At 40.5% G+C, this 144,179-nt stretch overlaps 1 protein-coding gene across 3 annotated transcripts; it reads right to left on the bottom strand.

Moving 5' to 3' along the window:
• Positions 1–68,483: 68,483 nt before the first annotated feature.
• On the bottom strand, positions 68,484–143,718 carry CPNE8 (copine 8). Of its 3 annotated transcripts, XM_033058973.2 has the most exons (20): positions 143,452–143,718; positions 129,541–129,581; positions 122,861–122,907; positions 119,063–119,166; positions 116,347–116,386; positions 115,504–115,580; positions 108,554–108,617; positions 105,867–105,970; positions 103,977–104,081; positions 100,687–100,728; positions 95,025–95,100; positions 92,308–92,361; positions 89,225–89,286; positions 85,367–85,413; positions 84,560–84,741; positions 82,510–82,637; positions 79,068–79,170; positions 76,383–76,440; positions 73,715–73,788; positions 68,484–70,235 (listed from the first exon to the last, which is right to left on the bottom strand). In XM_033058973.2, the coding sequence occupies exons 1-20, from the start codon at positions 143,589–143,591 to the stop codon at positions 70,047–70,049; spliced, it is 1,737 nt and encodes a 578-aa protein (XP_032914864.1). In that variant the 5' UTR covers positions 143,592–143,718; the 3' UTR covers positions 68,484–70,046. The 3 variants fall into 3 exon arrangements, 2 of the variants coding, with proteins under 2 accessions (XP_032914864.1, XP_032914866.1); XR_004417814.2 differs by lacking the exons at positions 68,484–70,235; positions 73,715–73,788; positions 76,383–76,440; ... (2 more) ...; positions 84,560–84,741; positions 89,225–89,286 and adding an exon at positions 89,287–89,393 and having other exon boundaries at positions 85,363–85,413; positions 143,452–143,662; XM_033058975.2 differs by lacking the exons at positions 68,484–70,235; positions 73,715–73,788; positions 76,383–76,440; ... (2 more) ...; positions 84,560–84,741; positions 85,367–85,413 and having other exon boundaries at positions 89,225–89,393; positions 143,452–143,662.
• Between the last annotated feature and the right edge of the window lie 461 nt (positions 143,719–144,179).

Below are 144,179 nucleotides of genomic sequence, written 5' to 3'. Positions count from 1 at the left end.
CATTTCAGTGTCATATGCTGAGGGAGTGTCTGGCACCTGACATTTTATCTCAGATATCTGCCCCATGCTCTGCAGCTCACCTTCAACAACCACCTGACAGAGGAAAAAAGTGTGACCCTGAGGATTTAAACAAAACAGTCAAAGCTCGAGTTTATCCTGTTTTGTACATCTTGTGATGATCTATGGCTCTCTAGAAGCAGGGCAAAGTTGCTCTGAAGTGTGGCCTTCCTGGTATAGAATGTAAATCACTGCATGGCCTACAAGGGAAGTTCTCCAAGCAGACTTGTCCTCTCTTAGTGCCATTCTGTTTAAAGCCCCTTTCACAGCTTAATCTGTGAATTAAATCTGGGGCAGGACTGCTGGAGAAGGTGGGTGTCTCAGGGAGCTGAACCACAGTTGTGCCATCCCAAGTTCCTGATGTGCACACAGCACTTTGCCAGGCACTCAAAGGTAGACATTTCAGAGCCTTGTTTCCCAGTTTCCTCAGAGCAGAAATTATAATGATGTTTTTTAAAGATATCTGTGTCTCTAGACATTGCATACATAGCCTTTCTTATAATTACAGATCTGTAATTATGTACTTAATGATGACACCCCCTCTGTCTGATGATATATTTTTCCATAATAGCACTTAAGCATTGCATATTTACTAATCAAAAGGAGATTTGCAGTTCAAGTGAAGATTTACAAATTAATTATACCATATCTTCAATTATACCATAAATAATCTGGATAATTTCCCAAGAAATTATATTAGAGCTCTTGTAAAGGCACTTATCCTGGGTGTCTGCAATGGCCCACATCTCGTGCTTAGCCTGACAGTGTAAGAAATCCAAAGTGCTAAGTTTTCATTACTACTGCCTCTGAAGTAACTGCAGTGCACTTAAAATAGATGTACAATTCATGAAAATGAATCATTAAAAGGCATTGAGTTGAATTGTGCCTGGCAGATGTTGTCACAAACATTGCTGAAATACTTAAACACTTCTTCCAGCAAGTGATGATAGGATGCTTGGCAGCAAAATTATGCCATACTCAGAGAAGTAATGCTTTTCATGCTAATGCAAGAAAGGCTTCATAAACAACTTCATGGAGCTCTACTGCACAGTTGGGAGGGTGCTCCTTCCTCATCTGTTGGATAGCTCTTGGTCAAGGCTACATCATCCTACCCATGGTGATCCCACACCTCAGCCCTGGAAAAATGAGGAGTTGCAAGCAGAAGGAGGCAGAGGCCAGCCTGGCCTGAGCTGTTCTCCATCCCTGGGTTCTCTGTGCAACCTCCCTGCTCCCTCTCACCCATGGTGCTGGTGCACAGGGCTCATCTGCTTCTCTTGTCTAGAACCAGCTTGATAGGGTTGAATTTTAGCCTGAGTGGGGCAGAGGAGGAAATCCTGGACAGCATTAAAGAATGGCTTGGTTTAAGATGGCCAATGCCCTGAAACCAAGGTTTTGGAAAACATGGTAATTTTCTGCATTCTTCCTGCTGAAGAGATGGGTCAGCCCCAGAAAATACTTTGGCAAGGAATTGCATGATATGCAATGGCTTGTTTGCATCATCTTTTTGAGCACACGTGTTTTTTTAAAAGGACTTGCTAATGGGCAAGACTGCAGGCTCTCCAAGACACAGCTGTAAGCCTGATTAAGCTCCAGTTTTGGTGAGTTCATTTCAGTGCTTGAGCACGGCAGGTCCACACCAGACTCTTCTTCATGTCCCACATGGTAAACACCCCAGCTATCTTCCTGTGATCCAGGGAAAGCAGACTGATGGGCAATTCCACTCACATGACACAAAAAGTAATTTTAATTTTTTTTCCCTTGTAATTGTTTCCCCAAATAAAACTAGTATGTGTAGGGATGAGCTCTTACTGGCAGGAAATGTCTTGGTTGTCTTATTTCAACTTCTGGAGGAAAATGGCCTTATCAGATTCCTCAGCAATTAAACAAAGCATGTGGTCTCCCAGATTACCTAGGATTTGAATAAGATCCCTGCTAATGCTGATGGCTTAAAAGCATGCAGCACCTAAACATTCTTTGACAGATGATTTTTTTTCTGTGTGTAATTGCAAAAAGTACATCCTGGTAGAAGAGTTTATAATTTCTAGCCTAGCTAATGAGCTTAGTCTTCTTTTGTAATGCTAAAATGATACAAAAGTGCCCGCCTGAAGGAGGCATATTGATGAAATTTTGCTTCAGCTCTGAGCACTGAGAAGCTTAATCACTTGGATCTCTGACCCACTGCAGGGCCTGCCCGAAGGCTGGGCTCTTTGCTGCTCTCAGCTCAGCTCTCAGCACCTGCTGATCTATGGCAGCCTGGTGGGTTAGCCAGGGAAGCACTGAGTGGTTGGGCTGCCTGAAATAGTTTTCCTTGCATCATCCATGCATGATGGGGAGCTGGTCTCCAAACTGACCACCTCTCTTATGATGGATACCCTCTGTGGCCGAATCTCATTGCATTCATGGGACTCCAAAGATGCAATTGCTCTTGCTATGATATCAGCCATTCCTTCTGCCTCTGGGTTAATAAGCTTTCTGAGGACTTGGAAACACTCCTCAGCTGACATTTTCTGTTGTAGCAATTCACATGGGCACCCTATTTTGCAGTATTTTATACTATTAATTTTGTCCATTTCTGGTGTACAAATGGTTAAGAGACCTTCTATAGTACACCATCTCTAAGCAATGTAACCAGTGCTTCACAGATCCTTTGCACTTTGTTTTTCCTTCTGAAAGGGAGAATGAGAGGTCTGCTCTATTTCCTGGGTTATGAATCTCCACAGAGCATGTCTCAGTAACTCCCTAAAGCTTTCTTCCTTCTCAGTGTTATTGCTGCCATGCTCTTTTACATAACACCATTCAAAAGCAGGTTTTTTTCTGCATGAGCACATAGTCCTGTGTCCCATCACCCTCCTCCATGGTCTAACTAACATCCACCAGCACGACATTGCTTTGGAAAGCTCTGTGGCACCTGGCAGCTCGTGCCCACGTGAGCTGGGTCTCTGGGCTCATTGCACATGTGGCTGATTGCCACAGCTGGTGGTGGGACACAGCTCTGGGTAAAGCCAAGCCCCCACAGTAAATGCACATCCAATGGGGTGGCCAAGGCTTGATATCAGCAAAGCAGCATTTGCTTTCTCTCTTCTTACCTATGGGCATGTATTGCCTGGAGCTTCTTCTGAAGGCGAGGAGGTGAAATTGTGGCAGCCTAGAAACAATGTTTGAAGAGTAAAAAAATGTAATTGTCTTCCATTGTATTGCTGAGCACACATCAACCTAATTTAAAGATGCCATTACTGCATGTATGACACGTGACTGCATGTGACATGTATGCTAATGTCATTTTGCTTTTTAACTGAGAGCCCTTCTTTCCTTGTAAAGCTGGCAGTAAGGATATCTGTTGAAGGATTGGTTGGTGTCTTGAGCCTATCAAAACAAGCAACCCATCTATTTATCTTAAAAGATTGAAAAGTTCCACTCATTATCGAAACTCTGAGTTCTCCAGAGAACAAATGAATTAGAGAGCACTTGTGTTTTCCTGAACATAAAAACCAGAAAAAACCTTAAAAGACAGTATTTTCTTTCTTGTTGTTTGTTATTGTTGTTTTGTTTGTTTGTTTTTCAGGAAAGGACATATATTTTAACCAATTTTAGTCAAGAAAAAACATGAAGGTGTTAGAGACTTCAAAGTCACTCCTGAAGGAATAACTAGCTCTTCAGAGGGCTGGAGCACAAGGCAGCACCCTGGGATATATTCTGGTTTCAGGAAAATTTGCTGGTTGCTGTTACCAGCATAACAAAGCCCTAAAACATTTTCCTGTGCTTTATGCAATAGCACATTGAGTTTTGCTTTGTAGTTCAGAGTCCTCAGTAATTGATATACATTAATAATACCACAATTTCATTTCCATGCAAGGGTCAATTTAAGATTGTTTACGATTTTGTAAGAAAACTGACATCCATGTTTTACAGTTGTCCTATTACTTTCTTTTTGGTGGTATTCACCAATACGTGAAAGCCCCAGCTCCAGATTCCTGTTCCCTCTTAGCAAACACTTGCAGATGAAGCATGCTCTTTCTCCCTGTCCAGAGCCAGAGCACACATTTGGCTTGCTCAGCATTTGGCTGCTGGTGCCAGAGGAACAAACCCCTCCACAGACAGGGGAAGGAAGCATCAGGGCTGGAGACCCACTGGCCAGCCTGGTGGAGAACACGTATTAGCCAAGTGTGCAAACAGTTCAGGGCAGGGGCTGTTATTTCATGACTTGCATTAAGTCTAGAATGTAATTACCACTGAACAATCAGCACTAACAATAACAGTGCACTGCTGTACTGATAGCTTTATGTTTCTCTTTGCATTGTGTTGCACCGTAGACCTTACCCTGGTTTTAAACCACCAACCCTGATTATTAAAGCACACAGAGAGGAATTATACCCTCCTACATCATCTATGCTGCAAACAGGGTGACTGCCCCAGGTGCCTCAGTAACAGCATTGTGCAACACACAAATGCCTTTAATCATCCCAGCGCTGCTCCCACAGTGTCTTGTTTAGACTGCTTAAAATAACCTACCCAAATTATGAATCTTTGCATAAGAAATGATATGTGTTTCAAACATAATGAGACACATTCTGCACAAAGGTTGGTTGGGAAGTGGGAGTGAGGCTCTGTGCAAAAGGCAGAGAACTCACATTGTCTTTAACACTGCAATTAACCTAAAACATTGTCCTTGCAAATAAAAAGATTTGCAGTGTGGCCACTGCTGTGGAAAGCTTGTGATGAAACATTTAGGACAGTGCCTTCTGAATGTGACTAATTTTCAGAAGGCATATCAAAGTTTCATGGGGCACTAATTTAATCACAGATGATGAAGGGTTTTACTTTTGTGTTGGGCTTTAACAAGGCTGGATGAATGTGGGGTAGCTTAACGAGTGTGTGCCAGGGCCGCCTGAATCACAGCTTTTGGAGAGCTGCTTCCCTCCAGCTGAGCACATCGTGTCAGCCTTATCGCGGCTGTGAGCCCCATGCTGCCTTCACAGCTGAACCCGAATGCAGGGAAGCTTGGCAATTATGAGAGAACTTCACAACCAGCAGCACAGCCTTTGGTTAAATCCTCATTAACCACCTCTACCTGCTCCTGGCCCAGTCTCTCCAGACACAGACTAATCACACTGAGGGGGAAATAAAAAGAAGCAGAGGTGTGTTTCTGTGAGCTGCTGGATGTACTTTTTGTATTGCCAGGTTGTCCTCACACCTCAGAACTGTCTCAGCTGTGGAGGGGAGTGGTGGTGGGAGTTTGCAGGGACAGTCCAAGGTGCAGCAACAGCACCGCTGCTGCTGCCACCCCCCCCTGCTCCTACGCTTTCATCATGGTGCTGCAAAAGATCTGCTCTGCCAGCCTGATCTAAAAGCTCAGGAAAGCAGAAAAATGTTTTCATGTAAAATTGCAGGAGAGACAGTAATGTGGGGTGATGTATGTAACAAGCCAAAAGACAATACCACGGATCCCTTTCCTTGGGATCAGATAAAGACTGCATAGCAAATTCATCCATGTTCTCCATCTGACAAACAATGACAATTTAATCATGATCTGTGGTGAGTGGCTGGATCTCAACACAAGCCTGCCCCCAAACCTGAGCCCTAGAACTGCCCGTACTGCACAGCTGCCTGGCAGTGTGAGCCCAGACACAGCAGAACCTCATCCTTCTCTTTCTTCTGATCCTTTCCAGCAGGTGCAGGAGCACTTTTTCAGCACTGGGAGATGCAAGGGCATCAACCTTGCTCAGGGCAGGAGGAAGCTGTGCCCCTGCCAGTCTGTCTTGCTCAGGGTCACCCACCATGGCGTGGGGGGCAAAGTGGGGCTGTGCAGGAGAGCATAGGACACATCCTGCTCAGACCACCCATGCTGAGTGCTGGGAAAGGGCACAGCACACCAGGGAAGGAAGCGGCGAATGCATTGCACCAGCTCTGGAGTCACAAGTTTGCAGAGCAGATGAGTGGAGGCTCTTTTGCATGCTGTGAATTTCCAGCACTGCCTCGGTTGTGCTAGGAACACAAATATTTTTGTGTTGTGCCTGTGCCAAATCAGTTACAGCATCCAGCAGCTGTGCTGGTGTGTTTTGACTGAAGAGACACCACTTGATGTCAGCATAAAGTAACTCATTATCAACACATTCACATTTAGAATCTTCAGAAATTATTACCATTATATTAAGCTACATGTTTAAAGCTTTGCAGCTCATTAATATGCACTGATTAATATGCAGCCCAGACTCAGCCTCAGGTACTGGGAAAGTTTCTGATATAATAAAGCTACAAGCAGAGTGACAGGGACATATTACCTCACCAGATGGCACAGTTTGTTAAAACAAACCAACGCATTTCTAAGAGTGTTCTAATCTCCACTTGAAACACATTTTAATTTAAAATTGAGGAATATTTACATAAAATAGGTTCTGAGAACACATATTTCACAAGTTAGATAAAGGCAGTTCTGTTTTAAGGCAATAGAAGGTGGGAAAACATAAACTAATAAAAAGCATTCTCAATGATGGAATTTCAAGCACAATTGTTTGTGAGAAATTTAGATTGTTATGGAAAGCTTTCCTCTGGAGGGTGACAGTACAGTCTGTGTTCAAGAGTCATCAGCACAACTGAGGTACAGAATTGTGTGGATAACAATCTGATTGGAAAACAAACATTTTATTTTGGAGGACTGAATCCTTTAGAGTTTTATTAAACTTTAGGTCACCCTTGGAAGTGCTGTTCTGCAATGAGATCTTGAATATGCTGGAAAATAAAGACAAAATGTATTTTTAAGATTATAATCTGATTAGGCCAGTTGCTGTCTGTGAAAAAGAATTAGTATGTCTTGATGAATTCACTGTTTGAGGTAAAAATAATGTTGCTGGATCTTTGGATGTTGTGGAAGTAGGTAACAAACTCAAAGGTGGATTCACTCCTGCATTTTCAATCCAATCCTTGGGTATTTACCCCTTTTATATTTACTAATCTGAGGCCAGTTTAAAGCAATATGGGTGCCTAAATGTTTGTTGCTCCAAGCCCCAGGAAGGATGACCAGACATTGGCATCACACTCTGGCTGTCCACACCTCTCCAGGAGACTGGGGCAGCCTGCCCTGGGCTCCCCAAGGGAACATCAGCTGTTCTGCTGGGCTGGCACCCCAGTCCTGCAGCATCTCCTGAGCCTTTCCCACACCTCAGGGCCTCTCCAACAAACGGGGAAGACAACAGAGATAATGCCTTTTCTTCCAAAGAGGGAGAAGAAGGGGCTGTGATGGTGGTGGGTGACAATGTGAAAGATGTGGAGAAGGTCTGTTCTCCAGCCTGCCCAGAGTGTGCTGGGCTGTCACCTCTGTTCAGCTCTGATATTTTGGCTTGCTGTGTGTACAAAGATTGCCTCGATGTCCTCCCTCTGTTCTCACACAAAAGGCAAGGAACTTCTTCTTGCCTCATTGTTTTTTCATTTCTTTCTGCTGTTTCCCCTCATCTCCTGTTTCATCCTTCAGCTGCCCAGCTCTTAGAGCAAGATCTATCTTGACTGTTTCTGACATCTTTGACTTTCATGGGAGACCTTTGGCACCTTCATACTACAGAAAAGAAGAAGAGTAAGTGTTTTCTACAGTTTTGCTGAGAGGCAAACCACATGAGACACAGTTAAGAAATATTTTGATGCAGAAACCTTTTTTACTGCAGATAAATTGCAATATTTTATGTTCTCCACAAAGAAACAATGCACAGAAAGTTAATTCAGAGAGCTGACATTGCCATCTTGATGCCTTTCTTGTGGAAAGACACAGCTCCTAAAGAAAAATTGTAGGAGGAGTCAGAAGAGCTTAACCAATCTCTACTTCCATCAATAGAATGCGCAATTGGAAAAGATTAATGGTAGAATTTTAACCTCACTGACAGGGGTCTCACTGAATGAGAGCAGATCTGAGCTTTGCTCTTGATTCCTTGATTATTTCCTGACATTTTTTAAAACATGAAATATAAAATACATTAATAGTCTTTGACTGGAGCCAGAAACAGTCAGAAATTCAGAGATAAATGGTATTTTGGAGACAAGCAAGGTGTTGCCACTTACTGAATAACACAGGTAACTTTTTATTGCAGCTCACCTTTATGACCTCCTTTTCCTCAGCATCTTGGCTGTACTAAATCCACTTTTCATTTTTAAAATACTTGTTACATATTTTTATATTTTCCCCCAAATATTTAGATTTAGAACCAGAACATTAATATGCTGACCACACTTCTTTAAGAAGTTATGCTCAGGTACCATTATTTTTTGACCTGGACAACAGGCAGATATCCCAAACATCTGCAGTTAATGGGCCTCATAAAACTCATCTATTTTGAAAGACAGTGAAAGAAGAGGAAAAGCCTAAACCAAAGCAGTATTAAATGGTGAGTTCAAAGGTAGCTCACCTATTATCTTCTCAATCCTCCTCTTAGTCTGCTCACTTCAGTTATACAAGCTATACCTGCTTAAATAAAACATGGGCAAGTATTCACAATCTGGTGTATCCCACAAATTCACTTTCCCATATTCTCAGTAGTTCTCACGAGCATCAAAAGGAAAAAAACCACCTAATTATTGTGCTTTAAAAGCAGCTAGGGATTTAGAAACCCTTATTCTCCACTTCCTTTTGCTATATTCTTTACGTTAAAAAAAAAAAGTCACAAAAACCCCAGAAAATAAATTATCAAAAAGCGAGATAAAATATGAAGTTTATTCAGGAGCTCAGAATTATTTCAGAGAGCTGGTTTTCACTCCTATCAAATGCATATGTATAAGTTTTAAGTCAATATGTTTTGCTAGCACTGTTAAGCTAGAAAGCTGCCTGCTATCCCTTGTAGCTAAATGCCAGGTAAATAAACAACCAACTGGCTTAAGCAAATAAAGTAAACAGTGTTTGTGGGCAGGTAGTTTTGTTCAGCATGTGGCATATAAATGTTTATTAATGCTGTTAACCTGGAGAAATGCTGAGGTAAAGGAAGAGATTACAGCAAATGTATAGATTAAAACAGAAACTTTTGTCAAAACCAATGTTCATAGAAGCAAATAGTAAACAACCACATGAGTTCACTGAAGCCAATGTTCTCATTTAATAAATGAAATGCTTCATTAATCCTCCCTGACAGCAGTAATGCTTGGAATGGAGAACAGATCCAAGAGAAAATATTTTTTGAAGTCGCATGCCATGAGTCCTTGGCAGCCTGGGCAGGACCCCCAGCTGCTCCCAGGTGAGGAGGAGTACAACGAAGGCAGCCCCTCACAGCTCTCACTCTGCAACTCCTGCCTACTGCCAAAATATTTGGGGCTCATAACAGAGCAACTGGAGGAGCTATCAGTTGTGTGGGTTGCTGTGATCAATAGCTGCCTGGAAATTGCTCCTGCTCTCTGAGTGCTGTGCACCAGCTGTAATCCTGATACCAAAAATGTGTCATGACAGAGTTGTCCCCATGCTGTGTTCCACACTAAGACACTCACCACTGTGGCACTTGCTTTGAGGGTTGCCCAGAAGCAAAGCACATGGTGGTGGCAAATCCCTGTACTTCAAGTGAGCCCTCCAGCACTGGCTGCCCTTCTGCAGGAGCACTTGGAGCTCTGTGACCAGCTGCATGTCTCATCTTTACCCTACAACAGTATCTGTCCATTTGTCAGGATTAGGATGTGGCCTATGCAGTTGGATTAAACATTTCTAACACCCCAGCATGATGGAGGTGTCAGATGTAGGACAGTATTTTGACAAAAATCCATCCACACACAGCACTGCCTCTGAAGGTGCATCTCATCAGCTGAGCTCAGCTGTGGCACTGCTTTAGTGTTTGCATGTCCAGCTCTGCAGCAGTGCCTGGAGCAACACCCTCCTTTTTCTTTAGCAAACTGCTTTACACAGCACTGGCTTGGCCTCCACACCATGGACCTCTTGGCTTGCCTAGAGCATCACAACATCCCTGTGTGAAGCCTAAGGCACTCCCTGCACACCAGCTGGCACAGAAGGCTGAGGCATGGCATTCCACCATCGTCACTGTAACGCCTTCCCATGGAATTGCTCATCAGCTTCCCAGATGCTGTGCCTCAAGTGCTGCATGTCCCCTCACATGAGCTAGAGGACAAAGAGAAGACAGTGGCTGCTCAACTGAGGCAGTCCATGGCACCTGTGAAAGAACTCGTGGTGTGGCAAAGTCTCTCTTCTCTCTTCTGCCTGGCCCCTGTCAGGCCGTCTTGTCTTCAGGGCTATTGTCCCTTTGTGAAGTGAGATTGAAAGTGAGCAGATGGTCTGGTAGTGTCTGGGGTGGGAAAATGACACACATAAAGCCTGCATTAGAAAAATCAAGCTTGAAATAGATGGGCTCAAAGCCAAGATACTCCTTTGCACACACTTCCTCCCCAGGGCAGAGGAGGAAAGAGCAGAGATGTGACAGATGCCAGTCACTTTGCTTCATGTATTTCTGGAAGCAGATTAGATACTGCAATGAGAACAACAAATAACTTGAACTAAATATTTAAGTCCTCTACCTTCCGGGGAGATGGGCAAAGGGCGCACCATAAGGAGAGCTCTGGGATGAGAACAGGCCACACTCCTTCCCTTTTGTCAGCATGGAAGGCAAGGGGTGTTTCTGTACTGAAGATGCAAGACCAACAATGAGTTGTTCTCCTAGCATGGGGAACTTTAGGAGAAAAAAAATGTCTAAAAATGAGCAGACAGAGGAGTGCCAGACTATTGGCTGAAAAATGGATCAGAGTAAGTTGTTTCAAGGAGACAGCTCAACTGAGGATCCCAGGGAAAAAAAATTTTAAAAAGTAAAGTGGGAAAAAAAAAGAGTGTTCGAAAGATGCAGATAGTGTCTCACTGGGAGAAGCTGGGGAGAGGAGCTGCAGACCCCATCCTGAACCAGCAGCCAGTCAAGCCCCTGCCCACGCTGTGGTATGTGTTATGGTGTCCCAAAGCAAACATGGAAACGGCAGGGGAATGCTTCTCTTTTTGGTCGAAGGGAGTTCTGGTAGTTTCACTGACTTCTTACACATTTTGTACAGGGGAGTGCAAAGCAATACAGATCCCACCAGAAACCTTGGTGCCAGTGTTGAATTTGCAGCACATGAGAGCTAATGCCACATGGCAACTGAGGTTCAGCTGGAGCTTGCAGTGTTTTCATGGTGAAGAGAACACTGAGATGGTCAGTGCTGCAGGAACTGAGCTTCACTGAGTCCCTCTGAGTCTGGCAGCTACATTTTTTACTTTGTGCTGCAACATGCAAAGAGAATTTGCTTTGCCTTCTGATGTTTATCTTAATTTTACATGTGTTCACAACTCACAGGAGAAAATGACAAATTGAGAAAATATTTGTTTTCACAAAAGCCAAGAGACTGTTGCAGCAGGCAGCCAGACAAACACAGTGTAAGTGCCAAAGTCTGAGCTTTTCTATACTGTGTGCCATGCACATGATCATTTTTACCTGCCTAAAGAGCAACAGGAAATTCAGGCCATATGCTGCCATAATCAATGCAGTGTCTCTGCACAAGGATTACTTGTTGCATCCCACTGCAGGTTCTTGGAACACCACCCAAAAGGGAGGCTGAAATCATCAGCCACATTTCATTTGGCCACACCAACTAAACAAATTGAAAAATGACCTGCCTGCAACACTTTGAGGCATACAGCAGAAAATAACTCTGAAATAGCTGCTTATGTTCAGTGCAGAAAGATTTATTTCTGATCTCTGAGCTTGAACAGCAGAGGTAAATAGAACCACCTGTAAACCATTACCTGTCATGCCCCACTGCCCCCATGTGAAAAAACAAGAACAGGCATTGCTTGGAGTGGAGTTGGTCTGGCAAGTGATGAGGAAAATGGAATGTTTTCTCTGAAAAAGCAGCAAATTAAGAGGAGCTGCTGCATCTGAAATGGTTTGCCTGAAAGGTCCCAGCTTTTGACAAAAGACCCATGGGTCTAGCATTTGCTTTCTCTCCTGCGGTGCAACATGAGCCACTTCAAGAGGGATTTTGGTGATGAAACAAGCTGACCTATTTTACAAATGGCTTAAAAGGCTCTGCACTGATGTATAGCCAAAGTGGAGTAGAGCTCTGTATGATAGTGTGCTAAGTGTCTTTTTACTTAATTGTTATCTATTTATTTGAGTTTGGGAAGGTATTTTGTTTATTTTTTATTTAATAATGGATTTTGCTGCCACAATATTATACATTCTATGTAAATCCCTGAAAAAGCAGACCATAAAATGTTTCCTTGTAATACCAAGTTATTTGGGTCCATAGTGTGCTACCAGCAAGTGGCAGAGTGATTTCCAAACACGGACAATGCCAAGATTCCCTGGTCCATGGCATCCTAGCTCTCCTAGGCAAACGCAGCACAGCACATCTCTAGTTCCACTGTTAGCCCAGAGTCCTAAGGAAACAAAACCATCTAAGCATGACCTCTATCTTTCCCTCTCCTCTTTTCTCTCAACTCCTGAGCCCATTGATTGGTTTAGCCTCCATGAGACAGAGGGCTGGAAGCCTCAAAGTTCAATTTTCCCTGTGGATTCTGTGCAAACTGGTGGGAAGGTGTTTACAGAGCCTTTAAAAAAGACAGCTTTTAGTGCTTCCACCAAGGACAGAGGTCAGAAAACTTTGGTATTTCCCATTGCTTTTCAACCCCTAGAGAATCAAGCAGTAAGTGCAAGGCTCCAGATTTAGTTTGGACTAACCACAGCCATGTTCTCTCCTGCCAAGTGGGAATACCACAGATAACAAGTGAGGATTGGGGGTTACTTAAGGAAGATGTCCAGGGGACAAAGGAACTGTATTAGTAGGACAGTATGTCCTACTGGTTTGGCTGCCCACAAATCTGCTTTTCAGGATATTTTTAAATTTTCTGTCTCTTCCTTCTCTAAGTCCCTGCAAGCAGCAGTTGGTCCTTGGAAGATGTGATGACAAGGAGAAAGCTCTTCAGTACCTATAGAGAACACAGAAGTGAAAATATACCTCCCAGGATCTCACCCTGGGCTGAAAGGAATTGCAAAAGTACTGCTCCTACATCCACACTGGCTACTGGAAATAGAGTACAAGTACAGGATCCTGCCCTGGCAGTCTATAAAAGCAGAAGGAAAAGAATAAACCCTGAGGGGGAAAGTGAGGAGTTCCCAGTGCCTGGGAGCTCTGTGGTTGTCTGTGAGGGAATGGTCTGCATGGTCAGCACATGGCTTCACAGAAATCTCCTCCTGAAGGATTGCCAGGCTCTGGCTAGGAGAGACAAGCTGTTGTTGGTATATTGCTGTACCTTGGTGCTGTCACCAGCAGCTCTCCATCCCTCAGTAGCCCCTCTGCTCCCCACCAGGCCATGCAAGTCCATTAGCAGAGTGTCTGGCATTGCTGCCACATGCCTTTCCTTTTCTTCTGGCTTATATAAGCCCTCTTGACCTCAACACTGGTGTGACATATAGACAAGTTATATAAAAACTCCCCAAGTGCATTTTTGCAGATCACAGGTACCCTATATTTAATAGTCTAATATTTGAAGAGAGTGGCTGGGTTCAACATGGGGTCTGCTCTCCTTTGAGGGGATTATATTTTATGCCCTTCTACTGCCTCCCTAAACAAGAATTCACTTATTTCTTGTTTGAATGCTTTTGTTTTGTTATGAGATGTAGAAAAAACCAACACCCAAAGTGGTCTCAGCACATAAGAACTGGGTATGTGATGCTTCCATCCTGTTGTGCCACCAGATCACAGAGTGGAAATTCAGGCACTGCAGTTGTGTAACTCTGTTAACTACTAATTGCACTGCCAACTTCAAAATATGGCTCTTTAATGAGGTATACAGTGAAATAGTCTTAGTACTGTGTGCATTATTTGGAATACATTCAGATATTTTAAGATGTTTTCCACAACAAGCTTGTATTTAGGTGGCACAGCAGCACCCAGTCTGAGCATGCTCAAGGTGAGGCTGATCTTGTCCCTTTTCAGTGCTGTTCAGACTGTGTGACTGAGCACAGAAAAAAATAAAAATTAAGAAGGGTTCCAAAATGGGTTTGAGAAATGTTGATGCTTTCAGGGTCTCAGATGGATCCTCAGACTCCCCAAAACTGCCTCTGAGCTCCCAAGGCTGCTGGACCACAGCCCAAAAGAAGCACCAAAACAGGGCTCCTTACCAAGATGTCTTTATTTACTCAGGTATCTCTATGAAACATTGGAACAAAAATTATGTACATAATTCATTCCCAAGTGGATTTGGGATGTCTGGTCCTGTCAAAGCAATATCAGGAGCACATGGACTAAACCACATCCCTGTCTGCTCCTGCAGGAGCAGACTTGATCCCTGGCAAGCTGGTATGTGAATTTTACAGATCCATGAGAATAAATTGATCTTAGTCACTTCTCACCTGTTTTCCACCAAACCAAAAGTACTTTAATTATTTGAGTGTCAAGCAGTCAAATGCTGTACCTCAGACACAGCTATTCCAGGAGAAAATTAGAAGCACAGAGGAGCAAACAATATGCCAGGGAAGCTATGATTGCAGTGTGATCTGAAGGATAACTTTAGTAATGCAAGTGTTTCTTTGCTGGATGACTCATGGAAGGAAGCAGGGGCTGGAGCTGCTGAAAAAAGAGCCTGCTCCTTGGGAACATGAGCGAAGGTCAAGGATCAACTGTGCAAAACCAACTTTTTGTTTGACGTTAATAATCTTTAGGAAATGGATGGAGTGAGAGCAAATGTCAGCTCCAGTAATGACTATGTAACTTTGGGACTGTATAGAAAAGTGATAGCCCAGCTCACATGTTGCTGGTGGAAATAATGGGGAGAGGTGAGCTGAGGATTCAAGCCTTGCTTTAACCCTTTTGAGTTTCTCTGTGAATTCTGATTTATCAAAGGGACAGGCAGCAATTTTCCATATTTAACTCTCTGTATATATAGCATGTAGGCATTTATGTACATATACACTATATATATACACTATATATATACCCTATAGACATTTTTTACCATTGTGCTTTGTCCTTGCAACAGCTTTCCAAAGCTGCACAAGAAACATCATCTTATTGTCCATCACTGACTGAATTTTAAAAAGCATGAATATCTAATACTTTTTAACATTAAGATCCAACTGGCATGTTATTATATTTAATTCAAAACATAAACATGTTATAATAATATAGATATTATATAAGAATATGGGTGCAATTGTTAGATTTTACACATACCCCTCAGACCCACTTTACACATATTTTTTCAGTGGTTATTTTCAGAGCACCTACTTCCAATAACAGTTTGTTGAAGCCTCATTCCTTCTGTCTCTTGCCAAAATAGCAGCAAGTTTAATTTTTTCTCTCCCAAATTGTGGCACAGCTGGCAGTGTGTAAACCCAACAGACTGCTCTACATTTGTGACTGTGCTGCTTCCTTCCAGACGAGGGGTGCCAGCTCTGTAAATTCAGAGGCCAGATCACATTCTGGCAGAGGGTCAGAGTATTAAGGGAAAAGAATGTAATATGTAATTCTGCTGCCTGTTATTTTGAATTTGGTGGCATTTGTTTTTAAATGGAGGCTTGTTGGCTTTTTTCTGGCAGGACCACCCACTATGATCCAGCTCTGCTTTGCATTGATGAAAGGAATATTGGTTCCCCAGCCAGCCTGCTCGTGGTTTGCAGTCCTGTGTTGCAAAGATTTCCTGATACCAACCCCAAACGCCACTTCCACTGGCAGGTCCATGGCTGTTTGTCCCACTCATAGCAAATGTGAAAGTCTCAACTGGGAAGTCTCCAAGCTGAAAACAACTGGGAGCTGGAGTGCTGGGGGAAAAGTATTTTTCATATACTTGCCTTGTTTTCTTTCTTCCCCAGACATTCACTTTGGTGCTGTCAGAGATATGATCCTAGGAGGCAAAATTTTAGTCTGATGCAGTACAGATATTTTTAGGACACAAAATCCAGTTTATTGCGTTCTTCTTCACAGCAGCCTTTTCTGTCCTCGAGGAGTGTTACTGATTCTCCTCTCCTCCTGGCTATACAATTCCAATTTTTTCAATTTTCCTTTCAAGGACAGAACCTCAGACCTCTCATCTTCATCCTCTTAACTCCTCCTTGCCTGCACCACGTCTTCCTGGGGACACAGTGCTCAAGGATATGGAAGCAAAGTGTGCTTGTGACTCTAGGGAGGAGATTTTTGTACTAGTAGCAAGGCATGTCATAAAAGTGATGAGTTTGGATGTTGGGAGGAAAGGAGTCTCGAAAGACTCAAATATTTTTGATTGAGTCAACCTTGGAAGGACTGGAACAGTGGTCCTGTGTCCAGCTTGTACTATGTGCATTATTTGAGTTGCCTGATTCTGTTTTGGTCAACCAATGTGAGTATTTTTGTACCCTGTACCACACAGCATTGTCTCTCTATATTTTTACAAAATGATCTGCTTGACTCTTGACAAACAGATTAATGGAGGGATAGGACTGAATACAACAAAATAGATTAAATTGACTGTGAGCTGCTGGGGTAGAAGTGATTTTCCAAAGGACATTTTACAGCTGTGCTGTTTCCGTTGAAGTTAATTGATTTTTTATTCAATTACAAGGTATCCTTTTTCTCTTAAAATCTGCCTTCTTGGAAGTTTTATAAATTTTTCAATAATTATTGGACTAATATGAAGTGTAGAACTGCATCCTTTGGCTACCTTACTCTAAGGTAAGTGGAACACTATGAATTTCAGGGGTTAACACAGTTCTACCTAAGACATTAATGTCCCAGACTAAAGAAGTTGATCTCGTAGAGGATGAGACTGTGGAGATCACAGTCTTGTGTTACAGACATGTGGGACAATGCCAGACTGGCTTCCAGTCACTTGAATTTTGGATCTGTGAGATAAGACTTTGCCTCAGTAGGAGGCAAAAGCCTAAAAACTAATGCAAGGAAGAAAGGGATACTTGCCAATTTAACAAGTGAATGCAGAGAAACTTGACCATCAAATAGTTTATACCCAACTGGCAATGAGGCCAGAGGAATCAGTTTAATCTGTTGACTTGACAGAAAAGCTGCATATGATATAGTAGATGATATAATTCCCATGATTTTTTTCAACAGTTTTAGAGAGTTCCAAAGATGTTTACAAAGATGCTGTTTGGTTTCTACTATGTATTCTGCAAGCTTTGAAGTAAACTCCTTTACAAGTCCTTTGCTATATATTCTCTGAATTGTATTACTTCCATCATGATTCTTGAAATAAACATGACATGAAAATATATTTAAATTTTAACCTTCATTCTTGTTCCTACACTTCTGAGAGGTTCTAAGAAGATTTGAAGATAATTTTAAACGTTCTTGAAAAAAGCAGAGCTTTTATTGTCTCTGTCTACTGCTAGGTGCCATGGAAAATCCTTAGAAATATGAAACATAACACATAAAACCCACTGAGCCACCATCTAATCAAATGAGTAGATTCATAATGACAGAATAGCATTAAAATGCAGGCAGAAAACTTCTCAGTACTCTTATTCTGCATTTCTTTTTGTTACTTAAAGTCTTCACTTAGGGAGTAATGGAAGTGAGCTGAATAATGAATACAGTTAATACACTCTCAAGGCATCTCAATTTCTTTCTCTTGAGCTGAGCTGAAGGTCAAATAACTTCAGTATAGTAGAAAGCACCAAGATGCTCCTTTTCAGACTCTTTTAATGACTACAATCTAATGGTGACAATGAATAATAATGCTTAAGAAGATGAGATATTTTAAAGCTTTAGTTTGCTTTCAGCAAAATAAGAGAATAATGCATTTCAGTTCCTTGGGCAAATGACAATAAAATAATCACTTTGCTAGTTTTAGGTGGTGCAGTGAATAGCTCAAATCAGAAGTACAGACAACTGTTTTTTCTTTAATGAGTTTACCCCACTGATGAATGAAGACAAGTCAAATGATGCAGTTATTTCTCCATTAACTGGGTAATCATGGCTTGTTACTGAATTTAATCAATGGGATTTCCATGTATCTAGACCCTGCTGTGAAACCCTGCCCTGGGCTGAACACCTTGTTCCCCTGTACAGTTCCTGGGGAATGATTTTGCAGAGTAAGAGTAAGTCAGGAAGAACACTGCCCAAGGAGACCTGCAGTGGAAATGTACACCCAGAAAATAGAGGTGCTTATCTATTTTTTAATATATGTACTCATAAATGTTATGTATGCATATAACAGCTATAACCAATGACTATAACTAGCAGCTGGATCTACAAGGCAAAGGCTGCAGAAGATTACTTTGTTCACAGAATCACAGAATGGATAAGACTTGGAGGGACCACAGTGGGTCATCTGTTCCAACCTCCCAGCTCAAGCAGGGTCATCCCAGAGCACATTGCACAGGATTGCACCCAGAGAGTTCTTGGATATCTCCAGTGAGGGAAACTCCACAGCCCCTCTGGGCAACCTGTTCCAGTAGATGGTCACAGCACAGTAAAATTCTTCCTCATATTCAGTTGCAACTTCCTGTGCATCAGTTTGTGCCTGTTGCCTCTTGTTTCTCGTCACCACCAAGAAGAGCCTGGCTTCATCCTCTTGGCACCTTCCCTTCCAACTCCCTTACATACATTGATTATTCCTTTTTCATATTTTCCTCTGTGCCTTCAGCTGGACAGAGAGATTCCCTGCTGTGGGTGTGAACAATAATGGCCAAAGAAAGGTTCATAAACTGGGACACATGGGCTTGGTCATGCTCAGTTCATGACAGGAGGGAGCAGGAGGAGGCTTGTTGCTGGCACTGAAGCTTTTGAACCACTGAGCAGGACTGCAAGGAATGGACAGGAGACATGGAAGGCAGCTTTATTTGCAGCCAGCATGAACAGTATTGCAAATCTGAAGGGAGATAATTCAATATGAATGGATGTGAAGATATTTCTGTATCTCCAAATCTTACTGCAATGCCAGGGAGCCTTCCATGTGATCAAGAACCAAGGGAATACCATGTGGCATCACCTGCCTGGACATCATTATGTAAAAAAAAAAATGTAATCTTCATGGTTAATACAAATTTATGAAGTTTTTCACTTCCTTTCTACATATTGACTAAAGCAAGTAATGTGTTCCATTTCCCTCTCAAATTGTCCTGTACTTTGTGCCTGATTTTCCCTCATATTGATATGTTCACAATCCACCCTTATTGCATGAGCACTGTGCAAGCCTTGGGAAGCTTTTCTCCATTACTCATCCTTCAGCAGATGTTCATGTTTACCACCCTGTTGACCTTGTTAGCATATTTACCACTGTGTAAACAGTTTGTATTCTGCTCAGACTGTGAAGTCTATTCTGGCCAATATTTTAACAAAGGCTTAGTGTGAGTATGTGCCTGCTAATCAGTATACCAGAGAAAATCTGCATGTTAAAAAAAAAGGATGAGAAATAGAAAGCACCATAAAGACAATGAGATTAAATAGTGAGCTTTTCAGTGATCTCATATAGATGACATATTGAAAGTATACAGGGCTAGACACCAGTTCACATGCCTAGGGAGCTGCATATAAGAATAGTGCAGGCATATAAGGAGAAAATTAGAAAGTCCATGCATAAAATGTCACACATCTAGCAAATGACATGAAAGATAACAGAAAATACACTAAGTTTAGATTAATAGTGAGAGGATTATGAAAGGAAGAGTTGGTCTTCTACTCAGGGGGAGACAAAGCTATTTATAAATGATATTGAGAAGACTGAAGTGCTCTATTTCTTTTTTGCCTCAGCATTCCCTGGAAGAACAGTGAAAAAGGGTATGAATTCAGGTAGAAATGGAAAATCTGCTGAGAGCACAAATCAGTAAATTGATTTTTTCCCCAAAAAATTTCTCTGGAGCTAATGAAATTTCACAGGTAATTTTGAAAACCAGCTGAAACACATCTGGCAGCAATTAGAGGCTAATCACTGGAAACCAGAGGATGGGTACTGCTGGGAGCCTGCTTATCTTTGTAATGGGGAATAGGGTGAACTGGGGAATTGCAGTCTTGCCGTTTATCTTCTCCTCCTAAAATGGGAAGAAATAATCCAACCATCAGAAAACACCCAGAGGATAATGAAGAATAAGTAACAGCTATCAGGGAATTGTCAGGAACATGAGATCTTTGACAAAGGCCATTTCCATGTACAGCAGCCTGAGGCACCTTGCGGGCTGTGGGAGGGAGGTCAGCACCACATTTCAGACAGGCTGTGACCCAGAGCTCCTGTTCTGCTCTTTGATGAGCTGGCTGCAGGACCATGATCCACACTCCATGGCCAACATGGACACTGCAGCCATGGTTTCCATGGGCACCTCTCCTGGGCCCCTTGTAACACAATATTTTTGCTGATGGCTTGGTGATAAACTAAGAACTACATTTATTCAATTTTAAATAGCAGAATGCTAGGAAGAGTAGTGAATGTACTGGGGGATGGGGTGAGGTGTGAGAATGCTCCTGAGTGATCCTGCCAAAATGAGATGTGCATTCTTAGTGCTTTGTAGCTGACTGGGGTGGCTTTCTGAAAGTTGCACTGAAGGCAAAGGACTCCCTGCTGGGTCCTGCCAAACCCCTTGGGGGCCTCAGCACAGGGCTCATGGATGAGGTGATCTCAGCACCTTGTCTTCCCCACTCCTGTCTTGGGGATACCTGCACTGCCAGCCTGGCTGCCCTGGGGGCATGGAGATTTTCACCTCCTGCAACACAGAGTGGAAGCAGGAATGAGCATGGCCCAGACCAAACATGATCTTTGTGACCAGCTGCTCAAGGCTCGCTTTGCTGCACAGGGGGTCCCGTGGATGGGGCACATCCAGGCAGCCCCAGGAGGGGCTATTAGCCCTACATGTTCCCCAGCCAGCCTGCTGCCATGGGGCCAGCCTCAACATTGGGACTCAGAGCCTGAAAATCATCTCAACATGCAGATTTAAATAGCTTTAATAATGATTTTCACTTGGGCTTGGAGCTGCATGTGGTCTCTATGTTTTACAGGGACATTTAGTGCTGTCTCCTCTGCTGAGAGGCAGCTTTGTATGTGGACAAGCAAGTGCCAGGCTCATAAAGGGAGGGTGTGCTCCCAGACCTGGTAAGCCTGCTGCAATGCTGCTGCTGTCAAGACCTAGAGTGAGGAAAACTGGGCTCTGCTCCACCTGCCAGGCTGCTTCCTGCTCTCACATGGCCCTTAGAAAAATGAAACCAGTCAAAATTTGCAACCTGCCCTAAAATAAACTTTCTAAATGTGATTCAAACTTTCAAAAGATTTCAATCTTGAGTTGTCTTGAAGTAATTTTTCTTAAATGTTAATTTTCTACTATTGACCTAAAAAATCAGTCATTTAGACAACCCAGCTCTGTGCAGAAAGGATAAAGCTTATCACAGAACGAAACACAATTTTTCAGGACCTGTTGAAAAGCGGAAAAGACCATACTGCTTGCCATTATAGATTCAGAGCACACTTCTTTGACCTGTCCTCCTCCCAAGATAAGCATAGTGCATATGCAAATAGCTGTAAGAAATGCCATCAACAGGCAAGTGGAAAATAAGCAACTCAACAAACCAAACTAACAACTTAAACTGAAGCATCCCTCTCTTCCTGGGAAAAGATAAAAAAACAAGTGCCTGACAGCATGTTGGGCACCTCACCTTGCTTTTTGAAGGGTAAGTCTTGGTTAAAGCCTGGGAGTAGTAATAGCATTTCTGTTGTCACCTATTAGCAGTGGTGCTCCCTGAGGTGAAATGTTACAGCATCCCCTGGTCACAAAGCAGTGCCAGCACTGCCACATCATCTTTGGGGACAGGGATGAGGATGACCATGGACAACCAGCTCATCTGTGCTTTGCTGTGAAGCCAGAGAGCCCAAGCAGCATGAGTCCAGGAATGGGCTGCAGCATGACCACGTAGGCAGAGCCCAGTCAGTGTCCCTAGGGGTGGACATGCCCCATGTCCAGAAGACATTCTTCAATCATCTGTCACTATTTCTGTCCAAAATAAGATTTATTCCCTTCTTCCCTCTAAGGACAAAGCACAGTTAAAGGTAATTTTGAGCACGTGGTTAAAAGTCCATGCCTGTGCTTAGTCTGTGCTTAGGGTGGCCACTAATGATCACCCTCCTTACTGAAAACACTGCCCAGCAGTGTGAGCTGCCAGGGCTGCAGCCATCAAGGGGCCCTTGCACATCGTCCTGTAAAAAACTCACATTTTCCTTTGAGCAAAAATGCTAGCAAGAGGCTACCTAAAATCTCAGAGTTACATAAACATTTGTAATTTCTCCATCTTTTTCATCCTAAATCCCCAAGGCTGGATTTTGATACCAAGGGACTGATGCCTATTCCTGCTGTTCCCAAAAATAAATATGTGGGCTAAATATATCCCACAATCTGAAGGAAACTTGTCAAGGTGCACTTAAAATGAAAATCTAATATCAGAAAACTAAGGGAATGGCCTGCAGTATCTGACCCTCGCCTAAACACTGTATTAAACACTTAATCAAGATATGTTAAAACAGGAATGTACAGTTTGCTATCAGCTTTTACTGAGTCAGGAGAGACTATTGCTTATGGGTATTTCTGCATGGGGGATTCCAGTTCTGTCAGAAATTTGCCTCTGTCACCATCTGAGCTCTTGAAAAATATTTTTTTCTTCCAGTCATTTTAAAATGTAATTACAAAAATGAAAATGCTAACAGATTTCAAATCACTTCAGGACATTTTGCCAACTAGAAACATGTTGACTTTTTAAACAAATGGCTTGCTTTCCCTGTAATTAGTTTTAAAACATTCATTTTTGCACTGACAGACATCAAGCAGCTATTCTGCAGCTGTCTCTGGATTTCTGAGCTTGACCTTAATAAATAATACAAGGTTTTCTTAATTTGAAGAGTAACATATGCTTGTCTTCTTCCCCACTGAAGTGGATCCATTTATGTTTCCTGCAGCCAATATGTTTGCTAGGGCAGCATATGCTTTTTGCACAATGCCATTACCTTTATGTGGGCAAGTAGGCCACACCATTAACAATTAAATATTTTCAGAACTTTACATTTAACAAGAAAAAAATTATTGTCAGTCCCCTTTTCCCTTACATGGTTGGGGATGTAAGCTGTGAACTCAGAGTCCATGTTTCTCTTTGGCCATGGAGGTTCTGCCATCAGCTGCTGCTGGATTTCACCCAGCATGTGCACATCCTCATGGGCAGCTCTGGGAGATGCAGCTGGGACACCAAGCCAGCTGTGTCCTCAGGAGCAGAGGGTCCCTGAGAGGCACTGCCAGCTTCTGGGCTGCTTTTGGTGGCTCCCCCCAGGGAGCCCTTTTCCTCAGCAGGTGAATATGCTGTGGGTTATGTCCACATTAAGCATCTGCCAGCCTCCTGCAGTCCAAGGAACACAGGCACTGGTGAAGCCAGCATGGGCTGGTGACTTTGTGTGGATGCTGACTGTCCTGAATTCTTTGGGTTTGTGGATTCATTGGGTTTGCCAGTCTCCAGAACCCAGCAGTCTCTGGGAACACTCCACAGACTTGCCCTCCTTTGTCCAGTCTTTGTTGTTTGCTGGTTCCAGGTTCTGTAAGAATGTTCACAGGTACTTGCAGAGGCCATTCATCCAAACTCACACAAGGGGATCTTTACACAGTCCAGTGCCTTTTTTATATGCTACTTTGAGGGCAAAGAAGGAGACAGGCCCAAGTCTGTGGCAGACACCAAGGAGTTAAAGCAAAGGGGTGCAGTGTGCTTTATTTCCTTCTCCGGCTGTCATTCCCTTTATTTCCTCTCCTGCCATCATTTCTTGGTGCTGCACCTCCTTGTGGCATAACATCTGCTGTCAGTAATCCCTGCATCAGTTACATGGCAGACTAATTGTCTATGATGCACTATGGGATGCATCACAGTCTCTAAGTTCCCTCTATGGAAAGGTTTTTAATAACATGGGAAAACAAAAAAGCCTCTCTCAGGGTCAACAAACAGCAGCTCAGGATGCAAAATGCTTGTGATGTGCCTTGGACTCTGGGGCTGAGTTGGAGGTTTCTCAGCAGGACATACTTCAGTAGTTAAACACCTGTTCATTTGCCATACAGGTGTGTAATACTTTGAAGACCCCTTGGTGTTGGATTTTTTAGGTTTCCACTCCTAAGGAGTTCATTTTGCTCTCTGGAATATTGGAGGATGCTGTCACAGAGACTTTTGAAGAAGTTTTAAAGTGCAGAGTTCCTAAGAGCAATGCACATGGTCCTTCCCTCCTTGTGATGGCAAAGATATGGGACACCAGGAGGAGGAGCACAGTAGCCCACACCAACATTTAATCAGACAAAACTGCATTCAGATGGCTCCTCACTTCCCCTTCCAGGAAAAAAGTTTTGACACCAATGGAAGGCAATAACTGGTTGGTGAAAGAAAAGATCTGCTTTCATTTCTGTTCCCAGTCACCTGTACTGGCACTGGATCATACTGTGCTGCTTGGTGCCATCTCGGGGAAACACACACTTTGAGGTATGTAGAGAAACAGCTATAATTTTTTTTATATTAACTTTATATTCTATTTTTCAGCCAAGGCAGGATCAAACTCTCCAGAGTTTATTGTCCTTCCAATGACAAATTTTCTTGGAAAATATTGCTAGGGAAGACTCTGGATATATTATAAGCAAAATATTAATCAGCAACAAATACAGAGTAACTAGCTTGCTGAACAAATCCTATGTGTCTTTACAGATAATAAAATTGCTGGTAAAATGGCAACCACATAAAAATGTACAAATGACCTAATGGAAAAGAGTGAACACTTTAATAAAGCAGAAGTTTATTGCATTGAGGAAGTATTTCTAGTATTAAACATTAGTAAAGATGGGCTGCATGGCTTCATTTAATTCTTTTTCAGTCACCTAGCAGATAACAGTCTAATGCTCTGGCCAGTTAACCTGAAACATAGACCCAATATTTTGCAGGGGGAAATTATTCTGTGCCTTCAGGTGCCTCCTGGGGTTGGCAGCAGCATAATCCCTCTGGGAAGACAGGGCAGGAACAGGCAGCCACTACTGCTTGCGCTTACTTGTATTTTCTTGCAACTGAGCTCTTGCCAACAATTAAGGATTGGTCAATGCAAACCAGTGAGTTAATAAATTTTTTCCTACACTGTTACCATTCCTTTTCTCACTGGCCTGCAATACGACACCTTGGGAACCTCCCTTGTCTCTCTCTGTGACTCCTATTCCACTCCCTTCAGGAACTGGGACCCACAGCTGTGGGGCAGAGATGCTTCTACAAAGGTAGTGCCCACTCAAAAGTGTATCCCATGGGATGCAGAGGGCTTGGGGTATCTGTGAGAGTCTGAAGCCAAACTGAAGGTTAGTAGGGAGGGCTTAACACTGGCCTTCCTCTGCCTTCTTACAGCATCAGAAATCTTATCATCCTTCTTCTCACCCCTGCAGCTCCTACAGGGGTGAAATCCTACATCATGCTGAGGGATCTTGACCACTAATAGTAATAGCGAGGATAACAACAATCAGCATAACAACAACATGCCAGAGATTAATTGGAGATAAATCCAGGATGTGAGCCAGAAAAGGATGATCATGTCTTAGCTGTTAGATACCTTTCCCTTTAGGTTATGCACCAATTTTCTCAATATTAAAAAATCCTATTACAATAAATATACCCATAAGCATTCTAGACTTTCAAAAGTCTGAGTATAAATCGTCTGTGTGTATGCAATAACACCAGACCCCAAAGAGTTGTGCTAGGTAAAGCAATTTGCAATGTATGAGAACAGCCACCAGCACATAAGGTGCGATTCCAGCATCAGATAAATATTTTCTTGTGCTCATTATGCCCATCAGGCTTGCAAGAAAGTTAGCCATAAGGAAAGTAAACTGATGCTGTTGTTTTTACAAACTAGGAACAAGAGGCACTGAAGGCAAGAGAGCAAAAGGACTGGGGAATCAGATGCAAACTGGTTTTGTGTGCCAAGTGAGCAGGGTAGGTGCTGCCCCACATAGCTCTTGGGGTGGCCTCGGCTCCTTCCACATCACTGTATTTCTTAATTTCTCACATTTCCCTTCCCAACCAGCTGTGTGACTGTGACCAGGAGCCCGACCTCCCCACCTGCTCCTCATTGGTGTCCTTGTGCAAGGATGTGCATACAGCCCTGCTAGCCACCCGTACATACCTCACTCATCTCCTGTGGTGGGAGAGATTTCACAGCCAGCACAGACTCTCATTCAAGTGGGTTAAAAATCGGCAGATGACCATGGGATTTGCAGGACAATGAGACATTTTGGTAGCACTGGGAGTGTTGCCCAGGGAGCAGCTGTCTGCTGTGAGGTAGGGAAGGCAGTATTGTCACCTGAATCTCAACTTTCACATCTAAAGCGTTTCGGGACTTTCCTTAAGCCAGCGTGCCCTGGGTTTGAAGGAAGGATCAGGAAGTGTCATTTTTTATTAAAATAGCAAACTATTTTTAAAACAGATCTTCTATAAAGAGTAAATGCAGCCAAGGGTTTCAGTTGGGAGCCAGGAAATATCGACAGGCATAGCTCCAGCAATGAGGATAGAAAGATTCAAACAGCAAATAATTTCCTAGAAAGCCCCTGTATCCCATTTTGTGCTTTAGCAACAGTTAGGACATCTGATTCATGATCTGACTTTAAACCCAGTGATGGCTTAGAGGCTCTATAGATTTCTTTGCTGCTGGTGGCTGCTCTCACAGGAGATGTAGGTGTGACATTGTTCGTTGGTCTGTACAATGGTGGCACTGCATCTCGTTTGCAGAATTTGGGTGTGGGGCACCTTGATCATGGATTTTATGAGCTCAGTGGAGACTTGAAGAGCTGCTGTGGATGCTCTTTTTCCATTTTCTCCCTTCCACCAAGCTGGAGCATTCAGGTTTGTGTCTCATTATCTGCTCTGTTTAATGAATTTCAGTTGCCACTGATAGGAGTGCTTTGAAGGGAAATTGCAGGGTGCTGTGGGTACTCAAGTTTTCCTTCCTTTTCTGTCACTCATGCCCCTCAGTTTCCCTGTTCTTGCACTGTTCTCTGGACAAGGTGGAGATGACAGTGCTAAGAAAAAGGTATCTGTGGTAATGGAGAGGGTTAGAGATTCCAGCAGTGAAGACAAAAACTCCAGTTTTGTCTTTTGTCTTGCTGTCTTAAATGCTTCCACAATTCACTAGCATGGATTTAAGTGGATTTTATCTCTAGTAGGCGTACTTATATCTAGATTTAAGAAACAATGGAGGAATGAAATACTGAAGTGCATGCATAAGGAGTTTCCAGTAGAACAAAAATCTAGAAAACTTATTCATACTTTAAATTAAATTTGGACATTTGGTCCACCCCTGCTTTTCTTTCCCAAGATAAGCATTATGCAGTACAACTGAGCTATTGCTGGAATCCAATTTTTAGTCACCATTGACAAGATAATAATTTTCCCAATTTTAGGATCATGCACAGTATGCCTCCCTTTCACAGCAGCCTCCTCTCTAAGCCTCTGCTGCTGTGTCTGTGTTGGGAGGTGGCACTGCTGCCTGTGAGTCAGTGCACAGCATGCACTCCTCCTCTCTCAAGGAGAGTGGCTCTCCCCCACTCAGTTTTCCTGTTCTCAGTGAAATAAAATGTCTACAGTGGCTGACTGAAATTAGACATTTTCTTATCCTAATGAAAAAACAAGTGTCTGAGTGCCTGTGTGCAAGTCCCTGAGGTGCCACCACTGCTGGAAAGCACACAGGAGGGGAGCTCTGGATAAAGCTGGTGTAGAACTGGAAAAGCAGAGGCAGGAGGAAAGAGCCTCAGCCACAGAGGGAGGATGAGGAGCCAAGAGACAGACCTTGCCAAGGGCTCTGCACAAGCCACCTAAATGCAAACCAGGGCCAAGAAATCACAAGAGATATTTTCTCCTCCATGTTGTGGTTTAACCCCAGCCAGCAACCAAGTGCCACTTGTTCACACCAGCTAACACAGGTTTTATCAAAGTGCACCTCAGAGAGCAGAGGTGGAAGCTGCTTACCATGGAAGGGTGTGTCTTGGTTTGAAAGACAGGTGTCTGCTAAGAAAGGCAGGAGCCTTTCTTTGAAATGGAGAATGTAAACCTCCTCCCTCTAAATTATTATAATTTTGAAATTAAGGGACTCTCAGGCAAAGATATGGGAAAAAGGAATAACAGTTCTTTACTAGGCAAATTAAAATAGAAATACAGTATTACAAAGAACAAACCCAAAACACTGGCAGAGTCAGAGTACAACCTGATACCCCATCAGGGTGTTGGTAGCAGTCTGATTCAATGGTGGCTGCAGTCATCCTGGAGTGACAGATGTGGTTCAGTTGAAGCAGTGGTCCTGTAGAAGGGTGCAGTTTTCCACCAAAGGTTCAGTGGTGATGTGGAAAGGTCCAGGGTTTTTTCTGGAATTCAGAAGAAAAAGGCTGCTTTGGTGTTTTACATCTCAGTTTTTATCTAGGTAGGAAAGGCTTGGCTCCTCTCCCTGGGTGGAGCATCTCCTAATGGGATGATGTCATTTTATCAGTCATGCAGTGGGACTCAATGGCCCATTAACAGGAGATATCTTCCTGGAGGAAGGATGGGTTGTGGAAAAGATAAAGAGCACTGCACCACTTGGTTATAACAGATGGCCCATTAGCAGAGGATATCTCCCACAGAGATAAGGATCACTGCCCCACCTGGTTTCAACAGAGGGTGATAGAATACATACTTTTGGTCACATCCTGTATTGCAACAGACAGGATGAATGATGGAAATGACCATTCTAAATGACCAGTCTAAAATCTCCAGAAAATCAAAGTGTCTCCTCACGGATTGTTAACCACAAGGAGTCTGCCCACAATTTAAAGGAATCCTCCAGGCCTCCAAGGTATGAGTATGCTCAAGGAAACAAAGAGCATCACACCAGGCCCCAGGCAGATGCAGCAGGTGAAGAGGTGGCTAGAGCCTTGTGAGAAAGGGCACTGAGCAGTGAGTTCAGCAGGGCTCCCTGTCTGCTCACACTTCTGGGGAACTTTTAAGATTGTGGAGGAAAATTACTGAGAGAACTGACTTCAAAGAGTTTTGCAGCACTATCATTTTAGGTCAAGAAAAAACAGGAAACTAACATTGTCTCTTAAATCTTTAAGATGTCAGTAAATAAATGATGTGGTTTTCAGAACTGTAAAGCATCTCATTTATTCTGCTGACTTCAGCTGGTGCCATTGGGTGCTCAGCACTTCTGGAAATAAAATCATTTGTTTGCCAAGCCTCAGAAGGAAAAGCTGAGCAGGCTGACTTGAAGTTCTTGTTCTTGCAAATATGAATATGAAGCAGGAAATAAAAATATGAACCGAATATGAATTGAACCAGAGTATGAAACTTATATCAGTAGTGTTCCCTCAGGAAAATCAATGTTTGGAAGAAGAGAAAAAGTGCATTTAAAAACAAATTGGTAAACACTATAGGAGAGGAGGAAGGATGGGACTTGCTTGGCATTATTATTATTATTGTTTGCTGTTTTGGAGCTGGTCTGCCTCTGCCTTTACTTTGCAGTGTTTGTTGTAGTTCTGCATTGAAATAATTGCTTCCAGCCCTGGGGGCTGTCAAGAAAACGTAGGCTAATGCCTTGACTGTTAATTAACATGACGGCAAAGCAATCGAGGAAGGGACTAAAATGTCAAGCAGTGGAAAAAAATGAATATGAAAAATGCCAGATTCCTGTGCAGTGAGAGGAGCAGGGGCAGGCTGGCACTGCTGCCAGTGGGAAGGGGCTCCTCCACGGAGTTCTCCCTGTCCTGGCTCCACGTGGGAGCCTCCACCAGCCTGCTCTGCACAGGAGGGGTTACAGAAGAGTTTCACAGAAAATTGATGTTTTCCACATTTTATTTTTGCTTCTATAATGTCCCACTGGAAAGCAAAATCCCTTGGTCGGTAAATCTGAAATATTCTTGGTCAATTTCTCTTCACTTCAGTGTCTCAGCAATCAGGAAAAGCTTGAAATGGGACATGAGAGATACAATCTCTTGGTATGCTGGTGCCTAAAGGAAGCAAAAAGAGTATGAGATCCCAATATGATTTTTATAATATGATGCCCACTGGGAAAGCCAAAGATTAGTGTCTGATGAAGTGAAAACCTTTTGTCCTGGCCAACATAAAATTAAAATAAAATTAAGTTCAGAAATGTTTGGTGCCTTGATTCCTCAGTTATAGTTTGAATAAAATGAAAAAAGTGTCTAAATGACAGGACAAAACAAAAATATTAGCACAATTTTTTGGGTCATTTTTTCAAAAGATTAGTGTTTAATTTCTTTTTCTCAGCAGTATCTCACACATTTTAATTCAAGCATCCTCACAGCAAAATGTTTATACAGATATTAATTTTAGTAAGGGACTTCAAATTACTACTCTTCTGCTACAGAACACTACTTAGAATTGCTTTATTATATAGTTTGCCTAGTAAAGCATTTTATCACACAGAAGGGAGAAATACCTTAATACACTGTTGTGATGAAAAGAGAGAAAAATAAATTCAGAGGGTGAGCAAGATGTCAAGACAATAGGGAAAAAAGGCCCCTAAAAGCTGCTGAAGAAGAATTACAGACAATATAGTTGAGATGATCTTTGATTATACGTAGTTTCCTCATTAATGCATTGAAAAAAACCTTCACAAAGGGAGTGTCACAGGCAGGGGAGGTAAAGTGGAGGATGATGAGTGACTGTCTCCAGCTCACCCTGCGAGCCAGGAGCAGAGCCCAGGTTTGTCAGACACAGCTGAACGTACCTTTTACAAGACTGGGTCCTTTTCTTCTGTGACATGACATGAAGCCCAGAGTGGCTTTTCTCTCTGGATGCTGACACAAGACATGAGTCAGAATAATGAAATACAATGAACCATCACGTGTACTTCTCTAAATCAAGCTATGCATTGTGTTAATAATTCTGCAAACCTGTTTGGCAGTGCCTCGTGAAGCCTTGACGTGTGCCTAAGAGGTAATTCACACAAGCCATGGGCTCTGGTTCTGTGTCCTGCAGCACTGTCTGCAGTGATGTATTGTATTCTGCTGAGTTACCTGAGGGATCACTGGGCTTTAAATTCCAAAATGCCAACACATCCCACCTCTTACAGCCATTGTCAAGGGAAGAGGGATTTAATGAATTGGAGAACTGGATGCAATAAAACTGAATTTAGGGAGAGGAGGGACCACTGTGATTTTAGTTGACGTAATTTTTGACACAATTTCACTCAGTATAAGCAATGCATAAAAATACTCCTCTTGCTGTAACTGATCACCATCACACCACTGACTTGCAGCTGAACTGAAGGGCATCTTTGGGAGTAAGACTACTCAAAAATGCCATGCTAATCTATTTCCAGCACTTAGTAAACTTTCAGATTTTTGAAACGTTAATATTCTGTCTTATTTAGATTGTGATTTCTTCTTATCAAACTTCAGATGAAGATGAGCCTGTGAAATACACTTTTATTTCTATTCTCTGTCATACAGCAAAAAGTGCCAGCCTAGAATTACATCATGTGAAACACTGCAGTAATTTCTAAAAAAATTATATTTATGTGTGTCTATCTATTTTCTCTTTTGGTTATATATGCAGAATTATGCTTCTAGGCTGAAAGTGCTTTCCTGAAAGGTGCCAATGTTTTTCCAGTGTGTATATCAGCAGATCAGCTCCTGACTCACACTTTCCCTCTAGGACTTCTTAGACGGCAGCTGCAGCAGCCAGGCTGACTGCTGGGGCAGCTCCAGACATCTGCCTTGTAAGCAGGGATTTGAGGATGCTCCACTTCGCATAACCTTTGCCTTAGGGTCAGAATCACTTTTTCTTTTTTTAAGCTAGCTATGGTTGTCCTTCTGGGGCATTGCTCACACTTAAACCTCCCACTTAGGAATGTCTTTTATTTTGGTGAGCATAGAGTTTAGCAAAAGTTGTTCATTGACAGCTAACTTTCCCATACACCTGTTTTCTTTTTTTTCCTATTTCTCAATGCTATTGGATTTCCCATGATGTGTGCTTTCATGGGATTAATATCAATGTGATGTTCTAGATCCCTAATGTATCTGAGTTCATTAGGTGCTTTTGTACTTCATTTTGTGAGAATGTCTTTTGTCCTCTATTCAGAAGATGTACCCATTTGTGTATCACATTTGCAGGCTGTTCTTGACCCCAGAGCATGGAAGAATTCTCCTGCTATTTAAAAACCCCCACAAAAGTAACACCTCTTATACCTCCATGCTAATACCTCTCTGTTATATCAGCTTGTGGTGTGCCCAGTGTACAAAGCAAGATGAATTCTCTGCCTTAGAATTTGACTGTCATTAATTGTCTTGATATGTGTTTGCTATGATTACATTGCCCTTATTTCCAGTATCTGTTTTGAAACACAATATTAGTTCATTTATTTCCTGTGTCACAAACCAATCTCATGGTGAACATTGTTTTGCAAATGTATTGACATAATGCTTCTCTTGAGAGCTTTGCCCTGCTGTTTTCTTTGTGTTACTTTTTAATGCTAGAAGTGCCACCCTTTCATAAAAGTAAACTGCTTTGATTGCAAATAGGAGAATTTGCCCCTTGTGCCAAATATATTTGGATCTTTTTCTGACTGTTGTTATCTTGTTTACAGCTTCTGGACCAAGTTGTGTGTTCACCCTTGACTCTGTTTCTCCTTCATGTTTGGGAATCACATCTTGGCTTTCCTTCTGCAGCGATTCCAGACAAGTACCTTTCTGATAATACCTTGCAGATTTGCTGATTTTGCTACCCACAGATGACTCACTTCTAATTAGTCCGTATGGTAACATGGCTCAAACTTTGTGCACCCCTTATCAAGCTCAGCCACAGCACTTTGCTTGCTTTGGTTCCCCAGAAGCAGATGTACTGGGCAAACTACGGGAATACAGGGACATAAATGGGATTGTTAAAAATTAACATGAAGAACCTCACTGCTTCTTCAGATGCTTAAATTACTTTTGAAATCTGTCCTCTGATATTAGTTCTGCTCGTTGAATGGTTTAGAGAATGTAATTACTGCACAGACAAGGATTTTCATCTGCCAAGTTTCTCCCCTGTCCCTCTCAGAAGCTCTGACAGCTCTCAGTAATCTCATCTGTCTGCCTATGGCTTTGGACTGAGCAGTTCAGAGAACCTCATTGCTCCTTTTTTATCTGAAGGCCAACCAGACTCCAGAGTACAGAGAAGTGACTCACAGTGAGCTCTCTGGACACTGAACTTCATTCCTTCCCTCAAGCACTATCCATGTTGCTCTGCTCAATTTTTATCACTTGGTCACAGCAAAATCCTATCCTTCAAGGCCACAAGGGACCTTTACCACATGTAATGCTCTTCACACACATCCATGGGGTTTCAATAAGGAGTTCTTGAACCTGCTTTGTGTCCTTCATTGCTCTAAAAATATCTAGACAGATACCTTTGATTTAATGCTCTGTGCTGCCAGGGATGTTCTTTTATTTCTAGGTCCATGCTCCCAATGGCTAATTATTTTTGCCTAAAGATTTACACAAGGTGTCTTGCCTGAGGACATGGCAATGCTTTAAGGGGAAAGGTGCTGAGGCCAAGAACAAGGCACTGAGAGAGGTGACTGATCACATTGCTCTAGAGGTGTCACAGGTCCTTGATCCTTTTACTCTGATCATTGTTGTTGAGCTGGGGAAAATTCCTCTAGTGTCCCAACACCCTCTGTTTGAAGACCTTCCCTGGCAGCAGTGACTGTGCCATCCCCTCAGAGGATACCTTGTCTCCTCCAGGGATTTGAACAAAGCCAATCTTCCCCCTCTCTGCAGATTACAACTATAGTCATGAGGTTTTTTCTCCCATCACTTTCAGCAGCAGCTCCAATAGATTTTGCTCAAGAGAAATACAAAAGAGCCAAGGAAAAAAAGACTCCAAGTCTATGTAGGCAAAGAGTTTGTTCTTCCTTAACCTTACAGCACAAAATTTTTAAAACTGAACTTCTTTAGGTTCTCATTAATATAGTCTGGGGGATTGGGGATTTTTTCAATGGTTGGTTTTTGTTTTTGTTTTTTTATTTTTGTTGCTATCCTCGGAAACATATTTGTGATTTTCCAGTAGCTTTAAAAAATGCTGAAGCTGAGATTTGACTAAACATATGTGATGGTAATCTACCAAGTGAATTTGGGCTGTCAGAAGGTGTAAAGAGCTCTGTACAGCTCCCCTGTGGATCACCAGACTGGGGCTAGCTGCACACTTTCCCAGGAACATATATTGTGCATATTTTTCCATTTCCCAAGTTTTTGATATAGATGTTGAATCACACTAGCCTAGGCAGTATTCACCTAGGCAGTGAACCGTGTGTGCTTCAAGCTGCAGAGAGGAGCTGGTGGCTTTTGGGGGTCTGTATAGCCAGGGTTATGTTTCAATTACTGGGTGAGAATTAGTGACAGAGCAGGTGCTGTGTCTGCATGTGCACATCTCTCTCTGTGCTGGGGAAGTCGCTGTGCCTCTCTCAGTGCATGACTCGGCCACAACATGCGTGCTCCAAAGCTGCAAAGTCTGTGGAAAAAGTATGGCTGAGTGATGCTCTCCTTCAAACTGTGCAGATGACAATGAAAGTGCCCCCAAGGCAGAGTGTGACCTGTGTACTCCTTGCTATAAACTCAGCATGGGATTGTCCTGGCAGGTGTCTCAACTGAGCATCCACCTAGACCTGGGGTAGCCACTGGCTCTGACACCATCTGCAACTCTCTGCTTCTGCCTGGGGCTTTCTGACACCAGGGGTCACCTGGCCTGTCCCTCCAGAGCTCAGCAAGAGGTGATGAAATCACCACATGACATGTATCCCCAGGTGGGGATTTGGGACGGAGGCAGCTTCAGCGCCACGCGAATGAGTCAGCCTCCCATGTCAGGGAGTTTCTTAATTTAGATGTACCAGACTACAGCTCCTCCAGACATTCATCCCTGAGCCCCTGTGCTCACACTTGCTCTATTGTTGGTTCTCTGATGGTTTTCTGTGACTTTCTGAGGGTGGCTGACAGCACCCTCACAGCACAGGGGAAGGAGGAGCTGTGCCATGAAGGGAAACATTTCCACAACATGACCAGGCAAGCAGCATCAACTGCTTTAGAAACATCATTACTGGTACTGAGCTCCTACCCATGTGTCATGCTTGTATCACAGAGAAACTGCTCAAATGATTGTGGAATCAAGGTCTTTGAATGTGTCCCACCTCAATTAATGCACATTAAGGACGAAGCATTCACTCATATTATTATGACATTTTGTTGATCTAAATAATGGGTCTTTGTATTGACCTTTTGCTAGTCATTAAGGCAAGAGGTGATGATTTTCTTTTTGAAGTGAAATCTTAATAGTGTCCCACAAAGGGGGCGGTGGAACACCTAAAATAAACTTCCTCAACCACTGCTTGCAGTGGGAGCATGACAGTAGTCAGATGCCCACCCTGTTTGGCTCACCTTGTCTCTGCCTGTTGTTATCTTGCTCAGTTTCAGACAGGTTAATAGTGATCCTACAGAGCAAGTAATGGAGAGGAAGAAATTACATTTTATTATTGTTATTAATTATTTTCACTATGCTGGCTTCTGGCAGTGGAGGCACAGAACAGGTCCCAGCTGGGAAAGCACTCTGCAGATGCAATGGAAAGGCAATCCCTGCCCCAAGCAGCACAGACATTAAACAAAAAGATTACGAGAGAGGAGACTAGGTCTCAGTGTCATAAAGCTCTTATTTCCTTCTGCAACAGTGAAAACATGAAAATCAAAGATTATTGCCTGACAGATGTTTCCATAAAGCAATAAAACAAGCAGAGAGAAGAGCAGTCTTCCATGAAGACAATAATTTCCCTTTGGATGCTTGCTTCACTGGGAAGTTTTCCATGTCCTGCTCCATTCCCCTGACTAGCAGCCATTCTTCTCTGTGAGCAATATCTTGAAGTCAGTGAGGGAAAGCCTTGGGACAAGAAAACCTCTGGAGTGGGAAATCTCCACAACCCACCTCTTCAATGCTGTGCATTATCTGCAACCTCCTGTGGGGAAAATCCTCTCAGGGGCTGTTTCAACACTCAACAAAAATAAATTTGCCATGTTCTCTGAAAAGTCATGTGTCAGAATTACTCCAAATGTTTTACTAATGGCACAATGCCCACCTGCAGTGTAAGAAGCCAGCTCTTAGCCTCTCCATACCTGCAGCAATACCTATACCATCCATATAAGGGTGAGTAAGTAATGCCCTAAGCAGCTAAAGCTCTTGGGTGCTATTTTCTCCTCAATACCAGCACGTGTGAGCTAGGGTCTGGTTTTAGAGTTGAAACTGCTTATTGCCTCCCCAGCATTGCTGTGGCCAGTGGGGAAAAGGCAGTAATGCTAATGTCTGTTTTGTGGTATAATCTGAAGAAAGCTTCATTTAGCAACACCCATGTGTTATTTAAACATTTATCACTTTGCTCTTTCTCAGAACTAGTTCTCATCAATTTATCATGTGCCTTGCATTTTGCTACCTACATTTTCTTACTTTTGGTAAATCTTTTAAAGGCAACCTGGAAAGTTACAGCACCGACCACTTTGGTGGCTGGGTGTCTGAATCACTCTGATGCCCAGGGCTCAGAAATCTGTGTCTGAAAACCCCAATTCCTCTCTTCTGATGGTAACATCCCACTGCCAGCACCCTCCCTCTCCACCAAGCACCCCAGCCACAGACAAGGCACTGAAATAAGACCTTTGGGATGTGGATAAAACGGTTTTTGGTATCTCTCTCTGCTCCTCTGCCCACCTTGGCAGCCAGGCACTGGGCAGAGCTGGCTGGGGCCCAGAACTGTGTCCCTAAGGGTTGGAGCCAGCCAGCATCTGGCTGCAGGGCTGTCCTGAATAACTGCAGCAGTGGTACCTGCTGCCTGGACAGGGGCTTGGGATCTTTGGTGAGTTATGTGGGCTGCTCCTCTGGTCTGGGCTCAGAGTCTGGGTGGTCTGCAAAAACCTGACTGAACCCTGGCCAGAAGAAGCTCCTCAGCCACCCTACTTCACTCTTATGAATAACCAGCTTCCAGATAGTGTGGGGGCAGTGAACACCTAAAAAGCCAATGAGGAAAGATGGAATCTCTCCCTGATGGAACAGTGGTATGGGACAGCTGAGCCCTCACCCCTGCTGGCATGGGGACAGCTGGGACATGCTGCTCATGCCCATCACCCCAAAGTGTTTCACAGAGCACCAGATTACAGCTTTGAACATTTAAGAGCAGGCTGGCTGCTACCCCCCGTTATGAAGGAGTTGTTTCTTTACAATGCATGTTTTATTTATAGATGAACATTAGCATTTGCAAGAGGAATGACTTGGGCTCTGAGTTATCACTTCCTATTAACCTGAAATTATTGAGTGTCTGAAATTCATGAGGAAACCCAGTGAGCAGAAAGTATGAGGAAAATGTTCCTCTCCTTTCCTTGAAGCACAGTGAATAAACAGCCTCCTCTCTTTGGAGGGCTGTACACAGAAATGTCAAACAAAAGTGACAGCAATTGCCTTTTTAAAGAATCACAAGCATTATCCATCTCACATGTGTATAGCTCTTAATATATATTGCATAACATGCACATTATCAGATTCCAATTTGCCATTAATAATAGATTTTAGATTGCACAGAAGGGCAGGTCCTGCAGCCTTCTATTGTGCTTTACAACCTTTGCTCCTATGAAAATGCTTCCCTCTAGCAACAGTACAGCAGCCTTGGGATTTTGTTTGAATGGGAGGTGAGGAGCCTGAGGAGAATAAAAACCCTACACAGGGCTGGGCAAGGGGATGGGAAAGGGCTGAATGGATCCTTTGCCCCAGTGCTGTGGGGCCAGACCCATTCCCATCCCCAAGAGTGGATTTCTGGGTTGGCTTGCAGGTAGCTTGGGATATAGGTCTAGGGTCATCTTGGCAAGTTTAGATGCCTGCAGTTTAGGTATCTTCTTAATCTGATTGCCCAGGTGCCTCCTCCATCCTGCCTGGGGGCCAGCTGCCCCACACAGAGGTGGCCAAACAGGCAATGACAGATGGCTGAGCTGCTCTCCTTTCTCAGTGACAGCAGGGAGAACTTCACCAGCTAGCTCATGAGAGATGTTTAACTCCTTTTTAGATTTATAAGTGATCCAGCATGAAGCTTAGGCTGTGAGGAGGACACCCCTAGGGTAGACCCTGCAATTTTACAGAAGGCCCCATTGCTGTCCCTGAGCCCAGATATTGGGGCAAGGCTGGGAAATGAAGCTTGCTCTCATCTTTTAACCTCCACATCTGAAAGGCAATATTTTTAGTGCCTCATTTTCAAGCATTCTTCCTCTTCATTCAGCCAAATCACGAATAATCACTTGCATTTATCTAGCAACTTTTAGGCAGAACTCTAAAATGCTTTACAGAGCCAAGATGGCTCTTTAAATTTCTTTTTTTTAGTCCTCCTTATGCTCTGGATAGGGACAAGCTGGTACCAATCAATTCTTTCCGCGCTTATGAACTTCCATGATCTGTGACTGACAACTTTAATAATCATCTTTATGAAGCCTAGGCAGCATCCAGAGTAGCACCTAAATGGTCCCCAGGAGCTGTAATTAAAATTAAGCCGCCCATGGGTTGCTTTGATTACAACGGGGCAGGCCAGCTTAACCTTCAATTTATGCTGACTTAAAAGATGGCTCATACAGAGAACCTGTTTGCCAGACACAGATTTGAATTAATTATGCTGATTCTCTGGTTTTATTTTACTATCTGATTAGGCTCACAAATGAAATCAGGGTCCCATCTTTTGCAGAGGCTTTGGTGGGAATGCCATGTCCCAGCAGCCCCACTCCAGCTGTGGGGTACCTGTGGGGTACCTGTGGGGTACCTGTGGCCTTTCTATCTGTTCCCCAGCACAAGGGATGTGTTGGGGCATCTGTGGGAGGTGGTGGCCACTCACGCACTCACTGCTGAACTATTCCTGGCCACAAAGCTTCTCATTTGATCTCAGAACTGATGGGCTGGAAATGTGTACTGAGCATAAGCAACTCTGGCAAACCCCAGCTCAGCCAGATGCTCTTCTTCCTCCTGCTTCTCACAAATGGAACAGGTTTTCAGGCATTCCTTTCTTCCACCTGCAAGGAATTAGCAGCAACAGAATCTGAAAAATTCTGAAAATATGATTTCTCAGGTAAGGTTATTTTCTAACTTCTGTGCACCAAAATACAGCCTCACATAGGGTATTTTGCATAAATGAAGCTAGATGTCTCTCATATTGTGTAGTTTGAAAAGCCAGAACTGAAAGGTGGTGGATGCTTTACAACAAGGCTGTAATTTTGTTATAGTCACTTTCTGAAAATGTCAAAATACAAATATGAAACCTCCCCCTCAGAAAATTTATCCACTGCTAACAGTTGAGCAGCATGTAGCATTGCTTCTTATAAAAATTTTTGTGTTAAATTAATAATTATATTTTTATTTCCTTTTCTTTCCTAAGAGCCTGTATCAAATCACCAGGTGAGCTCCAGTCTCTCCCTGACAGTATTGCTTTCCCATAACTTGACAAATTGCAGAGAGTTAGGGAATTTCTTTAAATGCCTGTTTTCCTCTGTTTCATAGTTTAACCCCAGCCAACAACTCAGCCCCACAAAGCCACTCACTCACTCCTCCATGGAGAGATGGAAGAGAAAATCAGAAGGGTAAAAGCAAGAAAATGTGTGGGTTGAGATAGAGACTGTCTAATAGGTAAAGGAAAAGCTGTGCACACAAGCAGAGCAAAACAAGGAATTAATTCATCCCTTCCCATGGGCAGGCAGGTGCTCAGCCTTCCCCAGGAGAGCAGGGCTCCATCATGTGTAACAATGACTTGGGAAGACAAACTCCCTCACTCTGACTGCCTCCATCTCTTCTTTCTCCTTCCAGCTCTATATGCTGAGCATGATGCCACACGGTCTGTAAAACCCCCAGGGTCAGTTGGGTCCCTTCCCAACCCCTTGTGCACCCCCAGCCTCCTTGCTGGGGTGATGGCAGAAAAGGCCCTGACTCTGTATAAGCTCAGCAGTGACTAAAAAGATCCCTGAATTGTCAGCACTGTTTCCAGCACAAATGCACAACACAGCCCCACACCAGCTACTATGAAGAAAACTAGCTCTAGCCCAGCCAAAGCCAGCACACTGACACAATATTATCCTTTTCCAGCAGCAAAGACATGCACTTCTCCTGCACCTGTGGTAGATCCAGACTGCATTTTCATTGGCATCTTTTAATGCAGTACAGATAAAATAACACTACAGTAGTTTCACGAATACAAGCCGCACGGATTATAAGCCGCACCCCCGGTGCCTCGACAATGTTGCTGTCTTTGTCAATAGATAAGCCGCACCCGGAATATTAGCCGCACTTTCGTTCGTCGCGAGAATCCGTGCGCAGCTTTCACAAATTGGCCAATTAGTAACAGGATCGCGGCATAGCGGGCTTTACTGGCTCGGGGCGGGGCCAGGCAGGCTCGGCCCGCTCATGGTGGCCGACGGGGCCGGGTGGCCCAGTTCAGCGCCACGGCTCGGCGGGGCTGGCCGGGTGGTGCTGCCGCCGCCGCCGGGCTCGCTGGCCCCCCTCTCCCGTCAGCACCGCCCCGCTGCCGCGTTCGCTCGCCCGGCTGGCAGGGCTGCCGCCGCCGGGCTCGCCGTCCGCCCCGCTGCCGCTTTCGCTCGCCCCGCGCCGCGCCTCGCGAGCGCCGCGCCCGCCCCGCGGCGCTTTCGCGGCTCGCGGTTCGCGGCTCGCGGTTCGCGGCTCGCGGTTCGCGGCTCGCGGTTCGCGGCTCGCGGTTCGCGGCTCGCGGTTCGCGGCTCGCGGTTCGCGGCTCGCGGTTCGCGGCTCGCGGCTCGCGGTTCGCGGCTCGCGGTTCGCGGCTCGCGGCTCGCGGCTCGCGGCTCGCGGCTCGCGGTTCGCGGCTCGCGGCTCGCGGTGGCGCTTTCGCGGCTCGCGGTTCGCGGCTCGCGGTTCGCGGCTCGCGGTTCGCGGCTCGCGGTTCGCGGCTCGCGGTTCGCGGCTCGCGGTGGCGCTTTCGCGGCTCGCGGCTCGCGGTTCGCGGCTCGCGGTTCGCGGCTCGCGGTTCGCGGCTCGCGGTTCGCGGCTCGCGGTTCGCGGCTCGCGGCTCGCGGCTCGCGGCTCGCGGCTCGCGGTTCGCGGCTCGCGGTTCGCGGCTCGCGGCTCGCGGCTCGCGGCTCGCGGTTCGCGGCTCGCGGCTCGCGGTTCGCGGCTCGCGGCTCGCGGTTCGCGGCTCGCGGCTCGCGGTTCGCGGCTCGCGGTTCGCGGCTCGCGGCGGCGCTTTCGCGGCTCGCGGTTCGCGGCTCGCGGTTCGCGGCTCGCGGTTCGCGGCTCGCGGTTCGCGGCTCGCGGTGGCGCGCTCGCGGCTCGCGGCGGCGCTTTCGCGAGCGCCGCTTTCGCTCGCCCCGCCGGCAGGGCTGCCGCCGCCGCCACCAGGCTCGCCGGCCGCCCCCTCCCGTCTGCACCGCCGCCGCGTTTCCTCGCCCTGGCCGGCACTGCAGGCCCCCGCACCGCCGGGCTCCCCCACGCTGCTGGCCCCGATTATGCTGGGCTTCCCCCGCTGCCAGGCAGCCCCACCCGCCGGCCTTCCTGCTTCTGCCATGCTCCCCTGCGCTGCTAGCCCCAGTTCTCCCGGGCTCCCCCGCCCTGCTGGCCCGGGCTCTGCCGCCCTGCCTGCCCCGCCCTGCTGGCTCAGGCTCTGCCGCCCGCCCCCACACTGCTGGCCCCGCCTCTGCCAGGCTTTCCCACCTCTGCCGGGGCCGGCCGGGCTCCAGCTTGGCTTGGGGCTGCCGCGGGCTCTCACTTCCGTGTTGGCAGCTTTTAGAATTTTGTTAATAGATTAGCCGCCCCGGAATATTAGCCGCACTTCCGGGTTTCCACCAAAATTTTGGTCAAATTGGTGCGGCTTGTATTCGTGAAATTACTGTACTTTGTGCCTGTATTGGTAAGCTTGAACTCCTGTGATGCCTCTTATTAGTCCATGAACAGATGAGGAGGTTGAGTTAAAAAATGCTAGAATGGAGTGACTGCCTAGGAACACGCACGTGCTTTTCCTATCACTGGCAGGGTGCTACTGTCCACAACTGCCCAACCCAAGAGATCAGCTTTCCATGGCAAAGCTGGCACCCACACCTCTTGTGGGGCAGCAGACAGGTGTCCTGAGCTGGCTAAATGGGGCAGAAATCTCCCTCCCTCCTTGTACTTGCAGGTGGAGATGGATCCTGCTTAAGGATAAGGGCACCCCATGGGCAGACCACAGCGCCAGCCTGGGCTCTGTGGCACACAGGACTCTAGTACAGGACAGGAAATATTGGTGAGGCACAGCTTACTTCTCATGTGATTTCTAAAGTTTCCTCTCAAACTAAAGGCTTCTCCACATGCTGCTTTTGCAAGTTTGGGTGCTTGGTGTAATAAAATTTCTGCTGCTCTTCTGTTCAGGATGTCTTTATAGAGAATTACTTCCCATCTTCTGTAAGGTTTTTGGCTCAGGACTCAAGCAGCTTCTTCAAACACCATCCTAAAATGTCTGCTGCAAAGATGGCAGAATATTGAGTGCTTTGGTAGGAAGGTTCTGGAGAATTTAAGCCTAAAATTCCTCTTCTCTGTGAGCTTCAGGCACTCAGCTCTCTCAACTGAGAGCCACAGTGCTGCAGTTGGAGAAGGTCTTATTCTGAAAAGAGAATCAGCAATTTGCCAGATGTTTGGCTAATCCTGCACTGTGTTCTAGATGTTTTAGAAAGGCTTTAAATATGGGGCCTGAGATTTACTTCTTAATTTACACAAATTATTAAACTGCCAATCTTCATATTGCTGGTGAAGCCCTATTAAAATATTTCAAATTATCATTACAAATTGAATCTTCTCCCGTGTGTCTCATGTACTATGAATCCTATTTTCTTAGCACAGCAATATTTCAAGTCTAGAATTAAAGCCAGAAGGATTGGTACAGTAATTAGCCTTTGAAATAACTTTATCTGCAGTGCTTTGATGCCTTTTAATATTCGGGGGGTTAATGGCAGAGCTCTTCCTAGCAGCATTTCTGTCTCTGCATTTTTGTAATGCCATTTGAAACGGGAATTGGTTTACTTGAGAAAGGGCTGCAGAAGGTAGAAATATCTTTGGATGGTGGCTGTAAAGACAAGGAAAGGAGAAGGACCAGGCTTTGCCTTGCTTTCAGGGGCTCTGGGGGACTCAGCCTGGCAGGGATGCATCTCCTGTGCCCTGAACAGCAAGGGAGGAGCCCAGAGCCTGCCTTTGCCTTTCCTGTATGTGACCTCCCAAAGGTGTGTCTCAGTGACTGGGTACAATCCTGCACCTTCTGGGACCACCTTACCTGCATATGTCACCTTCTGCTAAGTCCTGATCTAGGGCAGCCTGCACCAGGCCCCATTTCCAAGGCAGCTTCCCAAAAACATACTGCTGACTCGACCTATGCAAATCTCAGCCACAAAATCACACGTAATCTGCAAACAATGAATTACAAAGTGATTTTTAAATGAGCAGGACTGTGCAGGGAGGAGAAACAACACACAAATTTTGCCTAATTTGGCAAACCCATCACTAGCAGCCAGCTGCTGGTAATTCTGGAGTTAGGCAGACTCTAGCTCTTCTCTCTGTTTTAATCCCAGTCTTGTGATGGCTCAGGGGGATGGGAAACTGATTTAGAAACTTCACAGGTATGGTGGACAGAAAGCCTTTGTGGAGCCATCCAGCCCATCCTTGAGAAAAAGTGGGACAAACACAGTCAGGGATGGCAACTCATATGTCTACTGAATCTTGAGCATCTCCAAGCAGAGCAGGTTCCAGAAGCTCTCTGGGCAGCCTCTCTCTCACTGTTCTGATGGGGGGAGTGCAGCCTTACCATGGCTGATGTGCCAGGCAGCAAGGCTTGGTGTGTCCTCTCCCAGCAGCCAGGAGTTTGTGCCGCTGCCAGGGTGGAGGCAGGGATTACTCCACAGAGGGAATTTGCTCCTCTGCTTTGAATACAAACAGTTGGGTTTGACTGTTAAAGCTGCCCTGCATCACTACTGGGCTGCAGCTCTTGGAGGCACAGCTGCTGGAGGTTATGTAGAGATAACTGCTTTTTTCCCCCTGGATGTCAGTGGAAAGTAAAGCTGCAGTTGTGACCAATAAGGACATGAATATATGTCGAGTGCAGGTAGGCTGTTTTAATTTACCTCCTGCTGTGTCAGTCAAATGTCAAGACGAGAATGTGCATCATGAAGTACCACAAAGAGCCAAGGTAGATATGGGAGATCAGTTAATAGTTCAGGTCCTTTTGAAATCTTCTAGGTTTCCTTTTTTCCTTTTCACAAATCAAATTAATATGGCCACTTTCATGGCTGCTTTGATGATGTTGCTGCTTCCTTCCTAAAGTTCTTTAAGCATCATGAATGTGCACCTGATAGGCCAATATTAACTGCTAAGGGACAGACTATTTAGTGTAACACCTCTTAGACAAACAATGTGGGAGAACCAAACCAAACAGAATTAAGTCAGTTGGCTTCAAGAAACAGATTTCCGTAATCAAAGAGAAATAATAAATAATAGTTTGTAGAAAAACAATCTAAAAGTAAATAGTTCAGAAGAACTGTCCATTCCTTGTAAAAAATGATAGCAATACACAATTCTACCAGCATGTAGTTACACTGGAAATTGCAGCAGGAGACAGATTGGACAACTTCAGCTCTTCAGGAAACCCATACAAGAAAGAGGGACAGAAAACACAGGTCAAGTGAGCAAGGATGGCTATCAAAGAACAGCATGTGCTGGAAGGGAGAAAATCAAATTCAAGAGTAAAAGAAATAAAGAATAGCAAACTCCACAATGTGTGGAGGCATTGAAAAGAGAAATATCAGATGACACATTGGTTCACTACTCACTGCAGAAGGAAAGCTAATGACGAGAAACACCAAGGAGAGAGAATACCTCTTTTGAGTCAGTTATTTCAAGATGCTTTGGTTGTGATTGAACAGCTACTCTAACAGAGGGGAAATGGTTCAAACTCAAATTAAAAGAACAGAAATGTGAAAGATGTTAGAAAATGGAATTTGGAATTTGGATGCTATCCAAGGATACTTCGAGAAGTCCATGTAAAATTTCAGAGTAGAAGTGAAGAACCAAGAAATTCCATGGAAAAAAACTGTATCTCTTGCTAAGAAGAGGCAAAAGGAGACTCTAGTAAATGCACATCCTTTGGCTTATTTCTGAATCTCAGAAGAGGTATTGAAATAAAAACTATCCAACTTTTAAGTGCTTCAAATGGATCAAATATACAAGTAATAGCCACTGTAGATTCATCATACACTAATAGTTTGTATTGATAGCTTTGGATTGTGGTCTTATTGTTATCTCCCAGATGTCATGGGATGGCTCCTGAGACTGGACTGTTGGAATGGAAGGAGGAATACAGGCTCTTTAGGAATAACAGTGGGGAGAGGAGAGAAGGGGGTGTTGCCCTCTAGGTCCATAGGCTGTGGGGATGTGCAGCCATCGCCTGGGAAAGGACAGTGGAATGGGTCAGACCAACATCCCACCCTGATGCATGGCCCAGCCTGTCCCTAGGGAGTGAGGGAAAGGTGCTTCTCTGGTAATGAGCCTCTGACAAGCTGTTCCTCTCCTGCCCTGTGGAGTGGGTGTTACCAAGATATCCACAGGGGACAGTGGCAGCTCTTGGATTTCTTCAGCAGCTGATGTGGGAGTGACTTGGAAGGGGCCAGGGCCATTTCCCTGCTCCAGCATCTGCATCCAGGGGTACTGCAGAGGGGATCCCCCTGCCCCTATCCCAGCTGTGGCAGGCACAGGAGGAGCAGCTTCCCCTCTCTGGGGTGGGGATGAGCAGGATCATGGTTGCAGGTGACCTGACCAGTGACACTGGCGAATTAAAATTGATCCTGGTGACACTAAAGAATTAAAATATAACCAGTTCAATGTGGACGTAGGTGACACTGAGACAAAAGCTGCTGCAGGACACACAGGAATTAATTCAGAGGATTGTCAGACACCATCAATAAAATGATGGAGGAAAAAAGGTTTTATATGCATCCTGCTCTAACAGGTCTTCACACTCTAGCCTTTTCTTTCTAGTTGATTGTTAAGAGACACACAAGGAATTTTAATCCTATCTAGAGAGTACTGAACAGTGTCCTTCAACTGATTTTAATTACCATAAACACTGTCAGTGTTTCTCACGTTTCAATATTCAGATGCAGTGAGCAAAGCCTGCTCCACCAAAAAAAAAATCAGACTGCACAATGTGAAGATTAATTCATGGTTGCTGTCAAGGAACTTGGATATAATAAAGGAGAAATAAAGTGTTTCTTGTAAACCTAATATTAAAGCATTGTTCCTTTCTGTTCTTCTGCAAAGAACATTCTAATGGGACTCTGTAGGTGAAAACTGCATTAAAAACAATTATCTCTGTAATTGCTATCTTGCTGCTCTTGACCTCAGAACACACAATCCTGAGCTCACTGTAAGGGAATTATTCCTGGGATAGATGCCTATGTAAATGGGGTCAAATATGTGGGACATTTAAGATTGATGGATAACAGGAAAGAAGAGTGATCAGAGGCTAGAGGTGAGTTTTTACTTGTAGAGGAATTGTGCAGAGGCTGAGCTCCCAGCATTTCTCACCCCTGCTGCTCCAAGCACTCACACAATCATTGCATCTCTGGCACTGAACAGCCAATATTGAGGGTGTCTGATAGCAGCTGTACTCCAAACTGCTTCCAAACACTGCACTATTTACAACTGCAAATGAGGGCCCACCAGCAACTGAGGCTCACATTCCCTCCTACAATGGCACCTGGCACTTAGTCAAAAAAATCCTGGCAATTGCCTTTGTGTCAGATGATTAACCTCTCCTCAAATTTGCTGTGCAAGCTGCAGATTTCCAATGGGAGATGTATTAAAACAAAAACAAGAAAAGTTTCATCCCACTTTTTTACATATGACTGGATGAATATCTATGGCACTCAGCTGCTGAATTAGGATTCAGGATTCTGGATTCTTTAAATTGTCCTGTGCTGTTGGAGAAGGGCCCCACAGTACCCCTGATGGAAATCATCTGGTTGAGTTAAAATGAAAGCAACAGGACTTAGAAATCTATCCCCTTTCTGCTTTTGCGCAGGAAAGCATCATCACATTTATTTTATTTCAATCACTCTTGCAGGATGGCTCTCAATGAGATGGACTCTTGACTGAGTGCAGATGACTGAAAACAACACATGAGTCAGGGTTTATCTATAGGTGTGACAGCTACCTGCAAGTAGCTCTACACTGGTTAAGTGTGTCAGCTTGACACAACACAGTTACAGCAATCTCCTCTGCATGTACCAAGAGAAACTGTGGAGGAAATTATCTGCTCTAAACATAACCCTGTTACATCTCTTTACCAGAATTGAGTCCAGACTCTGAAGAGGAAAATGCCTGCTGGCTCCTCCTCAGGAGAAGAAATGACCTCCCTGCAATGCCTGTGCTGCCTCCAGCTGAATCTCCTGCTCCCAGGCAGAAGGCAATTAGATGGCCAAAGTTAAAATTCCTGGGTCACATCAGCAGTGAAGCTGCTCCTAGATGGTGTCAAGTGAGTTTTTTCAGTGATACAAAATGAGGATTTTAAATCAGCGGGAATTATCAATTTTATTGGGTTGGTCTCACTCTTAAAAAGCTCTAAAGGAACTTTCATTTTATTTCTGGTTACACTTTCAATGCCTCTTACATTCAGAAATGGTTGTTCCTTCTCCCTGCCTGGCAGTGTATTAGTCAGAATCCTTTTCACAGAATCCTTTAGATATTGAAATTGGTTTTAGAAGAGGGCACATTGCCAGTTATTTTTCTCCCATTTTCTTGGAAAAGGTTCAGACATATTTATTGTCCTTGTATTTGTAACCATGGCAAAGTATCTTATCTTCTCTGATGCTTATGTAGTAGCACTGCCATTTTCTCCTGGAAGTGTGTCAAACTGGGTCCCAGAGCTTTTAAGTCTATTAACATTGCCATAGACACCTTTCTTACAGATATATTGAACTACACAATCTCCTCAGCAGATTTAGGGCTTTGTGCTTTGTAATGACATGAGTTCTGTGCTTACATGATCAAGGCTGGAGATCAGTGGTTTTGTTTGGTGGATATGGAAGAAAAAGAGGAGCAACATTCTCCTGCCCAAGAAATGTGAATATCCTCAAGCAATGCCAAATCCCTGGAGCCTGTCTGCTGCAGAGAAAGACACTCCTTTTCTCCAGAAATGTACTAATCAAAAAGCAGAGCTTTTGTGTGCTCAAAAATGACACCAAAGCATAACAAAATTGGGAAGTACAGGTGTGCAGAAACTGTGTGAAAGAATAAAGTTCCATGAGGAAACAAAGCTAGTAAAATAAAGTGTAAATGTTCTAGATGCACTGAGACAGTGAGGACTAAAAACTATACAGGAGGAATATTGCAAATTGCTGTATTCTGTATCAAACAATTATCTTCTATTAAGATCTTCAACACAGCAAATTTTCATGCTTAGATCTTTGACCACTCTCAATTTATTAAACACAACTAAATCAGTTTAGGAGATCTTTAAAGATTACCTGAAAGAGAAAGAAGTACTTATGCTTTACTACCAACAAGAATCTTTTTCTTAATGTCACACATCAAGGGTATAGCACTTCTTGTTGTCTTCAATGTTTTTAGTTTTTCATTGTGCTTTGGGAATTTCTAACTTATTTTCACAAGGTATTTGTGCACTTTTTGTTGTGTGTATATACAATCAGACCATACAATTAGTTTTTCTGCAAGACTGGAGGCCAAATATGTTGATAATATGAAGAGAATGACATTTGAACTACTGAGAGAGGCAGAAGTTTTTAGTTGAACTATTTTAAAAGGTTTGACTTTGTTTTCAGGATTCACTACCTCCAGCTTCCCACAGTGCTGTTTGTATCAGCACAAATGTGACCAGCAGGACTAGGACATCATTCCCCTGTATTTGACACTTGTGAGGTTGCACCCTGACTCCTGAGATCAATTTTGAGCCCATCACTACATGTCAGACACTGAGGTGATGGAGTGTGTCCAGAGAAGGGCAGCAGAGCTGGTGAAGGGTCTGGAGCACAAGTCCTGTGCAGGGCAGCTGAGGGAGATGGGGTGTTTATCCTGGAGAAAAGGAGCATCAGGGGAGACCTTGTTCTCTGCAACTACCTGAAAGGAGGTTGTGGCCAGGTGAGTTTTGGTGTCTTCTCCCAGTGACAGGTGACAGGATCAGAGAAAGTGGTCTCAAGCTGTGCCCAGGGAGGTTCAGATTGGATATTAGGAAAAATTTCTTCACTGAAGATTATCAAGCACGGGAACAGACTGCTCAGGGAAATGGTGGAGTCACAATACATGGAGGCTTGTAAAAGATGTGTAGATGTGGTATTTAGGGCCGTGGTTGAGTGGTGCATTTGGCAGGACTGGGTTAACAGTTGGACTTGACAATCTTAAAGGTCTTTTCCCATCAATAGTTCTTTGATTGTGTGATATTGCTGCCTGCAGGCAGAGGTAGAGCCCAGTGAGCTGCACAATGGAAAGATCCAGCATTGTAAGCAAACACAGCATCTCACTCTGCCCTGGACCCTTCATTCTGCAGCTCAGCTCACACCTTCATGCACCTGCAGAAAAGGTCTAATCCTCTTACATTATTGGGATGGTTGGTTTAAGAGCCACTATTTTTAAACTAGAATTTAAGAAGACATGAAAGAGAATGACAGAGTCTGTCTCAACAGGGATGAAAGACCCAGAGATGTCAGAGGGCAACCATAGTCTGTGTGTGTAAATGGCCACATCTGAGCTGGCCTTCCTTTATAGTCACCAGAGAGAAAGAGGCACAACCTCTGTGAAAACTCACTCCATTCTAATGAAGCTGCCGGAAACAGTCCAGCTTCGTCACACCCTGTAAGAGCCCATTTCTCACTCTTCACTAGAAAGGGAGCTCAGGGTGACAGGTTTATCTACAGATATTTGCACCACAGACTTCTAACATTAAGGCAGATGAATCCTTTGATTCCTTCATGGTTGGCTTCAGTTCCAACACCTCCTGTCTCTGTGTGTATTTTTTCCTGTCTTCAGAAGTATTATATGACTTATAAGACAAGCTTCTTTGGGAAAGAACAAACAAAATTGATCAAAAATGAACTATGCCCTCTTGATAGAGCAAATAGACTTGGATGAAATGAGACAAGATAAAAACCTGTCAATATTTGAAGGCCTTGTAAATGATAATTTTGGCACAGTTGTGCTAATTTGCAGCCTGTCTGCTGCTGTAGAGTCCAGAGGTGGTCCCTTGATGCTGGTATTAGCAGTTAGTGATTAAACTTCTTTGCCAAAGAAATTGATCTTTGGAGGTGTGCAGGGTTCATAAAACCTGATGTCTGCCCTGAAAACTGAGGCCTCTCAGGTAAGAGAGGGCAAGCCCCATTCCCTCCACAGTCTGTCCCAGTCCCGATGTTCAGAGCTTCCAGCAGCTCCTTTCCCTGGAGGTTTGGGCCAAATGAATACTCAGGCTGGTATTAATGATCTTGTAAAAGTGCTCATGCTCCAAACATCCCAACCAACAACTTCTCTTTAAAAAGGTAGGTGGTAACCCAGTACAGCAGAATATCCTACCATACAAGCACCGTCCTACACTTGATTTTTTCCCACTGTTTGTTGGCTTTCTTCTTTGCTCAGAAGGAAATTAGTTTTAGTGGTTCTCCATCAGCCCTGACCTCTTTTATCTCTGGTGTTGGACTGCTGGTGAGACCAGTTTGACATGATGAAAACTGAGAGAGAGAGCAAAATCTGTGGTGTGTTATCTAAGGTCTTTAGCCAACACCTCCACAGTTATTTTACTAACTAGTAGCCTGTGCTCCTTGGTCCATTACACTCATAAGGACAGCTCACAGGGCTTTGGGATCCCAGATATTAAAGCAGATCCAATCAGCAACTTAAAGCCAAGCTTGAGAGGGGAAGGAAAAGGTGTGCTAAGAAAAATTTTCATAGTTGACTGGTGGCACAAAGGTAGGACAGGAATAGATTATTTAGTGCAACACTTGGGCAGATCCAGAACCAAAACTTTTGGCATGAAAAAAAAAAGGTCTAAGGTTAATGGAGTCCTCACAAAAAACCACCATGCTTGTCAGTCAGTGGGACCCTGTCACAACAGTCTTAGGTTGCTGAAAGAACCACCAGCAAAGGTATTGGCAAAAGCAGGAGCTGTTCATCATGGCCAAGGGCTAAGGAGCATTTCTGAGATCATGGTGCAGCTCAAGGGGAGGGGTGGCTCTACCAGCACAGGCTGAAGGACCTTTGTCTCCTCCTGCATGGCTTTGGCGAAGCAGGCATCACCCTGCCAGGGACAGTGGGGCTCAGGCTGCAGGCAGAGTCTTGATGGCATTTTGGGAGCAGTGAGCTGCAAAGATTTACCATCTAGCCTGTAAGGTCTATTTTATGTTATCAGTTTTAATTTGGAATGGGCTTGCATTATGCTTTTTCACTGTATTATCCTGTTCTTAGGGGAGAAGGCTCACAGAAGTACCTGATTTATCTTCCTTCCAGCACTTATTGCTTTGTGCTTACTGCTGCATGCTCTTCTGTGTCTTAGCTAAAGCCTAATACATCCAACTTTCTTGGTCCCTTCACACAGAAGTCCCAAGATACTGCTAATGAGGACAAATTATATTTTGGCATTAAAGTTTTTGAGATCCAGAGGAGGCCTAAGGTACAAGAATCTAGAAGATATGTACCATCAATTTGTGCAATGACATTAAAATGGGACTCTAATGACTGGAAGCTGATTCTGGATAAATTTAAGCTAGAAGGAAAACAAAGACTTTTAGCAGAGTAATTAATCAGTAAAATAGCTGGGCTGGGATGATGGAATACTCAGTGTAATTGAAGATGAGGTGTCCCCTTCTAGAGAGGTGAATTGCTTTAATTTCTTTTCTGTTTTTTAAATCTATGTGGGAATTCTCCTCTACTGGCTTTTTTTTTTTTTCCTTCCCAGGTTTGCATACTTTGGAAATTATCTTGTCTAGTTGAAAAATCAGTTATCACAGGGAAATCCACAGGAAAGTACTGTCATGTTGGCCATGCTAAAGGGAAGACCAGATAGATGATATCTCCCTCACAGACTTGTAGGGCTGGTTTTGAGTTTATGCTCTTGTCTGCAACCACCCCACTGCTCTGTTTGCATTTTAACCTCTGAGTGTCCCAAGTAAGTTCACTGCTTCACAGCCAGGATAATCTAGAGTTGGTGTGTTGGATTTCAGCAGCAGCAAGGGCTGCTGTAGACACAAAAGGAGCGGGCAGCTGCTGTTGAAGGTCCATCTTCATGTCCACATGCTAAAAGATACGTGACCCTGCTTCCCTGAGTGCTACCAAACTTCAACTCTCTCACCCAGGAGTCACCCTACTCCTTGGGCAGAGAGGCAGATAAAAGCCCTGAATTGCAGTGGGTTTGTGCCTCATTTGCTCAGAGGATACAAGTTTGTTGGCATCACATGGAGAGCTTGACGTACTTGTGTTGGAGAAGCAGGGAGATGGAGCAGTGGGATCTGGTACCACATTCTGCCATATCCCCCACGTGTGCTAGAGCAGCAGTATTACCCTTTTCCAGACTGGGGAAAGGATCTGCTCCCAAACACCTCCTCTTCTCTTCTCTTCTCTTCTCTTCTCTTCTCTTCTCTTCTCTTCTCTTCTCTTCTCTTCTCTTCTCTTCTCTTCTCTTCTCTTCTCTTCTCTTCTCTTCTCTTCTCTTCTCTTCTCTTCCTCTTCTCTTCCTCTTCTCTTCCTCTTCTCTTCCTCTTCTCTTCCTCTTCTCTTCCTCTTCTCTTCCTCTTCTCTTCCTCTTCTCTTCCTCTTCTCTTCCTCTTCTCTTCCCTCTCTCTCTGTTTCTTGGCAGTGTCTCTGGTAGGAAAGGTGGTTTGGAGGAGAAGTCACATGAACTTGTAGTGGGTCCAGCTGATGGGTATTTCTCATGTGCTCCAGTAAAGGACTCCTTGAGACAAAGAATCTGTTTGTGTGAGGCATCAGAAAGCAGAACAGCAAACACCTACACCCACTGTCAGCATTCAGAAATCTCTGACCCTGAGCTGAAACCAATATCAGGTGTCAGGATTTCAGGAAGGCATGGCTGTACTTGGGAAGAGTTGATAGAGCACTTCTATGTGTAAGGATTTTTAATCTGTCTTCTGAAAAATACAGAACACTTCAGCCTTCGTCTTAGGCATTGCTATGAGAATTTCTCTGACCTATGTTAAACACAGATAATTAAGTCTCTTATCACTCTTATCTAACTCTCTCAGTAATGTTTCTTGTAGGAACTCCTGACAGACAGTTATGCAGGTGAAAAGAAGACAGGAAAAGGCCCCCTGCTCCAGCTGGAGCTTGGCAAATATCCTCCAGGAGCCACTGTTGGTAGGGTCATCATCATCTCTGCAGCCAGGAGCCGGGAAGAGCTCCTACTGCCACACAGACACTGCTCTTTGAGACAGCCAAGCACAGCAATGTATTTTTTCACTGTCTAACACCACTGGTGAAGAAGAGTTAATTCCTAAGGCCTTCTTAGCTGACAGTGAGATTAAACCTGGCCCAGCCCACAAGGCTCAGCAAATGAGCCAAGAATCAGCTATAAACCTGAAATGTATGGTGAAGGCCAAACCCAGCACAGCAGTGTCTCACCTGAAACCTTTCCACTCCTGAGTGACCCTTGACTGTGCAGACAGAGCCGAGGCTCTTGCACCACCAGCAATGCATTGGAAATTCAACATGGTGTATTACCACCTGCCTATTTTCTATTACAGCATTTATAATAAAAGGAAGACAAATTTTTCTCTGACAGTAAATCTACACCATAGAGCAGAAGAAAAAGCTTTGTTTTGACTTGTAATCTGAGCAAACCTGACAAGGAAGGAGTAAAAAAGTGAAAGAACAAAAGACCATTTTTACTAGCATTTTTTTACAAAATAGAAATCATGAAACGGAACAAAACCAGCTGAAATGTTCAAAGTGTTCAAAGTGTTCAAAGTGTTCAAAGTGCTAGAGCTATTTCCTCTCAGTATTTTTCCAAAGTCACCTTCTAAATAACTAATGCAACTATTATTACCTCTGTAACCATGTCAAAAACATTTGGCTGTTTGTTTGCAAGTATTAAGGATTTACAAGGAAAGAGGAGTTGTGTACCTGAAATTCATTCTCAAAACAGTTAAAAATAATCTAGCTGAATCTAGGGCTTGAGAACTCCCTGTGAAACCAAATGAGCAAGGCAGAAAAGTGCCAACTGGCTCTGATATATCTGATGTTATGTCATCTCCTTCTCCTCAGTATACAAGGAATTATACATTTCAACATCTGTGCACCCCAGACTTGCTGTCTTGACATGCTCTTGATCCCCACTAAAACTCCAAATCATACATGATAATATATGTGAGCTTTACCATATGTGATGGAAAAGTAACACTGAATTTCTTCCTTTGGCATTCACAGGATGAAATGCACAGTTTTAGTACAGCAGAGAAGACAGGCATGAGATTTGAATGTGGTCTTTGAAGACAGCAATCTTCTCCCACTGCAGTGCTCAGGTTACCCAGCGCTCAGTGTATGGCCATGACAAGGGCTGCAAGAGCCCAGGGGTCACCAGAGGTCCACGATCCCCAGGTGTGACATAACTGAATAGCACACCTTGAAACCACTTGGCTTCCCCAGCTGCAGCAAAAGAGACATCCATCACTGAAGATTGCTCCAGAGTCATGACACTGTTATCTCAAACCATCCCCAGCCCAGGCCTCGTGCATATCTTGGTGGTGTCAGTCACGTTTGGCAGGGTCCACTACCCTGTGAAGAGCTTCCAGGGGAGGGAATTTGGAGAATGTAGCCCATTAGCATTTCTTATATTTGGTTGATATGCATAGAGCAGTCTCCATGTATTAACTTTTTCAGTGCTTCTCCCTGCCTCTCAGATGCTGTCAAGCAGATTTCTCAATTGCACGGAAGAGAGTTTGGGAGCAGACCCTTTCCCCAGCCTGGAAAATGGGATGCTGCTGCTATAGTCCATGAAAGGTATTGTGGTCCTGTTGTACCAGACACCACTGCTCACCCTAAATCTGCCTCCTACAGCAGGAGAACAAGGCATCTGAAGTGTTGTGATACAGATGGAACCAGCTCTGGCTGCCATGCAGCCCACACAGGTGAGAAACCATGTGAGCAGCCCAGAGAGATCCATCTCCACAAGCACCCATGACTGCTGGGATGACACTGAAATTATGAAATATCCCAGTTATTTCTTGGCAGCCAATCCAAAGGCCACTCTCAGCAGAACCCATGAAGCAAACACTCTCCCATCATCCTTGCTCTGCTTTTTCTGAAGCAGCATGGTCCTGTGTATTCTGTAAGGAACAGAGATGAATGCACCAGGAGATTGCTTCTGAGAATGTACATCAAGCCACTCCCCTCCTTTCACTCACCACCACAGGCTCCATTTCCTCAAGATCATGTTTTCACAGAGGGCTTTGTGATGGAAGGGATGGAAGGATGACAGCTGCTCCAATGTCCTGCTCAGGTTACATCCAATTTCTCCAGGTAACACCCAACCGAGAATGTTGCCAAGGGAGAGGCTGACTGTTCACAGGAGACTACTGTTCTCTCTGCAAAACATGTAGGGTGTGAGTTGGCCTGGAGGATGGTCCCTGGTCTGGATGGTTGTGGTCAGGGCAGTGCAGATCTAGAGCTGACCTCTGAGTCATGCCAGCAATACCTGAACTGCCCTGCATTGCCAGCTCACTTCCCCACAGAGCCTGTGAGCCTCTGAAACCATTCCAATTGTTTCCTCTGGTTGAAATACTTTTAACCCACCTGAACAGCCCTAAAAGGTGAGATTCTGCCTCAGATTTTTTTCCTGTGGATGAACTGATAAAAGAGAGAGGGATAAAGAGATGGAAGGGCTGTGAGCTGAGAATAGGACTGTAAGATGAAGCACAAGAGGGACACATACAAGAAGTGAAGGCAACATAAATAGTGAAGGAAAAGAATACTCTTCCAGACAACACTCTTCAGTTTCTTTTAACAACTCTCTTACTAGGAATGGAAGTCATATGGAAAAGACAAACTTCTCTCATACAGAAAGCTTTTACAGCATCACCTGAGTTTTGTCCTTGTACCTCCAAAAGAAAAGGGCTCTGCCTCCCACACCAGGGAAGATGTGCCACAAAGGCACAGACCCAAATGGAAATGGCAGCAGTGCTTCCTCCACTGCTTCACTGAAGACAAAGTGGAACCATCAAAGCACAGAGTAGCCAGGACATGTAAGGAACGTGGTCATTTAAAGTTACGTATTTAGAGCCACGTCCTGTGTGTGAGCCCTGCTCTGCCTTAGCACCCACCTGCTCTCAGTGGGGATTGCCCCATCACCCCTTTCTCCTGACAGGGAAGCAATCAGCAGTGAGTCACAGTGCTCTCCTTGCTGCTCCCAGCGCCTGCAAAGAGGAGTCTGTGTGGCACAGGGGCCTCACTGCTGCCCAGGGGAGCTAACTGCAAGTCCAAGATTAAGAGCAGAAGCTTCACAGCCTCTGTGGGTGAAAAATCAAACAGAGCACACTAAATAGATTAGACTAATTAGGAGATGCAATATCCAGAGAAGAACAAGACAGTACTTTCTTTGGGAGTATTAGCTTCTGCCCAGATGAAAAATAGTCTTCCCAGCTGATCTGTCCTGGCTAATGTCCTTGCAGATAGGCTTTGAAATAAATTATACAAGTTAATTCACTAAGAGAATAAAAAAAAAATATGTCTATCAATTGAAAGGAAAACTATTGCTGTTTTTCCCAGCACTTGGAAACATGTAATATTGTTTTGCATTCAGCTAGATGAGAGCTAACCTTTGCTATGTAACTGTAGTTGTAGGAGGTTTTGTTCTGCACTCCTCAGGCCAGGAGGCTGCCTTCAAACTCCCCACTGTCCAGTGTGATTCACATGGCATTACTGGTGCAGACCAGGATTCAGCCCCTCACTCACAAGCCTCTCAGTGCTGCAGCTGCTGACAGCTGTATCAGGAGAGCAGTGGCTGGTGCCAGGGACATCTGCCACACTCATGCTTAGGAATGGAACAGCAGGACCTGAAAGCAGGGCAGGGTTGAGTATTGGAGCTTGGGAACGAAACAGAACTATCAGGAATAGGACAAAGATCTTGCTGGTGCATCCAAACCTATTTAATACATCTGGGAAAGAGGCAACGCAGTGTGCTGCAAGCAGATAAGCACTGAGATCTTTGGTTTGTAAGGTTTAGTCACATCACACTTGTCACAAAGAAATGCTGCACCAAGGGACAAATTAGTGAAGGAGGTCTCTTTTCTGACTGAAATCCAGATCATTTTTATGCTTCCACCTGAGCTTCTCCAAATATTACAAAACCAGTCTTGACCCTAGCAAGTCATCCCTGTGGGTGAAGAGTAGAAGGATGCTGCTGGCAGTGCCACTGCTGGGCAGTGAAAATGCTGAGCTCTCCTTTCCCCTCTCCTGCTGCCCAAACTGCAGGCCTGGTGGAGCCCCAGACCCCTGCCCACACCAGCTGCCCTGGCAGTGCCAGGCTCCTTCAGGCTCCTCCAGGCTTCTCCACATCCTCAGCCCAAACCACCTGCCCCCAGCTGCAGGGCCCTGATGCAGATTGCTGCTTACAGAAACCATCTATCTTCCCCTTTGGTCTTTGCTTTCCCTTGCAGAATCTTCCCAATTAGGGGCAGTTTTTTGGCTGTTTAGTAGATCAGTCCCACGTTTATGTATTAAAATTTTCTTCAGCCTGTTTATTCTGCATCCAAGGGTTTAATCAGCAATTGTGCTTAAGGGTAGCCTGTGTTTTTTATTATCTACTTAATCAGATGAAAGAAGGCTCTTTTGTCTTTTTTTTTATTTATTTATTCTTAATTAAGAAAATGATGAGACTTGTTCCATAAGAGGAGTGCAGCCCAGTACCTCCTAGGCAGGAGCAAGCAATGCTGCCAGGGGAAATATTTTGTACACAATCTTCCTTTCAGATCTGATTATAAAAAGGTAATGGCACTGACATGATCAATTTGATAAAAACCAGCTGCTGAACTTACAGAACCCTCCACCAACCTTGGACAACTTAAAATGCACTTATTAGAACAGCTTATCCCTACTTATTTTTACAGATAAATAGATGAAGTTTAAATATATAAACTAACATATATAATCAATATATGAACGCTTCTTTTCTTTGAGGTTAGTATTGATTCCAGCAAAGCATGATTATGCTGAAAGATAGAAAAAATACAACAAAAATCCCCTGGAACAAGTCTCTGCTCCTCCCAAACCATCTGCTTCTCAGCCAGCTGTCTCCTGCCCTTGCAGGAGGAGCACATACCTGGCTGGAAACCAGGCTGTAGCAGAAGGACCCAAAATTACAGCAACTTCCCTACTACTGGTTTTAGGCTGGTGACAACTCATCAGTTTTATCCCTTCAATATTCTCTTCACAGCTTTGCTCTTCCTTTTGGGAACCAGTGTTGTGCTCAGCTCCTTTCCTTGCCACTGCACAGAAATTCTGATATTTCCATGGGATCTCCTTCAGTGAGCTCCTTGTGGCCACTTGCTCTTGCACAGGCTGGGGTTGCTGGGTGATGGCATCTCCAGTGCTGTCCAGTGGTGTCACCAGGGCTGTTGTGCCCAGTGGTGGCAGTGGGGGAAGGGCTGCATGCCCATCCTGTGCTGTGCTTGTTCCTCTACCCCTTTCCCACATCCCTGCCATGGTGCCCACTGCCACCACTGTCTGACCACACACCCCCAGGCACCAGCCCAGCACTGCTCCAGCAGCCCATGCACTGGCTGTGGGGCTGCCCTCTGACCTGGGAAAGACATGAGAGGAGTAACTGGGTCCCTTTGGCAGTGTGACTGTTTGCAAATCCCCTTGTCCTCCTCTAAGCCCAGAATGAATGCTCATGCACACACAGGTGCCAGTGATGCCTTAAGTGCCTCACCAGCACCTCTGCTCTGTCCTTCTTCCACTAGAGCCCATGACAATAGGTGAAACCCTCCAAGACAACCTTTTCTTGCATCACAGCCAACACTTGACTTGAAAGAGATTTTCATCAGCTTCACAGAGCACTATCATGGCATTACTTCAAGTGCCAAGTGCTTGAATTTAAACCTGGAGACTTCTGGAGAGGCTCGTTGCAAACCAAAGCACTCTGTGCAATCACTCCTGCATCCTCCAGTGATAATTGGTCATCAGCAGAGGCTGCCAGCTCTGCAGAGAGCTGTATCCTAGGACAGCCTGTACTAGGACAGACTTCCAGCAGAGAACCCAAAGGAGGCTCAGCACAAGACAGTTTCTCATGGTTACCATTACTATACGGTCTCTTAATTGATAGCACCTATTTGGCAAATGCTTCTTTTTTTTGTTGGTTTTGTTTTTTGTTTTATTTGTTTTTTTCTCAGTTCCTTGTGAGGGCAAATGCCAGCCTGGAGATTTCTGACAGCAGGTAAGATCTACGTTGCTGAACTTCACCCATTTAATATCTTTGATCTTTGTGAAATTTGCCTCCCACTCTTTGATGCGACAGGACAGGGGGTTATTCTTGCTTTTCCTGTCAACTTCTACCAGAAGCTGGGAAAATTGTGATTTCCTTGCAAGAGAAGTGCTTTCCAAAAGCCATCAAAACTGTGATTCTGCCTACATTTTGCTCAGGTTTTGCTTAGGTTTGTCAGTCATTTATACACAGGTATCAACGAGAAATAGCTCCATGGCTGACTCATCAAATTCTTCCCCACATTTCCTACCTGCAAGAGCTCCTGTTCAGCTGATGCAGCAGATTTCTTCCTCTCAGGAGGGGGCTGAGAGGTCAGAGACCCCTCTCAGGAGTGTGTTTAAAGCAGAAATCTGTGAGGTCACAGTTTATGCCCTCTTACCTCCCAGGCTGTCCCGTACCCACTGCCAGAGCAAGGTCTGCCCTATCTCCCTGGCAAGGGGGCTCTGCTGGCACCTGCACCACAGGTCTCCAGACATCAACTCTCCTGCCTCTGCCAGATGGAAATACTGGAGGAAACAAATGTGTTCCCAAAAATAGTGCCTCCCTTTGTGGCTTTGAACAGCCATGTGTCACTCACACTCCTGCTGAGTCTGACTTTAGGTACAGCAGGCTGCTCTTGGTAAAGAGGGCTATTACTTCTTCCCAGAACAGATTGTCCAGATGATGGACATCCACAATAATTCAATCTTTAAAAAAGCCCTAAACCCCAGGTGAAGGGCTGTTGAACCAACCCTAAGGGCCAGGGCAGAGGCAGCACAAGGCACCAGTGCCAGTCCTGGAGGAGATCACTGCCAGCCCTCCCCTTGCCCAGGGCCCCCCAAGCCCCACTGGGGTTTGCTCCCTCAGGCAGCTGCCTTGGGGCTCAGGTGGGTGGCCAGGAGGAACCAGGGTGGCTGTCACTGCAGTGCTCTCACTCTGCAGCCCTGTGTGCAGCAGAAGGTGCTGGACAAGTCAAGAGGGTGGAGGGATGGAAAGCAGGGCAGTGGGAAGAAAGGGAGCTGAGGGAGGTGCTCCTGCTCTGAGTCTCTGCTGAAACTCAGATTTAAGGATAAACACAGCACACAGACATAAACCAAGCAGGTGGGAGAGCAGGTGGGACTTTTTCCTCTTTCTCAACCCCTGTGACATCTGCCTGGACACAGGCACAAGCCAGCAGGGAAGGCAAAGCAGTGCATGGCCAAACCCCTGCACTCCAACTCCTAATGAAATTCATGCAAATTTTAGAAAGGATTGAGATGTCTGGAGCTTCCTCCACCTGTCACTGCCTTATTTCTAACAGATGCCATAATGAGGCACCTGGAGGACAAGATCATTTTGTTTTCTTTACTGTAATCACAATTTAGCTGGTCCATAATTTAATAAGAGTGAGAAGGGAACAGCAACTGGAAGAGCTCACTGGCTTCTCGGGTCTGATGAGCTGCAGCACAGCAGGCCCTGTCCTGCCATGTTAGCAATACAGCTTTGCAGTCCTAGCTTACAATCCAGTCTGCCTGCTGCTGTCCTTGGGGTCGAGCATGCTGTGTCCTGGCCGCCCTGCTGCACCTCTGAGAGCTCACAGCAGTCCAGCAAGCAGCAAAAGCCAGCACATCTGGAGAGAAAAGCACATACTGCAGCTCCTACCAACTCAGCTGGGCTTTGGGTCACCCACAAACGTTCTCAGCACAGCCTGAGCACCCCGCAGTGCTGAAGCCAGAGCACAGAGGCACATCTACCTGTGGAGAGCCCAGATGGAATGGCAGAGGAATGCCTTCAGCTGGGAGACCTTACCAGAGACCATCCACAGAGCTTGGTGCACCTGCTGATGTATTTTAAACACAGAAATAGCCTGCGGCTATTTCCGCAAAACAAACAAAGCCCGTGCTGCCCTGGGCTGGACGGTGAGCACTCGTAGGCTCCCTTTGCATCCAGGCAGGGCTGGTGCTCCTCAGCTGGGCAGGAGCTGCAGCAGCAGCTGGCTGATATGCACTGCAGAGCTCAGCCAAGCTGCATCCTCACTGACTGCTGTTCTGAAAATAAAAAAGTCCCTTTTACTGATAAGAAGTCTTCCTGGTGCCAGTAGGTATTTTTCCCCTTCTTTCCCAAATCCCACTGGATTCACTGATGACCCTGCTTCTCCAGATTGGCCTTACTAAGAGTTTTCCATGAGAAAACTCATGGAAACAAAGATCCTGAATGGTTGGATTGTGTTGTAAGGCATAATACTTGTAAGGTATTATTTGCTGTGATGCTCCTGGGAGTAGTCTCAGAGCTGAGCATTGCCCTGCCCTTCCTGGAGCAGCTGCAGAGCCCTGCTGTGGGCAGGGAAGTGCTGGCAGGTTCCTGCCTCCCCATCCAGCTTCTGGGACAGTGCTGTGCTGCCTGGTCCCAGCTCCTTTGGCACCTTGGGATCTAGCCCTGCCTGGGCAACATCTGGCTCTGCAAACGCTGCCATCGCTGCATTTGGGCAAAGTGACTCCTGCCCCGTGCTCTGGGACTCCTGCAGCACCAAGAACTCCACATTCATTTCATGTGGTCTCTTCCCATCAGTCCCAGACACCTGGTGTGAGAGGGTGCCTCTCCACCCGGCCTGGGGTGAGGGGAGATGTCCACAGGGAGCGGGGGGGAAGGAGCTCCCCTCCATGGTACTGGCTTGAGGATGGGAGAGAAGGGAGAAAAAGGAGGAAGAGGAGGGCAGCACCAACCCCCAAAGTACAGCCATACTTTAAACATCCTCTTTATCCTATTTCAATCTAACAGGTTTTAAATAAAGCAACATTTCAGTTGAAAAAGAGTTTGTGGAAGCCTGGTACTTCCTTGCAATGATAGGCAACAGAGAGATCTATTGATAATGACTCAGTGCATGCATGAACGAGCATTTAGAGTCCTTCTGTACTGTGAAATACCTGACAGTGCCAGGAAAAGAACCCTCACTAGTACGGTGGGTGTGTGCTCAAAGACATTTCTTTTCTTGCTAATTCTCCCAGGACAGTGGGAAATGTTGCAGTGCAGCTGACAGCACATCTCCAATAATGAAATGCTGCGATTCAGTGGTTTTTCACACTCACAGTGGCATCACCTTCTTCCTGCCTCTATTCTTCTGAGAGGCTTAGCAAGATAAAATAAGCTACTTCAGAAGCAACGGTGATGTGTCTGCAACTGAGGTGTGGGTTTGGTGTTATGTATGCTGGAAAACCTCTTCCTATGCTGGAAGGCACTCAGCAACAGGTAAACAGCCAATTTCATTAGCAGAAGTGATTTTTCCATAAAGTCAGTTCTAGTGATTGAATCACTGAGTAAAATGCTAAAAAGCAGTTCTATTTCAGGCTTTTTGTAGGGCTAGCACAGTGGCATTTGCTGAGATTTGTATAGGTCTGAGTTATAGAAAGGAGACAAGTTTAGAGGTCTAGATAGGAGAAAAGGAAGATGAGTCATTTAAAACCAGAGGGGTTCTTGTTATCAAATACTTATAATGGTTACAACAAAGCAGTGAATGTCTGCAGCTCCAACTGGAGGAGCAAACCATGAGATCAACAGAAGGTTAGTGGGGCAATTACAGCCTGCATTGTAAAGTAATTTCCCCTCCACACAAAGGGGGCATTTATTTCTGAATTTTAACATGATAAACATGAAAAGCACAGATTTAAGGGCATCTGATAATGTTAATCCAATGATAGCTTTAGTCCAACATCCCTTAAAGATTCTTCAACTCTTTTATACAGAGATTTGCCTGTTATCAGTGAGTGAATCAGAGATATGAGGCAAATACCAGTTCTTGTTTCTGAAGGAACAACAAGTTCTGAAGGAACTGCATGTTTTAGTATAGCCTAGTGCTGACAATATATTGTGTGTTGATCCTTTTAAAGGAGTTAGAGGGAATATAGGAATCATAGGGGAAAACCCCAGAAGGGTTTTACTGGGTTTTGGTTGGTAACAACCATTGACCAAGTACACCAACCCAAGGTGCCATGACTGTAGAATTGGCTGTACCCAATCATCAATGGGACAGTTTTACTGCTGCAAACACCTTGTTGCAAAACCTCAGGTTTACAGCTGGGGACTCCCATCTTGCTGTCTATTTATAATGATTTGCCTGGCATATCCTGCTTCTCACCTGACCTTCACCACAAGACTTTTGCCTCCTCATAGCCTTTGGTCACACACAGGGGCTGCTCACCTCACCTGCCCACTGGATGCAAATCTCCTAAGAGTCTCTGTCTTCATGAGTCTCTTGAGTCCATGACTTTGGAAGCAGGTGACTGGAAGCATACATGTCTTTTAGACAAGATCTTACCAGGGCTTTCTTCAGCCCTCCTGGTGCTTTTTAAATCACTCATCCACTCCAGTCCTCCCCCTCTGCATTATCCTTTCTTCTTTCTTAATCAGCCCACCTACCTTTGCAGGACTGACAAAGGGGATTTCAGGAGGATATTTAACTATTTAATGTATTTTTCTCTGTTCAGAAAGAAGCTGCACAATTAGGGAATCCCCAGCAACTCTCACCCATCACTGCTGGTCTTTGAGAACAACCCCCCTTGTACAGACACAGTTATCACAGTTACTCCTTCTGGTAATCTGCATACAAAACACACCCAAGTGCTTTAATTTTTTCCTCACAGGTCAAAAACCATCTGCTTTTTTTGTGTCCTGGACTCTTTCAAAATTGTCTGTGTTGTCCCTAAAGTGTGGCCCCATGGACCAGACAGTGTCAAGCTCAGGCTTCAGCACAGCTTAGCCTGGAGAAATAATCTCTCTTGCCATATGAACACAACTGCTGTCAGTATCTTCAAGGGTGATCTTTGCTTTTTATGCAGCAGTATCACAATTTGATTCATGTTCTGTTTGCAGCCCAGCTGTAATCCACACATTATTTAGTCCCAGACTGCTGCTTATAAAGGTATCTTTTATTTTCATTCCATTTGTGCTTATTTATCTCCCTCCTGAATGTGGTGTTTTCCACCATTTTTTCCCCTGACATTCCCTCCAACTCAGCAAAACCATTTTAACATTTATTCAGGCTTCCCAGCCTGCAGTCCTGGTAAGCTAATACTTTTATTCACTTTATAAATTTAGCATCTAACTCATTTACTTACTGCATTAATGACATTTGCCAGAAACAGTCATGAGAGACTCCTGCTGGCCTCTCTTCCTTTCCTCCAGGTTTGACTACCTATTGATATTTTCCATTCCCTCCTGCTCACAGAAAGCCATCCACCAAGGTTGCCTGGTCACTCCTGTACTTCCAGGGCCTTTCTGTCTGTACTGGGGAAGTATTTAATATTCTCCACAGTCTGCAATAGCCCTTTCCTCGTGGAAGAGAGACAATTTTCTTCTTGAATTCCCTCTGGCTGGTGATTGTGTCCTGATGGCCCACTCAGTTTAAAACACAGCATTCAGTGCTAATCACTCTGCACATCCAGTCAATTGCTTTGATTTCATGATCAGCCTGAAGCAAAGCAAACCACAGAGCAGCCTGTGGCACAGGGACACACAGGTCCCTCAGTCATTATGGCAATCTTGCTCTTCTCAGAGCTGGCCAGAATTTTTGCTCCCAGGGAAACAAGGCAGTGCAGCAGTGATGGAATTGCTCAGGGCACAGCCCCAGCCCACTGAGGCTTGGGCAGGTTCTCCCTGTGGCACACACTGCCCAGGATCCACACTGCATGACTGCTGAACAGCTGTCTCACAGCACCTGCACACCTTCTGCAGGATGGCATACCTGTAAGAACATCAGTCACTTCAGTGCCTTTGATGGTTTGCAAAACAAAATCATCAAACAAAAATTCCAATGATGAAATTTATTACTGTCAAGTGTTGGCTGTAGGCATATGCTCCAAACTGAAGTACTCCACACCTTTTCTTTAGATGCCAACCTGAAAGTACACCAGTCATCTACAGTCACTTGCACACTCATGGCAATGCATAACGCTGGCTGGAAAGAACACCTGAAATTATTCCCTACCAACTCAGTGGCAAAGAAACAAAAATCCACCATGGAGTGCTACAGAAAACATGAACAGGTGCTATGAGCCCATTGTACGCATTTTCTGCAGCACCCCATGGCAGATTTTTTAAAGTGCTGTAAGACCATGGATTTTTAACTGCTATAAGCCCATTTGAAAGTAGAGGACATCGCACATGAAAAAGATGAACACTATGAAACAGCAACCCAACAGTGGGAATGGACAAGGTCTGTCCTTCTGAAAATACTTCTGCTGCGATGACATCCACCTGCTTCCCCACACACACTCATCCAGCAGGGCTGGTCCTGGTCTCACGCATGACCCTTGCCCTGGTAGCTCAGAGTTAGAGATGACCTCGGGTGGGGAGGGCAACCCCACAGAAATCTTCCCTGATCGCTTGCCCAAATTGTTCTGACTGTCCTCAGTGCCCCAACTGTTCCCTCAGAGTCCTTCCAGTTGATCCACGTATTTGAAGTCTCAAAACTGGACCTAGTACATTAGCCAAAGCCTTATTATGTTGAGATCATGGATTATCTCAAGTGGCCATTATTCAGTGCATTTACTCATGACACCTTCTCCTCAGTATCTGTTTTGTGATCCACTACAACCTCAGACACTGTTTTAAAGAACTGTTGCACAGTGCTGTAACTGTGTGGTAGATTTTTGTTACTCCAGTACTCTTACCTATTTGCCCTGATAGAATTTGCTCCTCTTTTAGGCAATTTTTCTAATTCATAAAAATATTTTCAAGTTTTAATGCAATTTTTGGAGGTGATTAAACTATCTCCAGTTGATATAATCCAATAATTTAATACCAAAATATTATATATTGCTTCATCAATGGAAATGACTGAGTAATACCAAAAGCAAGACAGGTCCCTATGGAACAGCAATTGTTCTATTTCTTGAGTTTGATGATGGAAGACTGATAGCATTTTTCTGAACAATCTAACCAGCCTGATAGTACTTCACAACACTTCAAACAAGGCTGGTATCTTCTGCTTTGCTTCTAATATGTCTTCTTGAAGCAGCTGTTTCTTTTTTATCCTGAAGCTCATTATATTGCTTTTTAAGAAAATTGTTTCAAAACTGTGTAGTAGTAGCAAATTCTTATTGGTAGGGGTAAACCTTAGTCTAGATTCACTTATTTTTAATTGGCTCTTTAATTCAATGATTATCCCTCTCCTGTGAAGCTTGAAGAAAAAAAACCCATTGAATATTTAGGTTTTCCCTAATGGACTAAATGCTCATTCTTTTGTTAAACAATTGATTTTCCTTCCCTTTATACTAGAGGTTTCATTAGGCTTTAGTGGTCATAAAATTTTTGAGGTTTTCTATTCTTTTTTACACAAATCTTGCTTTTACATTTATACATAGCTACATATTCTTTCTATTCTTGTCAAATTTTCTCTTTAAAGAACTTCTGGCACAATTAGAATGACCTCTTACTATGGTCCCAGGTTTCCAATGCATTGGTGTAACTTCTCATTTTATTAGTTCCTAAAGATGATAAATAATTTATCATTCTGTTTCAGCCATTTTATTAAGTACCCTGGAGTGAATTTCATCTGCTCTTACTTAGGTGAGAATTTCCAGCTTTTCAAAATGCAACTTTTCAGAGAACACCACCCTCCTGAATCCTCTCCACCTCCATCTCCTACAGACACTTCCCTGTGGCACCACACAACAAAATCTTTTTGTAGACCACTGAGCTGATTTGAAGTCCTTGTAAATTCCACTGTATAGCACTCCATCTTTGCCTAAAATTACAAAATTATATTTTGTAACCAAGAACAAACCAGATTCTTGTTCCAGATTAGCAAACAATTCCTCACTAGTCCAAATCAAACCTATTCAATCACTCTTGAATTAGACTCCATGAGCCAGTGTCCCCCTCGTTTGTAGGAACATTTGTGCACTTTGCCCCACCAGAAAATTTTCTGCATGTGTTACCATGACAATATCTACTCCAAGATGGGTACCAATGGAAGAGAGCTTTTCTCAAGGCCAACAGTTTCTCTGAGAACAACACATTTGTCACATAACATGTCACATTTTACCTTTCATAAACATAAATACTCTCTGCTACTCCTCAGGCATGGTGAGTTAGCAAGTTTTGATAGCAGCTAGCATTTCTTGGGAAGGAATAAGAATTTCGTGTTCCATTATTCTTGAGAATAAAGCCAGGAGTAAAAATGGCCGCAGGTGATCTTTTGGAGAAATTCAAGCTCTGAGCATTAACTCTCATCCCAAATCTGGAATAAGAGTTAATATGTGATTCTATGTATTGATTCTCACACACTACAGATTCCAGATGTCAAGCATATAGACAGGGAATTCCACGGGTCTGGGAAGAGCCCTTTCCCACTGGAATTCTCACTCCACTTATCACAACTACTTCTTTCCATTAAATATGTTACATTTAGAACCCAATACTGAACAGGAAAAAAACCCAAGAGTGTATAATAGAACAGGTAATAGAACAGACAAAATAACTTTGATGAAGTAATACCATTCTTTAAAAGTTCTTTTACTTGTTAAATTAACTGCTAGACTAGTTTTGAGACTAATCTTTGAACTAATAAAAGGTACTGGCTAAATGAGAGCTAATCAATTACTTTCTACTGAGTAAGTTTGTTTTCTGGCCTATATGTTGAATACATGGTCCATACATGGCCCATTGGGAAACAATAAAAATATCAGCATAAAGATTTGTCTAATCAAATGAACAACAGAAACAAGGTATAACTCCAGTTTTTTTAAAAGTGCCACCACTGACCGTGCAAAAAATAAAACCAGAATATGAAAGGAGAACACCACCACCACAAAGTAGATTTAAACTGACTCTTTATGATGCACTTTCATCAAAATTTGTAGTTGCCAAGTATCAAATTTCACTCATGCAACATCAATCCACTAAGAAATACATATTTTGGTGAGAAGATTAAAGTCCATATTTATGTAAAAACTGTTTCAAAATAAAAATAAAACAAGACTTTTTTTTTACAAAAAAAGATTTTTTTTTGTTTTTGTTAACAGAATAATTATTTGGAAAATGTAATTTCCCACATGAAATAGTTAAAGGAAGTTAAATATATTTAAAAATGGAAGATTCTGCATTTACATAGTTATATGCCATTAATATTGAAGATATGCTTTCTGGCAAAAAACTTCTCATGCTTAAAAAATGCACCTTAGTTTTATACTGTACATTACAACATATGGTAGTAAGAAACAGAATTAGTAAACAGGTTATATGCAAAGAAAAAAGTTACATATACAAGACAATTACAACTGACACAAAAAAAATTTAAAATGTTCAGTTTAAACAGTATTTGAAGGCAATTCACAATCATTTCAGGAGTTTTGTGAAATTTAAGGCCATTAGTTCTAAATAAAATGTATCTGACACAAAGTCACAAAACTGTGTATTTTGTACAAAATATACATGCAAAACCATTTTATAATTATATACGAACAGGCATATAATAAATTTTTGGGGTAATTCCGTACACAAAATTGTGCACAAAGCAACATAGTTGTGCAATTTTTAAACCAGTTAACTTCATTATTCATGCACCCTGAATGAAAATGTGATGAAATGACAATATTAAACCCAAATATTAAGAGTCAGCATCCCTTTGAATTGGCAATCTAGACAAAAAAAAAGATCTTAAAGATTTTTTTTAAGATATTAAATTTTTAAAGTTTAAAATTGTCCACTATAAAACATCTGTTGTAATCACTTCAAAAGACATTTTTGATGCAAGATTTCCAGTGCCTTAAGGAATGTATGACATGATTTAACAAGCTGAGTGAGTCAACTATAATACTCTGATAGTTCTGGATTGAGGTAATTTTCTTTAATTAATTATAGCAAGTAACTATTCTAATTTGTTTCAGTAGTTAGTTTTAAAAATTGTAAACTTAGATAAACTTAGAAATTGGAGAATCTCTGAAAAAATACACATACCTCCCCCTCAGAGTCTGGAGTTAGTTGTAAGTTATGCAATTATGCTATTCACATTTTGGAGTTTAAATTTTCAGTATATGAGATGAATGGATTACTGAGCACTGATTGAAGAACTTCAGTTACTTTAAAACACATTGATGTATTTGTCCTTTTCTTAGCTTTCATTTGTATTTGTCTGGACAAACATTCAAAGAGATATTGCTTCTCTTGTTATCTTGTGACAAACTATTGCAAGCTAGAAGACAAGTGAGTCAATATTCCAAACTTTTATTTTTAAGAATAGTTATAAAAGTACTGAAATTTAAAAATAGTAACATGTAAACATTGATACAGAGTAATAGCATTCCTATACATTTATGTACACACAGTATTCAGAGAGGACCCAACCTTCTGAGTTGAAAACCTGACTTGTGCTTTCCCCCTCCAATAAATACATCAAAAAAGTAGGGTGTTTGGATTAAAAAAAAAAAGTCTCAGAACATCAACATCTTGCTCCTAGCATTTAAAAGCTTTACAGTTGCTTATGCAACTATAGGAGAATTTTGGTATGTGACGAGAACTTTTCTAGCTCCAAAAAGTTATCAGAAGCTTCTGCTGCATCCAGAGATTTGTGAAAATGCTAAACACTTCAGAGCAGTCATATCTGAGTCTGCAGCACGTGAATGGGGGGTGTGTAGGGTGGTGGTGCAGGTGATGGCTTTATTCCTCTGACTCTCATGTAGGACAGAAACTGCTCTGGGATTTCAGCCAACACATCCTTAGCAAGTCTTGCCATGCTTAACACGTGGTTTCCGCTTCTGTCAATGTAATCTCGGAACGGCACAAACTACAAAGCAAAAGAGATGCTCATCCAGGACATCATGCAGACAAAGAATATATCTTAGAGTAATAAAAATAACAAAGCTTAACCTAGGGAGTTAGAATACATGAATATGTTACCTTACACATGTACATACACATACGTTGCATTTTATGTGATATATTTTCTAAATACACATTGTATCTCATTTTTTATAGATCTGCCTTCTAATAGAAATAGTGTAAGGCTTTCACTTGGGTGAACTCCTTCCCATGAGCTAGCTCAGATTGCTGATTACATGCTTCACTGATATATCTGGGTTCTCTCTCAACCCTTTCCACGCAAGAAGGTAATTTTGTCTCAGAAAGTTATTCTTAGCTTACATTCCCTGCTCCTGGGGCTACCCACCAAACTGCCTCCACTCTGGCATTTGGTGAATACATTTTTTTGACCTCTTAAGTGAACAAAACAGAAAGGATGACTTAAAATTTTTTACCATTTTGCATTATACCTAGTGGAACTATGAACCACCTGAACACTTTTAATATGAATCTAACAAAAGCATAAAGAAGCTAAGCAAAAAGGATTGGATCAAAAATGAACTTGTTATGTGGTATCTGTGATATCCAGATGTTAACACCTAAACCAGTTACCTGCTCACCCCAGCTTGGATTCTATAATACTTAATGAGAATCTTGTGCTACTGACATACAAAAAACCAAAACAAAAAAACCAATCCAGTCTCCTTGATTTTTTTCCTTGTATGAAAGTACAAGCAGCCTCAGTTCAAGAGCATGTGTCCCATCCTACGAGATCACCTCACCCAGTAGCCTGCAGACACGAAATCTCAGACCACTGTTCTGTAGCAAAGTGGGGCTATTTCAACAGTGCAATTCTTTAGATGCAATTATACACCACAGATAGCCTGATTTAGCTCTTCCTCGCCTCTCCTCCCGCTGCAGAAATGTCAGAGGAGCTGCAGGAACTATGGACAGGCAAGCAAACCTAGAGATGTACAAGGACAGCTGACATGCAGATGGCAGAGGAATAGAATCAAAGGTACAAGGGAAACCAAAGGGAAACTGATGAAATGACAGGTGCTTTTTCTATAATTTAAGAGTTTAATTTAAAAGGCTAATATGAAAAATTCTCAGGAGAAGCAACAGGTGCATCACTACAAGTAAATATTCTCCTATAATGTCTTAAATAACAAAAGGTTAAAAAAGGAGCAGAAATTAAACAAAACTGGGGAAGAATTTGAGCACATTTAATACAGAGTTGCTACAGTATGTATACATACTAGTGAGGAGGAAATAGTAAAGGACATGCCTTTACATGAGTTGCAGTCAGTAGTAAATAAAACACATAGTGACTCACTGTTAACAAACTTTTCCTGTACTAATTTAATTAAAGTATTTTACAATACTGTTAAAATTAATAGGTGATTTTACTAGTTAATTTGAATTAACCTAATACACAAAAAACATAAACTTTTTATATTTGAGTAGTTAGTTTTATAAAGACAAATCAGTTTTAGCCTGCTAGATACAAAATAAAGGTCAAACCAAACTTAGAGGGTTTGACAGAATCCCTTTTTATTTAGTTAGTTAGTCTATACAGTAAATATTTGCTAGCATTTAACAGAAAAAGAGCACAAAATAACATTGTCTTCAGGTAATTCAATACGGCACCGGACAACATTATGATTAAAATATATAAATAATAAATATATGTTTTATTACAATTCTGATATGCAACGAATTCCAAAGAAACACAAAAGGGTATTGACTGCATTTCTTTTTTTACTTTTCAGCACAGGTTATTAATCTCTGATGCAAAGCATTTGCAGAAATCTCGTTTATAACATGTTAGAACTCTATCCATTTATGCTCTTTTAAGTTTTTTGGGCTGCCATTATTAGAGAAATTATGTTGCTTACATTTAAATGCATTTAAACCTAAGTGCAATGCATGCCAGAGACACCTGAATTAGCTTTAGAAAATCTGACATGGCACACAGGGCTTTGCAGAGATACTAGCTTGGGGTCTGCCCCACACACTGCTCTGCTGAAAGCACTGACATTTACAGAACAACAAATTACAGACTGCTCCTCTCCAGCCCAATATGGGCACCAAGGAACACCAAGGAACAAAGGCTTTGAGAAAATGACAAAAAATTTCTTATCTCCTCTTCAGCTGTCTTACATCATCCCTACTTTTAAAACTACCTGACAACAAAGACCAAAGAAGCCAGCATGCTTTACTCTTCTAAGAGTTTTGGTATCTCAGTTTCTCATCAGTTGTTATCTCTGTATGGTGCACAATTGAAAAAACTATCTTTCTCAACTATTAGAATTCAAGAATCCATTACTTTCTTTAATGTATATCCATAGTCTGAGGGTAATTTAATTTCTGTCATCTCATGCTCATTTCTGATCCCCATTTAGAAAAAAAATAGAGAGGGAGTTTTAATGTAGTATGCAAGAGAACTAAAGAAGACTGAAAAAAAAATCTGATCCTTTTCACTTCCATATATTTATGTAGCTTTCTTTATTTTTGTATTCTAATAAAACCAAACTATAAGATCAGGTGTCAAATGCTTGTTTTGAACACATCCTTGGATTGAAATATTACATCCATCAGCAGTTATCAATCAATCCTGAAACATTCATGTATCAGTATTTGTGACATTAAACATTGTGAAAAGTTTCAGTTCCTGCTGATATAAATGCAAACAAATAAACATATCCCAAAGTTCATCAGCTGCCATCTGACCTTAATTATTATGCAGGATGAGCTATTGATATGGCTCAGTTATTCTCCCTCTGTATATATTCTACTAAACAACAATATAAAAATCCAACCCATCTTGAAGAGAAGGAAGTGAAAATAAATAAGAGGAAAAATAAGTGAACACTATGAAGTTTTACAAAGAGGAGGAATAAAGGAAGAAGACGAAATGGCAGATCTAAGGTGAGGTTTGGATCCAAGGATCCTGTCAGTGTGTAAGAGGCATTTGGACAATGCCCTTATTAACATGCTCTAACTTTCAATCAGCCCTGTACTTAAGTGGCCAGGCAGTTGCACTGGATGTCTGCTGTAGGTCTCTTCCAACTTAAAAACTCTCTTTTATAAATGTATTCAGCCACTACTAGGAAAATATGGCTTCCATATAAGATTTACTTTTAGACAGATACCATTTTTTCTAGAAGCATCGTGTTTCTCCAAATTTTCAATAGCTAACTCTTCTCCATGGCTGTATAACACCAAGACTTTACAACAGTGTCCTGCCAGCTAGGGGTCATTTCCTAACAAATGCAAATCCACTACTGTGTGTTATAAAAAGGCTTAGAGCTATCACAGAGTTTCTGAGCTTGTTATAAACACCTCAAGATAAAATATGCCAGTGCTAAGGTAAAATGAAAGGCAGGAATACAGACAGAAATGAGAATTCAAAACAAAGAGGAACAGTAAAATCTAGCCATGAGAATATATTTTCTCTCCCACCTGCACAATGTCTCTTTCTGCAAATCTTCCTCTTGAAGAAATCCTCACTACATCCCCATCCAGTTCTTCCATTGCTTAAAAAAAACCCAAACAATAAAAAAACGTATGAGTTCAGGTACAGGATCATCTTACTGAGAAAAAGTTAAGACAATTTACACTTTTGAGCAATAAAACCAAAAATTCTTTGGGTAATTCAGCTAAGATAATTTGCATCATAAAATACATCATGTTTTGTAGCTGTTTTGTACTTTTTCACAGTGACAATACATACTTTTATCTTTACTGTCACCTTCAGAAAAGAACAGACTATGGCAAAGTTTTTATCCTTTCATCTCTCAAAACAGCAAGTATATCTGGTTTTGTAAGGTAATACATATATGCTTTTAGAGGTGGAGAAGCATTCATCTTCAGCAGCTATTGTTACAGAAGATATCAGAGGATACAGCACAAAGAGGCAATAATTCACAATCCACACTGAAAAAGCAGTATTTTCTAATGCTAGGGAATGAGAAGTGCTTAAAAAAATTATTAAATTTATTGGGCAATTCTTGTATCTTCTGAGCAGGATACAGGAAAGCTCTGTTGTCCAGGTACCTGGAAGCCATTCTGGGCAGAAAGATGTACCTGCTCTCTTGCCAGTGTTGAAACAGATGGATTTGGGATCTCAGATTATTGCTCAGATGTTGGATCTGCAATTCTACAAACCTTCTTTCAGTGTACACTATGAAAATCAAAGCCCTGCACCACTGAGCTTCTCAGGGGTTTACAAACTGGGTGAATTCACTGAAACCAGCACTTCAAAACCTAGTTCTTCTGAGCATATTTGTTCAAAGAAACAAGTCAGCAGAGCATGTTGCCCAATGGTGCTGTTGCAAAAACACATATTCAAACCAAGAGACTGAAGTATTTGAAGGAGTTTCACTAAAAAATTCCAAAACAGACACAAAACACATCCTGCCCAAATGAAACTCCAACCTAAAAACAGTATTCAGGGAATATCATATTTGCTTAGTCTGTTCCTAACATTCTGTAGGAAACTACCCATGACCAGATACAGAATACTGGGCAAAAATGCTCCTGTTGTGACCTGTTCTAGTCCTCCTCACATCCTTTAAGTAAAGCTCTGCCACAGGTGTCATCTACCCAAGCTTCAGACTTTCAAGAACCCCTCTGGTGTCCCCCAGGGGCTGGGAGATCCAGGGAACAGGGAGATCTGAAGAGGAGCAGCTGGGTCTCTCTAGGGCAGAACTGAAGCTGCAGGGGCACTTGAATGTCCAGACTGTGCCTAAACATCACCCCCCTGCAGACACACTTCTCCAGCACCACAGCAGACATGGAGTCTGGTGTGTACTCCAGGAGGAGCCTCTGTAGGTGGAAGTAATTTCTCTGTCCTCTTGGGCACTGAGGGAATAGAGACTTGGCATAGACCTAATGGGTGAATCTCACTGAGGACTGTGGCTCCAAAGATGGAAAATGTAACCTGCAGTCCAAACAGAATCCTGACTTCAGGAAAGGGGGAGGGATGGCACCCCAAGAACATGTCCTGACTGAGAAAGGGGGCCTGGGCAAATCCAAGGACTAGACAAACAGGGAGAAAGGGGAAATGCAATGGAGGGCTGAGAGAATATAAGTAACACACTATTTGGACCATGTTGCAACTCTCAGGAGCAAAAATGAAGTTTACAAATCTCCATCATATGCATTTATAAATATAAACTTAAACTGTGTTTTCTCACTGATTGTGGCATACAATAATCTGAAGTGTAAGTGTTCACCTGGACAATTTCTGCATGGAATAAGACACTTAAAATTACGACTAATATACCACTTGCCAAACACAGTAAGAGTAATGCTTGCAATAAAATAAAATAAATTTTTGTCTTACTTTTTCCTCTTTTTTCCTACATTTAGAGTATTTGTGCAAGAATTAACATGTACAGCCATCAGTCAACACTAAACATCTGTGGTAGTAGTACTAAGTATATTTAATGTACAACAGAAGGCATACTGTTCTAACCAGATGTACTAGAATGAAAAAGAAAGGATATAGGACTTTGAGGAACAGACACACACAATGTCTACACTTCATAGTGCAGTGATACATACTTACTAAATTAATACAAATAATGGAAGTAGCTTAGTTATTGCAACAGAGAACGGTGTTCCAGAATATCACAGAAAGAATATGTAAACAACCTGGTAATTTCTCTCCTGCTGTATGTAATATTCTGTCAATGCTGCTGCACAGTAGGGCTCACTTGTGTTACCAAATGAAGCCCTGTTCAATGCAGATCACCCCAAATGTATTTATTTTTCTCAAGATTTTATTACAGCAGTAAGATCAATATTTCCAGTCAACTGACACTTCATGAGGCATCTAAATATTTGTGTTGAAGAAATCTAATATTGCTTGAGTATACTTACTTTACTGTAAATGCTGAGCCCCCATATGGTTCTGACTTGAACAGAGAGCCTGAGGGGCTACTCAGCTCCACATGGCAGCATGTAATCACACTGAGTTACCAATAAATCCAGCTGGAAATGCCAACAGCACTCACTCCTCGCTTCATATAATGCTCTTTTAAAGACCAATATTTGTTTGAAAAGCCAGATATTATTAAAATGTAAGCAAATATTAAAAAAATAGAAAAAACACTAGAACACTTACCATCAAACTCTGCTGGTCCTACCCCCACTATGATTATGGACATTGGAAGCTTTGAAGCCTTCAAAAGAAGAAGAAGAAGAAGAAGTTTAGTGCATTACATAACCTCTGCCAATAATATGAGATCTGAGAAAAAAGTGAACAAAAACCACACAGAAATTATGTTTTAAAGAACAATTCCCCCCCCAAAAGTTGAGTGGTATAAACTGTCTGCTTAAGTGGTACAAAACATTTTGGATGAAGATACAAAGGCACAGGATTATTTTACTTTTTCAGTACCAAGTCTTTGAATCATATAGGATGCTAATTAAAGACAACAAATTATGTTAGCATTTAATACTAATATGACAACTAAGAGGAGAAATTTCTCTTAGAAACTTTTGTAAATTGACAGTAACTATATATACCTAATTAGGTATATACCTATTAGGTATATAAATATATACCTAATACTGGTCTGACATTTATTTAAATACCCTTTGCTGTCTCTTGATATTACACAGCTGCTTGCAACTATTTTGTACATTGATCTTATGCCAATTTTTAAAAGAAAACAAATAACCTGTTTGAGCAATATGTGTATTACATTTATCCCATTAATGAAATTTTAGCCTAGTCAATCATCCATGCCATAGAAAAGCAAGATACAGAATTGGCCTATGGTAGGATTTTAAATTTTACTTTATCTTTTTCATTCAAAGACGATATCTGGCTTTTCCTGAATAAACTGTGTAAAATATTTAACATTACAGAGACATTATCTTAAGTACTGGACTCTCCTGTCATAATAGTAGCACCAGTTTATAGAAATATAGTGAATCTGCCTGTGATAAAGAAGGTATCAACTAAAACCAAAGAACATTAAGCAAATTTCAGGGCTGACAACTTATTGAGATAATTCTGATAATTCTGTTGTTTATTGAGATATTCTGATAAACCATAAAATGACTACAGTATTTTAAACATTAAATAGGAGTATAGACAATTCAAAAAAATCAGATGTACACCTTCTGATCTCTTAGAACAGAACCTTCTGTTTTTCAGATATTTTCTAGAATGCTATTTCTGGATTGTAAAGAAAGTATCTTTTAAAGAGATTCCTACTCACACAGACACAGAATTATGTGATACAATGAAATATGAAACAGTAAGTAGCAAGGACAGCATAAAGACAAAGAGTTAAACTTTTGCATATAAACTAAAGTGTTGGCATTTCCTGAATGACAGCATAACCTTTACACAGTTTGGTAAAACAGAATGTGTCTGACATATATGCTGTAATGAGAAAAGTGCCTAAAAGCACAATTAATGTTAAAAATTGAAATTGAAATTCTGAGTTTTATACACATCAAGATGCATTGGACATCACTGCCCTTTTTAGTATTATGGATATTATTAAGACTGAAAAAACTGCTATTGAATAGCATTAATTAGTTCTGTCATGGAATACTGTGCTCACACTTCAAGAAATATGCAGAAAAATGAAGGTTTTTTCATAAAAGACCAAGACAGCAAATATTCCCAAACTTCCAGTTATTCCAAGCTAACAACACATCTGCTGTGTTTCTAGACAATTGTAGAATAACAGCCATTATCCACTGAAATGAACTATTACTGAAAACAAGGTTCTTCTGCATGTCTTAGTGGCAAATGAATTAATCTTACAAGGTATCAGCCAACTGCACTTGCTGGTCTCTTACTGCACAGATTTTAAACAGAAGGGTGAGTCAGAATCAAGAACTGCTCTTTTTTTCCTCCACTTTTTGTGAGCCTTTTAATCACCTAAAAGCAGCTCATCTAAAAGAAATTATGTTTGAAACTTCTAGGCTGGGCTAGAGAATGAATTTCCAAGCTTACTAATACTCAGTGTGTGTGCTGCAGGCTGGGACTCGAGGGCATCTTGCTCCCCTCAGTAAGAGGCAGAACACTGGGGCAGTATTTGCATGGTACCCCACAAACTGCAAGAGTATCAAATCCCTCAGGAGCTACTGAAAATGGGTCTTCAAAACTATGCCACCAAATTCTACACTATTCACTTGGACATGATGCTAAATTAATGTAGGCTTTTCAACTCACCACTTTGCTGTTACTCAGATCCACTGTGGTGTGTTAAAAATGATTGGTAGAGCTCTTTTCCAACCATGTCAACAAGAGTTTCTGTGTGTACTTTCATTGAGATTTCCCATGGGCAAAAGCACAATAGAACCTGCTCACAATACAGAATATTACCTACACACATGGCAGTTTTGAAGAGAAAATACTGAAAATAATGCAGAAACTAGGAAATATGGAACTTACAGAGTTTTGGGGGACTGTTTTGAGGGAAATCATATTATTGGTATGCCTGCCATTCAGGACTAGAAAGTTGGAGGCAGTTATATAAAGTGTGGGGATCAAAGCTGTCTGCAATTATAAGATAGAAAAGAGCAAGGATGCTTGGTGGGATGTGCATAAGGAAGGAGGAGGCAAGAAGTAGAGAGGAAAATCAAACAAACATACAGTGTTAGGGAGAAGAGTATCATTTGCCACAGAACACTACTTAATTAGGTCAAGTTCAACTTTTGTTCTCTTTTAATCTTTATTCATAAACTTTTCATGTTTGGTGAAAATGGGCACATATGGAACAAATCTAGTGCCTCAAATATGAATTCCTAGAAAAATACTTTCAACACTTCCAGTAATACTTACGTTTACTATGGATTCTTTTGTCTGAGCCATATCAGATATAACTCCATCTGTAACAATGAGAAGAACAAAATACTGGGAGCCATCTTTTACTGAAGCAGCATATCTAAGGGAAGAAAAACCAACATCATAATAGTAAAAAAAAACCTTTATAAAAGGAATTAATATGAAAACAAGCTGTATTTGTAAAATTTTACTACCAAGGACTAACAAACATAACACAGTGAATTTCAAAAGTAAAGACATTCATAACTAAGCCAGACATTATACTCTTAAATGAGAAAACTGGAAAAACATAACTAATACAATATTGATAATCTGCATGTTGCATGTTGATTTGTTGCATCAGTGAAAAATGGGAACTGAAGCACTACCAAAAGGAGCATGGACAGAATGTGATTTATAGAATCCTGAGACACCAGAAATCCTAACAGGTATTACCTAATAGCTTCTTATGAAGGGTATACATGAATATTGACTGGTTGGGTTTATAGCACAAATAAAACTTAACAGGAATCAACACGTTGCCTTTTTTTTTTTTTTACAAATCCAGGTTACTTACTGTTGACCATGATTGCAGATTTATAGTTCACATTTACGTGCATATTTGCAAAATGGCTGAACATGTACCCTGCAATCCTGGGTTAGATATTAATTTCTTTACACCCACAGATGTCCGTTCCTTCAAGACTCAAGCTTCTCCTTGTGCTGTTCAGGAATGCAAGATAAAATACACCCAAGTGCCATTCCCACCTCAATCAAAGGACCCAAGAAACAACTACTTTTTGAAAATGAGCAGCTTTGGAAGGTTTGCAGAGTCCTGAAAGAGAGGGAGTCCAATCAGCCTCCCTAAATTCTATGGTCTGAACAGACGAAATTTTATTTGTGATAAGATATTTGTTGCTTCACAGCCACTATAGTTCCTACTTCTATAAAGGCTCTTGGTGCTGGGAAGAATTAAAAAAGTAGAACCTTGTGCAGTGAGTTGTACAGAGAGCAGCAAAAGAAAAAAATTAGTTGCTATAGGAATACTTTTGAATACATGCCCAAATACCTAACATGCCTGTCAAAGAACTCACTATTTTTTGGTCACTGAATATGAAGGGCCTGGTTCACTGGACAGAGTATGTTCAATGATGGCCATGATGCCTGCATATGCTTTCAAAATTCTCTGATGGTAACACAGTGCATTGGCAAGCAAGTACTTCTGGTAAGTTGATAAGTACAATGCTACAGCCACAATGTTTTATAGGAGTTTGGAAAAAGCCACAACTAGCTCACAGAACATCACATCTTCCACTCCCAAGACACAGATGGGTAAAGAAGCCATACAAGCAGTGAACCCGTTGGATATCACCTATCAGCATGCTGGCAGTAGAGAGTGATAGTTAAATACTGAGAGTAGCAAGACCTACATTTTCATTGCCATGCAGAGACTTATCTCACTTTTTCCCAATGTTTATAAACTTTTCAATGATGATTGCATTGACAAGGTATGACAAGAGAGTAAAATAAACATTATTTTCCTATTAACACTGTCTACATAGGTACACTGAAGAAATGGAACAGAAATTCCATTATTTCAAATTTTTCACAAACTAAAATGCTTCAATCAAGAAAGATCTTATATGAGGAGGGGAGATGAGAGATGACACTAAGTTGAATCTGGTGTAGTTTAGGTAACTCTCTAACTGGGGAGAGGATAAAAAAATAATCTGCCTAAAGAGTTTCCAAAGAATACCAATATCACAACAGGATAGTAATATCTGGCATTGTTTACAGAGATTCATCAGAGGCATTCTTTTAAGTAGGAGGGATGTGGAAAGAAGACATTTCTTTGAGGCTGAAGGTAGGTTCAAAGAGTAACTGCAGGGCAGCACCATGTCTATGAGAGTCACAAGAATAATCAAGAAATTGAACCTCAAAGGAAAACGGTGTTACTGAGAACGGGACTGATACACAGACTACTCTAGGGATAATTATGGAGTAGAAATCCTTGTGAAGACACTTAGCTTTCCCACTATAATGTAGTATGATTTGCTAGCAGGAGGAGCTCCTAAAGTTTGCAACAACTTGATATTTAGACAAAAGTTCAGTGGAAGGACTACTAATACTGGTGAACTGCAAAAGTTGGCAAATATTTCTGAAAAACAGCTGGTGAGAAAAAGAACTAATTTTATGCCAATGCTTTGATAACATTGGACCAAAAATTTCAGTTTTTGCAATGAATAGCAGGCTTGAGATAAATTGCCAAGTTCTGAGTCAGGCATCTCAGCTGCTATGACCAGTTCTGAAGAAAAAGAAAGAGCCAGAAAAACTGTCAGGTTAGATTTCCAGATAATGTGGCATTAGAAGACATTGAGTGCCACACAGATGGAAAACTGCTACTGAAGAGATCATGTCAAAGGAAAGATTAAAGGAGACAGCTACTTTCAGATGACAAGCAATGTAATATACATGTACATAATTTTAATGATATGATCCAAAGACAAAACTAACCCTAATGATAAATAGCTGAAATCAACTATCTAGCCATGCCAGAGGGCACAGAAATTTGCAAATTTTCACCAGAGAATTTGCAAATTATCTGCTGGACTGTAGAACTAATGACAGCAAACCAGATAGTATATAAATAACACTTGCTATTAAAATTAGCTATTTTGCAAGCTCATAAATAAAACATTACCAGTACAATGACTTATACATCCCCACTTCTTTATTTTGTAACCAGTAGTTCTTTGTGTCTATAAGTAAGGTAAAATCTGTTCAGTAAATCACCTAAACCATATCACTTTCCTATATAAATTCAAGGGAGGTATTATACTGCCAAGGTCTTGAGCTCAAGATTGTAAGTCAAGATCTTGTCTGTCAAAATAAGTCAACATTATCTTTCTTAGGAAACTTCTATAAACATAAGAAGGTTTTTACTTTGAGGATTTGGATGAGGTGTTGCATAACAGCACCATGGCTCCCCAGTGGTGACAGCTGTATCACTGCCTTAGAAGTGGCACTACCAGCTGGGAATCACTGTCACAGAGAGACCTGCAAGATTTTGTTGGCATTTGGGACATTTAGACATTACAGAAGCTACATATATAAAAATTTTTGATAGATGCATGTATTTTCTGTGAAACAGTAATTCTGTGCTCTAAAGGACAAAAAAGAAACATGACATGACAAAAATTTTCTTTCCTTATGATTTCTGCTAAGATTTTGACTCAGGCTGGCCAACTGGATCACTTGCATTTCTTTTTAACCAGTAATTAAATTCTGCATAATAGCAGCACATGGTCTTCAAACCTACACAAAGTCACAAGGTAATCATGGGACTGAATAAACAAAACAACTGCCAATAAATACCTTTCTCTGTAACTGTCAGCCTTCTATATGCATTTGTTGTTCTGACATGAAGAAGTTTCTGCACAGCACCTATTGTGATGCTTACCTGGCTACATGATTAATTACAGGAGCAAAGTTTGTTGGTCCATAAAGCTGTACACATTTTAGACTCCTGTAATATGCCTCCATTACACCATCGATTCCATGGCAGTATGGATTTTGAGGGTTTCCATTCTAATGAAAACAAGAGATGATTAATCACTGCAAGTAATTGTGAAGTAAAAGTTATGTAGGTTAATGAACCCTATCCAGTGAACATTTTTAAAAGGCAAAGACCTAAGCATTCTAAGATCTATTCAGAGAGTTTACTACAAATGCCCAGTGCATGTGCCATGTCTGCTTGTGAGTGCTAACTGCTGAGCTAAGGAGGTTCTATCAGCCCCAGAGTCTGAATCATTGGGACTGGTTCCTAGGCATAAATACCATCTCTAGTGTAATTAAACACTCCTTTGTACATACAGCAGTAACAGGCATTTCCCTGTGTGGATTTAAGGTATGACTTACAGCTCAGATATAAAAATGGAAGCATGTTTAGGAGCACAGTTCAGACTCAGTGATTTATTCTTTTGAAAATGTGAAAAAAAAGAAAACAGTAGCCAGATCCTGAGGTTCATATACTTATAAGAGTGCAGGGTAAACAATAAACTTTTCATTGTTTTAGCCCGATAATTCTGCAATGAAAAATTTATTTTTGACCTGGTATAAACAAATGAAGGAAGGAATTTACTCTTTGGGAGCCCAAAGGGGGACTGTAAATTCTTAGGGTAGGCATTTTACTACCTATCTCCGTAATGACTCTTTCATGAGGATACCTATTTACAGATGGCAATACAAACATAAAAGCTGAATTCCAGACCAATGTCAAGCCAGGCAAATGATCTATGTAAGGCTTCAAAACCTTTCAAGTCATTCTTCTTTCATATGCCAATACCTCATTAGCTCAGTGTGCCAGTACCTGGTTCTGAGGTGAAGTATGCTTGCCTGAGAATCTAGAAAACCAAAGGGGATTTTTGACAGAATTTGTCTAAAACATTAAAAGAGAGTGCTGAAAACACTGCTTAGCATTATGTGGGAGACACCTATAAATGTTTATGTATGGAGGAAGGGAATACACACACACACACACACACACATATATGTATGTGGTGCTTTTTATTCTGTAGAAGTGTCACAAATGCCTCAAAAATTAACTGAATTAATTTTAGAAACATCCTTAAATCTGAAAGATGTATCAATATATTTGAACTTGCTATATAAAGTCCAGTTTGCCATTTAAATGAGTATTTGCAGCTGCACCTGTTTTAAATTACTATCTACATGGAAAACCTTTCCCTGAGGTAAGATATGTTGCACTCTTTTCTAGCACAGGCTGACAGAAGAAATATACATCTACAGTCACCAATCTTCTGCCACGTCTTTGGAGCTATCTGATTAGAACTTCCCTGATATAACTACATTTGATGTAATTCTGCCAACTTTATCCTACTCTGAGAAGAACAAAAACCTCAAAATAAGTGAGCAGATAAAATACCAACACTAATCACAAGCAACAGTTATACCAGATCAACCTTTCTGGCAAATCCTGGGAGATTTTAGGTTTGCAATTTAACTGACCCGTGGACCAATCTCAAATTTGTTCTTATCAACTTATCTTTTAGTCCACTTAGATATCCTTATGTGTCTGAATGAGCAGCCTGAAAAGATAGAGATCCCAGAAAATGAGATAGAAAATTAAGAATAATGAAATATTATCTTGGAACATGACTAGTTTCCTTCTTTAGAGAGATTAGCTTCAGTCTGAAGTCTTTAAAGCATCTGTTTTTCAAGCTGCTACAGCTGAGGTTAAAGACTATTACTTTTCTTTAATACAATTTTTGGCCAACAGGGACTTCTTGACTCCAGATTTCTCTCCGTAACTTCAAGCGAAGCGACTTCACTATGATGAAAAGTTTTGAAACTGCTATTTAGAGTTAGCACAGAAGACTTAGTACATTCTCGATTATTTTCTTGTCCAGTAACTGCTTAAGCCCACAACCTTAGGTCCCAAAATTCTGTGGTAGTAAAGAAATTTTAAAAATATGTATTTATTTACTTACCAGTGCAAATTCATGTGATACTCTTCCATCTGGAGGCAGTCTAGCTCCAAAACCTAGAGCTGGGAACATTTTGTCACTATCATAGTCCTGAATTATTTCACCAACAGCTCTCAGTGCCATGCCATAAGCATTCAGCTGATAGGGATTCATGTAGTGCAGTGAAGTTGGCTGTGAAGGGTTACCTGTTGAAGCAAGGATCAGACTTACTTTAAAACTGAATCACTTCAGAATTTTCTCTCTTAAAAATAATAGGTTGTGTCAGGTAACAATACAGTGTTCTGAACAAATTTTACAAGTAGTAGTTTTCTAGCAGTTCTAAATACATTTCAGCAAAAGTAGCTGCACTTCAGCATCGAAAGGACAGCAAGAAACTTGTAGATTTGTGCAATTTATACACTTTTAAGATGAAATTTATAAAAGTATTGTGACATTCTGAAAGCAGTTTTGAAGGAAGATCACAACTTTTCTCTGCTTCACCCCACTTCAGCCTCACTCTACCTGGAACTTGGCCCTTCTCAATGGGTTCTTCTAAGTTTTCTCCCAGCAGTTATAAAAATCCAAACAACAATAATAGCAACTAAAAAACTACACAGATATTTGCAAATTGCTTCTGGTTATGAAATTTTATATCTAGCTTTCCCAACTATTATCTGTTCTGTTTATCCTGTTTTCCTAGACAGGAATTGGCCTCTCATTTGGAACCCCAGGTCCAGGCAGTGCCAGCTGTACACTGTCACAAACACACACATATGTACACATAGAACTGAACACAGCACAAACACACAAGATGTTTATTTTTATTCTTACCATTGGAGGCTGTGAAATCAATAGCAACTGTGAAATTGATTTGGGTTCTGCAAAAAAGCAAACACAATTCTTATTATTAGTTGTACTGCTATGTAGAAAAATAACAAGAGATGGTAACATAATTTGTGGACAAACTGTAGGACACTGACTTTCTAATAGAGGAAAACACTGAAAATACTCATATAAGGTTCAAGCCAAGGGCTACACAACACTAACTTATTAGCATGCTGAAAACAGTTACTTGACTCCATCACTCTTTTTTTCATAGTTTATTAAAAATCCTAAATAAATCATTAATAAGAACTTAACTTCCATAAATAGTATTAATTCCTTTTAACAGTAATACTGATTTTTTTCTTGGACATATTTTAATCCTGGTCATGCAAGATGTCCTCTCCCAGCTGAGGTGGAATACCCAAAGAGAGCAATGTGCCTCCTGGATTCAGTGCTGCATAGATCACTACTACTTTGACATAATTTAGCTGGCACAGAAATACATGATCTACTTGAAACTGGAGGTGATTTTACTCTATATTCTTACATACCACAAGAAATTAAGAAAGTAAAAGGAACAGTAATCCTCACCTCACAGCCACAGAGAGAGCAAAGTGGAACCTGTCATCTTTTAATGAGTTCTATCAGTAATGATACACATAAGGGAATGAATTAAGCCTGAATGCAGTTTTTGACTATGCTTGATTAGGTTTTTTAAACAGTACATTGGAAGGAATCATGGATTTCCCCCTGTGGCTTCAGAATGACAACCAGCTGGTCTGTCAGCAAGGGGGAGCAGCTGAAGGTCTGAGGACCACTTCCTGCACAGAACTCTCACAGAGCTGTCAGAATAACTGATTCTACCACGAGGCTGCATCCTCTCCATGGCACTTATAATTTCCCCTTTGCAGATGCTCATTGAGCCTAATTCTGTAACAACATACAGAAGATTTTTCAGATAAAGTCTCTTCTAGATCTTCCTCTTACATAGTTTTATTACTCCTCGATAGTCTCCAAGGATACAAGAAACACATGGCAAAGCTTCCAAAATACCCAGCTATGGCAAGCCTTTGCTTTGTAACTTGCTCATTCCAGGTCTCCTGTGAAAAGCAAATATGCCTCCCATTACAGTGGATAGTGTACTGCCTGGCTTAAAACAGCTGTCATGAAAGGAGATCTGAATATCCCTTTTGACCATCAATGATTCAACACAGTTCAGTTAAAAATATGCGTCCAAATCCTTTTGAATCCAAAAAATGTGTGGGTGTTCATTTCTAAAGACCTGGATGAAGGTAAGGCTTTTAACATGATGGAGGAAAACATTTCCTCTTATTTTTCACTTATCTGGGACAGAACAGATATTTCAGTTCCAAAAGGAATCAGCTCCTGAATTTTACTGATCTACAAATAACTAGCTCACTACCTTTCCCAATAAGGCTAGAAAATTCTGCACAGAAGCATCTTTTCTGTTCACTAAGTCTTGGAACTTTGTGGCTTCTGACCTTTCTTCAAGACAAAAAAAAAATGAGTAAATACTAAACTAGTTTTGAGTCATTCCTGTCAATACAATTGCATTCATTTCCAAGACTGTACACCTTACATTGCTTAACTTAGTCATGTATTTGGAGGTGTTTTGATAGGAATACGTTACTAACTGAGGCTGTATTAAGTGGCAGGAGAAATGTGATTTTGAAACATACATTAATTTTAGCACAACATACTTACTTTAAATGTGGGAAGGTTGGTGTGGCAAAATATGTGATTAAGTATCGAGATGTAAGGAAAAGCCAGCTCTTAAGGTGGCACTATTTGATGTAATATTCAGATGCAAAAGAGACATCATCCTCTTTTCTGCCATACTGCTACAAAACCCAGTCTTATGGAATAAAACAAAATCTCAGTTTATGGCCAAACCTCTATTTCATTTTCCAGAGTTCTTTAAGAAAACAACTTAATAGATTATACTGGTAATGGAATATCCCAATTAAACAGATGCAGACTCCAAACATAAAATAAATCAACACTGTAATCATAATTTGTTAAAGCTGTCAAGATTTCCATGACACCTGCATTAATTCTAAACACTTCAAATGAATTAAAATGAAAGTTTTGAACACAAAGTATTTTATAAGCCCCCATTTATGGAAGAGCAAATATGCAGTTGTGCCTATTGCAGAATCCATGCTTTCTACCTCTTGCCTATCTAAACAGAAGAAAAACAGGGAACTAAAAAAAAAAATAAATTTGGAGGACAGGATTGAAAACCACACTAATTAATGACAAAAATCTTCTCTTTCCCCTTCCTTCAAAAATTTTTCAACTGGACTTTAACTGATATGTAGTAATATTAAATGAGACAAACAAAGGAAGGGAGAAGCCTAGAAAATAACTCAGAGTAAGCCTCCTTGTCATGTTTACATAACTGCCAATGCTGCAGAAAGAAAGGTAAGATTTTATACAAGTACTTCTACAGTTTCCACTGGCATGTATGTAGAAATAATTGTATGAATCACTAAAACGATTCTATATAAAATAATTAAGTATTACTGCTCATACTTTTAAACATGGAGCATTCTACTGTATTATATCACTTTTTTGTACAAAGTAGAAAAATATTTGTTGAATTTATTACTATCACGAGTCTTCTTTGACTTGCAGTTAATGAGATATATACAAAATATCAATAACTTAATATTATTGCATTCAAAATTTATGTGATTTTTGTGAAGAATGTATATAATTAGGTTTATTAATTTGTACTGTAACATCTCAGTGAGGAATGTGATAGCCACCCTGAAAAGACTACATAAGCATCCCCTATATAATTTTCTTTTTAAATTTGGACATAAACCTCAGTTCCTCAGTTCCTTACACCTGCTCTTTCTGTAGAGATGAATTTCGAATGAATGGGAATAGGACAGTCATGGCATATTTGTACCACACACTTCAAAGGAAACAGCTGCACTAGAGGCAAGACTGTTTCTTCATGCATTTGTGCATACACAGACTTCAATCAACAGAAATTTCTGGTAAACATGGATGGAAGGATGGCCATTTTCAACCTCTGTGGAAGTTCACAGCAGGAATGTAGGACTGCCACTGTTGGGACCAAAGGCAAAGCCTTTTATAGCTACTGTCAAAACACAGCACACAGGCTTCTTTTCAATTTACTCTGAACTCTGGCTGAGGACCTCAAAAACCCCCCCAAAAATTGAACTTGTTTCTTCAGGTAATCAATGCTCTAAAAAACAATGTGGAATGTATGCTCAGACTTTATGCCCCAAAAAAAAGTGCCTAGAAATGCATAATAAATTTCCATTTATTTTAGAGAAGTATAGTGTTCTGGCAGGAATGATAAAAGCCAGAAATTTTTCAGATTTGGTCCCATTTTCAGGCATGTTCTAGGCATGTTTTCAGGCATGTTCATTTGACACATCTGTCTCTACTTCTCTTTAGAAAAGATGACGATAAATGAAAAATCGAACGTGTTAACAATTTAAATTAGTATTGAAAAAATGCACTTGAAGGGGAAAAGCTCTAAACAAATGCCAATATTAAATCCACCAAAGCTCAGTAAAATCAGAAGAAATAGACAGCATTTTAATAATTTAGAAATATATAGATAATTCCTTTTGGTTTAATTAAAATTTCTTTGGCTGATCAGAGGTCACTCTTTCTCAGTGTTTCAGTATCAACTCCAATTCCAACACTATAAGCAAAGTTCCATAACTTAGTAACTATGTGCATGCCTCATGTAGGAAAGTACAGCCCCTAAAATGAGGAAATAATATAGCTCCTTACAGATGCTACTGAGAGGCATAAACAAATTGTGAAAACAAGAAAGGTTTGTTGCTAATCACATACCCGCCTTTAATATAGTCAAGGAATGAAACTTCTGTTTCAATTAGGAAGGAAAGCAATGTTACCTGAAAGCAAATAAAAGAGAGTCAGACATGAATTGTGTGTTTCCCAGTTGAACAAGTAGAGACATAAGCACAATGTTTTTCGAGCTCTGTCCTTAGGATGTAATTTCCTACAGTATTAAGGGAAAAAAGAAGATTAAAAAAGATATTAAATAATTTCAGTAGGCAGCTCTTGAAAGGGAAGAGACAGATTGAGAAGTCTGTAATTGCCTTCTTTTTTTTTTAATTTAAGGAGAAGGTAGAGGGCAGAAGATTGTATTCCAGATCAGGTTATCACATACATGCTTTCTGGTTTCTGTGTACTACACCTACAATAGAATACTATATGGTATATGATAATGCATCTAGTCCATGAGCACTTCAACACTGTTTCAAGAACTCAATTACCATTACTTTTGTAATTACTCATCTCACTTTAAAAGTAGTATTGAGTATTGATGCAAGCCTAGAATGCAAAATTTTAGTATGTATATGTATATATATGTATACACCTATATATAAAAAATGCAAAGTAAGAAATTTCAGCAGTCCCAGATTTTATCATACAGAAATGACAGAGATCCAAAACACAGAGTAATCTAAAGGTGTTACTGGTATTTTCAGCAATCAAGTCACAGAGGTATAAACTCAAATGAAAAAGATCCAGTATTTAAGATCTTCATATATTGTGTAGCATTTATGATGAAAAGAATTAAAATTATTTGCACAAATTCTCTCATTATGTAAGTTCAGCAGGCAGTCAGTGAAAACTGCTGAAATAACTACTCAGAGCAAATCCACAAATCAAGATACAAGGAATAAAATGGGAATGGAAGTCTATCACAGAATTTTGTATCCACTTGCAGCAAAATATAAAAATTGAAAATACTCCTATGTTTTAAACCTAAGACGGGATTATAGGTAGTAATTCTGTTTTCTATCCAACTTTCTTTGTCACAGTTCTGTGTGACAGAGTGATTAGCTAAGTTTAAAATCACCAAATTACCCTTCTAGCTGAGAATGGAAGACCCTAACAATGTTCTACCAGGCTATCAGTAGCACAGTCTTGCAAAAAGACCAAAATGTCTATGCATTTTCCCCCTGGACACAGTAATATTGATGGTTGATCTGTTCTTACAACTGGTTATCTTGTTCCTAATTAATTTAAGCAAATATTTTCACTTCATCTGATTTTAAAAGTAAAAAGATGGAAATAAACAACTCCCAAAGTGGCCAAAGTATTTACTTACATAAAGGCAACAACTGCCATTGTTTCAAATTTTAGGCAGTCAATTTTTTATTTCACTACTAGGCTTTGTTTAAAACTAACCATGTATTCTGAAACACTTCCACCTAGTATGCAATTTGACTGCCTGAATTTGAAATGATGCCCTAAGTAATAATAAATTGAGATGTGCACTGTATGTACACAGCACTTAAATGCAGTAGTGAGATAGCAGTCAATGATTTATATCCACTGTAAGTTCCCCAGAATTCCACCTCCCATTAATGAAAATTATGGTTTTGGTGCCTGGTTTGACAATTTAAAAATTTGTGGGATAAAGAATATCTTGGGTAAATGATGAGGACATGAAAAATAAAACTGCAGGCAAACACATAAGAAAGTGACCATGTAGAGAAGCAGAAGGGAAGCCTGAAGGTCTACTAGAAGTAAGGCCAAATGGGGACAGAGATGACTTGATATCAAAAAGAATTTACAAAACCAACAGAAGAGTTGGAAAAATAAAAGGTAAAGAAGCAAAAAGGAAGAAAAAATGTTAACAACTGTTTATTGGTCATTTTGATGTAATTGGAGGTAAAGAACAACAAGACACAGATGATTTTGCCTGTTCAAACATGAGTAAAATATATTTTTTCAAATGCAGACAGATACTTCCCTACTTGTGAAGATGTCAAAGTATTTTAAACCAAAATCAACATGAAAATTGAATATAAATATATTTTTTGCCTTTCTGTGTCTTAAGACAGATTCCATACCTAAAATTTTGAGTACAGTTTTACCACTGGTTGAAAATGACCACTTTGCGTAAGTTTCTCACTCAGTAACTTAAAGCAACAGAACTTGATTTTAACATGACAGACTTTGGTAAAACAATGTTAGCAAAGAATAAGTTACCTAATTAATTAGATACTGTGCAATAAATCTTAATAGGCAAGCTGCTTCTGCCAATTTTTCATAATTTAAAGCAAAGGTAGAAAAACAAGAGTTTATTTTCTCACTGATAAACAGATTTAGACAAGAATGTGAGAATGTCAAAACATTCCTTCAAGGCTACTTTTCAGCATGAAAGTAGCCCTACTGACTTCAGTGGAACTGTTCATGTGGAAAAAACCCACATGGTGGATGTGTTTACAAAAAACATCTCTTATAACTGATTAGGTTTTCCAATATACCAATCCTCAACATTTATCTTCACTTTTTTGTAAATGATGTTCTGAACATGACGGGCATCAGAACATCAAAGCTGAGCAAGTGCTGAAGGGAAATAATTGCACTGTTAGCAAATGGCTCATAAACACGAGACCAGAACATGGAATGCAAACCCAAAAAGAGAAATTCTCATCCCAAACAATACTAATGGATCTTTCAAAATAAATTTACAAAAAGCCTGCTGGTAATAAAAAATGCTGACTCTTTTCAATTCAGCCATGATAAGCACACTAGCTTTTAATAATGCTAGCTCAGTAGAAAAATTTTAAAAGAAAATTTATTTGTAGAAGTGCAGGAATGTTTCAGATAAAAATTTTAAACGGCTCAGTTTAAATTATTTGACAGAAATTTTGGTAGAGCTTATTTTGAAAACCATTGGCAACTTAACTGTACACTTGGATAAATTTTATATCAAACCTTTAAAATTAAAAAAAAAAAAAAGAAAAGAAAATAAAAGAAATGCTGTGTAAAAGTAAATAGCTTATTGTGACCTTGACAGAAAGTTCTATTTGAATCCTGTAAAATTACAAGTCAACTACACTCTGTTTGGAGCAAGAAAAAACCACCCAGCAACATAAAATATATTTACTTACTGTTCCAGAATTAACATACTTTTTCTTTTTTCCTTTTTTCTTTGGATTTATTACCTAGAAACACAGATACAAACATTAAAGCAGTATGATCCAATATAAAGATATGTGAAGGTATTTTCATACAGAAAGTATTCTATATTCAGTGCATTCTAAGTGTACTCAGCATCCTGTTTACTGATGCCATCTCGATGCTGGGATATGTGCATGTTGAAAACCAGTGAATTTATCCTCATGACACTTGCCAGGTGAGCCAGTGCTGATACTCATATTTGACAAATAAGGGACGGGGGCAACAGAGCTGAGAACATTCCTTATATCTGAGAGCTCAGAGGAGCACTTTTTGAATTTTCACAAGATTCTGCATTTGTCTGCATTCCTGATTGTAGTATTTCAGTGTATGGTGTCACCTCACAATGCATCTCTTCACAATCCAGTTAATGTTTCCATCGGCTCCTCATACACTTGAGAAACATGAGAGTTGTCTAGTCCCAATTTCTGTACTTAGTGCAAGGACAGGATCTGGCTGACAGTAAGATCAAATTTAATAAAATAGGTAATTTCATTAAAATGTTGAAGATCACCACCTGACTGTCATACACGAGTTGGTGGGGGGGGGGTGCTCAGTGCATTCCCCATACCCAAAAATCTTCACAGAGCTGGACTACAAAGCACTAAACAGTTTTCTTGAATGTCTGGAACCCACGCCTACAAAATTTCTCACTGTAGCCACCAACAAAATTTTTTCCCCTTCTGAATACCTACAAAAGGCAAGTCTCAGTTAATTTTGTTACATACACATGAAAATGTACACCTGCTTTTCCAGAAATGCACGTGGAATTGGAAGCAAAACACTATTTTGTTAATTAGGTCATTCAACTATCTCATCTATATTTAGGAAATTCAATGCCTTATGGCTTACTGCCAAGTTTTACTGTAAATTACTCAGAGATGTTCTGCAAATTATAAGGAATGACAACATTCCTGATTGAAATCTTAGTCACTTATCTGGTATAAAATATTTAAAGAATTTTGCTTAAAAATGGGCAAACTAGTAATACTTATCTTCCAAAGATTTTCACCGCCAACCAAAACGAAATTACATTTAAAGATCCTATTCCTTGCACAGCACGGTACAGAACAGCTGTGAAATGTAAGGCAGGAAGAGACACCTATGATTCCAGGTCTTCCCAAACAGGCTAAACAAGTGACTCACTCTTTACCCCAGTATGCCACACTGATGTTATACAGTAAATATTCCACAAGGCTTTTACTCCTGTACACACATAGAAACCTGTTAACATTTAAAAAAATCCCAAGAAACTCCTGCCCCTCCATTTAACAGTGTCTGATGAGCAATAGATAAAGCCTCTGTAATGGTGGTAATGAAACAATGCAGTAATTCTTGTTGAATCAAAATCTTAGCCAGAAAGTGCCTCCAGCTGACATTTGCCCAGAGCAGGAAGATGAAGGTAACAGGCTGCCTGTCTGCCCTGTGGCAGTTCATTCACTGCTCTCCAGAATTCAATGGTCAGGCCTGAATTAGCAGCATATTGCTTGCCAGCAGTCATTAAATGCCAAAGAGAAGATTCATTTGAACTTTCTGCTTCAGGTAACTTGACAATTGGCTTCTTAGGAATTGCAAGGAACTGCACTAGAGCTTGGAGTGAAATATCATGCCAAACAAGGTATCTACTTGGGAGCAAAGATGAATTAAATGACAGCTTTTTTCTCTCCTATAATTCATAGTACCATAATTATTATCATATTTACTTTTTTTTTTTTTCCAAATTTCAGATAGCTTTAAACATTTTTTACCCATGAAAGTTCTACATCCCTGCAGGAAACTAGAAAGCTACATGAATTATCATTAACCTATTAAAAAAAGCTCAACTGCAAAGAGGTGGTTCTAACAAGGGTCCTAATCTTTAAATATGGGTACTCACTCACACTTCTCTACCCAACTTGGGTTAAAAGTTTGTAAAAGCAAAACGTTTAAAAAAGAATTTGCTCAATAAAATCTTTTGTTCTGATACTATACAGACCAATAAAGTAGAAGCAGTACCCAAGTATGAAGGATTGCAGTGTGGGGAGGCAAACATGAGCTGCTCAGGAAATGTACACTGTTGCTGGGAGTATGATACTGACACTGTATTTAAGAAACTGAAAAATTTCTTAAGATGTTGTGACAGAATATTACTGGTGGGTAGGATTCACATCAGTGATACAACAGGAAAGGACATTTTCACTGCACACACTAATCTGTGTTATGACACTATTCACAGGAAACTACTGTAACTTACTGTAACTCTGGGGTTGATCTTGGATCTAAATAAGAAAAAAATCATGGCTTTCAAGTTATCTTTGTCCTGCTTTGCACAGCAGCACCTTTGCTCGTCTTCAAAATAAAAGTGCAGCACAGAATTGGAGCACCCTCCTTCCCTGCCTTTTTAGTGCTTACCTAAACCATTATATTTGTTACCACATATTAGGACTATGAAAACACTAAAGTTTAATGGCAGTAGGCTGAGACCAATTAAAGGATACCTTAAGGAATAATAAAGATCTGCACACCATACAGAAGCAAAAAAAAAAGGGTTATAGCTACACAGGCTTGTCTTCTCATTAGTGGCAATAATCACTTTCCATTGTTTTCAGTATTTTCCATTGTTGTTTTCTCATTTATTCCCTGAGAGTGAGTAAATACTCATAATACTTACCTCATAAACATTGAACTGAGATTGCCCTCTCGACAACTCTCTGTAACTTGTTGTGAATTCTCCAATGAAATCATGGCTGTTCGAAAAATAAGACTCTAAGTCAAATGCACAACATTTAGGAAAGTAAACATGTATTTTATTTATTAATGTAAAAGAGACATACAGCCACTATGAACTGACACCCAAGAAACAAGTAATGGCAACAGATATAATTGGTTTAAAAATCTTTATTACTCCCTCTGTTTTGTGTTAATCCTATTAGTAATGCAAATTTAGAGTTGGAAGGTATTGGCTTAAATCTTTTTGATGGCTTTTGCTTAAGTTAGCTGCACAATGAGGATTGTGTTGTAAATCAGTGATTGACTCCAATGTAAGTTTACAGAATCTGAAAAAACAGAGCAGGCTATCACCATCTCCTCAGTGGATGACCACTGGCACTACAGACTGAACTGTGTTTCAGGTTATGTGAGAGAAAGGGAATTACTGAAAGCATGAAAGGAGTAACTTAAACCAGAAAAGAGCAGCCCTCCCAATCTGTGTAACATGACATTGAACTTTTAAGGGGAAGACCCAAAGCTTATTTCAGCTCCTCTGTTTTCCCATCTGGGAAGAGAACAGCAATCCACTGAGGCTGCTCAGCTCATGGTATCATTGGAAAGCAGATCCTAACCTAACAGTAAAGCAGTGGTTATCAAGCTTCTCCTTTCTAAATTCTATTCCTGCTCCAAGAATACATTTGGCACTCCTGTGCTGTCACTCACATTTTAAAAACTGCTTGTCAATGCATAACAGGGCTGGCACATTGCCCAGGAGCCTCTGTGAGCACAGTGGCCAGAGGGAGCTGCAGTGGGGGCAGCACTGCTGGGGAAGGGGTCAGGGAACTGGGACACACAAACCACAGGGCTGCCAGATGTGCAGGTTTGGAGCTCAGACAGGTGCCTGGAGTGGAAGGACTGCAGAGGTCAGTGCCCCAGCCATGAGCCACACAACTCCCAGCACTCACAAGGTCTGCTCCCAGTCTCTGCTCTGCCCAGCTGAACTTTGCTGCTCCAGATTTTCCCAGCTGAGCCTAACAGGGCATTGTATTTCCTCTACACTGCCTCCACATCTGGTGAGCCACGAAGCTAACCATTTTACCTTCCCTCCAATGGTAAACTACAACAGAAATTCAAAGTTTTATGACTTTGTGACTTGCAAAACTTGTTTTTAAGAAATTCAGCACAGTTCTAATTAAGCTATAAATATTAAAAGCAAATTAAAATAAATCTGAATGTTGAAAGATGAAAATAAATCTGAATGTTGCAAGATGAAAAATAGAAACAATCCATAGCAACATGAAATTTCTTTCTTGCTTTATTTATAATGAAATTAAACAAAAAAACCTCCTCAAATGCTTCACTTTCTGAAATCAGCATGAATTCACAAAATAAGTAAATCAAACAACCTAAAGGTTCAGTCATTTTTGTATGCTAATACAATAAAAGGAAAGCATACTGAAAGAAAGCTTAAGAAATACTGTAAGTCAAAGATATTCCTCATTACCCAGATTCAGAAGGGACAACCTCACATGAAAAATTCCCCTTTCAGCTGGGAGATCATCAAATTGCTTCCAAAACAAAGACTTTTCTTAAGAAATGTATTCTGCAGATATGTCTCTGCTTAAATGCTCTCCAGGCTGGGAAGGACTATTTAAGCAGGGAACAGAGGATCCACAAGGTGTATTTAACCTTAGGTAACCATGGCACTGGAGAAAAATATATATTGCTCAAAATGGAACTTTTCCCCTTCATAACAGTTCTAACCTTTTATTTTCAAATCAGCTTGTACATACTGAAGGTAGAATTTCAAACAATAGTTCAATGACTGCCTACAAACACACTGCAGAACAGGAAAAATGAGCCATTCCAGACAGGATTGTCTCTGGGGAGCAGAAGAATCTGTACGGCTTAAAAATAATTGCTCCTCTAATTCTAAGGGACACTGCAAATCCTCCTTTCCCTTTGGCTATATACAAACACTGACAAGACCAGAGCTACAAAAATATGATTCCTCTGATGAACCATGTTAAAAAGGTATGGGCATAGATAACTAGTCTCAGAGCCCTCTGCACTTAGAAGAGCATCAACTTGCATCTTTACACTCAGTATTCAGGTGGATGCCACCACTGGCTCTGAAGGCTGAGTGCCTGTTGGACAAAATATGCCTTTGCCAGATGTATAAGTTATTAAGAATATATTCTAATACTAATCATCACATTTAGAGCAAATGGATCTCCTTATTAGTCTCTGGATTGAGAATCCAAAGGACTTATTCTCCTTGCCTGCCTAACACCAAATTTTCCTAGACCTACAAACTTCCATCCATGAGTGGCATATCTGAATGCTGAACCAGAGTCTTAGCACACAAAATCATCACTTAAAGCCCATCTCCCTAAGCTTTCCACTTTTAGTCCTGTGTTTTGAAGTGCTGAAGATCACTTTCAAAATTGCATTAACTTAGTATTTTTTTCATTATCTAAAGGAAAAAACCAATAGAGGAAAGGACAATCATAATCAGAAACATGTCAATGAGTAAGGAGAAAATGCAAGAATTTAAAAATCAACTATCTAGCTGGAGAAGGAAGATGAAGACAAAAAACAAGATGGAAGAGCTTATAATCTGAAATGTAGAATCTCCTGCAGTATTGATATTCTCAGATGAATGCTTCTGTGGTCCCAGGTTAGCATGACAGTCTTTACAGCTTTATAACTCAACACTCCCCCCTCCTTTTTCTATGTAACATAAACATCTATGTTTCATAAACATCAAGACTGTGAAATTACTTTTGCAACATGTATGCTAAGTGGTATTTTTTCTGAAATTAAATGAAAAAGCTTTCAGAGAACTAAAACATCACAGTATTGCTGATGTGAAGTTGGGCAATATCTGTTTTTTCCCTTCTGTTAGACCTGTCTGCAAGTGCTTCATATATAAGGACACTCAATAAAAAAAAACCTAAAAATGTGACTCTGTCAAATAACTGGGTTTGTACCAAGTAACAAAACCAACTTTTGTTACTTCTTATAGCATCAAATATTTTGGGGTTTGTCACAATAAAAGGTATCAGAACAAGTTGTTCACATTTTGACAATTTTTGTGCAAAAATTGGTTTGACACAAAGAGATGTTCAATAATTAACAGTGTTAATGCTACCAAGGGCAGGTATTATTTTCTGTCAAGACATTTTATGTGATATTTGAAAAATAAATAAGAGCTATTTAATTATTTAATGATGATATAATCATGATATTACATTACAATTACTCTAACAATTTAGGAACATGAAGGAAGAAGCTCAACCCAAAGCATCATGGCGCTATTTTTCAAAGCACAGGTAACAGAATGGAGAAAAGGGAAAAAAGACTTCTTAGTCAAGACTCAGGAAGCCAAAATCAAGTCAAGTCATGATTCAGAAATCAAGTACATGCACCATAATTTTGTCTTCCTGATTGCAGGACAGCCTGTAATATTCAGAATAACTTGTGTTGTTATCTAGAGAGCAGGCAATCTTTCAAAGATTGCCCAGCCTGCACATCTCTGGAGCAAACAGATTCAGCGTGGTGAGGTGTCCAACTGGCGTAGCTACAGCTTATAAAAACTGTGCATCATAAATGGAAATTAATATAAACTGAGGAACAGCAGAGTTGGACAAAAATTGTTAGAGTAACTCTTGAATGGGATTCATTTCAGATATACTTGGCAATGTCAAAGCTAAATTAGGCACTTAGGTTTTGCTAAGATTGCTATGTAAGTTTATAGGCACCACCAACTGGCAATTTATTCCAGGTAGGATGGATTCAATCAGACCATTTTCCCCTGTAAGCCACTGAAGTAGCTTAAATGATGAGTTCAATCTACTTGTCTGATTTTTGCATTGTCTAAAGTCACATGAGATAAGTGCTCATCTTTCAGAGGAATTTCACATGTAAGATGTCAGTGCTCATTGTGCTTCTAAATTCAAAATAGAAAACAAAGTTTAAAAAAAAAATCTTAAAATTAGAATAAAAAGGAAAATATGTAAATGGTATCCTTCACTTTTGTTTTTTAGATATTAATTTTATAGATATTCAGATTGTGATGTGAACAAATGCAGATAATATCTGAAACTATTTGAGACTGGAGAGGCTAATGATTGCCTAAAATCCACAGTATGTTCAAGATTTCACTCAGACTGCAGTTGCTTAGTGGTATTTGTAAAATTTCTTCCTTTTCTTTTTAATTTTACAGATTTTGGATAAAGGGAGACAGCACATGGGGTTTGATACCTTGATAAAATACAATCCTTATTTTTTATTAACTTGGCAATATGATTTAAATTTTAATTGCTGGCTTATTTTCAAAAAATGAGGTTTGCACACAGACATAAAAATTTTAAGGATTTATCAAGTCTCATTGAGAAAATAATGTTAATAGAAATTCTAACAGAGATGCAATGATTTTTTTGCTAGTATGGCTTTTTAAATACACTCATTTTAATTGCTAGAATATGTTATTTTGTCTCTCCAGGGGATATCTGATCAAGAAGGATGAATTTAAACTGGCAGGTATGCACAAAGGGAAAACATGAGATAAGAATGCTTATAAATCAACAGGCTACATGATGGAATAGCAAAAAGACAAAATTATAACCCGAGAAAGCTGAATAGGCTTTTGGATCTTGTCAGCAAGGAAATGAACAGTAGCACAGGATAAATTTGCCTATTATGATTACAAGATATGTTGCCACAGAAGCACAATATCATTATCTATAATACTAGAAGCAAATTGCATTGGTAGTATTAAAGAAATTACTGTAGAATAAATAATGTGCTTTTACAAATAAAAATGGAAGTGCATATCCATGTATTTTAAAATATAAATTAGCATTAATAGGAAATAATTAAGACAGACCAACTTAAAGATAAATGGAAATAAACATATTATGACATTATGTTTCAGTTCTAGTACCAAGATTTATGAATACAGTTTCTAATTAAAGTATTAAGATATAAGCTCAGACATGTAAAAGAAAGAAAAAAAAAAAGAGGTATCAATCCACTGTGTTAAAAAATAATTCTACCTTGTTTATCAAAATAAAGGCAATTTGAAAGGCTCACTTCTTCAGAGAAAAATGTACAGCCAGAACACTGGGGTTCATAGCTCCTAACAATAACAGATACCCCTCCTGAATTTAGCAACACACATTCCAGGTATATTCCACTGTCCTCTTTCAAGGGGAGTTTTACAAAACTCAGATCTTCCAACTCCAGAGTTTGCAATAATGTTTTGCTGAAGACAGACATGGAAAAGAACATTGGGACTCAATCTGAAATGAAGGTAATTAACAGGTGGTTTCTACATTGCAATTTTAGGCCACCATGAGCAGCCACTGCAGGCATGTGCATTTTATCATGTTCCATGGATGAATATACATGCAGCAGGTTTAAATAGGCTAATGCATCAGTATTTACCACAACTGTAAAACACAGAGCTGTATCACAGCAGAATTCTTCCAGTACCTCTAAATATTGACAAATACCTAACCTTCTCTAACAACATGCTGGACACTAAACATTAATATGTTTTAAAATGTGTATAAACATGCAGGGATAACCCTTAAGTTTAAGAGAAATAAACGCCTTACCTTCCATCTCTATCCCAGTCATATACTTCTACTTTGATTGTCCTAAAATAAAAAAATCAAGACAACACAACCCGATTAAAATGTTAAATATGTACCCGGATTGTCTTTAAGATTAATAGCATAGGGGTGCATCAATTGTGCCAAATCCAAAAGCAGAATTTTTCAGTCATTTCTCATGGGGCATCAAATAGCCTGTCAGGTAACACAACAGATATTCATAAATCAACAGCTAAGCACAGTGGAAACTAAGGAAACAATTAAACTCACTGGAAGTTCAACCAATATATTTTTACTTGCTGATGTTCTGAATTTTCTGTAGTTTTTAAAACAAATGGTTCTTTAAACCTTATCAAGTATTATCAAAGTTTTTAAGAACTGTTTCCTTATGAATAAAGTGAACCCTTGAGGGCAGCTCTAACCTTGCTTCAGGGATGACTGGGAAGCAGATAAAAAAGAAGAAACAGACATTTCCCGAGAAAAGGTCATATTTCACATACTTACTTCAAAAGTTTTCATTCCTTAAAATGCAACTACTACATATTATCAGAGCATATTATCATCAACATCCTTGATGAAACAGCAAAGATATATGAGGGTAGCAACAGTATATAGCTTTATTAATCTCCTTTCACTACAGGAAGTGTAAATGTGTGAGCAAATTCAACTACTGCTGACAGTGAATCCTATCTGGCCAAATGAACTGAACACGGGATAGAAAAATAACACCTCCAGATCTCCTGTATTTTAACCTACTTAACTTTTATTCTTCAGAACAGCTTCACATGAAGTGAAGCCATCAGGGTTGTCTTATCAATAGAGGGGACAAGAATGTAAGCAATTACTTTATCATTTGCTTCCACGGAAGCCGCTCCTCTTTCTTCCAATTACATACAGTTAACTACATATTTTTAAATTTTCTTTACTAAAGGACTCTTTGGAGATAAAGCTGAGCAACAGTTGATATTATATACAATAGAACATCAAGGAATTCACACCTGGATGTTTTTCACATTTTTTATGATATTCCAAAATAGGTAAAGAAGGACTTGCTTTGTCTGGATGTACCTCTTCTCAACTCAAATTTAAAGGCTCCTAACCACATCATTTGTTATACATTATAGCTCTTGCATAATTCAGGTTGGATTTAAGTTACCTTGCAAGGAAAACTTAAAAGTTTTTGATTAAAGTGAAACTTGTTCTGCAGAACAAAGCCAAAAACAACTCCAAACCTCTTTTATACCATCAAGTATTTCAACCTTCAAAGGAAACTACTTTCTCCTTCAGAGGAATTCAGCAGATAAAAAGGCAATATCACAACATTTTTTTCCCTAGACAACCATTATGTTACTTATGTTTCAAAACCTCTTATGACAGACAGAACACACCACTAAGTTAAGATTTATGTAAGGTTTAGTGGGATTTAAGTTTTGAATTGTCTTAGAAATCTGTGTTCAAACAGCAAAATCATCTCAGTGAGAAAATTCGAATTATCAAAATAAATTATTGAGAATATCAAGATAAATTCCTGAGAAGGATCTTCAGACAGGTAACTGCAGTAAGACCAATTCATCCTTGAATAAAGCTCCTCTCTAGTGAAATTTATTTCATATTAAAGGATTAATTACAGATCTTGACTTTTATCTATTTTGCATGATTTGCAAGATATTAAAAGACCTTTCCAATCTTCACATACTGAAACTTAACCTTTACCTTAAAGGACACAATTTAGAGGACAGGTTTCCTATTCTAATATTAAAGAAACCCCTTTCATTTAAAAATAATCAAGGTTAGAGATGAGTATCTCTGTTTTAAAACTTTTATGCAGAAAATAACTAAGTGCTTTTTGAGAGCTCATTTTAAGAGAAAGACATTAGACACTAAGTACCACTGCTGTACTGAAATGCCATCCCTGTGATGTCTGAAAACACTGTATAATCACATAATTTGAGAAAAATTAAGCAAATCCCAGTCATTCCATAATGAAAACGTGGAGAGAGTTCACTCAGAAGCATACACCAGCTGAAGATTTAGTCCCCCTAACATACAATAAACATTTACTGTGACATATTTTCACTAATGATATTATTCCCACCTTTCACATCTATCACAGAACCCAGAGCACCACAATTTTATCTTCTATCACTATCTGAAAGAGACCTTTGGGATTTCATGTATTACCATGTATTACCATGTGGATGTTAGGAAGTTAATCCTTACCTCTAGATAGAAGGGTTTTCTAATTTAAAAACCCCAAACCTTGGGGGGCGGTTTGGACTATCAGCAGGTCAATTTGAATTAACCTGACAGCTAATGACTACTTCTTAATTTGAAACACAAGTGTTGTATGCAGGACTATGAAGTTTCATGGAGCCTTTATTCACTGAGCACATTATGTTGAAAGCAGGTCAACAGTAGATAAATAATTATAATTTGAGAAGTGCTATTACACTTTTAAGTTCCCTTAATTTGGAATGCTGGAGCTATTTCAGTATGCCTGCACCACAACTAATTATGATGAAAACTTTTTCTTTAATATGATAAACAGTACAGTGTCCAGAGACTAGCTTAATGAGTAATATTTTGCTTATGCATGATGCACATTAACCCAAATACAAGTAAAAAATTCTATTTGAGTATGCTCATTAAAAAATTCCTTCATTTTTACTGCATCTAAGTGAAAGAGTAACCAACACGACCATTTTTAAGGAGTCTAAAAATACCCATATCCACTGACCTAATTTGTTTGTTATTAGTGGTAAAATGTTGATTAAAATCGTGGTATTATTACCACCTGAAGATAGATCCTTTTGCATGGCACCACTGAAAATTTCAAATCTGAAGATGACTACCTTCTGTGTTTCTCATCTACTGATCTACGTATTTTACAAGTTTACATTTATCAGCTTCCTCTGACATTGCATTGTGACCCAAGGAAAACAGATCACAGTTTTTCATTGAAACATTAAAAAATACTTGTGTACACTTTTCACAGATACCATGCTACCATGCTTCAAATTAGTCTTTTCTTTCTGTTTCTAATTCACACCTTAGAGAGCAAACAATTTTTTCCAGAAAACACCACTAGCATTTCCTACAGATTTAGCATATTTGCTTAATTTTTCTAAATTCTTTAATTTGATGAACGGTTTTGAACATCTATTATCCTTTCAAAATGTTGATTAAATAACACCAGGGGCTGGACTGCATAGAAAAAGAACATACAAAAGAACACACAAAGAGTTAGGAAGAAAAAAATCGTATATGTTAAAACAGTTTAAGCTACACCTTACCGGTCATAGTCTCCATTACACAGTGCTCTGACAGAAATCTTGAATGCCTGCCACACCGGATTTAATGTATTTTTTACAACCTCTGTTTTGTGGCAGATTGTAAAACTGTAATTAAAACAAACAAATAAAAATACTTATTTTGTATTTATCTACTTTTTCTTTTGTGTCATGAAAGATGGAATTAAAAGAGCTGCAATCATTCATACATACAAAATATAAGGTAAGAAAAAAAGAAATAAGGTGAAATCAGAAGGAAGGGAAGACTGAAGGGACCCACTGGAGAGAGATTACAGACTAGAGTGCTAAACAATTCTAAAAACAAAATGTTTTTACCCAAAGCTGCAACAGGAACTAAAACCATTCAGCGAGTATTTCAGGAAAGAGCAGTTTCCATCCCACTTGTTTAAACAGACCTTGTACGTGCAGGAATTAGTCACAGATCCAGAAAGAAAGCAATCTTGTGAGAATCTGACTCTTGCTTAGAGATTAAGAAACTGAGTCAAGGGAATGATGGCTTTCAGATTGTTATTCCCCATTTTGTGTCCATGATTTTTTAACCAGGACTGTCAGGTAAAACATATAAGCCTCTCTGAGATTGCATGATCACCTTCTCTCATGAACTATATTAGCACATTGTGCTTTCTATAAATGATGCAAAATTAAGATATCTCTTTTGAACCCCCACCTTGGGGACAGACTTGTTCAAAAGAAAACAAGAGACAAAGTCACTGGTGAAATCATTACTGAAATTCCTCATCCAGTTGCTACTAAAGTTATCCTTTAAGGGAATATCCTCCTTGCATCCCAAATGCCTACACTTTTATCCTGGTTATGATTCAGAAGACATGCCTGAAGCCAAAAAAAGGAAGCATCCTTCTGCCACAGGTGCAGAAGTACTGCCCCAACATCCTGTTGGATTCAGGAGATTCATGAAGCATCACTGGCTCAACACTCAACTTTAGAAGGAAGTGGGGAAGAATGGCACCCAAGGCCAAGAGAGGCTGCATGTGCCAGCACTCCCAGGAATACCCAGAGAAATTTCACAAGAAATTAATGCCACCCACAGAGGAGCCATAACTCCTCCAGGCTTGCAGTTTTACACAGGCTGTGTTTACTCAGGAAGTTGTCCCTGTAATCTGCTTCCAAGAGAAAAAGAGCAGGTAACAGACACGTACACCCAGACACAGATTTATGTTAACAGCTGTTCCACTTTAGCTACAGAAAAAAGTAATATCATACATGTCTAGCATTTGGTTTGATATATGGTAAGACATGAGGACTTCCAGTTTCCAAGAAAATCTTAACCTGCCACTAGAGCCCCACAATGACAATGTGGGACTTTGACCTCGCATGTCAAAGCTTAGTGGTGGAACAGAAGAGATTAGTTTTCTTTAGCACATTAAAGCATGAATGCAGCAAACAGCCATTTGTAAAAAATATAAATTCTATTTCAGGGATTTTTGAATTTGATTTCCTAGAACTCTGTCAAAAAGATAAAAGATATTTCCTAATTTAAATTTGCAGTATAAAATGTTTTTATCTAACACAATTTCCAAGCACTAGCATATTTGGCAGCTACAATTTCTTTGAGAATTCTATATAATTTAAATTCATACTACATCTTAATAAAAGTAACACTATTTAGCTATTTTATTACAATTAATTGTCATAGTGCTCTATATTTGAGACATTTGCCTCTTAAAAATCTAAACTGCAGTATTTGATCAATTTGTTGCAATAGTTTTATCCCTATACTGCATAACATGCCAAACTGAAATCTAGCAAACATTATAAAAGAAAAATAGCTTAATCTGAAAAATTAAAAAAAAAAAAAAAAAGGTATTCAGATGCCTAATGACTAACTGCAAAAAATACTCAACAAGCACCTACCTGCCATCTTCATTGCTTCGATGAAATACAAGGAAAGGATCAGATTTCCCAAAGAAGTCCTTCTTGTCTAGCTTGTTTGCACAAAATTGCATTAAAACTGAATCCTGAAATGGGTAATAAAGAAAAATTACAGACAGCACACAGACTACTACACTAAAAGAAAAAAATAAAATTGATTAAACTATGCAAATAGAAAACAAAATTTAAAAAAATCTTCTAAATACCCTCTACATATTCACATTCGTGCAATGTCTTCATAGTGCAGTTTGAATGGCTGGAACCAAGAATTCCTTTGTAGGGACACCAGAAAAGAACAATTTTCTATGATAAAGGTTAAAAAGGTTCAGGATTTTTCAAGGATTTCCTGACATCCAAAACTGTGTTCTGAAAGTAGTAGATGCACACACAAGGAAAGTATATTAGAATTAATTTTAAAAACTCCAGTCAGGATGACTCAGTCTCATTCCTTCAGTGACTTAGACCTGTTGCTGTCTGCTCCTACTGCCTGTCAAGCAAGTGGCTGCTGGCTCTTAAGAGTCTGGGACCTTCAAGAAAATGAGCCTGAGAGGTACCAAATACATCCAATCTGACAACAAATAAGGAGAAAAGTTTCTTTGCTTTGATCAGGCAAACTGACAGTCACAGGTCATCTCTTTAGGCAAAGTCAGGAATGAGAAAAGGATTAGAAATGCAAAGATAAACCTGCAGACTCAGCAGGTAACTGGGGCAGAGCCTGCTGGAAGATGGTTCTGTAAACAGGTCTGGAGGTGCAACAGCAACGAGAGGATGATGACAGAAAATGTGCGATCACCACTGAGTGGGGAGGGGACCAGGTGACAAAGGACATTGCAAGGTCCATGATTCTCACAGCTTTCTATGTCTTGGTCTTACTGCTAAGATTTGCCTTCAAGACTCTTGGAAACCTGAGACCCAGACCCCAGAAAGTCTTGAACAAGGATAACTTGTTCTTGGTAGAGGATCAGGAAAGGGAACATTTAAAACAGACCAGACATAGAGAAGTCCACGGGACTTGGTAGGATGCACCTGATAGTGCTGATGGAGTTGGCTAATATCACAGTGGGGCCACTTTCAGTTATCTCTATAATGTTATGATATTCAAGGGAAGTTCTCCCGACTTTGAGAAAGGGCAAGAGGAACCAAGCCAGTTTTTTCTTAAACCCTGAGATTATAATAGAGCAAATAATCCTGGAAAACATACACAAACACATGAAAAATAAGAAGGTGGCTAAGAGACATCGACAAGAATTTACAGGATTTCAAGGATTAAGGGGAAATTAATGCCTGATAACTGAACAGCCTAGTGGATATTGTTTATTCTTCACCTTAGCATGGCCTTATATATTGTCTCCCATAAATCCTTGTTCACAAACTAATGAATTATAGACTAGATAACTGACAGGCTTCAAACAGTCATATTGACTGGCACAAATTCCACCTGGGACCATAACTAGTAGCGCACCCAAGGCATCAAAAATGGGCCAAGAACATTGAACATCTTCATTAACAACCTGGATGATGACGGAGTAGACCCTCTGCAAGTTTGCAAACAATACAAGACTAGAACTAGCAGTTTATACAACAGATGGTTGTGCTGCCATTCCAAGACATCTGTACAGGCTGGAAAAATGAACCAGTATGAACCTCATGGGGTTCAACAGAGCAAAATGCCAGGTACTGCACTTGGAGGGGAATAGCCCCAAGCACCAGTACAGGCTGCAGGCCAAGCAGCTGGAAAGCAGCTTGGCAGAAGAGGACTGAAGGGGCTTGCTGGACACCAAGCTGGTCAATGTGACCCTGGCAGCAAAGGCCAACAGCCTGCTGGGTTACATTAGGAAGAGTGTTGACAGAAAGTTGAAGGAAGTGACTCAGCTCTGGTGAGGCCACTCCTGAAGTACTGTTCATTCCTGGAGCACTGTTCTAGGTTCCCCAGTACAAGGAAGTCACAAACTTGCTGAAGCAATTCCACCAAAAGCGTCACTAAAATGATTAAGGTATTGGACCCAGAGAGAGCTGAAATTATTTAGCCTGGAAAACAGGAAGTTTATCAACTTGTGTTGATAAAGTACATTATACTAGGGAATAAATAGCCTATGGTTAGAGGCATACAGTGGAAGAAAAGGTGGCAATATGCACATACTTGAAATGTGAAAAAATCCACTTAAATACAAGGAAAAACCTTTTTACTCTGAATGTGCTGAAAATATGTAACAGAGAAATTGAGGAGATTGCTTGGACTCAAAACCAAACTGCACAGAGCCCTGAGTAACTTGCCTAAGAAGGGCAGGAGTATTGGACTAGACAGTCTTCCTCAATCTCAGGAATTCAGTGATTGCAAAACTCATTGACATTCTGAATATGAAATTTGGCTAAAGTAGAAAAATCTAGAAGATCAAGTAAGTGAAAGCTGCTGAGACATTGCCAGAGACTGTGAGAGAGTGAGGACATGAAGTAGCATTAGCGAGAATACAAGAGATATCAAGCATTGGCCTTTGCTTCTTTCTGCTTCTTTTCTCTAAAACTAAGAGCAACTTAAAGGGAAACAGTATTCTAACTTGTTACATAAATCACAGAATGGAAATTTGTAAGTTATATCATTAACAATCCACTGCAGTGTAAATCATAAAATAATTTCCATATTATTTTTGAAAAGCAATGAGTACACTTACTCTGCAACACCCTAGTTCCTCTGCTGTTACTATGACCGTTCCACACTTCTTCCCAGGAATTCCTCTGCAAGAAAGCACAACCACATCACCTTAGTTCCTTAATATCATGTATGAAAGTTACAACTGACACAGAGAGCACAAGGTAAGTCTTCAAGTCACAAAGCTGATGGCATGCAATTTAGTTTCCCTTTTCTGCCACTTGTCCTGTGTAAAAAATTTGGTTTATCCTAAGTGAATTGGTAAATGAGTTGCATATTTATTCTAACTAGGAAGAAACAAATCAGTTTTGACTTTAAAGGAAACAGAATTAGAAGTTTAAATAGGTTGAAATAATACCAGAATTCTACTGTCCACTCTTCCATTGATGTTTCCTTTAGATACTCTATAACTACAGTAATTTCACAATTATAAACCGCACTGAGTATAAGCCGCACTTCCGGCTGTCAGCAACTTTTCATTCTTTGTCCATACATAAGCCGCACCTGATTATAAGCCGCGCATTACAATACAGAGTGAGATAAAAGGTATCTGTTCTGTCACCATCTGTTGAGGGTGGGGACAGTGATCCTTATCTCAACAGCAGATATTCTGCTAATGGGCCATCCATTGAAACCAGGCAGGGCATTGTTCTTTATCTTTTCACAACCCATCCTTCCTCCAGAGAGTCATTTTCTGCTAATGGCCATTGAGTCCCACTGTGGGACTGATAAAATTACTGCATCCCATTGGGAGTTGCTCCAGCCAGGGGGAAGTGCCCAACATTTCTTAGCAAGATAAAAACAGAGGTTTTGGGACACTAAGGGAGCCCCTTTCTTCACTGGACTCCAGAGGAAAACCGGATTTCTCCACATCACCACTGGACCTCCAAAGGGAAACTGCACCTTCTACAGGAGCACTGCTTCAACTGAGCCACATCTGTCACTGCAGGAGGATGCAGCCACCATTTAATGGGACTGCTACCAACACCCTGCCTGACAGGGTGTCAGGTTGTACTCTGACTTTGTCAGGATTTGGAGTTTGTTTCTTTGTAGTACTGTATTTCTATTTTAATTTCCCTAGTAAAGAACGGTTATTCCTAATTCCCATATCTTCGCCTGAGAGCCCCTTGATTTCAAAATTATAGTAATTTGGAGGGAGGGGGTTTAGATTCTCCATTTCAAAGAGAGGCTCCTGCCTTTCTCAGCAGACACCTGTCCGCCAAACTAAAGTAGCAACATTTTGTTCTTTGTCCGTATATAAGCTGCTCCTGATTATAAGCCGCACTTTGGGTTTGGACCAAAATTTTAGTCAAAATGGTGCGGCTTATAATCGTGAAATTACTGCAATTTGTGAAAAACATCCTATTGCAAATTTTACTTAAAGAAAATATCCAAAATGTAGTTAAAAGCAAACACCAGCATTATTTTGCACCATTTATTCATGAAATGTCTATGAAGACACAATAATCTCACCATCACATCTGATAAAGGAGCTGCAAAATAAATCACTATTCACCCAGACAGCAATTAAAAACATATGCTGCAACACCAGAAAGCCCAAAACAGTTCCTCAGCATAAAAAGCAGCAAAGAAACAGAAAACCCACACATAATCAGATAATATTCAGTGCCAGCATCCTTTTGGAGGAGGACACACTCAACACAGATTATAAAAGAAGGACAATATTAACATGATGGTTGATAAAGAGGTGAAATACTTCAAGATGAGCACAGAATTTCTCTACAGAACAAAAAGTTCTCATTATTCAGGAACTAAAAACTCTATCAAATCACTTGTGCAGTTTTTGATGCTATTAAGCACAAACTTCATATGCTTAAGTCTACAGGCATGAAAATAATACTGGACCATTTACAGACACTAAAGAGTTTGCTCCCTTACAAATGCCCTTGAAAATCACTCATTAAGGAAAAAATCCTTAAATGTAAAGCAAGCACCCTGACAAAAACTGCAGTGGTCACAGATTAGGCAAATGGAACAAACTTTAACTAGCAGAAATATCCTGTAAGAAAATAATAAAATAATTTCAAGCTGGTCAAAGTACAAAAACAATAATTACTTAAGAGATTCATCATTACAGACCATTCCTTCCAATTTCTAGAGAAATACTGAATAATACTATGTTGAAGACAGGCATGTTAGAGTTCCACTTGCTTAAATCCAGAATGCATTGTCCATCTTCCTTAGCTCTAAGGGATATCTGGTAGTGAGCTACCCTGGGACTGGTTCTATCACACTGAAATTACAATAGAAAATTCATGTTCAGGCAACTAGTTTCTCAGAGTTTCTCTGAGTTACAGATCAGGGTTTGTGGTGTAATGATGAGTATTAGATATACATATAGAGAGAGATTTTATCTGCAATCTGTATTGCATAACTGCAGTCAAATCCACCATTCAGGGCTAGTTATCTAAAACTCAGATATAGAAAATATGCCAGTCAAAGTGTGAACAGAGTGCAAACTGATTAAAGGAAAATAAAATGTGAAAATCTGTATTTCAGTGGGTCCTACTGGTTTAAGAGTCCAGGACCTATAGGTTTCTCTACAGTCATCACTTCTTTTTGGACAGTATTTGAAGGAGCAGGTAATTTCATTGTTAGAGGTACAGAACAGGCAACAATCAAATGAAAAGTTTTCAACAATACCTGCATATCTAGATAAGACAGTCTTAAGAAGTAACTATTGTCTCCTTAGAATAAATGATTCCACAATTGAGACACCACATCTGCAGTACCAAAAGAAGTTTAAAAGGACACTCTGAAGAGTACTTGGGCTTTAACAAGGTCTGAAAGGAGGACCTTTTACAGAGTCTGTGCAAAAGATGACCATTTATGTGGAAATTCAAACCTGACTGGCAAAAAAGAGTCTCCAATTTTGCAAGATGGAATTGCAATGATGCAGAGGAGGGAACATTTTTCAGGTCATTCAAAAATTCAAAGCCTTATTTCTGAGTTTGTAGAGCCCAACCCTTTGACAGTCACATCCACAGATAAAAGGACAGGACAAATACATACAGAAAGTCAGTTCAGGTGTTTTTCTATCAGCTATGTTCACAGCAAGATGACCGGAGAAAGAACTTCACATAACAGCCAGCTGGCTCCAGTACAGTCTCATTAGCAGGCAATAGCACTCAGATGTGAATAACCAGCATAGAACACTTGTTAAGCTTTGCAATGGCCCTATCTCCTCATCAAAGGGAATCCCTACAGGAATGCACTTAGCAGATACTGAAAAAAAACCATTGCTCAGAGTTATAAATGTGGCTAGCATCTTCTCTCTAGCAAGACAGAACACGCAAAGATCTAATTCTGGATAATGTCTGAGCAGGTGACACTCTCTTGATAAAAAACTGAAACCACACAAAATCTGGAAGTAGATGCATCTGAACATTATCCTTTGGTGCCAATACAGCTGGAACACGCGAAGCCAGTCAGAGTAAATCTTACTCATGGAGCTTGTCTTGAGAAGGTATTTAATGAATCTAGTAACCTAACAGGTAAAGAGAACAATCATTACTCTTAAAATGTCACATTATCCATTTCACCTACTTTGAATTAGTAGAATTATTTTCCGATAGAAATTATCCAAAACATATGTTCACATCTGTACCTGGCCAGTCTGTAAAATAAAGTGCAACACTAAAGTATGCTCTTTAACAAAAAATGCTCACTGTGAGAAGGATAACAGACTACCACACTACAATACTGGGAGCAAGACTCTCCTGTGACAGACTGCATCAAATTCCAAGTCTTTAACGGTATCAAAACCAGAGAGGAGGTTCAGGGGACAATCTCACAACTGCCAAGAAGAAATACTGTCAGGTTCATGCCTCAGAGGTGTAATCCGCTGGTGCTTGTAACACCAATCAAAGTGCAAGGCATGCATGCCATGTGGGCAAAGAAAACTGAATTGTGTACCTTCACTTCTGTTCTTGCCATGAAGATTAGTGCAAGGTGTGTTTCAGCCTTCAGGTCTGACCACAGCAATGGTGACCCTCTAAGCTTGAGACATTTTACTTTAACTTTGAGGAAGGACAAGACTACCCCTTCACTGTAGATCTCCTAAGGCAACTTTCCCTGACGATACAAAATCTGACTGAAGCTGGACAGCTCACGGCAGCCATGCAGTCCTGAATTGTGTAAGACTTTTGTAAATGCATAAAGTAGATAGAGCTGAAGAATGAGCTTAAAGTCTTTCTAATTTTCATTTTGAAAGAACATCAGAGCTCACTTGAATGTCAATCAGTGAATAGAATTTAAGCTTCTCAAACTGTTTAAGTATAAAAAGTGCTACTTCTGTAGGGTAGCTGATTGTGACTAAAACAGCACCAAGCATTCTCTTCTTTGTACATCCATTGGCAGAGAACTGAAGAGGGAAAATGTTAATGAACTTCAGAAAAACGGTGAAAAGATAAATCTCTCTTAACTCATAAAGAGCATTCATGCTATGAGAATACAGACATGACTTCATAAAGAGAACAGTAAATTCAAAACTGTAAATATCCCTAAGAAGGGAAGACATGCAATATTGTCAATTCAATTCTCATTGTTTGAATATTAAGAGACATTAAACACACGTATCTAGAAAGTAAACAACCTGAAATGGAATGCAATAGTTTCATGAATAACAGAAATGTCTCCTAGACACCCAGATATCTTCAGAGTCCAGAATGGACAATCACTCAGGCACAGCTGTCAAGTCACAGCACTGTCAAAAGCACCAATGACAAAACTGTTGGGAAGGATAAGGATGTGACAGAAAGGTCCCACAGATATGTATGTATAACAGAAAGCTCATTGAATGTAGAATCTGAAGAAGGAATAGAAATGATAGCAAGTTTTGATATAGAAGAAAATAATTGCTGAACCAGTTTTACTAGGTAACTAAGAAGGCAAAGAGCAAGTGAGTTGGAAGGGGCTTTTATGACTCTGAGCAAAGGATAAATCCACCTCAAACAAAAGATGTTTTTAACAAGCAAAAAGATTTTCACAAACAAACAAGAAAACCAATGCTGCAAGTAGAGGAAAGACCTCAGAATTCTCCACTGCAAGAAAACTGAAAAACAACATCTAGCTTAAACTGTAACATACTAACTTTTAGTGATTGGAATATAGTAACATGAATGTGATCATGTTGGTAGTTATGATAAGCTATAAGTAATATTAAAGGTGTTAATTAGTTGTTATGTAATAAAATGCACCAACAAAAAAAATGCTTTGTAACATGAATAGAACAGAACTTCAGGACACAGAGCTTACCTATAGCCAGCAGTTATAGGCCCACCCACAACCCGCAACTACTGTAACCTCATCTACATAATAAACAACATCTTAAGAGCTGTCTGAAGTCTCCATCTCTCCATCCAGCTCTTACAGAAAATAAAACAGGGACACCATGAAGAACTGATAAAACGTCAAGCACGCTCTCACTCTCTACCCACATGTTGGGTCCACTTAGTAACTACCAAACAAGACAGTATCAGAACCCAGACCTGAGAAATCCTTGTCTACTCAGGAGAAAATATATTACACAGGCCAACAGAACTGTGAGGTAAGACCTTTTTTCCACAGAATCTTCACTGATATTTTTTTCTTTTCTCATAGATAATTTAAAACTTTAAACTTCATCTGTTACTCATTTCAGACTTCATTTAACTTGTACCAAATACTAAACTGCTCAATGGATGCCTTCTAATCTACAGGTTCAAAACAAATTTCAGGAATTTTCTCAGAGAAAAAAAAAAAAGTGTACTGCGCTGAATAATTTACTAATTGAGGACAGAAACAAATCTGAAGACCTTCAAAAAGTCAGGTAAGATTCATCTTACTAAATAATAAATGTCTTCAAAGTCAGCACTTTCTCTGACCAAGTGACCACAGGTTGCCAGTAGACTCAACTGACAATCAGCCAACCCATCCATGGGGTTGTGACAGTGCAATTCGCTGGGGCAGCTACCCATGAGCTAGGCTTAGACACAAGTCCGTGAGCTTTGTTTTAGTAGAAGTAAACAAAATAGGGCCAACCCCTGTCCCAACTGACAAGACAGTATTTCTGTGCTCAAACTGTGCAGCTGTCAAGAACTAAAAGCACATCCAGAACAAGCAGTAACTGCTTGTTGCCATCCCACAGTGCTGGGGCTCTGGTTCTCCCGGGACAGCCCAGGAGCTGGGCAGGGATTGTTTCCTTAATTGTGTAACTGAGCTCCCCTGCCTGTGCCTTGAACCTCTGTGATTCTGGGAGTGCATGCAGATGGATTTCCACAAGCTGATGACTCTCCTGGCATGGGTCTGAAAGTAGCCAGGGCAAGGTATGTGGGCTCCCTCACCTACCATTGGGAGACCTCTCGTTTGCTTGAAGACAACCTTTGTAATGACTTAGCCCAACACAACTTTCCTATTATGACACTTACTGGGCTGGTCCTCAAGGTTATTTCCCAGACATGTTTTTAAAAAGCTTAATATCCAGATTGGGATTAAGGGGAGAATCACAAAATACTGTTGTCTAATAACCACAATATTTTCTGATGTTAATAATTTTGTGTGGTTGTATTAGAAATCTGATAATCTGGTCAGCTGATTCTTCATTGCTTCTTTGTGAAGGTTTTTTGCAGGAACTCAAATGCTTAAACAAAAGGTAATAAAAATTTTATGGTGTGCTAATTTACAAACTAAAACAAAAACATTTTTTAGAATAGTACACTCAAGCTATTTCTAATGCAAGATGTAACAAGGTTTACAAAAATTTTAAATTACTCAATTCCTTTGCTAGTTGTCCAAAATGAAACCCAAATTTTCACAGCCCATATAAAGAAAGATTTCCATTCCATGTACCTATTTACTCTCTCTTAAAACCATATCTGTAATTCTATATATCAAGATATCTCACAGAAAAAAGCTGCACAACTCTTGCCTTGTGCAGCAGTATGCATTCATCCAGCATTCCAGAATACTTACACAATTGATTTTTCCAGTCTGCTCCCCTGTGATCCCACTATTTCTCCCAGTGTACAAAACATCTGTCCCAAAAAATCCTGAAAAAACAATAACATAAAAAACTCAGAATTTGTATTCCACACAATGAAATTTGGTTTCCCATTTATCTGAGCTGTTCCCTCTGAAGAACAGATTCTGCTGAAAAGCACATTTCAGGTAATACCTAGGCAATAATGAATCATAAACAGACTCACTACCACCTATTTGACGTAACAGTAGGTTGCATTTACAGATGTAATTCTGAGGCACTACACAGTCACTACAGGGAGCATATAATTGGAGATCAATGACTAAAGTCTCATCTTTCCACTTTGAAGCACACGTACAGCATTCCTTCTACTATCCTCTTTTCCTTTGTTTCAGGTTCTCAAAGGTTCTCTTACCAAAACCTTCCTGTACTTATTTTTTTAAAATTCACTGAAAAACCTCTGAATTCTACTCTTGCATTTCTAAATTTTAAAGTTACTATTTATTCACTCCCATTTCAAGACAATATGAGTATAAACGGTTTTTTCTAACAGTGAGACACAAAATATGCTTCAATTTTAGGACCCAAAAAAAGTATCAACAAACTGCAGCACATTGCATATCTGAAAAGGTATATATGCATGCTCAAATATGCCCTTTGCAAGAGAAATGTCCCATTAAAATTATATTCATTAGCATCATAGGTTTTCACTCATAGCCCAATCCCTGTATTTGTCTCTATGTAACTGATATTACTTATAGTCAAAAGAAAAGAAACATACTTAAGAAACGTAAGCATTTTAGCACAAGGAATTATACTAGTGAGGAAGAACTTACGTGTTTTGACAGGTTAGGACTCTTTGAGTCAACATCATAGCTTACAAAAAGAAAAAAGAGAAAATTTATATCAGAGTTGCCAGATGACATATCTGAGGACAATTATGTAAAGAAACAAAAAATCACACAACTCTTTCACCTACTGCCATGTGTGAAATTCACACAAACAATCAAAGTTCCCCAGCAACGAAGACAAATTGAGTCATCACACATTATAGGACTATGGTTCACTAGTTATTTGAAATAAAACCATTTTCAATAAAGTGCAAGCTTTAAAGAGAAATTCTTCTGATATTCCTGTTTGAACAATGAAAGATGACAAAAAGCAGACCAAAATTTAAAAATTAACCCTAGAATACAAACTAACTTGTAAATTATTTTCTTAGGTAATTGTTCAGTCATTTGAACAAGCAAATAAAAATAACCGACAAGAAACTAAACTTCTTTTAGCAAGAGTTTGATTTGTTCGAGTTTATCATAATCTTGGTCTTCCTCCAGCTAGAAAATGTCATAGTTTTCCTTCCATAATCAAGTCAAGAGTTAAAAAAAATTACTCTCTGAATTTAAGACATTAAAAAAAAAGTAAGAAATTCATACAGGATTACTAATCTCTACACTAATAGTATTCCATCTTTATCAGATAATGGAAATAATATTTTTATCAAATAATCCATTCAGATTCCATACCAGTAACTGAACAGAAAACATTTTTATCTGTTATGTTACTGCCCATCTCAGGCTCTCCTGCACGGAATGCTATCCTTTGGTTGTGCTGCCACAACTGGTTGTTGGGAAGCATCATGGACCGGATCACAAGCCAGGATGACAGGAATACCATAACATAGCTGCATGTGGTGCAGCACAATCAAAGCTTCAGAAACGTATTTACAAAGAAAAGAAATTCCTATAAATACCATTAACACAAGTTAAAACCTCTGATTAAAAGCAAACTGCTTGGTGAAACTGAATGAACAGAAAAACACAACTTATAATTTGACCTGAGGGGTAGCTACAGAAGTAAAAACAAAGAATGACTTCACTTGGGAAAATCACTTACTAAGTACCAGCTGTGAGCAGAAAGGGGCCTATGACACTGGTGGCTGCACATTTTAAGCAGGTGGTCTTGCTCTATGACTGGCTGTGTGAGATTCACATTTCTGACTCAGAGTTCTAAGATATTTAATTTTTGTCTACCATAGGGCTCTAGAGTAAATCCACACAATATGGTCACTTGTAGACAAAGACAGCAGCAGCTATTCAGCTTTGAGCTCAGAACAGACTTGTGTCCAAGTAATTGGGGACAGCAGCAGAAAGCAGTCAGGTCATCCTGATAAGTACAGAGAATGTGTGATATTTACAGCTTTTCATAAACAGACAGGAGTCCATTCCTCTGACCACGAAAAGAATTAAACAGCAGACTGTGTTTTCCCTTCCAGGGCCAAGTCCTTTTCAGATAGCACTTATCCAGAACATCTTTACAGACTCCCCTTTCTTTCCATAGACTGAATTTGGCTTTCTCTTTTTCAGTTCATTTCTTTCACTTTTCACTTCTATAGCACTGCCCCCTCCCCATAACCTACATGCATCCTGTGAGAAGCAGGAGGCAAACAGATACAGATTTCCACAGAGCCCCCACTGTGTGGCTATTGCAGCAATGCTCTGTACTTGGAGAACAATCCTTTATTTCACAAATTGATTAGCTCTGACTTAAAACTTATTTTAAATAACCCACAATAGTTATACTCCCCGGATTGAATGACATTAAACTCAACTTTTAAAACTACAAATAAAGTCTGCATCAGGTTTCTATTGTGAAAGTCAAAAAATTTGTACCTAGCCACCTCAAAGCACCCTGTAATCTTCCTGGCTTTAAGTATTTCCTTTAATTCTTTGAAATAGGTGGTATAGAACATCTTACAAAGGCAGTGAAAAGAAATAGAAAAAGGGTTCTTCAACTAAAAAAGGACATACAAAAAAATTTGTGGTCACAATGCATAGTGGGATGCAAAACTGCAGCAAAAACTTAATTATTTATGAGGGTTATTCATACTCTCTCCTAGGGCAAGGTTAAGAAAGAACTGCTAATAAAAAGAGGATGAAAATTTAAAAAAAAACACGACAATTTTAATCACAAAGACTGAAATAATCAGAAAGGACTGAAATGTAAGAGACGACATGCAATAGTGACATGACCTGGTGACTGGACTCTCAATTCTATTTTCCAAAGAATAAAGTGAAAGTCAGTTCCATCAGTAGAATGAAATGAGCACATCTGGAATAATGTCAAAAGCCATCTATTTCTAGAACAATTGCTGTTGTTTTAAAATTTTAAAATTTAGTATATTTAGATGCCCAGTAAAGAAAATTGTCTCTACTACTTGTATAATATTTTATTTCAGGACAGTATATCTGTACCTGTTTTGCTGGCTATGCTTCAAGAATACTTTAATGTTTTGACATATTTTCCTTTGTGAAAAGTAATGAAAGTAATAACTCTAATTGAACTTTGACTAGTTAACATTTGCCAGTTTCTTAAAACTCAGTCATTATTATGTTACACAGTTTTTTCAGAGGAAGCAATGCTAAATCAATCATGTTTATTACATTAATTTCTCTTATGTCAATCTGTACCATCTCTCCAAGTTAATTTTATGCTGGACAAAACTTTATATGCTTACAGAGGCTAAGATATTACAGTGAAAGATTGTTAACTTACAAATCAAATCGTAGATTCTCTCTTTCTTCAAAGAAGTAGTCCATTATAAATTTTCTTACAAAATCTGGATTTAAAGTATTATCAATTACTTCTGTTCTTCCAAACTGTAAAAGAAAAGTGTTAAGTTTAAGCTGCATGCTAGAAGGAAATATAATTAGATACCTGCCAATACCAGGAATAGGTGAGATATATGACAACTTGTAAAAATTTCTCATAAACAGATGCCATGAAAGAAAATGACTGCATTCACATGGATATATCAGCTACCGGTGGATGAAGACAGAGTGGCAGAAGACCTCATATTTCAATATAGAGTGCTACATATCTTATATTGTATGATCTAAACTTCATCAACATCAGCTCCCAAAGCCAATAAAAATCCATAAATCTTGAATCAGTAACAAAAATCCATGTTTCCTGAAAAAAGTGCCAAACACAACAGCTAGCAAAAGCTTGCATATATTATTTCAGATAGCTTTAAATATTAGGGAACACAGTCCTTCCATTGCAAATGCATCACTTTTTCACTGTCCATCTCCTATTTCACCTCAGTTCACCTCCCTCCTCATCACTCCTCTCTCTGAGCTTTTGGCAAAATGCTTTTTCTTCCTTGATGTTTATAGGAAGTGCCTTAACCTCTGTAAAGCTGAAAATATTTTAATTTAAGGAAAGTTCAAACCTTAACCGGGGAAGGCCCAGAGCAACCTGACTTTACTTTGGAGATGGCTTTTCATGGATCAGGAAGATGAACCAGATACAGCAGATGAATAGGAGGCTGGATAACACGTAAGTTCCTTACACTGAAATTATTTCATGATTGTCAGATTTCATATATCATGGGTTTAAATTTTGTAGCTCCATAAGAAATAGAATTATGTATGAATCCAAAGGAAGAAGTACTTCAAAAGAAAAAGAATTTATAAAATGGCAGCTAAGCATCAGTTTTAATCTTTTAAAATAATGAAGCATCATAAATTTATAAGTAGTTTTCATATCTTCAATACTGCATTTTTTGTCAATAAACAGTACTTTATTTTACACTGCAACTATGTTACCCTTGGGAAATCTGTCAGGCTTGATTTACAATGCATTAAAGAAGTGTATCAGTAATCTAAGATAAATATGCAATGTGCTGATGGTCAAATCACACTGAGACCAGAAAAGACCTAACTGAATATCCATTACACTGTCACCTTAATCTCTCACCAATTATATTTAGATTGTTACAAAACTCAAGAGACTGAATTCAGTGGCACTACTACCTTTTCGTTAAATTATTTAAAATTACTCTTTCGGGTTCAGTTTTTTGTCTGTTTACTTCTTTTTAACACGGGCTACATAAACGATTCCTTCACATATGTTTGAACTCAATGATCTTAAAGGCCTTTTTCAACCTAAATGGTTCTATGATTAAACTACTATAACTAATTACTTAACTGACAAATTACTAATAGAATTTACCTTACTTGTGACATTAAAATGATGTTCCCTAAAAATCACTACTCTACACTTTCCAGCTAAATTAAGCACCTTTTGAAATCTGTTCTCCCAATTACCTACAGCCTTTTTAAGCAGAAGAGGTTACTTCTATAATCCAGTCACTTATGACTAATAACATAGCTACTGATTAATTAGTTCTCCACATGGCCTACTTTCCCCACTAACGATTGAGTAAACCTAAAATTTCAAGATGGTCAAGAAGCAAAAACCTTCCAAAACACTATTCAGGAGAGTAAGATAATCAATGTAACTATTTAAAGGGACTAATCTTCTACTTATCACCTTACTTTTTTTACTGCTGGTATAAATATAATATGCCAGAACATATAAAACACACTCCTGAATAAGCCCTTCCACAATGCCAACCTCTAAATTTTGACTGTTGTAACAGATACTAGGAATGGATTCTACTCACTGCACTCTACATCTGACATAGTCAAAAGTTTAGGCTTTTGGTCATCTCTTGGAGGCATTTATATAGAATGATTCATCTGATCTAATGCATCTAATGCAGACATCTAAATTAGGTCTGATGAACTGCCCCCAGGATGTTACATTTTTCCAATAACTGTAAACAGAAAACTGAGTTGCAAATATTTGTACGTGAACCACCTGATAGACAAGATGGAGATAATTATGATTTAAAAGAAAAAACTCAGATTTTCTAGCAACTGCAATGTTGAAAGTTTGTTTTAATGCCTGTAGATCCTAAACTTCCTCTTTACTTATATGTACTTCTAGGTAAGATTGTATTATCATCTTACAATCAGGACAATTATAATATTAAAATAGTAAGTACTTGTTTCAACAGCTGCAAGAGAGAAGTATGAAAATTACATAAAGTTACCTTAGACAATAACAAAAACCAAAATTTTGACAAAATCATCTTAACCCTGGACCAAAAGAGGATCCAAATGCTCAAGTGATGATCTAAGCTTGACAACCAAACTGTACCAAGCCACCTAGGCACCCAAATGACATAAGAATCTGCTGTTTTCACAGCTTGCTATCCAGATATTTAGAACCCTGTGTATGTCCACTACATCACCTAATTTACCTATGATTAGGGAATTCCCATTATGAGTCCCTAAACTGTCATTTCTTCACACAAATCATCAGAGGGATGTGATCCAGCAGGTACCAAGAAGATGTCTAGTATCCACTTCAGAACAACACAGCAGCAATTTTCCTATAAACTACAAATTAAATAGGTAGACTGTTTCTCATATTGCATAGTTACATGAGCTTATCCCCAAGCATGAGACAAACTCAATTCTCTCTTCTTGACAAGACTAAAACTCATATACCACCACATTTCAGCAAAGCAGAAGATACAATTCTCTGGCCATCTGGCAAGGACACCAAATATAACAGGAGAGGTCTGTTGTCTGTCTCCCTGGTCACCTCCCACTGGAAACATTACACAGTATGATCACATAAAATATCAGTTCTGAAAACAACAGTATCAGACCTCCTGTCTTTTACAGGGAAAAACAGTAAGATAGTACATTCCACTCTTGGCTGTGTTCTTAAAGCCTATGGCCACACAGCAATCCACCTGTAAAGAACACTTCCAAACAATTCTCTCTGAAGGCAGGGAAATAGTATATCTTATCAGTAGAAAGATGACCACCCTTCCCTGATCACTACAGGTTGTTTCTGATAACATTAAGAGTAACATTAGAGGAGAAAAATTAGATGACTAAGTACACAGAGTTCCAGGCTGTAAATGTTGATCTGCTGCAGGCATCCAATTCTTCATTTAGTTTCTTAAGACATATCTCTCCAGAGTGTTTACACTCTAATAGGAAGATAAAGTCCAACCTATACATAATATCCTCCCTCCCTTGCTGCCTACAATAGTGTACACTTTATTCAGCAGCATCTAACTTCTCTGAAACACTGCACAGCAAAGGCAGATCTTTACCACAGCTATGGTTAGTTTTGCTGACACTGACCATCACCACAGCTCAGTCCTGTTTGAATGTCTTCCTCTCTTGAGTGCCACAAACCTTATTCAAATTGACAGCTAGGTCTGGTTTAATTCATCTGAGGGAGATGGTAAAATGCGAAACTCATGCATTTTCTCTATTTTGTTTTCTTTTTTGATGGAAATGTGTGATGTAGATATGGAAACTGAGATCAATGTGACTATATTTTAGGTGTTTGATAGTACATAGGACCCCCATAAGCCCAGCATGGCATTCAAGAGGTTATGATGTGCCCCCTTCTGCTAGGACAAATGACCAGCCTCAAATACACCCAAAATGTTTATACATCTATGAGTATGCATCTTACCTCTCTCCATTCTTTGTTTCCAATTGCTTGTGTGTACAAAACACAGACTGTGGGAAAAAAAAAAAAAAAGATTGGTTATTTTCAAACTTTAACATATCCATAAATTAAGTGAACTAATTTTGTAGTCTCTTGTGCTGTGAAAATTAGTAACTAGGACAATCAAATGGTAATGTTTTCCTTCAGCTGTCAGCAATCCTAATCAGACTGGTGACCATGTGGTGTACCTGTTGCAGAAATCAGCTAATAAATGGAGTGCTTCAAAAACGGGAGGCAGCACTTACGCCTGACCTCCAGCAAAGCACTTGACAATCTTTAAAGGCAAAATTGGATAAAAGCAGACCTTCTATAAATTTGGGTGGTCAGGCTATTCAAGATAATCTAATGCACAATTACCCTAAAATATAGTTTCTTCAAGAGAGAAGAAAATGAAAATAAAAAAACCAAATGAGGACCCTTACTGAAAAGAAACAGGAGAAACAGAACCAGAAAAAGGAAAAAAAAAATACCTCTCAGGTTTCCTTCCTTAATTTTACTTCAAATTATTTATATATATTTAAGCATCTCACACAGGCATGGTTTATTTTTTTTTAACTAAAGCCTGATTAAATAATGAAATCTATTAAATTTGCTGACCTAACCTGATTTTGAAAGATCAAGCAGATCAATCCCACAGGTGTCACTCAAATCTCTATTTCCAGTACACCAATCATTAACATTAAGCTGCAGCTTTCATCACAAGGACTGGTGACAGGGGTGCAGTGATTATAATCAGGTTTTTTAAACACTATTTTAAGTGCAGATCATCTGCACTGAAGGAGCACTATAAACCTTGTTTTCTACAGTCCTGAACTAGGTTGCAGGTAACTATGATAAAGCAATTTTTACCTGAAACTCCTCTTCAAATCCTTTCTAAACAACAGAAATACAGATATTTCTACGTTCTTTTCCTCAACAAATTCTTTCCTGTACCAATAATTATTTTTCAAAAGGTAAAAATAATACTGTCTTTTAGGTTGCAGCCTTGAACAGCAAAGATAGAGGTTTGATTTTGTTGTCAGTGAAGTTAGAATCATCAATAGATGGAAGCAGAAATGAAGTCAACCTTCTAACTACATCTTCTTACTTGAAATGCTTCTGCTCCACACCAACAAAAAAAAACCAAAACAAAAAATCCCCTTAGGCAGTAGCAAATAAGAGGAGAAACAGAAAAAGCAATATCAATATTTTAGCTCACATAGAAGCATAGTTCACACTTTTATTTTTTAAGTAAGATGTCTTGTAGATGAAAAAAAGCTTTTAGGAAAAAAAAAATTCAAAGTAATTCTCAGGAGACGTCTGTCTTTCTCCATTTACTCTAAATAAACCCTTGGCAATCATGTCCCTATCTTTGGTTACTGTTTATAGTAGAGTGAATCCAAACCAAAAAGCTTATTTTTACAACATACTATGGAGTGTGTATTTTTACAACACAGGCTGCTGGAGTGTATCACATGAAGAATGAAGTGAAATGGGAAAATGTGAGAAAACAGAATGAAATAGAAGCTGTGAAATCAGCTAAAGAAAGTTCTGTAGGTTACTGAACTTCTGACTACCCATCCAGAATTGTAGAATCATAGACCATCCTGAGCTGGAAGGGACCCAGCTGGAGGGATCCATCAAGACCATCGAAGTCCAATTCCCAGCCTGCACAGGACACCCCAGGAGTGACCCCATGCGCTGAGAGCATTGCCCAAATACTTCTAGAACTGTCAGGTTGGTGCTGTGGCCATTTCCCTGGGGAGCCTGTTCCAGGGCCCAACCACCCTCAGGGGAAAAGCCTTTGTTTCTAATACCAAACTTAAACCTCCCCTGACACAACTTGAGGCCACCCCCTTGGGCTCTGTCACTGTCACCACAGAGATCAGTGGAAGCTGCAGATTGCAATAAGGTCTCCCCCTCCAGGCTGCAGATGTGGCCGATATTTTAAATAAAATAAAAATACTGACTAATAAGCGACCACATCATACAACATGTTATTTTAAGTAAAAGGTGCAAGTCTGACAGGGATACATATACATGTGCATCTCAAACTGACATTTCAAATAAAAGTCAGCCCTAATGAAAGCTATAGAAAAGACATACACTGCAGTCTTTCTGATAAATACTTTGTAAATTTAGGAAAAAAAAAATTCTTCTATCTTTCCTCTAAAATGTACCCCATAAATTTTAGGAAACCAACCATGATACTGGTCTCCATCAATGTTAAGATTCACTATTCGAATGGCTCTTGGAGAGAGTTTTGTAAAGATCTTGATACACTAATTAAATAATCAACCAAAAATTTTGTCAAATTCATATCCAACTGGAGAAATGCAGATAAATATGGCTAAGTTGATCTAAAGCACTTGAAATGCCCAAACCAGTGATTAAAGGCTCCATAAAGCAACCCAGTTTTTAGCATAAAACAGTTAACAGCATTGTCATGAGGGAGAAGAAGGAATAAAGGGGGATAAATAATATTTCAAAAGCCATCATATAATGCAATCACATCCTAAGACAGAACTGAAAAAGTAGGTTTTTTTTCTTATAATCTCAAAAACTGAGGGAGCAATGAGAATGTTCACAGCAGCACACTGATGAAGAGTAGCTGAGAAATCCTTTTGGAAGGCTTTGCCATATAGAGTTGTTCCAAGAGAAAATACAGCTACATCTATAGTCAGGAATATTAACATTTAGTAATTTTTAACTCTGGACACTGATACCACCATATTCAGGGTAAATTTAACTGAACCTTGTAATGAAGAAGTAGGTGGAAATGTCAACACTTATTACTCTGTTGTAGATACAGTTCCAAAAATATTATCGCCTGCATTTTCCTATTTTCCCACATAGACTGGCCTCCTTTACTTGCTCTGGTCCTTTCCCTTTCAATACATATATGGTTATTCTTTAGTCTGGCATCACCATTGCCCATCTCAGTTTTCCCAAACACATCTATTCCATTTCAAGGAAGACTTAGCCAAGATGAAATTCGCCTTTTCCCCATGCTACGTAAATCTTTTCATGGTCCCAGTTCTAGCAGGGCTCCTCAATACTCTTCACTGACCAGCTTTTATACCTTCCAGGCAGAGGTACCCTAAGGTCCCTTTGTCCCAGCTGCAAAGAGATTCTTCTTATTGTTCCTATCCTCCATGGGGAGATTCTCCAGGGAGGAGTTTTTATGTTTTCAGTCATTCATCCTGGACTCCTTTGATGATTAATACTCAGGAGCCACAGGGTTCCACAGGAGGACATTTCATCCAGCTGTGCTACTGCCAGCACAGCTCTGCAGGGCTCAGCTTGAGTTGTCAGAGCATGGGAAGAAAACAATTCTGCCCGTCATTAGACAGAAGAAACATGCCAAAATCATTAATCTGTATCTCCTCACCAGGTCTTATCCCTGCCTCATCAGGGAAGAGCTACTTTAGCTCAGCTTTCTACAAGAAAAAAAAAACAAAAACAAAAAACCCTGCAAAAAACAAAACCCATAGATTTAAACAAAATATTCTTAGAAAAAGTGGTCTCCAAACTGGAAGAGCAGAATGCTCCGAACACTACAGTAAATCAGTATATATGACTTGCTTTGACTCCACTAAGCAGAAAGCACTGTCAGCAAGAGGCTTCAGGATTGTTTAAAATACTTCATGAACAATGGCTATCCAAGCCTGTCCCATCTATATCTACTATCTCTACTTATGTTACAAGCCTCTGGGGAGGCAAAGTGACAGGTTCCTCTTGGCATGAATATTCTAGATTGCAGGGAAGTGGTCAGAATTGGAATACTGACCAGCAATTAAAGTATAAAAAAAAAAGGGCAAGCATATCTCCTAAGTGAACCAGGAAAATCACAAGTTCCTTTTTAATTTCAGGAGAAGGATGTTTACATTAAAATGGAAGTCAGCTACATTCATGTGTGTCCCTCTGAGAAAAAGACCAAGAAGATAAAATTGGATTTTCACTACCAATAGGATGCTTAGATAAATGCACTGGAGTATGAAAAACATAATAGAACTGGCCTAGTCAAAAGCAATGAGACCTCAGCATACAGAATGACTCTACATGGTTCCATCTTATATGAGATCTAATGGTGCAAATTCAGTGGCTGTAAAAGTGCATCTTGTGACAGTGGCAGGATGCTGATTTTGACACCTTTTTAGCTACAGAATAAACTTACTGTGTACAGAGCAGCCTAAGAATGGCCTTTGTCCAAGTGAATAGACATTGAGGAAAGTTGTCCTGCTGTACATCCAAATACAGAAGATCAAGAACCTTTTATACTACTCACCCCTTTTACAGCAGGGCCATATCTCTGTGCCCAACTAAAGGATGTACATGCAAACAAACTAAATTGGCTTTTAAAACCCCTGCAGAATACTTAACTGGATGTACACTCACTAGAGAGCATCTAAAATCAAAGCTGCTCTGACTAGTAATTTCTAGAGTGCCCATACAGTTTGAACACTTCCAGAGTCAACAGTTTCCCCCTTCTCTCTTCACCAAGCACAGTGTCACTGTACTCCATGGTTTCATACTGCTAACCTGTGACAGACAGGCCTGACTGGCAGCATAACTGGATATTCACAACTGGAGACCAGATCTCTAAAGCACACCACCTATTTGAGTGCTTTAAATAAGCTATTTACATATTGAAAAAGTAGTGTGTCGCAAACTGATAAAACAAGTTTATGATACTTTTTAAATACTTCCATATACTCTGAATCCATCAAAAAATACCACCAGCTTACTTCTCAGAAACATTTTAAAATAGGTACTAAGATTTCTTCAGGTTTTCCTGCCACTTTGCTTCCATGTTTTTCCCAGAAGGGGTCACCCACCCTCCACGATCACTTTGGTTCGCTCACCTGCGCGTTCTTGGGCTGTGCACACGCCAGAGCCTTTGGAGGTACTTTGCTGGAGCATCTCCAGCAGTGTATCTGCACACATGGCTGTACCTTCAGCCCTGTCTCTAGCTCGTACCTGCTGACACATTTTCACTGTGATATGTTTGAGCAGGGCACTGTGTGCTCCCCTGGCAGGCAGAAGTTCTGGCAGGAAAGAGCTGCTCATGTGCTCTGCAGAGCTGACTGGAACCAGCTGTGACTGTCACAGGGTGCTCCATGGCCTTCTCCCACACAGCTCCCACTGCAGTCAAACCCTGCAATTTATGCCTAATACAGTGCCCTATCAGATAAAAACTTGAAGCACTGGTCCTTAATTTTTGAGCTTAAGAACTGTAGGCACCATATCACTTTTGCCAATATGAGAGATCTCTGAATTTGTTACAGGCAGGTTCTTCAGAGCATTCTTCACAAGTTTAACTGAGGGTCTTTTTTAACAGAATCACAGAATTTTTAGAGAGCTTTGAAGATCATCCAATCCACCCCCCCAACTAGCTTTTACTATTTTTTTTTTTTAGTTTTATAGTTTTTATATTTTTTTATTTTAAAATTTTTTATTAACATGCAAAACACTCAGTTTCATTTCTCTGTGATCTCCCTACACCAGAGGCATGGTATTGGCTATGTTTTCCAGGGTTGTTTTGTTTTTCGTTTTTTTTTTTAATAAAAAAAAGCTTTATAGGTTAGAAACATCAAAGGTACTCCTAACTTCTTGTAGGCTTTCCCTGGGAAGTAGAAGCTTTCCCCTTCAAAATGTATTGTAGAATAATCTCTCTCAAGAAATTTTTGATGCAGAAGGGAAACACACTCTAACAAAAGCACTCAAGTGTTTCATACTGCTACATGACTCAGTATTCAAATATCAGGACATAGTTGCAAGCTCAGAGATTTGATACAAGTATATGTGTCTGGGGTTATTTCCAATGCCAGTAAGCACAATACGTGGTATCCTCAGGAAAAAAAAGCCCAGGCTTAAAGAAAGAAATTGAACTTACAGATAAAAGCAAATGGAGAGTTGTAGGGGAGACAAGATGACACTACAACTTAAGGACCAGCCTATTAACAGTACAAAACTCCTTTGAATAACATTATCAGAAAATAAATTGTTTGTGAACTCAGTTCCTTGATTAAAGTTTTCATAAAGTATCCAATACAGGAAGATGGTAATGGATTTTAAATCAAAAGTCCCATCATAAATGCACAGACATGAGAGTTTTGGGGGATCCAGTCATAATACAGCTTATGAGAAAAGTGAGTGTCATTAGCTTCCAATTTTGGAAAGATTAATTCAAAAATCATCATACCGTTTTTTGACCAGGAAAGACAGTATTTCACAGAGATTAATGAAGTTTATTTTTCAGCATTTGACTCTAAGATTAGTAGGCAGTATGTACTAGCAGCAACAAATGCTTCTAGTTTATTTAGTATTTGCCTAACAGTTTTGAAAAAGATCTAAAACAACAGATACTAAAAGAGAAACAACCTAACTTTCCAGAATTTACTAATTTTAGGAAACTTTAGGTTAAATACTAAATAAGGGACTATTTAGCTCAGGAAAGCAGTATTAAAAACAGTCTTTTAAACTACAGTTCACATAGCATTAAGTGTAACTTATTCAAGTGTAACTTTATTGTTCTAAGTAATTGTCACAAAGACAATGTAAACCTAACTGACACTGAAAAAGATCACCCACCTAATTTTATTCCAGTGTTTGCACATTTAGAATACGTAACAAAAAGAAACAACAAAATACCATATACTCACTTGGATCAGATTTAGAAAATGTATCTCTGTCCAAAAGATTTCTATAGAAAAACAAAAAGAGATAAAAATAATCTTAGGTATAAAAAAACTGTGAAAGATGCAAATCAGATACCAATGCACATACATTTTTAACAAATCAAGAGTCAGCTTAGTCTTCTCCCCTCCTAATACACAAGTCAGCACTAACACTAGAGTCAGCTTACATTTCATTTTATTACCCATTTTGGATTTGAGCAAACTGTGGCTCATATACTCCAATACCATGAATCAAAGAACAACCACATGTACATTATATATACATGTAACAGGCATCAGGAAGATGTGTTTAAATCACAAGGTCTACCAGAGATTAACGTGCCAATTCAACACAAAAACCTTAGACTTTACTTAAAAGAACGACTATGAGATTTCAGAGCCATCAGGAAACATCTCTAAGAATCTGTCATGGACAAGTAAGGTAAAGGAACTAATCCATATATAGGACACACCCAGCAATAAATGTTAATTTTGTTATGGAATGCAGTCCCAATAGCTGAGAATCATACACAGATGAACAGACTTAAATTAACAATTCAAAAGAATCAGGACTGATCAGAAATTATTCTCAGAATAGTTACCAATATTTCATAATTCAAAAAAAATGAAAATAATTAAATATTTTAAATTGTCTCAACAGACTAAAAAAATATTCTGAAACAAGATGCCATTGAAAAGGGACAAGAAAGAGCTAATAAACTTTGGAAGGCGTTAAACTCAACAGTAGAAATGCAGCATAGCTCCATGGAGCTGAATATGCAGCAGTTATGTCAAAAACAGTCCTAGACACCACAGCTGACCACAAACTGAATGCAAGTCAGGAGTCTTGTACCTTTGGCAAAAAGGCATACTTGAATACACAAACAAGAATGCCACTTTAGACTAATTGTCTGGTCTTCATAAGACTGATAAACACTCAATTCAAGCAATAATGTTTTGGACACTCCAATTTCTTGCAATCTAAGACGTACAAGGAGCCACTGGATTTCAGTGAAAACAGAAATAATTGGAAGTACATAAGCTCTATCTATGAGGGAAATACTGCTACAAATTGAAGCTGACCTCAATGTCAACAGAGGAAGTAGGAACAGGTTTAACCAAAAATTAAACTGCAGGCACAGAAGTTGAAGTTTACTCCATTGTTTTACCATCTTTCACTGTTAAATGTGGGAGACATGATGTGAAATCCCCATTGTCTTCAAGAACATGTCAGATAGCTACAATTTTCTAGTAAGGTCTTTGATCCTATGCCACAGGAAAAGGAAGGATTAAATAACAGGTTTACATCCCTTATAGCCAATTATTTTCAGTAAGTAGTACAGCCTCTTCAAGGGACAGCATTAACTACTCTCATTCAGATCTAAATCACCTTATTTTTGTGCTACTGAACAGTGCTGGAAAGTATTAATATTTTGTTCAATACAGGTGTTCTAAGTAGTCCAATTAAGACTTCAGCAATGAAAAGACACTGCATTCCAAATTTAGGTATTGCCAAGTTCACACCAGAACAAGGAATATGAACAAAAAAAAAAGCTTGAAAAGAACATTAGCTAGATCTGTTTTATTTAATCTAGCCAAAGTAGGCACTAGCTTTAATATTAGTACTTGTGAATACACCTGAATTCTGCACACACTAATTCTCCTGACCTTCTCTAATCCATTCAGAAGTGCAATTTTTATGCATACAATTATACTCGGTGAAACTATATCCTACCTTAACAAAAATCATGCCAATAAAAATTAAGGAAGTATTACGAAACCCAGGAAAATCAATGAACCCAAGTGAGTAGTTGACAAAAATCACTAGGAACAGCTTTAAAAGACAGTACAGCAAGTTCTGCAATATTGGAATTGCCATCCCAAAATGAAAGTGGTGTCCTATTCCTCCTTATTATACACACCTAGATACACTACTAATTCCCGGTAATTAGAATTGGATTATCCCAGGAAGAATTGCAATAAAACCTCAAAATTAGACTCATATGAAAGAAACAGTACATTAGATTTTGGAACAGGCCTCCCATACTCACCATTAGAATTCCAAACAATTTTAATTCCTCTGCATGATGACTATACAGTGACCTTAAAATTGGTATGTTAGTGCTTGTCACTGTAGATTAGGATTAAGGAATTTTAGTCATGCTTTTACTGAGATAAGGTGCTTCGAGTTCTGGAGATATTTCCTACTCTTCTTGTGCTCCATTTTAAGTTTTGTCCCCCTCTATTTTCCACATACAGACCAACAATACATGGCTTGGTACTGTAAAGCTTAGTCTATCCTGACACTTCCAACAGCTGCAAAAAGCAGCCACCATGGGAACAGGATAAGAAGAAGGGAAGAGTCTGTAGATGAGAACCTACAGGTCCTTAAAGAATCTAAAGATAAAGAATCTTTAATGAGTCAAGAACATTTCTACAGAAGCAGCAACCCTGAATGGATTGCAAGTATAGAGACATGCAAGTTTAACACTGCAATTCAGGTGAGTTCATGCAATGAACTTGTGGTTTTGAACTAGTACAATTTCCAACACCCTTAATTCAACCCTTCACACAATTTCCTACAAATAAAAAATGTCTTCAGCAAAGTTTGGAGCATGCCTGATTGTCCATATCATAAAGAACCACCAAAATAGTAACAAAAGAACTTTGCAAGCTGTTCAGGCACTGCAGCCAATTTCAAAAGGAACTTTAAAGAAAAAGTGCCAACAGGGAAAAAAAAAAGAAGAAAAAAAAAAGAGTCTGATTTGGACACTAAATCAGGTAACACCTCAATAGGTTGCTAAATTTCATTTGTTTTCATTTCAGGGGGATAACAATCAAAATGCTCCTTTAAATATAAGGAAGCTACACAGTACCTAGGCACAGGACAATCTACAACCACAAGAAATGGCAACACAAAACAGAAAGCAGACAATATATTTCTAGAACTTTAGGTAGTCTTTGCACTCTTAATTTTCAATGGCACTTTCTGCACATGCTGAGCAATACAGAGTGTATTTTTTTCCTGAGAAAAGCATTCTCCTTGTTCTGTCTCAGGAAAGCTCACAAACCTTTCAGAAACCAGAAATATCTGAAACATCTTTTTCTTTCTCCTAATCAAGGTATCAAGAGAAACAGTCATATTTTAACTGAACTTAGTGAGTATATTTTTGTCTATGCCCATTAAGTCTTTCAAATAAAGAACGCAAAAAAAGGAATTTCTATCAATTATGAGGGGAAAAACCAATATTTTTTCTTGAGAAACACACATATCAAACACCTCTAGCAAGTAAGTCTAGGAATATCTGTGCAGAAACTATTATTTTACTAGCACAGACCTTGAAGGAATTAATTCTACACCTGCCCATTCTGGTATGGACTTTCCAAAACAGTTGCAACATAGATGTCTAAGGCAAAAAAAAAAAAAAAATTCATAGTGGCCATGGCAATAACACTGGAAATGCTGGTGTAATTTCTTTTCTGTATAATGAGAGCAATTTCCCCAGGGTGGGAAAGAAAGTGATCAGTAAATAAGACACAGTTAAAACATTTTTAGCTATGCCTCACAGAATCACTTTGTTCACATAGTTTCATAAACTCCATACAAATTTATCAAAATTACAGTCCAGTGCTCAAGAAGTTTTTTAGCATAGAATGTTTCAGTTGGAAGAAGCCTACAATGATCATCCAGTCCAATGGCCCAACCACCTCAGGGGTGACCAAAAGTTAAGACATGTTATTAAGGGCATTGTTCAAATGCTTCTTAAACACTGCCAGGCTTGGGGCATTGATCTCTCTAGGAAGTTGTTCAGCACTCGACCCTCTCAGTAAAGCAGTGCTTCCTAATGCCAAGTGGGTTGTACTGTTTAATCTAAACCAAGTCACACATATAAATCAGATGCCTCATTCACTGATTCACTGATCTAGTTAGCAGTGGTAGCTAACCAGAAACCATCACAGCCTATGCTGTTTCCTACGACCTCTCATCCACTACGTGTATGTTGTCAGATGTACACTAACAAGTAGCATTTATTCACCTTGTCCACAATACCTTGCTTCAAATTTCACTTTTAGTTATCAATATCTGAACTTCCTTCTCTGTAAGGTTTTTTTAAGCCTTTGTTACACCAAACTGCTAAGCAGAAGTAAATCCAATTCCCTCATCAGAGATTAGAGAATTCTGGCCTTGAAGAAAGACCACAGTAAGTACAAAACTGAGCAGTTCAACATCTGCTTCTATAGTTTCAAAATTTAAAAAAATTAAAATCTGTATTGACTGGAAAAAGACTTACTTACACATTGCTTTCAACAGCTCTGAAATCTTTAATGATAAATATGTTGTTCGCTTCAGATTAATTTGTCCAAATATCTCTGGGTGCCAGGGCTTTATGTTTCTCTTCCCCTTTGGATTACATTTAAATGCAAGCAAAAATTTCTTGGTTGTGAAATAAAGCACTCAGCAGTTTGCAAACACAGAAGTTGGTTACTTACACAAAATAATTTTTAGAAAACACACATTTTCAGTATACCATATTTGTTTTATATATTACCGTCTTGGATTGCAATACAGGACCAAAAGTATGTATTCTGTCACTATCTGTTGAGACCAGGTGGGGTAGTGATCCTTATCTCTGTGGGAGATATCCTCTGCTAATGGGCAATCTGTTAAAACCAGGTGGGGCATTGTTCTTTATCTTTTCCACAACCCATCCTTCCTCTAGGGAGTTATCTTCTGCTCATGCCCCATTGAGTCCCACTGCATGACTGACAAAATTACTGCATCCCATTGGGAGATGCTCCACCCAGGGAGAAGAGCCAAGCCTTTCCTGCCAAGATAAAAAGTGATATTTTAGGACACCAAGTAGCCTTTTTTTCACTAGACTCCAGAAGAAAACCGGACTTTTCCACATCACCACTGGACCTTCAGAGGGAAACTACGCCCTTCTACAGGACCACTGCTTCAACTGAATCACATCTGTCACTGCAGGAGGATGCAGCCACCATGGAATGGGACTGCTACCAACACCCTGCCTGACGGGGTGTCAGGTTGTACTCTGACTTTGTCAGTGTTTGAGGTTTGTTATTTGTAATACTGTATTTCTATTTTAATTTCCCTAGTAAAGAACTGTTATTCCTAATTCCCATATCCTTGCCTGAGAGCCACTTAATTTCAAAATTACAATAATTTTGAGAGAGGGGATTTACATTCTCCATTTCAAAGAGAGGCTCCTGCCTTTCTTAGCAGACAACTGTCCTCCAAACCAGGACAATTACAAGCACACACTACTTCTCTCACACTTTTAGCAATCCATGGGAAAAGGAATTGTCCCTGTTCATTAAATAAATGCATTTCTGTTTCCCTCACTTAATGATGGGCCCACATCACTTTTTCATGGAAGATCCTGACAAAGAAAGAAGCACCCTAATCACTTTGTAATGTGCAGAATAGTATCCACAGACCTACTAATTGTAACAGAACTGTTTTAACCTAGTAGGCACTGCACCTCAGCCTTAATGGTATCACTGAACCTGCAAGGATCAGTCTAAGATGACGTTATTATCCAAAGAGTCCACTCGAGTGAAGAGCCCACTTGACCTACCTGCAGAGTAATTTCACAAACTGCAGTGGCAGCTTAAGCAGTCACCCTTCCACAGCTGTTTACTCTCTCCTCTATTCAGTCAGAGCACAACAAAGCCAGCTATTAACCTCCAGATCTCTAGATTCAAAATGCCCTGGACCTAACAGCAGATCAGACAATCTCTCAGAATTTTACCTTCTTGTCAAAATAACTGGTTCTCTTAGAATAGGCTCACAGGTGAGAAAACAGTGACTTTGCTGACTAACAGGCAATTAGGATGACCTGTTCCTTTCTGTTCAAACCATCTCTACTCTTCGGGGAACCAGAAAGAAAGCAAACATATCTCTGATGTGCAAGATTAAGAAAACATTCACAATACCTCTTCATAACCTTTGGAGAAATAATTCACTCTCTTGTTCACCAGAAAACAAATAATTTTCAGCCTCATGGTAACTTTCATTGTCAAGCTAAGAATATATTGATTCAGAAGCCATAAGGGAAAAAAGAAAAGGAGAAGCAATGAGAAGGGTAAAATCAGCAGTGCTTCCATGAGTTTTAAGACAACCCACAGAAAGCCATCTCTGGCTAGATGTACCCAAACAATTTTAGGATTAAAACTCTATTAAAATTGCTGATTACTCTGGAGGGTTAAAAAAACCCCAAAGGAAATGACAAGTTTATTTACTAACACAGCAATAGTTTTACAGGAATTCTGTTGAAACAGACAGGAAGTACTAGGTTATAAAAATACACTTGTGCAGATGAAAGAGACCTGAACACAATCTTAGACTATTCCAGTTCAAATTTTAAGAAGAGTCCATTTACTACTATCACAAACTTGGTGGTCTCTGCTTCAGTACCACCCAATTTCTATTAGAAACCAACAGAATAAACCATCCACATTTATGTTGTTAAGGCTGGGCAGGTAAACAGTCTCTGGCTCTTAGCTTCTGGTGATATATCCTGGGAGATGGCGCTAAGGACTGCTGATAACTGAAAGAGCTTTCCAATATAGTGTCAACTCATCACTGCCTTCCAGTGACTTTTAGCCAGAACATCCAAACCCAAGGATATGCTACCCTGCTTGAGATCTGAGTTCTTTAGGAATGTATAATTCATTTAATACAGTGTTTCATTAAAGTATAACAATATATAAACAATATATATTTGTTGAAACAAATTTCAAGTTTTATAGAAGCAACTCTTTAAAAGGTATACCTCAAAGAAATAATTTTAAAATGAAATATATACCATCACTCTAATATTAATTCTTTCTCTGCCAGTGCAGGACTGTTGGTGGGTGAGCTACTGCTCAGATGGGCAGAGAAAAAAATGAAGAAAATAATACTAACACAGAAAGACTTCATAAAATACTCAAAGTCATTGCACATTTCCTAGTAGCTAGATCTTTTCCTGCTGCCAGGCTTCTCTGTATGCCACCTTTCGAGGCCTGTGACAGTAGGTTTCAGCCGAGGGATGGTGTTACAGTGAGCCACCTGTCAGTGTCCCACCTCCCATCCGAGGAGAGCCATGAGGTTTTCAGCAGTGGCAGGGGTGGAAGAGGTGCTCTAGGAAGGAACATGATGTTGATGAATTCTTCCCCACTCCAAGGACCCCCAGTTGAGTTAACACGCTCTGACTTCATTCATCTGCAACTCCGTTCTTCATCCCCATTTACTGCACACCATACACAGCCTGTATTACACCTGCTTGAGACCTGCTCTTGCATCACTTTTGGTTTTGCCCAGCTCCCAAACTGCACTTCCTTACCAACCACTGGTGACCTCTTTACAGCACTGGGGCCCCCAGTAGGGAGGGCATCCCGAGTACCCTCTTTTCACCCTCTGCTGCCACACTCCCACCCTGTGCCCCCACTTGCAAAACCTCTGCCATCACACCGTGACAATGCTCCTCTGCACTGCACCATTCTGTAAGGGTCACAAATACATCATTATACACCTAATAACTATTTGCTACTACTATCTACTGAAAGAAGGGTGGTTATACCACACAATCGTACAAGGACAAGCCAAAAGGAAACTAATTAAGCAGTAGCCACCCAGTAACTAAAAAAAAACATACTGGGTTTGGATTTACAGCTAAGTAAAGCCAAACAAAGCTCCATGTAGGCAAAGGCACGTTCAGACAAAACCTGACATGCCCTGAGACTTGCAAGGTTGCATGAAACCTGAAGCCTGCATGAGAAATGACATATTAAAGACTCAAAAATCAGATTTGCAAAGGCAATAGGTGCTTTGCTGAGGACAGAATTGCACCCCCTAAACAAAGGGGAGGAGAAGAATTTTTGGAGGTGTGGTGAAACCTCTGATCTTCCAAAGAACAGCCCAGGTGCAGAGGAGATGCATACCCAGAGGATGATCACAACTAACTGAGCTTTACTTATCAACAATCTTCTTTGTTGAGGGAAAAGGTCAGTAAGAAGCAGATCCTGCAGGTGGGGCAATGCTTTTTACCATGCCAGGTGTAAAACCACCCCCTGGGGAGATATTGGGACATTCACTTGTAGGCCTGAAGGTTTTCATTCGTTCTGGTAAGTCACAACTGACTCAACCTGTCCAGTCATGAGAAACAGTGGCCATGTCTTAGAAAGGGTCACAAATCTTCAAAGCCCCCTGAAGCACCCCCAGACTGTGCATAATCCATGGCATTTCACAGTGTACAACTCCACTCCCAGAGGAAGCACCTGGGCCTTCCTACCTGAACATATATTAACCCACCAGATCTTTTTTTAGGGGACTTCTCCACCCCTGACAGATAAAGACTGTGACCACAACTTTGATCAACAGACATTGAAATTGCAACAATCAAGTCTCAGTGCTGGATCCAAGGTAGTGATACCTTTCCTCTCCTTTTGCATTCTTACCCTTTATTTTCCCTGTAATTTTTTTCTAAGGGATATTTTTATACTTTTATATAATTATATTTTTATAAATAATGACCAAAGCAGATACATACCTCCTTTTGAAGGCAACCAAACCGGTCTGAAATAAACCTGCCATGTGTATACACACTGGTTATTCAGTCTTCTTTCACTTTAATCCACCCCAAGGGATTTAGCGAGAACTTTCACTTATGCCATCTCAGGGGTGGGTTAAAACAGCCTGTCCCTACTGTGCAGAAAATCACTCCATGAAAAGCCACTGTCCACGAAGGAGACAGAGGAGTCCTACAGCTTTATTCAAATATAGGGAGAGAGTCCACCCGGCCATACACCCGTGGGGTTTCTCTCTGGAGGTTTCAGAGGACACAGCCTCCTTTTATCCCAAAATCCCAGCCACATTGCCCTCTTCCTTTCCCCAGTGGCTGCAGTACTAGGAAGGTACAGCCTTCCCAAACCACTTACAACATTCCCCCCTTGAACATGTTATTTTCCTCCAGAGTTTAGAAATTCGAGCTGTGTGGGTTCTGCAACAGACTTTGTGCTGACCCATTTGTCTATTACCCTTAAGTCCAGGAGCCAAACTGTCTGGGTTCTGTAGCTTGAGGTTGGCAGAGGTACTAAGACCTATTTCAAAGACATTAACATCCATTTCACCCATGGAATTGTTTGTAAAGATACGGCACCCATCTTTCTCATCGCAATTGCAAGACAACTTACAGTGCAAACGATCTGCTTTAAATTCTATTAGTCACATTGTTGCATGTTTAAATTTCAAACAAAAGAGACACACAGGTGAAAACTAGACCATGCACTCTATTAGGAATGCATCTCCACGACTATGGACACTGTAAACCATTTATTTTGTTTTCTCATCTGGAACCAGCTGGTTGTCTAGGCCATATCATTTCAAAGGAAATAAACATGTAAGCTCAACCTTCTGTCGCCAGTCACAAATAACCACTCCATGGACTTTTAATCCAACTTAGAAACACGTACACAAAGAAAGCAGGAAAATAAAAATCATATTTACAATCAAAACTAATTTTATACTCTGCATTTTGTACTATACAGGGTTACAAACTTGAATAATTTGTTGAGTATCTCTTTCTTCATTCTATCTTTCTATGACAGAGACTTCAAACAAATTATTAATATTTTAAAAAAAACCCATAAGGTAAGTATGATGGCTGAAGAGACATGATCTTGCCAGAAATCAATGCCTAGGACAATCAAAGATATAATTAAAGATACTTTCAGGTATTGCAAACACTTGGAAATGGCTGGTTAAGACTTTCAGACTGCCAAACAAAAGGAAAAATTCTGAAGTGGTATGCTTTGTTCCTCTGTGCATGAAACTTGAATTATTTCAATTACTGAGAACAGGGGTTGCTTAATTCCATTCAGTTCATTCATTACTGTTAGATTTCTATACAAGTTGTGAAGTGGCATAGGACTGATCCAAAACAGGCATGGGCAACCTGTGAATTTCTGTGAATTAGCCATGACATGGCGTTTATGGTGCCTTTATACACATAATGCCTGTTGTGGGAACACAGGCAGTATAGAGTTTATCCTACATAGACCCAGACCAATAAAGACACACTGCCTGATTGAACTTAAAGCCTTTCAAAGCAGAATTATCTTAACAAACATTCTGAATTAGCAAAGTGACCCTGCACTGTGCCAATATTTTGCAACATTCTACCACCTTTCCAATAACCACATTGTCTTTGATACACTGCTAGAAGTCATAAAATGATAAAACTACAGCTTCAGTTTCCTATAGATATTAAAAAAACACTCTCAAGAAGACAATCCTGATTGACAAGTCCATAAATAAACATTAACATGAAATATAATGAAACTCTTGACGTTTTTATTAACATAAGATTGCAGAACAGCTGCAGAATTATCAAGTACTTCAGGAAAAAACCTAGGCCTGTTCTCACAGTAACCATGATAAACAAAAATCATCATTATACAGACCACAACAAAAAATTTAAAAACTTGAACCCATTAAACTACACTGAACTTTGTATGGTCACACAGAGCACAAACTTCAAGATATGTAATAACCACAATCTTGTGGTCCTCAGCATTAGATAAACTACTTCAGTCAACACGTAGTAACAGCACTAACAGAGGGAAGATGGGAACAGAATACGAAGGTTTTCCAAGACTTAACTAGATTGGAATCAGTGGAGAACATCAGTAGAGGAAAACAGGATGACAGATACATGGCCTGAAGCTCACGTGAGGCTTACATAAGACCACAAGCTTACACACACAGCTGGTAAGAGAAGAGTGGTGCCTAGACACAAGCCCATAATGGCCATGCAGTGCAAACACCCCTGTAGAGGAAGAAGAACCTTTGGGCTCGAAAACAGCAGTGAATAAAAGGATTGAGAGCAGCCTATTTCCATTCTTTCACACAGACTGCAGGGACAAGGTCTTTGTCCTTCACCACATGACAATTGTGCAAGATTATGCCAGGCAGCAACAAATAAGGATGGCATGGCAAGCGACAACAACATTTTCATCAGACCATGAATGCCCTTCAGCACACATGCAGAAGTGAGATAGCTACTAGAACAATTGATCCAGACAATAGTGGACAATTACCAATACCAGAGGATCCTCTGGGATACGCATGTAAGTTCTGCCATATTAGAGCTGGTTCTTGAGTCAAAGACTTCTGATAAACTACATCTTACAGAGTCAGAAAAGAATTGTAAAGTTTTTATTCGATAGGAACTGAGTAGTAATAACTCAATTAATTCTTGCTTTTCTAGAATTTTTAAAATTACAGCTAATGCTGGCATTCAAAAGCCATGGGAATGATACAAAAAGCTTTTAGTCATAAAGAAATCACAGAAAGAGCATTGCCTGGCAAGCAAAACATTTCTGGATTTTACAATTTTCACAGAATTCCTTATCCCATCCCATTAGATGCATATCTCCTAAGGGCTACCTGATGTGACCCTGAAGCTAAACCAGGTTGGCTTGGAGAATATCAAGTAGTGCAATGCCATCTGCAAAGTGCTGAATCTGGATACTTTGGTAACACTGGCTGTATGAGTATGCAAGCAAACTGGGAAATGCTGATAGAGAAACCATATGGAACTGAAAACTAAAGAAATAGAAACTGTATCCTTACTGAATAAGACAGACAAAAATACAGAACAAAGGAAAGAAGAGTCACAGATTTACTTTATGGCACAGTTTGCACTAATTCACTGACCACCAAATTATACCACCTGTACAAAGTGGAAGAACTTCCCTCGTGTCCTACAAGGAAAACAAGCACAAACCCACAACAAACAAACCCACCCCGCCCCCCCAAAAAACTAAACCCAAAACAAGCCACAAAACACTACCACAACAAAACACTCCAAAGCCAAACAAAAAGAAAAACCCAAGGGAAAAACATCTAGGAATAAATAATAGTTATCAACTAACAATTGTTGATATAAGTTAGTGACCACATTGGTCCTACAATTCTTGAGGTATCAAGGAAAAAAAATGTCATGACCCAAACTGTTGCTAAAAGCATTTCTCTCCAGGTATTATGGAATACACAACTGCTAATTATTAAAAATTTTTCAGCATTTTCTGAATTTTGCAGTTTGCTCTTGCAGTCTTTCACAATTTCAGTTAACACCACATTTCACAAGCTTTAGCCAATGGATGTGTTTACAGATGAATCACAAAGGTGTTAATCATTAATCTCTGCCCTAGTGTCATTCATTTTATACTCTGCTTTGAAGCATAATTTTGTTATCAAAAATTGTCATCCAGCACATACAAAAGACAGGAATCTCCATGGAAATTCCCATCCTTCTGCACTTGACATCTAGACAAATGAAAGAGCTTTAACAAAACTGACATGGCTTTTAATGACATCTACAGAGAAACTGCTTCTGTAAACTATTTACTGAAATATACTGAAATTAGTTACAAGTAAGGTCAGAATCGATTGACTGTGTTCTATACCTTCACTTCTTTGTATCTGATGGATTCTTAAACCACTGTAAAACATTGCAGGCATATACAAATGATATCTGGAATTAAAGGAACCCCCACAGTAAGTGAATTGCGTCAAATTCTGCATAAATGCTCTGACATCTGTAACTGTGACAGGCTATTTGAAGAATTTACAAGTAATACTAAAGGTCCTGGATTGCTTTTACGCATTACAGCACACCCTTCCCCGGACAGCAGTTGGTGCTTGAGAACTTTTGCAGAGACAGCCAGCAAGTGCAATGCGGTGTTTATATGTCAGCCTGGTGACTGTTTCAGTATTACAAATTTAATCTTACTCTATTTCTCACTGCTTCAGCCTTCTTTTGAAAACAGCACTTGATAAAACATCAAATCATACTTTATTTACTAAGGAAAGAGAGGGAGTGGTCTGACAATTCAAGTTTAGAGCACTGCCGTTCTGTCCTGGCAGTAACACTAGTAAACAGCAACAGCTCTGGGGAGCTACATTATAAAATGAAGCAACGGATTGTACAAGAAACTCTGTCTCATTTCCCATCAGGAAATACACACTGACAGTTCAAATTTTCCGCTAGAAGCAGCCAACTCTGCTGGTGAAAGGCGTCACCGCTCTGCAACTACTAGGAAATACTTAAGGAAGTTGCGGAATGTGAACGAAGACATGAATTAAAAAAGCACACAAATAAAATTATTTTTTAGACTCTAATGAGAAAATCTCTGCATCACGGGAAGAAAACACGATTTTTGAAATACCTATAAACAAGCGTCAAATGAACAAAACCACAGACACTATATTTGGTGTTACGTTTTGGCATTCCCTCAATTTCTCGGCAGCAGCGTTACGATAAAACATGACGAGGCCACAGAACACGCCCGTACTCCTAAGTTTCGCAAGAGAGCTTTAAAGAACCCATGCGGGATTACTCCGGACGGAAGGTGTCCGTCCCCACCACGGCACTTGGGACAGCTCCAGAAGTTAAATCCCTGCCCAGTACCGCGCCCTGCGCGCTCACCGACGCGACAGCCGCTGGGGCAGCGGCGCGGGCAGGATGCGGGCGGCGGCAGCCGCTGCCCGTCTGGGCAGAGCCCGCGGGCGCCAGCGCTTCGGCCGCGGGTCCCCGGCAGCAGCCTGCGGCGGACACGCCCGGAGCGGCCAGCGGGCTGCAGCGGGCTGGCAGCCGGCCCCGGCTGCGCCCGGCTCTGCCCGAGGATGCGCGGGCAGCTCCCGCGCTCCGCACGCTCCGAGGGCAGGAGCGGCCGCTGCGCCTCGCACAGCGCCGGGGTGCGGAGCGCGTCCCGCGCTGCCCTTCCCTCCCCGCTCCGCCGACCAGCCGGCACGAGGGGTCCTCGCCCGTCCGCCCCCTCCGACGCCGCGGGGCGAGCGGGCGGCGCGGCCGTGAGCCGCCACCGTACCTGCAGGACACGGAGAGCTCCACCTTGGTGGCCGGGATGCTGGAGCTGAGTACGTTAAAATCCCCCACGGACGCCATCTTCGGAAACCCACCGCTCCTACCCGGCTCCTGCTGCCCCGCCGGCTTCTCCAGCCCGAACATGGGACAGAGCGGCGCGGGTGGGAACGAGGGAGGGAGGGAGGCAGGGAGGAGGCGGTGCCTATTGGCCTCGCAGAGGAGCAGCGCTGCCGCCCGTGGCGCGGTGCCCGGGGAGCGCCGGTCAGCCCCGCTCCGCTCCGCACCCGCGGGGAGCGCCGGTCAGCTCCGCTCCGCACCGCGCCCGCGGGGAGCGCCGGTCAGCCCCGCTCCGCACCCGCGGGGAGCGCCGGTCAGCCCCGCTCCGCTCCGCACCCGCGGGGAGCGCCGGTCAGCCCCGCTCCGCTCCGCTCCGCACCCGCGGGGAGCGCCAATCAGTCCCGCTCCGCTCCGCACCCGCGGGGAGCGCCGGTCAGTCTCGCTCCGCTCCGCACCGCGCCCGCGGGGAGCGCCGGTCAGCCCCGCTCCGCTCCGCACCGCTCCGCGCCCGCGGGCAGCGGACAGCCCGAGCGAGGGCACCCGCCGGAGCCCTCAGGGGAGATGCGGCACCGGAGCCGTCGCCACCCCACAGCGTGCGGAGTGTTGAAGTGCTCCGGTGGAGGCGTGCCCAGGGTGCGGTCCCGGGAGATTTCGCTCCCGCGCCTCCCTGGTCTC

Source organism: Catharus ustulatus, chromosome 4 (genome assembly GCF_009819885.2).
Source record: "Catharus ustulatus isolate bCatUst1 chromosome 4, bCatUst1.pri.v2, whole genome shotgun sequence".
In the NCBI taxonomy this organism is placed as follows: Eukaryota; Metazoa; Chordata; class Aves; order Passeriformes; family Turdidae; genus Catharus; species Catharus ustulatus.
The sequence above is the reverse complement of the archived record's forward strand: the minus strand, read 5'-3'. Positions and strand labels throughout refer to the sequence as shown.

Bases quoted from the DNA above. Each gene is read 5' to 3' on its own strand.
- CPNE8 (XM_033058973.2), bottom strand. From the start codon at position 143,591: ATGTTCGGGCTGGAGAAGCCGGCGGGGCAGCAGGAGCCGGGTAGGAGC. The intron at 108,618-115,503 runs GTAAGTATTCTG...GCTTTCTTGCAG, and splicing joins AGACTGGAAAAATCAATTGT to AGGAATTCCTGGGAAGAAGT. The intron at 92,362-95,024 runs GTAAGTATTATG...CTGTGTTTCTAG, and splicing joins CTCAGTTCAATGTTTATGAG to GTAATAAATCCAAAGAAAAA.